The 144,179-nt window shown below is 39.2% G+C and overlaps 2 protein-coding genes across 3 annotated transcripts; one reads left to right on the forward strand and one right to left on the reverse strand.

Annotated features, from left to right (window-relative positions):
• Positions 1-10,255: 10,255 nt before the first annotated feature.
• On the forward strand, positions 10,256-110,300 carry GFM1 (G elongation factor mitochondrial 1). The gene is made up of 18 exons (XM_053710092.1): positions 10,256-10,392; positions 11,260-11,412; positions 15,695-15,827; positions 20,803-21,007; positions 21,559-21,675; positions 21,778-21,928; positions 24,948-25,102; positions 25,784-25,868; positions 29,009-29,146; positions 29,293-29,394; positions 41,854-41,910; positions 95,558-95,695; positions 96,033-96,115; positions 105,834-105,996; positions 106,891-107,035; positions 107,731-107,891; positions 108,700-108,753; positions 109,628-110,300. The coding sequence occupies exons 1-18, from the start codon at positions 10,318-10,320 to the stop codon at positions 109,757-109,759; spliced, it is 2,247 nt and encodes a 748-aa protein (XP_053566067.1). The 5' UTR covers positions 10,256-10,317; the 3' UTR covers positions 109,760-110,300.
• Positions 95,984-102,660, reverse strand: LXN (latexin). 2 transcript variants are annotated; one of them, XM_053710093.1, is made up of 6 exons: positions 102,319-102,659; positions 99,700-99,762; positions 97,769-97,946; positions 97,539-97,675; positions 97,203-97,265; positions 95,984-96,295 (listed from the first exon to the last, which is right to left on the reverse strand). In XM_053710093.1, exons 1-6 carry the CDS (start codon positions 102,448-102,450, stop codon positions 96,203-96,205), a joined length of 666 nt encoding a protein of 221 aa, XP_053566068.1. In that variant the 5' UTR covers positions 102,451-102,659; the 3' UTR covers positions 95,984-96,202. The 2 variants fall into 2 exon arrangements, with proteins under 2 accessions (XP_053566068.1, XP_053566069.1); XM_053710094.1 differs by lacking the exon at positions 99,700-99,762 and having other exon boundaries at positions 102,319-102,660.
• Positions 110,301-144,179: the final 33,879 nt, after the last annotated feature.

Consider the following 144,179-nt stretch of genomic DNA (forward strand, 5'->3'; position numbering starts at 1 on the left):
CATAACTATGCAGGCCCGATCGCCAGGGTAAGAGCCGGTGGGAGCCCCCAGATCTCCCTCAAAGTGGGAGAGTGCTAGTGATGGCTCTGAGCCGTCATTAGCACCTAACTGAGACAATTTGTGACGGCTCAGAGCCGTCATTAGCACTCAATGGGTTAATCAAATTCCTACTCTAACACATATACAAATATATTAGAGCGTGAAAAATAGATGAACAGATCCAGCTATGAATTTTGCACTTTGCTGCATATTTTCTGTCTTTGAATTGTAATATAGTTCTAAACAAGGAATATCATTGACTCCCTGTGACACACACAAGGAATAAAACACAATTAGTGAGGCTGTGTTTGAGGGGTGAGTTGTGTTTGCATACACTGTGGCTGGAAAATCTCATAGGAGTGAGTAACAGTAAACTTAACTGTAAGTAAGTCAGTGTGTTTTATTTGCAAATTGATCTATCTGATGCATAATTATTTGTCCAAGGTGCCATAAAGGGGGGTGACTGAGGGGTACAAAATTTAACCCCAAGAGGCTGAAGAAGTCCTGTGTAGCCTCTGTCAATAAATACACAAAATAAATTACCGGAGATATCTGCAATACATTTCATAGGTGTATGTTCCATCCATTTTTGATAACGGTCGGTTTTAATTGTATGGCCATTTGAGTTAAGTGAATATTGATTTTTGGTGTAGCTTCCATTACAACAAATATTGCAATTGGTCTATGTATTTGTGTATCTCCATAAAAGGGAAAATGTAATTACCTTAAGCTTTAATGTTTTACATCTAATATTTATTTTTAGTTGTCCTAAATAATAATAAAAAAAAAAATCCACTTTTTTGGGGGGCGCTTCAGGTTTTTGTGCCTATAGGCACCTGAGATGTAAATCCGGCCCTGACGACATCTCTCTCCCAGTCTCCCAGTGTAACTCGGAGTAAGGAAGGCACTGCTCTCCACCATCTGCTATGCCTCTCACGTAGGTAGCTGAATGCAAAAATGGTTTAAGTGAGGGTAAGGCGAGTCATGCCCTAAGTTAGCATTGTAGGTGCTTATGATATTGTCAGGTTGGTACTCCTGCAGTGACTGTGCATGCTGTGGCACTGGCATGTCTAGAGTGCCAGTCACTGAAACGGAGCTCAGCGTACATTGTAGAAAGAAGGTCTCAGATAGTTTAATTAAATTTTCTTTCAAAAGCTCTGATACACTTTTTGTGAAAGTGAGCCACTTGTATTCCTTATCTTTGCAGTGAGACAAAGTAGGCTTAGAGTCTACAAATATAGTGGTAACACTCTAGCAATAAGCTGGGTAGGGGAAAATGCAGTGATAAGGGAGATAGCACTGCTTGCTCTGCGGGTCCAGGAGCGTTACTGCCGAGGGAGTTTCTATGAGGTCATCTCCCTTCCACCAAGACCTTTAATTGTCCCGGAACACTGGGGCTGGAGTGAAAAGAAATAGTTGTATCAAATCCTCAACTTCTAGAAAACTAGAATCCACTAATAAAAACAGTTGATGTCTCAAATATCCACAGATATTGAGTAGATGAAGTTTAGCAAACACTCCAGTTCCCAGAGTTGCGACCTAACACCGCCGCCGCCCGGAAGTTCCCCCTATAAGTGTATTTAAATGTACATTTCTTTCCTAAGATATGGTGAGTCCACGGCTTGAGTAATTACTGTTGGGAATATATCTCCTGGCCAGCAGGAGGAAGCAAAGAGAACCACAGTTAAACTGTTAAATATCACTCCCTTACCCACAAACCCCAGTCATTCTCTTTGCCTTTGGTGCATGGAGGAAGTGAAGTTTAGGTGTCTGAAGAAAAATTTTGATTTCATCTACAAGCAAGTTTTGGTATATAGCCGTATTCCACGTCATTCCTTGCAGTCGGGTAGTGGTGGCTTTAAAGCAGTTAGGAACTTGTAAAGAGGTACTTACTGTGTTTTCCTAACAATTGCTACCCTAGTTTAGAAAGCCAGACTTGGTTACTCTGTTCTTTTTTTCCCCAAAGGTCTCTGTGAAGAACTGTGTCTTCTCATACCTTGTAACTGTCACGTAAGTGCTTTTTCTTCCAGTTGGGGAGACCATGTCCTTAACAAATTAAAAGACACTGCTTTTTTATTGGGACATAGATAATCCTGTTGTATGGGTTACACTGGGGCATGAAGCAGGCACTGTAGCATGTGTAAGACTAACATTTAAACTCTTTTAAAAAGAAAGGGTAAAATGTTTTTATTAGCCTTTATTTTCAGGTACATATTTACTTGATAAAGCAATACAAGTTTAAACTGAAAGTAAGACTGACTTTTCTATTTCAGCAGCTTATTCATTTCCCCTTTGCTTTAAATAAAATGATGCAACATTTAAAACTGTCCGGTTTGAAAAAAAAAATGATATTTTTGTTACTCAGTGTACCAGGAAGCTATTTTTAGTGCCTCTCTGTTTCGCAGCAGTAATTTGAAAGTTAGACAACATAACGGCAGTTGCGGTTACATGACCGGCTTTACTTCATAACGTTTCTGAAGAAAAAGTTGTTTTTTCTCCATTTCTGGGTATACAGGTCTTAATTGGTAGTGGTAAGGCACCTCAATAATTGAGGTGTGGGGTTGCCTGAGGGGTATTTTAGAAGTTTATTTGATGTTTATTAAATGTTTTTTCTTAACTTTTCTCACATAATTTTAGCTGGGGATTGATCCTGATTTGGGATAACATTTAAAGTGTTTCCCCTTGGTTTATTTTAATTGAATATTAAAATCTTTGAAACTTATCTGTACAAGTTTATTTACTGTTTCACAACATGTCTGATATGGAGCAAGAGCCTGCTCTCATGAATTTATGCTTATTATGTTTAGATGCACAAATTGCAGCTCCTATGCAATTTTGTTCTTCATGTGTCAAGAAAACCTTGCAAAATAAAGGTAATTTTTTTAGCCTAATGTCTCTCAGGATAATGCTGTTAAAATAATACCTCAGCTTTCTACTGCTATGTCCAAAGCCTCAATGGTGTCACATGCAGTGTCCTGCGGTTCCTCTATAACTCCTAGTGGAGTTTATTTAAAAGCAGAAATTGATGCCCAGGTATCTTAAGTGGTATCTGCGGCATCAGCTGCCATTCCCAGATTACAGGGAAAACACAAGAGGAAAACTAGAAATTCGGAAAGTAAGGTGCCTGCCCTCAGTTCTGCTTCCCAAGTTGCCCTTTCTCATAAGTCTGATGAGGAAGATGCATCTGGACTTTCTGAGGGTGAAATCTCAGATTTGGACAGTATAATTCCTTCTTCTGAGACTGAGGTGGTATCCTTCAGATTTAAGCTTGAACACCTTTGTGTATTGTTAAAGGAGGTTTTAGATACTTTAAATAACTCCGATACCCCTGTCGTTGTCACTCCTAAGAAATCTTGTAAACTTAATAGTTTAATTGATGAACCTTCCACTTCAGAGGTTTTTCCTGTTGCGGACTGTGCTAGGGAGATTATCTCACAGGAATGGGAGAAACCAGGGGTGTCTTTTTCCTCGTCTCCCATTTTTAAGAAAACATTTCCTGTCAAGGACTCCATTAAAGACCCTTGGTATACTGTACCCAAAATTGAAGGGGCCATTTCCACTCTGGCTAAGAGAACCACTATTCCTATTGAGGATAGCTGCTCTTTAAAGGATCCGATGGACAAGAAGCTGGAGGCTTATTTGAAAAAGATATATGTTCATCAAGGTCTCCAATGGCAACCTGCAGTGTGTATTGCCACCGTGACTAGTGTGGCATCTTATTGGTTGCACGCCTTGTCTGATTCTCTTCAAGTAGAGACTTCCTTGGATAAAATTCAAGATAGGATTAAAGCTCTTAAGTTGGCAAATTCCTTTATTGCAGATGCCATTTTACAGGTTGTTAGACTAGGAGCTAAAACTTCTAGTTTCGCTGTCCTAGCCTGCAGGATGTTATGGTTGAAGTCCTGGTCTGCGGACGTTCCCTCTAGAGTCAAGCTTCTGGAAAAGGGTCTTTTCTACCTTAAGATAAGAATAAAAGTCCTAAATGACATCAGTAATTTTCGTTCCTTTCCTAACTTCAGAGGAAAGCCTTCCCCTTCTTCCAAGCAGGAACAATCTAAGTCTTCTTGGAAACCCAATCAGTCTTGGAACAAGGGGAAACAATCAAAGAAACCTGCAGCTGATTCCAAATCAGCATGAAGGGTTTGCCCCCGATCCAGGATCGGATCAGGTAGGGGCCGACTTTCTCAGTTCTCTCAAGCCTAGATACGAGATGTCCCAGAACCCCTGGACTGTGGACATAGTATCCCAGGGTTAAAAATTGGAATTCAAGACTTTTCCTCCCAGAGGCAGATTCCTTCTCTCAAGATTATCTGCAGACCAGATAAAGAGAGAGCATTTTTGAAATGTATGCAACATATTTGCTCCCTGGGAGTGATAGTTCCAGTTCCAGTGCAGGAACAGGGTCTCGGGTTCTACTCCAACCTATTTTTGGTTCCCAAAAAAGAGGGAACTTTCCGTCCCATTCTAAACTTGAAGTGTCTAAACAAGTTTCTCAAAGTTCCATCCTTCAAGATGGAGATTATACACTCCATTCTTCCTTTAGTACAAGAGGGTCAGTTCATGACAACCATAGACCTAAAGGATGTGTATCTTCATGTTCCTATTCACAGGGACCATCACCGATTCCTGAGATTTGCCTTTCTGGACAAACATTTCCAGTTTGTGGCCCTTCCATTTGGTCTAGCCATGGCTCCTAGAATTTTTTCAAAGGTTCTGGGGGCTCTTTTGGCACTGATCCGTTCTTGTTGAATTGCTGTGGCACCCTACCTGGACAACATATTGGTTCAGGCGCCATCTTTTCAACAAGCAAAATCTCACACAGAGATATTGTTGATTTTCTTCGTTCCCACAGATGGAATGTGAATCTGGAGAAAATCTCCCTTTCCCCTGCTACAAAAGTAGTGTTCTTAGGGACCATAATAGGTTCTCTATTGATGAAGATTTTTCTGCCTCTCTCTTCAGGCTACTGCTCATCCTTCAGTGGCTCAATGTATTCAAGGTAATCAGTCTGATGGCTTCCATGAACATCATTCCTTTTGCTCGATTCCATTTAAGAGCTCTCCAGTTGTGCATGCTCAGACAATGGAATGGTGACCATGTGGAACATCTGTCTCAGGGCACATGCTTTCGGATACCTTCCTGGGTGATCGTTACAACGGGCGCAAGCCTGCTGGGCTGGGGAGCAGTCTGGAACTCATTAAAAGCACAGGGCCTTTGGACTCGGGAGGAGTCTGCTCTTACTATCAACATCTTGGAGTTGAGAGCGATTTACAATGCTCTATTGGCTTGGCCTCAGCCCAATTTATAAGGTTCCAGTCAGACAACATAACCTCTGTGGCTTACATCAATCACCAGGGAGGAACTCGGAGTTCTTTAGCCATGAAGGAGGTTACTCAGATTCTTCAGTGGGCAGAGACCCACAATTGCTGTCTATCTGCCATCCACATTCCAGGAGTAGACAACTGGGAAGCGGATTTTCTGAGCAGACCAACATTTCATCCCAGGGAGTGGGAACTCCATCCGGAGGTGTTTTCCAGCTTAGTTCTCAAATGGGGGGTACCAGAGTTTGATCTGATGGTGTTCCATCAGAACGCCAAGCTTCCAAGGTACGGTTCAAGGTCAAGAGATCCACAGAGATCTGATAGATTCTCTGGCTGTTCCTTTGGGTTTTTAGGTTGGCATACCTGTTTCCTCTATTTGCTCTCCTTCCACGAGTCATTGCTCATATCAAACAGGAGAGGGCGTCAGTGATTCTAATAGCCCCTGCGTGGCCTTGCAGGATCTGGTTTGCAGACCTAGTAGAGATGTCATCTCTCCCACCTTGGAGGCTACCTCTGAGGAAGGACCTCCTGATTCAGGATCCCTTCCTTCATCCAAATCTCGTTTCTCTGAAGCTGACTGCTTAGAGATTGAACGCTTAATTCTGTCTAAGCGTGGTTTTTCCTGAGTTTTTTCTGAGTTGCTATCTCTTCTCGGTTTGAAGAGATTCGGAACTCTCAGCTGGGCAGTGTGATACCCCTTATCTTATTTTTCATGCCGATAAGGCGGTTCTTCGTACTAAGTTAGGTTTCCTTCCTAAGGTTGTTTCTAATAAAAATATCAACCAGGAAATTGTTGTTCCCTCTTTGTGTCCTAATCCTTCTTCTTCCAAAGACAATTTGGATGTTGTATGTGCTCTTAAATTCTACTTACAGGCGACTAAGGATTTTCGCCAATGCTCTGCCTTCTTTGTCTGTTTCTCTGGGAAACGTAATAGGTCAGAAAGCTACTGCTACTACTCTTTCGTTTTGGTTACGAAGTATAATTTGTTTGGCTTATGAGACTGCTGGATAGCAGCCTCCTGAGAGAATTACGGCTCATTCCACAAGAGCTATTTCCTCTTCTTTGGCTTTAAAAATGAAGCCTCTGTGGAACAATTTTGCAAGGCTACAACTTGGTCTTCTTTACATACTTTTTCCAAATTTGATACTTTTGTCTTGGCTGAGGATTCTTTTGGGAGAAAGGTTCTTCAAAAAGCGGTGGTGCCTTCTGTTTAGGACTGCCTGTCTTGTCCCTCCCTATTTATCCGTGTCCTCTAGCTTGGGTATTGGTTCCCAACAGTAATTACTCAAGCCTGGACTCACCATATCTTAGGAAAGAAAACCAAAATTTATGCTTACCTGATAAATTTATTTATTTCCGGATATGGTGAGTCCAAGGCCCCACCCTTTATTTTAAGACAGTTGTTCTTTTGACTATAACCTCAGGCACCTCTACACCTTGTGTTTCTCCTTTTTCTCCATTTCCCTTTGGTCGAATCACTGGGGGTTATGGATAAGGGAGTGATACTTAGCAGTTTAACTGTGGTGCTCTTTGCCTCCTCCTTCTGGCCAGGAGTGATATTTCCAACAGTAATTACTCAAGCCGTGGACTCTACATATCCGGAAATAAACAAATTTATCAGGTAAGCATAAATGTTTTTTTTTTTTTCTTCATTATTTATTTCCAAAATTATGTATTTTATTGACATGCCGTTTAAAAGAACAGGCAATTTCTATGTTTATCTAATTTTACTATTAATGTGGTTATTTATTAATTTAACATATTTTTACTTTACACTAAATATAATTCTAATTTAGTAATCTCTATGGTAATACCACTAAACCAATACAAGTAAGTTGTGAAATAAACTCTATGAGAGGGTCTCCATTGCTTCCAAACAGTTTATTTGGAATCAATATATGTTAATAATAAGATAAATATTTACAGGTATATATATACATCTATTTTACAGCAAAACAGTCCAAAATTTAAGACAGGGCAACTCTACTACAACCACAATTTGTGCAATACTGCTACACAGAATATTTTCCCAGAAATACTTAGCCAGATTCTCTGTGTCCAACATCATTCATCTTTTCAGCAGGAGCAGGATAAGACAAGAGAGTGTTCCAGTTTTTATACCCCAATTCAATAGGGAGTGGTTTATCAAATGCCACTCAAAGGCGATTGGGAGTGTCCTACTTATACAGACACTAAGCCAAAGAACTACTTGTATACTCAATTTTAAAACCAGCTATGTGAATTGCCAGGTATAAAATCTGTGAGCTATATTTTAATATTCCAGTGATAAAATGTCACCACATTACACACTTGGGTATAAAACAATTTACCTAGAACATTTCAATGTGACACTTTATACAATGACACAGTTTAGATGTCACTTTCCCTGGGGCACACATCAGTGAAGCTCAATTCCAGCCCTCAAATATCACTAATGCCTAAAATCTAAGGATGAAGTGAATTACTCATTTAGCAGTGAACTAACTTAGGCCTAGTTTCCATTGAGTTGGTAAAGTTTGGAAACGGGTGGTAACATAAAAAAAATCTCCATAAAGTTAAATGAAGATAGATATTTTTTTCATTGGTTTCCACAATTTACCACATCAATGGAAACTAGGTGTTAGGTAGGGAAATAATCAAAATCTAGCACTTTAGAAGGGCTTAATGGTAGAGATGAGAAACACTACTTTCTGTTATATGTTTACCATAGCTACATCAGGGAAAAATGAGGGGCAAACCCTTGAAGTACCCCTTGCCCATGTCCCAGAAACCCCCAGTGACTGAAGTCAAGGTATCAGACAGTTCAAAGAGAAAATAAAAAGGAGCGCCTCATAGTGTAACCAAGCTGACACAATTGTATGTGTAAACTAAATGGAAATAAACTCACAAGTGAGATGGCACTTGCTTGAACAGACTGACACTCTCAGGGGTGTGTATATATATATATATATAAAATATAATATATTGTCAGGGCATAGGCTCTCTCCACGGAACGCTGAATATCCAGCAAGAGCTGCCTGAGGAAACGTCTGTGTTTGGCTGAGAAACGCGTTACTATTAAAGAGTTACGAAAACCCAATTTTTGGCTTTCATGATTCAGATAGAGCATGTAATTTTAAGCAACTTTCTTATTTACTCCTATTATTATTATTTTTCATTCTCTTGGTATCTTTATTTGAAAAAGCAGGAATGTAAGCTTAGGAGCTGACCCATTTTTGGTTCAGAACCCTGGGTAGCGCTTGCTGAATCAAAATTTAATAAATCCCACAGTAAAAAGTTTCAATGCTGAGTGAAAATGTAGTGTAAAATATATATGTACAAAGGGAGAATTTGTTTTTATCTTTAAAGGGATATAAAACCCAATTTTTTTCTTTCGGGATTCAGATAGAGTGTGCAATTTTAAACAACTTTCTAACTAACTTCTATTATAAAATGTTATTTGTTCTCTTTGTATCTTTTGTTGAAAAGCAGGGACATATGATCAGGAGCCAGTGTTCTGTTAATGTTTCCTACCCATCGAATTTTCCTACCTCTCCTACTGAGCATGCGTGCGTGCACGTACGTCACCACATCCCATAAGATCCTAAAATATGTGTGGAATGTGCTGATGTCTGACACATTGTCAGGTAGAAAATTAGCTGTTTTCAATGTGGTGACTGTGAAGTCTGTTGTGCATGCGTGCGAAGGCGCAGTTAACATTGCCAAAAATAATGTGAGGGATGCTATTAGTAATTTTCTCTCTGTCAAATTGCTACCTAAAACATGGGGTATTGGCGCACATTCACTTGCAAATAAACAACACACTGATGCTTTTATATTAAAATTGGGATCTTAGTCACACAATATGGCCATATTCTGCTTAGCCAGTCCCAAAGTTGACTGGTCCTAACACTACAGTACTTTGCCTTTATGGGCTCAATCATTCCTTCTTTTTTTCTATTTATAACAGAATGAGACTCCTTGGCTTGCACTCCCAGAGATATATTTAAACATTTTGTAAGGTGTGCTAAACCAAACTTTGTGGATTTTAATTTTACTACCTGACAATGTGCCCTTGACAGACGTCAGCGCACTCCACACAAGGTTTAGGAACGTATGTGGAATGCAGTGACGCATGTGCAGTAGGAAAGGCAGGAAAATTTGATGGGTAGGAAAAATTGACAGAACACAGGCCCATTTCTGAAGCACAATATGGCAGCAGTTTTTCAAGTTTGCAAGAGTATTAGATTGCAGAACTATTTCCTGACATGCAGTGCTCCAGATGCCTAGGTATCTCTTCAACACAGAATATAATTTGATAATAGCAGTAAATTGGAAACTTTTTTTAAATTGTATGCTCCGTCTGAATAACAAATATTTGCAATTCTGATGTAATTTGGAAATAAATATTTTTAAAGAGACAGTAAAGTCAATGATTTGGATAGTGTATATAGTACTCTATAGCAGCAGTGTTTTGCAACATTATTTGTAGCTTTGTTATACGTTATACAAAACTGCTGCCATACCCTAAAGACACGTGCACACTCTTGAGCATGACACACCTAGTTTTACTCTTCAATTAAAGATACCAAGAGAACAAAACAAATGAGAATTTGTTTAACCCCATATGGAATAGTGTTAAAATTTAAATTTATGGCAAAAATGCTTGTTTTGATTAGCATTTTATAGTAAAAAATAAATGTAAAACATCTATAACAGTCCAAGCATTTATTAATACCATATATGTATAGGACAGCTATTGATTAAAAAAAAGTCTGGAAAACGAATGGCAAAACGTTAAATTCCCTTAACCAAGTTTGCAGCAGCAGCAGCAACAACAACATCATGACAAATAACCATGCGTTCCAAATGGCGGAAGTGACGTCTTTCGTTTGACCTTAGTTGGCTGCTCTGATTCCCGGAAGTGTCTCCTCAGTGCAGGGACCGGTGTTCTCAGCGTGACTTTCACAAGTAACTATGGGGATCCTGAAAGCAGCTACTGTACTGGGGTCTCGGCTCCACCAGCACACCGGACCCGCTGCTAAACGGCAGGTGAGTAAAATACTTATCTGTGAAAATATAGAACTGTCTATAAAAGCAAATGGGAGATGCTTCTTGTGTGCAGCACTGACTGCTTATGTCACTCTGCCTCCTGTGCATCATGACTCCTGAAATAAGGCTACTGTGTTCTACCGCTGTTTTAGCTATAATTGCAAATACGTGTTTTTTATTCTTACTATATATTTATTTTAATTATCTGCAAAAATATTGAGATAAAACATAGAATTTTGGTTTTGCTGTGTCCCAGCTCCAGTCCTCAGATATGTCTGCCAGGCCAAGTTTAAAGGATTTTCCTACCAGAACACATGCTGGTCACTCAGTGACTGACCCACTGGTCAGCACAACCAGAGAAATACACTCTGACCATTTATAGTTACTTTATGACTGGAGATGAAACATGCTCCTTCTGTCTGTGATGAAACAAGGTATTGCTGTCTACAATGGTGTAGTTTGATACATTTTTAACAATATATCCAGATATGATCAGTTCATGAGTTACATGTTGAGTAAGCTTTCATTAAAGAGACATGGTACTTAAATATTGTTCAACCTAAAAGAAAATATTTCCAAATATATTAGAGATTTTCCTGTGCTGAATAAACCAACTTTTATTTCTGTGGGAGTTTCCCATGTCAGCCAGTTAGCAGTAGAGTACAAGTACTCAGTTGTACATAATCATGAACTTCCTGTTAGTTTCATCTTGAATGTAAACAGCTTTTACTTAAACCTTTTTTATGGAAGGAAATATTTGTAATAAGTTTGCCTGCATCTCTTTCATATAGATGATAGAAACAACAATTGATTTATATGACATTTTAACATCAGAATGACTAACCATACCGTCTGTTGTTTTTTCAGCTTGTTCTAAACATATGTAGATATTGTTCTTCTGGTATTATTCCATATGAAAAGATTCGTAACATTGGAATTTCTGCTCACATTGATTCTGGTAAAACCACCTTGACAGAACGTGTTCTATACTATACTGGAAGAATATCACAAATGCATGAGGTAAGACTTACCAAATGGCTTGCTTGAAATTGGAATTTATTTTTAGTTTTATAACATATGCTCTTCATAGAAAGATTTGTTTACGGTGTAAACACTTTGGTAAGAAACACTGGTTTAAACATATTTTGAATGGTGATTGAAAAACAGCCCACAGCTGAATACTAGATTCATTTTTGTGCCTTCCAAATAATGGGAATATGTTTAAACACTTGAAAGTGATGCAGCATAGCTGTAAAAAGCTGACTAGAAAATATCTCCTGAACATCTCTATGTAAAAAAGAAAGATATTTTACCTCAAAAGTTCCTCAGTAGCCACATCCCATTGTAAAGGATTTCTAAGCAGCATTTTAGTATGTCTGTCCTGGGACAACTTAGGGGATGAGCCTTGTGAACTCTCATATTATTTCACCAATCAGGTAAAGGAAGCTTACTATGAAATCTCATGAGAGTTAAGTCAAATCTCATGAGATCACAGTAAGAGTTCATGACCTCAGCACTGCTGATGCTGATTGGCTGCTGTTCATTTCATCATTTTTTTTATTTTTTACCTGCAGCTGGGAGCAGGTTAAGTATAACTTTTTACACAGAACTTACTCTGCTGAGCTGAGGAGATTGTGAGGTAGAATATCTTCCTTTTTTACATAGAAATGATCAGGTGATATTTTCCTGTCAGCTTTTTACAGTTATACTGCATCAGTTTCAAGTGATTTAGCATATGAGTATTATGTCCCTTTAAAGATGGTGATGCTTTTTGTAATGTTTGCTTTATTCTAGTAAAGGGAAAGTTTATTGGGGAAACCATATGCACATGGTGCAAGATTGTAAACATTCTGATATCTGTTCTCGGTAGTGCCAGTTTATTTGCTGGTGTCACAAAGTGACTGTATGTTGTTGTGGCATATTTATTTGCCAAGTAACATAATAGTGCACTGTAATTTTGATCTTATATTTAAAAGGAAAATTAATAATAAATATTAGCCAACTATCTGAATACAAAGTGAATTCAAAGTGGCAGCCTACAATACAAGTTAATTGTTAAACATTGATTCTAATCCACAGGTTAGAAATATTGTAACATTATTTCTCACTTACACAACTGTTTAATGGGACAATATGTTTGTTGTATTTTATCTAGGAGCAGCAGGTTCTAGACTTTGGCTCTGTTTTTAACTGATTTCTTTGAAATTTGTTTTTAAGGCAATTGAAGCCTTTATAACATCACTATTTTTATATATATAATTTTACAATTTTTTTTATTTTTTATTATATTTTATTTTTGCCTTTGGGTTATCCCAACACGGAAGTTTTGTATTACATCTGTTTCACTTACTGCATTTCTCTGTCACAATATGCTAAAACTATGCATACAATAGTTATGTTAAAGTGATGGTAAATTTTTAACTAATCCTACATCCAAATTCCAAATCTGTGATTTATTTTATGAATAATGCTCAACATAAATGTACGTATGATAATGGCAAAGAAATAGCTATTATTACTTCCGATATTTTTATGTTTTGCCTCTGCCTGCCCAGTTTATTCATATATTTTTTATTTATTTTTTCCCCTGAGGTGACGGTTTTACTTCCCATCCAATCAGCTCACTAGACGCACGGCAGCTCTGCAAATTTTTTTTTTCCTTAATGTAGTGTGGCTAGGAAGCAAATTGAATGGAAAGGTGAAGTAGCCACCTCCAGGAAAAAAAAAAAACATGAATCAAGCTGGCAGACTGAGGGGGGGGGGGTAAAAAAAAACAAAAAAACATTGGAAGTAATACAAGGTATTTACCATTATTGTACATCAGGGGCGTATTAATGCATAAGCCAACAAGGCCAGTGCCTAGCCGGCAAACTTTGGGGGGCGGCACTTAGCTGCATCATACAGCACTAAAGATTTTTTTATTTTTTTTTATTATTTTACATTAACATTTTTTGGGGGCTGCAAATTTTTTGGGGGGACCTAAGAAAAGCTGTGAGAAGATATCGATTTTTATAGTTTTTTACATATAAATTTCCCGCGCGCTGGCAGTAACCAAGTGCTGTGCGTGAGGTTTTAAAAGACAGGGAATGATCTGCAAGTCTCCTGTGAGCTGCACTTTTAGGAGCTGTTATGGTGCTGGAGCTGTGTTTACTTGAAATGTGGTAAGAAGCAGATATTTTTTTTTTCTTCTTTTGCTGGTTGTGATTGCTTCACCACTGCTCACCTCCCTTTATGTACAGGAGAACCTTATGATCACAGCAGCTGTACAACACACTCGGTCATGCTGTCAGTGCATTGAGGGACAAATCCTTTCTGATTTCATTGTAATCTGCTCAGTATAAATATGTTACTAGTTCCTTCATATTCACTATATGTTAATAAGTTAAAATCATTTATTTTTTAGTTAAAAAACAGTCCGTTTCTACGAACGCTCTAAATGTATGTGTTTAATTACACTGGCTCTAAACCTGCAGAGCTTTGGGAGCACGCACAAACGGCAAAATAACACTGTAATGCTGCTTTACAAAACCAAAATGTAGCAGCTTCAGTTTAATACAGATATATCCCTATATGTCAGTGTGCTTCACGTTTCTGTTGTGAGTTGCAGATGGGGGAGGAGGCTTGGTTGTTGCTTGTCAACCAGAAAGCGTCCTCCCTGTTCAAAACGCAGTCAGTGTCTGCAGGTTATCTAAACAGATCTGCTTTAGTGTAAGAGCCGTAGCTTTGTTTATAATAAAAAAAATCTAATGTAAAGGGCTGTTTATCTCAGTTGAAAAATGAAGCTCACTTCATGCAGCTCTGCTAATTGCAATAACTTTTTAGGGACCAACTTGAACACTGCTTTTAAAGTTGCTCCTATAAACAAATGCAGGCTAGTTTCAGATTTCTATCATGCATTGGTAAAAATTTGGATTTTTTTCTGCTTTGCAGGGGTTAAAGTTAAGTAATTATTTTGTGTGAGGAGCCAATAAATAGGGCAGCACCAGCAGTTTCACAGTTCACTTAGCAGCGTAAAGTTTCACATGGACCATCACTGCAGAGTACTCAGCCTATGATGCTATCTCACATAGAAGAGAAGGCAGATTCATCTAAATAGACAGAGGGCTGACTATAGCTGGCTAGTAACACAACTCACTCTGCTACCCACATACAGTTATAAAGGCAATAACCATGCCAAGAAGTACAACACAGCATAAAAGAACTGATTATCTCATTTAAGGGATGCTCTAAATGATCATGTGCGATGCATAGTAAACATGTACAAAAAATTACATCTGGATAAAAATGTAATCAGGAGACTTAAAGGATTACTTTCTGTTATAATTTTTAAGCTAAACAACTAACATATTAAAGTTAATAAACATTAATTAAAACCTACTGACCTATATTTTCTCCAAAACGAAGTTTCATAACGTTCTAAAAGTTATATCTTTTATTCGCCGATGATGTCACGTTATCCTGCCCACTATTTTCAGCACTGCATGTTCAAAATACTTAAACCAATAACTTTGTGTTTAAAGCGCCATTTTGAAACCTAGGTATTTTAAACGGATTGGTACAGAGCAAAGGATACCCACGGAGTGGGTTTGGAAAACAATTAAATTTGCAGACAAGATTTATGATATACAGTAGAGATATGTTAATGAAATGCTATTGATAAAAAGCGTATTTGGGGTAGTTAGTTAGTAACAGGCATAGAAAATATTTACTTACAGTGGCCCTTTAAATCTTACTGTGGTCACGTGATCACTTTTCTCTTAGTCATATAGTGAAGAAGAGCTTGCAAAGCAAGGGTTAAATCTCCTCTGCAATCTGAAAACAGAATAGATAGTGAGAACTTGCAAGTTATTTCCTAAACAGTTAAATTAGGCAGTGAGCAGATCTGCATGTAGTGTTTTATTTTTCTTTTGTCAAAGTAGCAGCAATGTATTAGATTTTGTTTTAAAACATATCTAATACAGTCCTAACATCCCTGCACTCAAATCTGAACACATTTTGAGCTGTAGAAGCTAATGGAAGCTTGTGTATGTATATATGTATATATGTATGTGGATATACAAGTCCTGGTGCACAGCCTAAAACCTAGGGGGGTGGGAGGCAGCATAATTTTGAGTGCCTAGGGCAGCACAAAACCTAAATACACCACTGTTGTACATACAGTAACATTGAGCACTATACATAAAATAATATGCAGATTTGGATTTATAATTGGTTAAATTTAACATAATTTTAAGAATAAAGTATAAGAAACAAATGAATAATTTTTTTATTGATAGCTCACCAGTTTGTTAAATAATTTCAGGTAAAAGGGAAGGATGGTGTAGGAGCTGTTATGGACTCAATGGAACTGGAGCGACAGAGAGGCATCACAATCCAGTCGGCAGCCACTTACACCATGTGGAAAGACACTAACATCAATATAATTGATACACCAGGTATTTTTTGTTGCTACTATAAGACATTCCTACAGTAATGGTCACTTTGGGTCTATGTGTGTATCACTATATGACTTGGATGAACAGTTATGCGTAACATTAATTAAACATCGTCCTGTAGTGACCTGCACACAACTATCCATATGTTTAGTCCGGTTAATTCTGTTTTCTCATGTATATTAACTACATCTATTATAAAGTAGACGAAGGAGAAATGCAAAATACCTTTTATAAATGGACATTTCAGCCAAAACTGAAATGTTATTACTGTTTAATTAATGTCTTTTGCCATACACCAGTGTAACTTGTACCGCATCTGTAATACCTCACTTTACATTATACAAACCAATGCTTGTACGTGGAGCATACCAAGCTCTATATCCCTGGGCACAGTATAAGATTTTACTCACGGGGACGATAAAGCCAAAATTAAACTTTAAATTGATTGTATAGAGCACGATATTTTAAAGGGACAGTAAACTTAAAAAGTACTGTTATATAATTCTGCACATAGATCGCACTTTTGAACGGAGTGTACCACTCTGGTCTGGTAGTGGAGCGCGCTACATTCAGTTCAATAGCGCTATTGAGTGTACTGTGATAAGACAGCGCGCCCACAAAGCGCTTTTGAAAAAGACCTAATCAGAAGATCATGGAGAGGAGAACAGGTAAGTGCAACTTTGACAGCTAAAATCCTTTGCTTTTGACAGCCGTCGCTAAGATAATGTTATATAATTCTGCACTATGTGCAGAATTTTATATAACATTATTTTGTAAGTTTACTGTCCCTTTAAACAAGTTTCCAATTTACTTCTGTTATCAAATTTTGTTTTGTGCTTTTAGTTTCCTTTGTTAAAGAGTAGTCCTAGGTGAGTTCAGGAGCGTGCACGTGTCACAAGCCCATCTGGCAGCTGTTTGCAATGTTTATAGCAATGTTATACATAGTTGCAAACACTGCTGCTATAGAATGCTAAAGACGCGTGCACGCTCTACTGGGCAACAGTGGTGTGTGGTAGTCTCTCTGGGGCCCTGATATTCAAAACCTCTTTGCTCAGGTGAGATATTCTAAAATTATCCTCCAGCACTGCGAGATCCATAGTGACATTTTTAAAATTCCGATTTTGCTTTACTTTTCCAAGGGGAGTTCTTGCATTTCTGTATGAAGTAGAGACAAGCCCCAGTGCAATATAACACTGCATGACATGACAGTTCTGCTTCATTTACACTTTGTGCTTTCTAATTTATTTCACTTTACACTAAATTTTATTGCATTTAAACTTTGCACTTTTTATTTTGTATTTTATTTTGTATACAGCAGTGTATTTAGGATTGTGATTTTTACAAATTCTGATTATGCCTTCACAGTGAAACTTTAAAAATTAGGCTCCTATTTTGTATATTTATGTGTATCTTTTGCAAATTAGATTGCACTTTGCGTGTTTTTTATTTAAATTAAAACTTAAAAACTGCTTCAGTTTGGAGAGAGATTATGGTGCGGACTTCACATGGCAGAACTCACTAAATTTCCTAAGAAAAGGGGAGGAACATGGAAATCCCAGAGAGATGAGAGATGCCTTTCATAGAAAGTAATGTAGCTCTCTTGGATACAAAATTTCACATGGGAGAGAGAGTGTAGCTGGAGAACACCTGGGGCCTATAAAGGCTCCATTTGCATCAATTCCAAATTAAACTAAAATGTTTTCACTACAGTTTAACTTGATTTTGTCTATTTCTGCTAGTTAAAATAAGTGTGTTGGGAATTTTGATCAAACTTCACCTGCATACAGCTGGCAAGACCAATCAGTGAAACCAGCTTGTTTAAAATACTTAGAAAATTCACAAGACTTGTGTGAGAGAGCTTCAGACATATCCTGGGAACTGCCATCCCAGGGAACTGCCCTGCCCCTCCCACTTTCTGAAAGTGTCAGTTTTAGTTTGCAATGCAGAAAATACAAGGTGCAATTTAATTTGTAAAAGTTACACAACAATATACAACGTAACAGAAATGTTCAAAGCATACTCAAAATGTGTAAAATCACTGCTAGATAAAAATTTAAATGTATTAAAATATAAATGAGTGCAAACCTTAAATGTAATAATACTGAAAGGACCCAATCTGAAATGTATAGTGATGTAAAATAATTTGCACAAAGTGTAATAACTCTCATATTATGCAGTGTTATATTGCACTGTGCTTTTCTCTGCTTAACATACTGTACATAAATGAGAGAGATCTAGCCGTGCTGGAGAGTCCTGCCCTTTTTCTTTTGAAAATTCAGTGAGTGAGTGAGCCTTTGAAGTCTGAACTACAATTTCTCTCTTTTTGGATATCAGGGCCTGGCTGAGACCCCTTATTTGAATGATGCACTCCTCTTTCAAATGACTGGATCTCTGTCTTTGAATCTACCAGATGAATGTTATTACAGTGACTAATACCTCACAGCATTAATTCTATTTTGGGGGTTCAGGTATCTCTTAAGGGACCAGTAAATTAAAAATTAAACTTTTATTTTTCAGATAAAGTGTGCCATTTTAAACAGGTTTCTAGTTCTAGTATCTAATTTGCTTCATTTTCTTGGTAGCCATTGTTGCATACTTAGGTAGGCTCAGGAGCAACAATGCACTACTGGGAGCTAGCTGCTGATTTTTGGGTGCACATACCTGCCTCATCATTGGCTCATCTTGTTCAGTTAGATCCCAGCTGTGCAATGCTGCTGCTTCACCAAAGAAAACCAAGAAAACAAAGCACATTTGATAATATAAGTAAGTTGGAAAGATTTAAAATTTGTATGCTCTATCTGAATCATGGGGACAAAAATTGGGGCTTTGTGTCCCTTTTTAAAGAGGCCCTTGGCACCTCCTTCCCATAGATCTCATCATTCAAAAGAGGATTTTACCAGATAAATAAGGAGTTTCTTGTCCTTATAGCGCAGGTGACCATCATAGTAATAATGTTCAACTGGAAGCAATGTATCATAATCAGTTGGATAAATAGTTGAGTTTATAATAGAATACATGTAGCCAATTCTGTATAGAATGATATTTGGTGCTAGTGTTTTAGTTTCAAGAAAACTTGAAATATTTATTAGAGTTTTACATGGATTTATTTCTGGAGCAGTAGCCTCTCTGAAATCATATTTGCCTTCTCCTGTAAGCAGATTCTTATTGACAGTGGAATCATTTTTTTTAACTGTCAGCAACATTTTTTTTAATACTTAATTTCAGTTTTCGTTTTCATGAAGAGATGTTCTTGATCTGTAATTTTTCCTATTGTATGTTGTAATTTATGACATTTTCCTCTAGATGGTGCAATTGTATAACTGTTTTTATTTTCACATTGTGTGCTGTTTAAACACGAGTAAAAAAAGAAAACAAAAAGTGATTTATTAGAAAGGGTCAGTAAATGATGTAATAAAATAATGTTATTTATTTAAATCACGACTCACCTCATGACTCACCTCTTTCATGGTCCTAAATCCATAAATGAGTTTCCAGTGAGATGCTTGATAGTGTCTGTGTATATTAATTCACAAAGCAGTGGATTTTCATACTCATCAGGGTCATTGCCCTGCAACTGTCTTGTATTAAGAAGCCCTGTCTGTGTGAGCTTCTTGCTTTTTTAGACTTCTATTTTGTCATCAAGAAGCTCAACAAATCATGTGCAACCCGTATTAATAACCTATAAATGACTAGAAAGAAGCAGCAGTGCTACAGGTAGTGCAGGTTTTGATTGACTATACTACTTGATAAAAAGAAAAATGTATATATATTTTTTAAAAAAAGCCTTAGTTGGGGGTGCTCAGGACAAACGGGTGGGGTCAGCATTATCAGGCCGGACCGGGTACACATCCTATGACCCTGTAACATGCACAGCCCTGGGTGTAAAACAGCACTCCCAGGAAGCTGCATTGTCACCAGAGTCAGTCTCTCTCACTCACTCACTCACTCACTCACTCACACTCTCTCTTACAACCTTTTGATGTAATGGATGTCACTGTCTGGCATATCGCTAGTTTCTCACATTTTTCCAGCATAATAATTAATTTATAATTGTAAATTTTACTTGTTTTGTTACCTCCTTGCCATGACTAGTGGTGATTTTGTTGCTGACATCCTTACTAAAAGCAAACCACTGCGGATACAGCTGTAGGCCCTGTGTACTTGCATCTGCCTACCAGGCATGTTATGAATAATGCCATATTACAGTATGAGTCTGATATTTAAAGTGCACCACTATGCATTTCAAATACAACTTGAGTGTCCCTTTTAACTATCAGCAGCTGTTTGCTGACACAGCAAAATTAGTAAGATTAACTTTTATAAAAATGTAAACATATATTTAAACGTCTTGTTTTTGAGACACTTTAATTCTGTCATATAGTAGTAAGAATCTTTTAAGATAATTTAGTGCCAATAAAATAATGTAGCTTACCTAGTGTTTACAATTGTGACTAAGTTTCTTGTGGTGTAATCAGTGACATCTTTACTTTTACCCACAATGCATTTGTTATAAAAGTGTACACCTTTTGCCACTTAAGCTAGGTTGGTTTAGACCATAGACAGACATGTTGTTGTTTTTAAAAATATAAATTTTAAAGGGTCTTGAGACCCAATATTTTTTCTGCCATAATTCAGATAGGGGATACCATACCTAGTTATGCATTTCCACAAAGGATACCAATACAACAAAGCAAATTAGATCATAGAAGTAATTTGGAAAGTTGTTTAAAAGTATATGTTTTATATGAATCCTGAATGTTTTTTTTCTTTTTTTTTTCTTTACGGTCCTATTAAGGGTGGAAGTCTAATTCAGTGTTGTGGCATATGGAGGAGTTTTGATTTTGTGGCTTGGTCTTCTGTTAAACCAATGTAAAATGCTTTGAACTGTAAGAAATCCTGTTAAACCTAAGTTATTTGCAATTTGTTGAATGTTTGGCTTAAATAAAGGCATATTATGTCTATACTAAATCTTCAGGGCATGTGGATTTCACCATAGAGGTGGAGAGGGCCCTAAGAGTCCTGGATGGAGCAATCCTTGTTCTTTGTGCAGTCGGGGGTGTTCAGTGTCAGACCATGACTGTGAACAGGCAGATGAAGCGTTATGGTGTTCCTTTCCTATCCTTCATAAACAAGCTGGACCGGCAAGGCTCTAACCCCAGCAAAACTGTTCAGCAGCTCAGGTGAGTGTACACAAGATTTGAGGATAGGAGAGATTTTACTGTAGTGCCCTTCCTGTTGCCTATGGCACATCTTGCATTCATATTATTTGAGATGTCCATGGAGCAAAACATTGTGTTTTTTTGTGTGTGTGTGTTTTTTTGTTTTTATTAATCCAATTTATATGTATGTTGAAAAACTTAAATCTAACAGTGCAGCAATGAAACATGATTAACAATGATGCTTTATGGAAATAATTAAAACTGTTCTATTGAAACTAAGCAGGAAATGCTTGTTCTGTAATATTTAAACCTACTGTAGGTATCCATCGCTCACAGGCTGGTAAAAGCAGCTCCTATAGCTTCACTGGTGAAGGATACGCTTCAATAAGGTTGATTAGAAGTATTGCTAATTCAAAACAAAAACATTTTAAAAAAAAAACAAACTGTGATACCTTAACATGAGCCTACTTTTAGGAAAAGTACAATGCACCTTAAACCAAAAAAAAAAGCAGCATTAACTTTAATGCTCAGTTGCACATTATCTTAATTATATTTTTGTTTTTCTATTCCAGAGCTAAGTTGAACCACAATGCCGCCTTTATCCAGATTCCCATTGGACTTGAGAATAAGTTGAAAGGAATTATAGACTTGGTAGAGGAACGTGCCATGTATTTTGATGGAGAATATGGGTTTGTGTGTTCTTTGTGATTTTATGCTATACCTTCTCATACTTTGTGGCAGGCATAATTATTTAGGATAATTTTGTATTTGATTTATTTTGTTTTTTTTAGGCAGTCTGTGCGTTATGAAGAAATCCCTGCTGATTTCAGGGCAGAGGCAGCTGACAGACGACAGGAACTTATAGAAAGTGTTGCTAATTCGGACGAGCTCCTAGGTGAAATGTTTTTAGAAGAAAAGGTCCCTACAGTATCTGATCTAAAGGTAAAAAGATTAATATACACTTGTGAATCCAAATGACTGATCACCATTTACAAGTAGGTCTCATGATGCAGACTGGTGCATCTCATATTTATTGCCGCCACCTCTTCAGTTTCTACTGGTCTTCGTGTTTTAGTTCCATACTCTCCTGCTCCTCTCACTTTTCCTTATCACTGTCTACTATATATCTGTGCAATGTTCATATGATCAGAGGTAAAGTAATGTTATTTTCTATGTATCCTTAGCAACTAATCTAATAGTACAATTAAAATGACTATTGCAATTGGACTTTTGAAATAAAATGTATAGTTGTTTATTCACGATATGACATGCTAATATAAGGAAAAAATGTTTTTTTAAGAGAGACAGTATAGGGAAAACATTTCTATATATTTGTTAGAGCATGTAAGAGTGAGAGGGTAAAGTGGGATCCTACACTGTAGGAAAAAAAAAAAGCCCTAAAACTTCATACTGGCAAGACTGTCTGCCAATACCTAAGATGGTGAGAGGGTAATACCTACATTACAGTACTATTACCAGCTAACTAATTAACCCCTTCACTGATGGAAATTTCATACGTGTGTTGTGCGCAGCTGCAATTAGCTGCCTTCTAGTTACCAAAAAGCAAAGCCATGCATGTCTATTTCTGAACAAAGTATCCCAGAGAAGCATTTGTGTTATGATTGCACAAGCAGTGTGTAAATCATTTTTGTGAGTAACCAGAAGTTTGTGAAAAGTTAACAATTGTTTTTATATGATCGCACTTGGCCGCAAAATAGTGGCATGAAATATAGCAAAATGGGCCTAGATCAATACTTTGCATTGTCTACTTTAAAAAAAAAAAAAAAAAAAAAAGTATGTAGTTTTGGTAGGTAAATAAAAAAAAAATAGAAGAAAATGTTTTTTTTTTCTGTTTGTGGAGTGATAGCAAAAATGCAAAAAAAAATCGTCCTGGTAGCAGTTTAAGAGACTTTCCAATTTACTTCCATTATCAAATTTTTTTATATGAATAAATTCTGAGGCACCATCTCCTACTGAGCATGGGCACAAGCTGACAGTGTATATGTATACTTATCTGTGATTGGCTGATGGCTGTCACATGATACAGTGTGTGGCAAATGGAGAGAATAAATATTTGTAAGAAAAAAATCTGCTTAGTTGAAATTCGGAGTTTGTTATTGCGTTATCTTTTTATTATGCACTTATTATACAATTCTACTGTATTTAATGGTCCTTTTAAACACATAGTTAAACACAGATTTGCAAGGTTAGTAGTGATAAAATTACATTTTGTAACAAAATGTATCCCTGGCTAGTGGAAACCTGATACTTTAGGGAGAGAGCACTGTGGAACCCTAGTGACATCAATCTGGTTGGGGTGCAATTTGAAATTCTCTTAGGGCTTAGGAGAGAGTATTATTGAGTCATCTCTTTATTGTCTGGAACTTAGTCATTTTTATGGCTCAGAAGTAGGGGTGCCACCTTGGCCATGTTTTCCTGGACACTTATGAGTTACACATGTTACACTGTGGATATGTTTATTTGTACAACACTTCAATTATTGTTATGCTTTGTTTTACATTTAACTATATATGTGATCATATGTATTTGTATATAAATTCCAAACTATTTCTGTTGGTAAACACACAAGAAAAAAGGGCGCCTCCTAGTGTAATATTGATACACCACAAAAATAATGTGTACTATTAGACTTGTACTAACAAGAATGGCATGCCTAAGGAACAGCGAGGAAGCTGAGAAACGCATTGCAACTGTTTTAAACACATAGAGGTGGTTGTCACACCCTGTGTTTTTATTCTTTATCTTGCATTTTAATAAATTTTACATTTTTTTTTTTTTTTTTTTTTTTTTTTTAAACTTCACTGAGAGCCTGAGTTTGCCTTATCCTTGAAGTTACTATGAGAGGAGCACAAGTACCAAGGATCAGTGAGCTGGGACTCTGAGAGATCCCAGTCCACCTTACTAAGCACACTTGGGTGCTACCATTCTTGTGAGTACAAGTCTAATAGTACACATTATTTGTGTGGTATATCAATATTACACTAGGAGGCGACATTTTTTTCTTGTGTTTACCCACAGAAATGGTTTGGAATTTGGAGATCAATTGGAAAGGAGCAGCCAGTTTGGGAAGGATACCCTCTATAGAACCATATTGGGACGTATTGAATCACCTGAACCATCTTTATGGACTGATGGACTGATATTGCTTACAGATAAGGCTCAAAATTTGATATACCCCACTTGGGGCTTGATTTATTATTTTTGTAGCCTGTTATTATATGTAATTTTATAATATGTAGGTTAGATCCCTTTTTTAGTTTCTTATTTCTTCTGTCAAAACCCTGTTTGCATAAATAGTGCCCCCTTAGGTGGTGACAGGTCATTGTCACTAACCGATTTAGAGTAATATTTGTATATAAATGATCATGTCACATATTATTTATATTATCCCACCAAACATGTGGGATTGTTGTAATTTGCTGCACTTCAGAGGGGAGGGGTCATGTGTAGTCTGATTCGCATGGGTTATGGCTTTTTTTTTTTATGGGCTAACCATTGTGAAGCTATTTATTTCAAACTAGTACCTGACTAATTCCACTGAAGTTTCAGAGAAAAGATTTGTACTTCTAGATTTATTTTTTTTAACATTTGAAAAGGAATTATATGAAGGTACAACGCACTAGTATCTCAATATAGGTATAACAAAATGTATTTATCTGTAAGTACAATTCTTGTTGAAATTCATGAAATGTCTGTTCTCCATGTACTGAAGGGGTAAAAACTGGCTGACCTTCTGTTGGTATTCTAGTGTAAACTTGCTTCTGTCCCCAAGTGTAATGTGCAATTTTCATGAACTTCTGTTTGAAATGTTTGCAGTGTAAATTTATGTTTATCTCATCTCAGTGGCACATACTGATTTTCATTGCATTCTATGATGTTTTCCTTTTTCTTTTCAGCTTTATGTATAGTATGAAACAAATACATTTTATCTTATCTTTAGCATGCTATCCGAAGAGCCACTCTGAAGAGATTGTTCACACCTGTTCTGGTGGGAAGTGCTTTAAAGAACAAGGGTGTCCAGCCTCTCTTAGATGCTGTCCTTGAGTATCTTCCAAACCCGTCTGAAGTCCAAAATTTTGCAATTCTCAATCAAGAGTAAGTAAGGGTCATCTTGCTACAATGATAAAACATTAATTTATATCAAGAAGTTTCTGAGCACCATGTCTAATTTAGAAGTAAATCGTTAGTAGATGAGGCTTTATCTCTGTCCTTATTTCATATAGCTCCACATTTGAGCATGTACAGGAAAGAGTGTTTTACTACCACTCGCTAGGATTTTTTTATATGGTGGTTTGTTGTATACACATACATTATGTGGAGAGCAATAAAAAAAAAATAAAGCAGTCATTTGAAAAAGTAAAGCAGTAATTTGAAATCTGGATTTCATAAATGTACCATAAAGTAAAAAAAAGTTTGTATATTTATTTTGTTACTATTGGTAATATATGTACAGTACTGCTAAAACAAATTTACATTTCTAAACATTAATGCAGTTATGAATAATTTCTGCTCAACTATTCTAAATATTATTCTAGAACCTGGAGATTATCCTTGTTAAAAGTTTCCCAACTCCAGACTCTTTAAAAGGTAATACTTTTATAAGAAGGCAGATAATACTGGTTTTAATGACCCTTAGTGTCCACGATATTTGCTGCATTTATAATTTATTTCATTTCTTATTATAATAATATATTTTGCCTCATTGATTTAGGTAATATATGTAGAGCAGTTTCTTAAGGATCTAATTACTATTTTTTTATTATTATTTTAATAAAGGAACTCTGAAGAACCATTTAAGATTCTAATGAATCCAACCAGGGATGGCTCCCAGCCATTTGTGGGCTTGGCTTTTAAACTGGAAGTAGGTGTTAATGCTCAGAATTTGTATGTGTTTTAATAAACAGGACGGAACAGTAATATTAACAGATCAAAATGACTGAGTTTTTTTTTTTTTGTTTGTTTTTTAAAGAAACCTATAATAATATAAAGAATTCTGGTTTTAAATGCTATTAACAAATACAGAAAAGCTATGTGTATCCGCACTGTCACACAATGCTGCCCTTATTTGAAGTAGCTGATCTGGACCTGTTATTGTCACTTTGTTAGAAACTGTGCTTAGCACTATCTTATCTTTAGCTGACGCCAGCCTGGGACAGATACAAATGAGCTTTACAGAAACAATCATTATGTGTAGAATGTAGCAGGTTGAGGCTTGAAGAGTCTGTAATTTGGAAATGTGTGGGGGGGAGTTAGATCTCTACAATTCAGAAACTTAAAAAAAGGGTTAATGGCGACGCATTGCAGTATAAATTTTCAGGTAAAGTAATTAAACTACATATTATATTTGGTTTCTATCCCAACTTGTTTTATGTCCCTTTAAATGCTCATTTTCATGCCACTTTGGTGGTCATTATGTTTTCATTCTGTTACTGCCACCTATTAACATAAAACATCTATTACAATTTACTTTTTTCATTAGATTGTGTTTCATTTTGAAACAATGTAAACAACTGTATCATCAATACATACAATTAATAATGTACAAATATCCTTTTCCCCTAGGGCCTAAACCATTCTAATACTAGACTTCAGCTACTTTATAGGAAACACAACATTTTCTAATAAGGCTAATTTACAAGAGTTTTGACCATTCATAGTCCCTTTTTAGACCGATGCATTGTGTCCAATTCATAGATCCAGAACATCTCCCTTAATAGCTTCTCTATCTACCCCATTCCTCTGTGACTTCACTACATCTATAATTTGCCATCTCATCTGGTTTATTTGATGGCCCATTTCTAAGAAATGGTTTGCTACGGATGCTTGAGAGTCCTTGGTTCTGATATTGGAACAATTTTTGCTCATACATTCTTGTGCTTTATGGCTGATTCCATTATGTAAATCATAGAACAGGGACACTTGATCATATATATAATATGTGCTGTTTCACAGGTAACTAGATGTATAATCTTATACTTCTTTCCACTTGCAGGGTGTGTAAATCCCTTACCCCCTATAATGAAACTACAACTCATACATCCAAGGTAGGGGCAACAGCCCACACTCCTTTTACTATCAATGGATGTTTGTATCATGTGTTTCTTGGGGCCTACTAATATGCTTCAGGAAAGTTCTTCTCTGTGAAAGGCACATGTTGAGCAAAAAGAGGCTGCTTCTTGGGTGGTGACTACCCATAGAACAAGCTACTATGCTATTGTTTGTTCCCAGGTTGAGCGCTTCTCTCTTTTTTTATTTATTCTTGGGGCCTATGTCTGACTTGACTAGGTGGCCTCTTAAGCTTTTAACTATCCTATATGCCATTCGGGGGATGGATTTAAAGGACTCCACATTGCTATTACAATCCTTTAAGACATGCCAATGTCTGTGTAAAATCTTGGCTATAGCTTCACTGTGTACCAAATTGTGAGACAAAAAACATACGCTCATTCTTACGCTTATCCTTTTCTGTTGTTTTTTTTTAATCCAATGTCTCTAAATGGTGTATAATCAACTGTTTTGGGTATCCCCTTTTCACAAATTTTTCTTCCATTTCTCTTTAGCCTTAAATCCAATTTTTTTTTTCACTCTTAGTAACTGACTCTTTTAGAGGGAGTCTTCTAATTTTCTTGAATGGAAACTGTCATAGGTTAATAAAGTATTTTTCTATGTACTTTTTGTGTACAGGTCAAATTGGATAGTGTTACCTTTTTTATAAACTGATGTGTCTATAAAGAAGACTGATGTTTTACTATAGTTTAATGAGAACTCTAATCCCCTGACCTCTGAATTTATAGATGTAGTGAAGCCACAGGGGAATGGGGTAGAGAGCGAAAAGCTATTAAAACTAAGGGAGATGTTCTGGATCTATGAATTGGACACAATGCATTTAAAAGGTCTAAATAGGGACTATGAATGGTCAATATTTTTTGTAAATTAGCCTTATTAGAAAATGTAGTGATTCCTATAATATAGCTGCAGTCTAGTAGAATGGTTTAGGGAAAAATTATTTGTATATTATTCATTTTATGTATTGATACAGTTTACATTGTTTCAAAATGAAACAATCTAATGAAAAAAGTAAAAGGTAATTTATAATAGATGTTTCATGTCAATAGGTGGCAGTAACAAAACTAAAATAAGAAGGCAGACTGCAGAGGCTTAAATACAAGGTAATCAGAGGTATATTAATATAACCGTGTTGGTTATGCAAAACTGGGGAATGGGTAATAAAGAGATTATCTATCTTTCTAAAGGGATACTAAATCCACATTTCCCTTGTTCTTTTTGTATCTTTATTTGAAAAGCAGAGCTGTAAAATTTGGAGCCGGCCCATTTTTATTTCGGAACCCTGGGTAGTGCATGCTGATGATTACTGGCTACATTTAGCTACCAATCAACAAGCACTACCCATGGTGCTGAACCACCAAAACATCAGCAATGTTTTGGGGCTCCTGCCCCTTTATCAAGCAAATATTCTTAAAACAATACTGTCCCTTTAATATAAGTTGTCTTCAGTGAAAGTTTTTAGGGAGAGGGGTACAATCTCTCTAGGTTTAAGACAATGTGGTGTAAGAGAAATATACCCCTACAAGACAGCTGATGATTAGCCACTCCTTTATGGGGTTGGGTTTAAATGTGTGTATTGTTGGCTTGATAAAGGGACAGGAGCCCTGAAATGTTACTGATGTCTTGAGCTAAATAAAGCATGGCATTCTGCTAGCTTTTGGTGGTGGTGCGGTTCAGCTCTGGATTGGCAGTGCATTTCTGCTCTAGAGCTTACTAGTAGCAGTGCAATAATAAAATGCTCTAGCATGTTATAAACACTTAAAGGCACATGAAGGAGCCATTATACACTTTTCTGTTCAATAAAACTCTTAAACTGGTGGCAATGATTTTAGCAAATGTGTGCTTTGTTTGCTGATTACTTGTGTCACATAATTATACAGCTGCTTGTGTCACAATATTGGTGTTGGCTAGACTGAGATATAACTGTCATTGCAGGCAGGGCGCTTTGGTCAGCTTACATATGTCCGTGTCTACCAGGGAATGCTGAAAAAAAGTGAATACATTTATAACACAAGAACAGGCAAGAAAGTGAGAGTGCAGAGGCTTGTGCGTCTGCATGCAGAACTGATGGAGGTACGTTATACGCTTCTAATTGTGTAACCTTAGTTTTGTAATCCTATGTTTGCTTCTCTTTTGCTTACTGATTGAGTTCTTAAACTTTAAGTTCATCTCTAATTTTGTTTCTCATCATATATATATTTTTTCTGTAATGTTTGAAGGATGTTGAGGAGGTTTATGCAGGGGACATCTGTGCTTTATTTGGAATTGACTGTGCAAGTGGAGACACGTTTACCAGCAAATCTAGTGACAACATTTCCATGGTAAATACAACTATTTAATAATGAAAATATATATAGTAATCAGTTGCTGCATAAAATCACCAGATTATATACATTAATAGTACATGTATTTTTAAACACGTTCCAGTCTGTTGTAATTTCATTCATATATTTTTCCTGCTTCTTTTATATATGTTTGCTGTATGCGCTTTGATAAATGCTGTATTTTGCTTTTTTTACTTTATTCATGATATCAGGCAACCTGATATCCCTTTTAGATGACCTCCTGGCAGGAAAATCAAAGAGATGAAGGGATATTTTATTATCGTAGTCAATATAAATATTAGTAAAAATGTGTGTATTTAGTTCTTCTCTCCTATAAGAAGCAGATATACATATTTCAGTTAGATGCATAAATGAAAATGAAATGTAGTATTTGTAAAATTGAACCTGTGTAGTTGGGTGAAGTGAATTTCACAAAAGAATGAATTTATCACAGAAAGAAATATGACAAAATATGACTTCTGTAAAACCTCAAATGTAGGTTGATTCTTTGCTATCTGTAATGACCATCCCAATGTTTTTGAATATTGTGCAGTGTTTGTATAAGCGCTTCTACTACTGAGCTTGGTCAGCACTGCGCCGTTACTTCTCTTCTGAACCATTTCACACTTTTATGGTCATTGCATTTAAAAATAACTTTTCATATTTATTTTCTTTAAGTTACTCCATCAGAAATAAAAAAAAAAAATTTCCAGCACATTTACTTTTGAAAATCTTTTAGCTCACAGAAAAAAAAAACATATTTGTAATTTTTAATAGTCAACCTAGTATAACTGCAAGTCATTACTCGCCAAATTTTGCAATCAGTTAAAGGCATAGGTCAAATTTTAAATGTGAATCAGTGCATTTCAATTTTAAATAGAAGCATTTTTGCTAAATACTTAGCAAACATGCTTCTAGTAAAAGTTATTAGTGGTTTCCAGCAGCATACGCAGATACCCTGTCCGTTCTCGTGCACACCTTCAGAGTCAGCAATAGCTTATATGACCGTCTTCACAGACACAAAACACACCACTGCCAGCTCTCTAAACTTGAATACTGGTGCATGGGCCTGCACAGCATATGTGCGTATGCCACTGAAAAACTAACTCCTAGTAGAAGTATTTTTGCTAATGGAATTATATTGCAAGAATGCTTCTATGTAAAACTGAAATGAACCTATGCACTTTTCAATTTGGACCTTTCTGTCCCTTTAATCCTACATTTAGCAGTATTTTGCTTTCACAAAACATCAAGGAGTAGCAAAGTACTACTGGAAGCTTGCTGCTAATTGGTGGCTGCTACTCTGAAACTTAACTTAATTGCAGGAGTTAAATACATAATTTTATGTAAGAAATAGTGCAATGATAAAAATTAGCTACACATTAGAGCATTTTCTTTTTGCTGATATTACTGACGACCTGGCTAATATAACTTATATAAAATGTTTTCATTTGTTGCATAAATTATCATTGAATCAATTTGTTACATTTATGCTATTAATTTTTTTGTGTGGATATTTTAAGTAACATTTATAAATAATTGAAAATTTTATTACATTGCCCCCACCCAGCTACTTCATAATGCCACTACATAACGCCACTTCATAATGCCACCCAGCTACTTCATAATGCCACTTCATAATGCCACCCAGCTACTTCATAATGCCACTTCATAATGCCACTACATAACGCTACTTCATAATGCCACCCAGCTACTTCATAACGCCACTTCATAATGCCACCCAGCTACTTCATAATGCCACTTCATAATGCCACTTCATAATGCCACCCAGCTACTTCATAATGCCACTTCATAATGCCACCCAGCTACTTCATAACGCCACTTCATAATGCCACCCAGCTACTTCATAATGCCACTTCATAATGCCACTTCATAATGCCACCCAGCTACTTCATAATGCCACTTCATAATGCCACCCAGCTACTTCATAACGCCACTTCATAATGCCACCCAGCTACTTCATAATGCCACTTCATAATGCCACCCAGCTACTTCATAATGCTACTTCATAATGCCACCCAGCTACTTCATAATGCCACTTCATAATGCCACCCAGCTACTTTATAATGCCACTTCATAATGCCACCCAGCTACTTTATAATGCCACTTCATAATGCCACCCAGCTACTTCATAATGCTACTTCATAATGCCACCCAGCTACTTCATAATGCCACTTCATAATGCCACCCAGCTACTTTATAATGCCACTTCATAATGCCACCCAGCTACTTCATAACGCCACTTCATAATGCCACCCAGCTACTTCATAATGCCACTTCATAATGCTACTTCATAATGCCACTTCATAATGCTACTTCATAATGCCACTTCATAATGCCACTTCATAATGCCACCCAGCTACTTCATAATGCCACTTCATAATGCCACCCAGCTACTTCATAACGCCACTTCATAATGCCACCCAGCTACTTCATAATGCCACCCAGCTACTTCATAATGCTACATCATAATGCTACCCAGCTACTTCATAATGCCACTTCATAATGCCACCCAGCTACTTCATAATGCCACTTCATAATGCCACCCAGCTACTTCATAATGCCACTTCATAACGCCACTTCATAATGCCACCCAGCTACTTCATAATGCCACTTCATAATGCCACTTAATAATGCCACCCAGCTACTTCATAATGCCACTTCATAATGCCACCCAGCTACTTCATAACGCCACTTCATAATACCACCCAGCTACTTCATAATGCCACTTCATAATGCCACCCAGCTACTTCATAATGCTACTTCATAATGCCACCCAGCTACTTCATAATGCCACTTCATAATGCCACCCAGCTACTTTATAATGCCACTTCATAATGCCACCCAGCTACTTTATAATGCCACTTCATAATGCCACCCACCTACTTTATAATGCCACTTCATAATGCCACCCAGCTACTTCATAATGCTACTTCATAATGCCACCCAGCTACTTCATAATGCCACTTCATAATGCCACCCAGCTACTTTATAATGCCACTTCATAATGCCACCCAGCTACTTTATAATGCCACTTCATAATGCCACCCAGCTACTTCATAACGCCACTTCATAATGCCACCCAGCTATTTCATAATGCCACTTCATAATGCCACTTCATAATGCCACCCAGCTACTTCATAATGCCACTTCATAATGCCACTTCATAATGCCACCCAGCTACTTCATAATGCCACTTCATAATGCCACCCAGCTACTTCATAACGCCACTTCATAATGCCACCCAGCTACTTCATAATGCCACCCAGCTACTTCATAATGCTACTTCATAATGCCACCCAGCTACTTCATAATGCCACTTCATAATGCCACCCAGCTACTTCATAACGCCACTTCATAATGCCACCCAGCTACTTCATAATGCCACTTCATAACGCCACTTCATAATGCCACCCAGCTACTTCATAATGCCACTTCATAATGCCACCCAGCTACTTCATAATGCCACTTCATAATGCCACCCAGCTACTTCATAACGCCACTTCATAATGCCACTTCATAATGCCACCCAGCTACTTCATAATGCTACTTCATAATGCCACCCAGCTACTTCATAATGCCACTTCATGCCACCCAGCTACTTTATAATGCCACTTCATAATGCCACCCAGCTACTTTATAATGCCACTTCATAATGCCACCCACCTACTTTATAATGCCACTTCATAATGCCACCCAGCTACTTCATAATGCTACTTCATAATGCCACCCAGCTACTTCATAATGCCACTTCATAATGCCACCCAGCTACTTTATAATGCCACTTCATAATGCCACCCAGCTACTTTATAATGCCACTTCATAATGCCACCCAGCTACTTCATAACGCCACTTCATAATGCCACCCAGCTACTTCATAATGCCACTTCATAATGCCACTTCATAATGCCACTTCATAATGCCACTTCATAATGCCACTTCATAATGCCACTTCATAATGCCACTTCATAATGCCACCCAGCTACTTCATAACGCCACTTCATAATGCCACCCAGCTACTTCATAATGCCACTTCATAATGCCACCCAGCTACTTCATAATGCCATCCAGCTACTTCATAATGCCACTTCATAATGCCACCCAGCTACTTCATAATGCCACTTCATAATGCTACTTCATAATGCCACCCAGCTACTTCATAATGCCACTTCATAATGCCACCCAGCCACTTCATAATGCTACTTCATAACGCCACTTCATAATGCTACTTCATAACGCCACTTCATAATGCCACTTCATAATGCCACCCAGCTACTTCATAACGCCACTTCATAATGCCACCCAGCTACTTCATAACGCCACTTCATAATGCCACCCAGCTACTTCATAACGCCACTTCATAATGCCACCCAGCTACTTCATAACGCCACTTCATAATGCCACCCAGCTACTTCATAACGCCACTTCATAATGCCACCCAGCTACTTCATAATGCCAGCAAAACCTTCTGTGGAGAACCCTTTTCGCATGACTTTTTTAACGGATTGTTGGTCTCCTCTTTATTGCTGACATTTATTGTTGATAATAAGCCAATAGAAGCTGCTGATTTCAGACTTATTCCACAGGAAGCCGACAGAGATAAAAAGGGGCTTAAACAGTTTCAGGAGTTTTCTATGTTTTACAGAAACTGTTTTCCTATAAAAAGTAGTAATTGAAAATGTAGAAGATAAAGTTTTATTTTTTTATCAATTTGCATCAACTTGCACTTTATGCAGCAAATCATCTTGCACTCAATGCAGAAAATTAGTAAGAATAAAATGTTTAACCATAAAATATTAGATACATATTTAGATACATTTTAAAAATACACGCAATTCTTATTTCAGACTCGACTCCTCTTGAGAATCTATACGTTACCTTACCCCTGCACAAACATAGTGTAGCAAATAAATAAACATTTCCATCAATAAATCATTCTATATAGATCTTTGCTAAAATCGCCTTAAGAAACAAGGATCTATGTGCCCTCATGCCAATAAGAAACAAAGTGAGGCCAGCGGTTGCCATTACTATTCACAGTCTCTCTTTGGTATGTGAATTGATCCCTGCATTCAAATCCTGCCAATTTCCCTGTTTTTTGAGTCCTATGTACTGCAAATCTCTCTTTGGTATGTGAATTGCAAGCCTCTTTTTGCATTTGTGTGTATAATTAATTATGTATTTATCCTGCTGATATCTTGCCTTTATTTATGTGATGTTCAAACCTTGCAAATACTTGTTTTAATTCCTAAATTTATCATTTCACTAATTGGTTTAACCACAGCCTCCCCCAAATTCTATTGTCTGTTATTTTTAACTTCTCACCCTGAATTAAATTTAACTAATTGGCTTGTTGACTGTCTTTGTTTAGGTCATTACCTAATTTATTGCATTCAGCTGAATGCTGTGGCCTATAAATTTAACACTGCTAAGGGGAAGCAATGCAGGGGCTAGCAATGTAGGTTAGATAACAATATTGTAAGATCATCTGTTCACATCTCAAGTGAACATTTATAAGTGAGGCACAACGAATTATACAAGAAGTCAACAAGGATTGGACAAGGGATAAGGCAAGTTCTGTTTTTATACTGAGTTTTATACACTGTCTATTTTGTAAAAAAATGCACAATATCTTAAAAACCTCTATTTGCCACCTTTTGTCTGTTCAACAAACTACTTTACTCAATTACTCCTTACCCCTCACCACCTGCATTGCTCATTAGCCCATCTCTTAACCTCACGTTACTTTTGTATTCATGAACTTCACACATTCCTAAAGACTCTCTCTGTCCCTTGCAACTCATCACCAAAACAGTCTCACTACTGCAAATCCGCATCTCATCTCATGTCACTCTCCCTCTTGCTCATACTAGCTGCTGGCGACATCTCCCCTAACCCTGCTCCCCCACAACTTCCCTGCCCTGCACACCCATGTGTGCCCTTCAGTAGACTTCAATAACAAAACTCTGGTAACCTTAATCTTATTCCTCTTGCATCTAAAGCCACCACCTCCTTCACTTGTGCACTATGGAACTTTCTCTCGGTTTGCAGCAAACTCTCTTCTATCCATGACCTCTTTATCTCCCACTCTCTCAATCTTCTGGCTCTCACAGAAACCTGGCTCTCTCCTTCAGACACTGCTTCCTCTGCTGCACTGTCACACGGGGGTCTCCACTTCAGCCACACTCCTAGGTCTGACAATAGACAAGGAGGTGGTGTTGGTATTTTACTTTCCTCTTGTTGCACCTTTAAACAAATATAGCCCTTCTCTTCCCTAACATTTTCTTCATTCGAAACACACACGATTCGCTTATTCTCTCCCCTCTCTATACGCGTTGCAGTCATATACCGCCCCCCTGGCTCCGCAACTCTATTTCTAGATCACTTTGCCACCTGGCTACCTTACTTCCTTTCCTCGGATACCCCTGCCCTCATTCTCGGTGACTTCAACCTCCCTGTTGATAATCCCTCTGCCTCCTCTGCAAAACAACTTCTGCAACTCACTTCCTCTCTTGGTCTGCCACAATAGACTGACTCTTCCACTCACAAAGATGGTCACTCCCTTGATCTGATTTTCAGTTATCGATCTCAAACTTCACAAACTCACCTTTTCCTCTTTCTGACCACCACCTCCTCACTTGTACCATCACCTCCCTCCCTACAACTCTCCCTCCTTCTACCCCTCACACTAAACTTCACAGAAGAATCAAGTCATTAGATCAGCAACAGCTCGCTAGCTCTCCCAAATCTCTTCTCTCTTCCATTCCCTCCTTTTCCTGTCCTGATGAATCAATCTGCCTCTATAACTCCACCCTTACATCAGTCTTTGATAACCTGGCCCCACCTACCATAGCTCGGAAAACATACACTCATCCTCAGCCCTGGCATACTTCCCTGACACGGTATCTACGCAGATGTTCCCTTACTGCTGAGTGACACTGGAGGAAATCTCGGAGTACTTCTGACTTTCTTCACTATAAGTTCATCTTGAACTCCTACTATTCTGCCCTTAATCTATATAAGCAACATTACTTCTCTACTCTTATCTCTACTCTTTCTTCAAACCCAAAATGTCTGTTCTCCACATTCAGTACTCTTCTCCGCCCCCACCTCCCACCACATCTTTTCTCTCAGCCCAAGATTTTGCCAGCTACTTCAACAACAAAATCGGCTCCATCAGAAATGAAATCGGCTCTCAACATACTACCGGTCCATCTCAAAAGCTCACAATCATCCAACATAGCCATAAATTTAGCTCTTTTGCCCCTGTTACAGAGGATGAAGTTTCTGCCCTTATACTATACTCTCACCTCACTACCTGTCCCCTCGACCCTATACCCTCACAACTACTCCCCTCCCTCTCTTCTACCCTTACCCCTATACTCACACACATCTTCAACCTCTCCCTCAGCACTGGTATAGTTCCCACATCTCTTAAATATGGATTAGTCACACCTATCCTCAAAAAACCTCTCGGTCCAACCTCCCCATCCAACTACCACCCTATTTCCCTACTACCTCTTGCCTCAAAACTTCTTGAAAAGCTAGTATATGCTCGTCTATTCCATTTCCTTACATTAAACTCCCTCCTTTACCCATTGCAATCTGAATTTCGCCCCCTTCACTTAACAGACAGCCATTGTTAATGTTACCAACAACCTACTTACAGCAAAATTAAAAGGCCACTTCTCTCTACTTATCCTCCTTGATCTGTCTGCAGCCTTTGATACTGTCGACCACCCTCTTTTGCTCCATACCCTCCAATCCTTTGTGATCTGTGACACAGCTCTCTCTTGGTTCTCTTCCTATCTGTCTAACCATACCTTTAGTGTAGCCTTCTCTGGGGTATCCTCTGCCCCTTTACCTCTTTCTGTTGGGGTATCGCAAGGCTCTGTCCTCGGTCCCCTTCTCTTCTCAATCTACACGTCCTCATTAGGTTCCTTAATAAAGTCCCACGGGTTTCATTATCATTTGTATGCCGACTATACCCAAATCTACCACTATGCACCAAAACTATCTCCTTACTTGCTAACCCATGTCACTAACTGTCTCTCTCATATCTCATCTTGGATGTCCTCTCACTACCTCAAGCTAAATCTCTACAAAACTGAGCTCCTTATTTTTCCCCCTTCTTCCAAAATCTACAACCCCCATGTCTCTAACTGTTGACAACTCTATCATTACCCCAACCTCACATGCCCGATGTCTTGGGGTCACACTTGACTCAGATCTTTCTTTCACTCCTCACATTCAGTCCTTGGCTTAAAGCCTGCCACTTCCACCTTAAAAACATTGCTAAAATTAGACATTTCCTTACACAAGACACAAAGATTTTCATTCACTCTCTCATCCTTTCCCGCCTCAACTACTGCAACTCTATCCTCTCTGGTCTACCTAGCTGCCGCCTAGCTCCTTTACAATCGATAATGAATGCCTCTGCCAGGCTCATCTTCATCTGCCGCACCTCTCTGCCAATCCCTTCACTGGCTTCCTCTTGCCTCCAGGATTAAACCCAAAATTCTCACTCTGACACACAAAGCCCTCAATTGCACTGCTCCCCCCTACATCTCAGACCTTGTCTCCAGATGCTCTCCCTCCCATCCCCTTCGCTCCGCTCATGATCTCCTACTCTCCTCCTCTCGTTACCTCCTCACATTCCGTCTACAAGATTTCTCAAGACTGGCTCCCATCTTATGGAACTCTCTGCCTCGCTTCACAAGAATCTCCCCTAGTTTTAAAAGCTTCAAGTGCTCCCTGAATACTCTACTATTCAGGGACGCTTACAACCTACACTAATCTTCCTATCTCCACTGCTATCCCCTAAAACCCCAAAGCATGTAAGCCTATGAGCCCAGCTGTTTGTAGTTCACCTTCATAAGAGCCGACTACAACAGTGCAACTGTCGGCAGGACCCTCTCTCCCCATTTGATCCCTGTAATCGTTTTTTATATACCACCCATGTTCATAGCGCTGCAGAACCTGTTGGCGGTCTACAAATACCTGATAATGATAATAATAATGACGGCTATAACAATGAGTCTCCTAAAGTACAACTTTTTAAATTAAATTCACAAGACGATATAAAAAAAAATAAAAAATGAAACGATGAAAAAATTATGGACATTATGGTATAAGGTGTTAAAGGTTTCTTTAGAGTTGCAAAATCCACAAAGTTGGATCAGTACAGTGAGGTTTTTGTCATTGTTATGACAATCACCTGGCAGCTTGACAGACACAAGATCACAATTTGATTATGGAATATAGAGTGATGTGAGGCCATTTATTTGGGTAAAATGAAGTAATGTAGGTGTGAATTTACTATATTATTTACTTATGGCCACATGGGTGTGTGACTTGCCCCATTTTGGTTATTATATGGGATTTGTAGAGCAAATTACATGTCACATACAGGGAGTGCAGAATTATTAGTCAAATGAGTATTTTGACCACATCATCCTCTTTATGCATGTTGTCTTACTCCAAGCTGTATAGGCTCGAAAGCCTACTACCAATTAAGCATATTAGGTGATGTGCATCTCTGTAATGAGAAGGGGTGTGGTCTAATGACATCAACACCCTATATCAGGTGTGCATAATTATTAGGCAACTTCCTTTCCTTTGGCAAAATGGGTCAAAAGAAGGACTTGACAGGCTCAGAAAAGTAAAAAATAGTGAGATATCTTGCAGAGGGATGCAGCACTCTTAAAATTGCAAAGCTTCTGAAGCGTGATCATCGAACAATCAAGCGTTTCATTCAAAATAGTCAACAGGGTCGCAAGAAGCGTGTGGAAAAACCAAGGCGCAAAATAACTGCCCATGAACTGAGAAAAGTCGAGCGTGCAGCTGCCAAGATGCCACTTGCCACCAGTTTGGCCATATTTCAGAGCTGCAACATCACGAGTGCCCAAAAGCACAAGGTGTGCAATACTCAGAGACATGGCCAAGGTAAGAAAGGCTGAAAGACGACCACCACTGAACAAGACACACAAGCTGAAACGTCAAGACTGGGCCAAGAAATATCTCAAGACTGATTTTTCTAAGGTTTTATGGACTGATGAAATGAGAGTGAGTCTTGATGGGCCAGATGGATGGGCCCGTGGCTGGATTGGTAAAGGGCAGAGAGCTTCAGTCCGACTCAGACGCCAGCAAGGTGGAGGTGGAGTACTGGTTTGGGCTGGTATCATCAAAGATGAGCTTGTGGGGCCTTTTCAGGTTGAGGATGGAGTCAAGCTCAACTCCCAGTCCTACTGCCAGTTTCTGGAAGACACCTTCTTCAAGCAGTGGTACAGGAAGAAGTCTGCATCCTTCAAGAAAAACATGATTTTCATGCAGGACAATGCTCCATCACACGCGTCCAAGTACTCCACAGCGTGGCTGGCAAGAAAGGGTATAAAAGAAGAAAATCTAATGACATGGCCTCCTTGTTCACCTGATCTGAACCCCATTGAGAACCTGTGGTCCATCATCAAATGTGAGATTTACAAGGAGGGAAAACAGTACACCTCTCTGAACATTGTCTGGGAGGCTGTGGTTGCTGCTGCACGCAATGTTGATGGTGAACAGATCAAAACACTGACAGAATCCATGGATGGCAGGCTTTTGAGTGTCCTTGCAAAGAAAGGTGGCTATATTGGTCACTGATTTGTTTTTGTTTTGTTTTTGAATGTCAGAAATGTATATTTGTGAATGTTGAGATGTTATATTGGTTTCACTGGTAAAAATAAATAATTGAAATGGATATATATTTGTTTTTTGTTAAGTTGCCTAATAATTATGCACAGTAATAGTCACCTGCACACACAGATATCCCCCCTAAAATAGCTATAACTAAAAACAAACTAAAAACTACTTCCAAAACTATTCAGCTTTGATATTGAGTTTTTTGGGTTCATTGAGAACATGGTTGTTGTTCAATAATAAAATTAATCCTCAAAAATACAACTTGCCTAATAATTCTGCACTCCATGTAGTTTCAATTTAGTTAATTAAACTCCTATATCACTATGCTTCCTCCCACCACTTGTGGTCTGTTCAAGAAAGTCCCTTCTTCAACCTTCCCACTTGTGCTGCTTCCCCAAGGCTTAGAGTAATATAAGTAGTGCTTGTGTTCTTTATTTGTGGCAATTAGATCAAATAAATGCATTCGCTTTACAAATGTCCAACAGTATCCAGGAAAGAGTTAAGATTAGAAGCGCTTGCCTTGTCTGTTCCTACTGGACAGGAAATCCTCACCCGCCTGTGCTTCCTTTTAGATTGGGATCTGACCGATTTTATACACTTTTATAATCATCTTTCTAGATTTTGCACTATATCCTTCCATTGGGTTGCAAACCATTTAAAATTTCAATTCTTGTAATTTTTGTGACAAACCATCAGACACCGTCTCCCCTTCTCCAACTTTTTTTTAAATAGCAAAAACCTGAGATACAAAAAAATATCAAGTTGCTTTTGATTTGTTCGTATGTTAAAGTGATGGTAAACTTGTGTGTATGTGAACTTTCTCCCAAATGAAGTATAATAGTTGTATGTATTTTTTTTTATTATTATTTTTTTTATATACCTCCCTGTTCATTACTAAGTTTGTTAGCTTCAGTAATCCTGCTCACCCGCCTGCCCCCCTTTATGTATATATATGTGTGTATGTATATGTATGTGTGTATGTATATGTATGTGTGTATGTATATATATATGTATATGTGTATATATATATATATATATATATATGTGTATATATATGTATGTGTGTATGTATGTATATATATATATATATATATATATATATATATATATATATATATATATATATATATATATATATATATATATATATATATATATATATATATATATATTGTGTGTATTATTTTTAACATTATTCTTTTCTGGCCGGTCCTTAGCGTTGCCATTTGACTCAGTTTATTCAATGGAACGCCACACACGCATGCGTATTAGCTAGGTCTTTCCTTTTTTCTTTTTTGAGAGAGGATGAAAGTGGGTGAGGACATAGATATTGAATCACTGCAATGCAGAAAGAAGCCATTGAGGGGGCGGGTAAACAAGAGTGATTGACAGGGAATAGAAATACAATAAAGTAAGTAAAATTTATAACTATTATTAATGTGGTTTGCTATTTCTTTGTATGATGCAAGATTAAGAACCTTTAAATACTTGCATAGTTTACAATCACTTTAAGCTGTGATTTAGCTTGCCTAGGGATGGAGAGGAGATACTACTTGGTTCCATGAGCATATCCTTTTGTAAAGTGTAAAGGAAGAACATGCTTATATTATATGGAGCGTTTTTTACTCACAGCTAAGGATTCCAACCGTGTAACGAATACTGAACTAAATTTGACTCTTGTTAAATATGAGATGTGCCTAGCTTTGTGTGATGGTAGAGATCATGTTTTTTTTTTTTGTTTTTTTTACACTACAGGAATCCATCCATGTACCTGATCCAGTCATTTCTGTATCAATGAAACCAGTAATTAAGGTAAGACCACCTTAAATGTTATATCTTTGTTTAGTTTTTTACATGTGCATTCTGCATGATACACAAGATGATAAACTTGTATTTATAGAGCTTTTATTTTGTACATATGTTTCCATGATGACCAAAATACTCACTTAGCTGTGCCAAAACAGAATTTAAACAGAAACTTAACTTGGATAGAGTAGTCTGTGGCCTCAGCATGTGGAAAACGTAGATTTTATTTATCCAAGAAGTATAAAAATGACAGATGCTAAAATACCAAGATCAAAACGGCATATCTAGGGTAGGATTACCTCCTTTAGCTCAGGCCAAACCTAAACACTCTTGCACGGTACACAGTGCAGCAAAACATTGTTTGCTGAGTATGGCTAATACACACATAAAAAAAATCACACAGACAGTTACACTCACTTTTTCTCACTCTCTCTCTGCTCTCTCTCATTTCACTTAAATTGACATGAAACCCTCATTATTATTTTTTTTTCCTGATTAAGATAGAACATTTGATTTTAAACAACTCCCATGTTACTTCTATTTTATCACTTTGCTTCATTATCTTAGTATCCTTTCTTGAAGGAGCAGTTATACACTACTGGAAGTTTAATGAACAAATGAAGAGGCATTTATGTGCAGCCACCAATCAGCAGCTAGTTCCCAGTAATCCATTGTGACTCTTTAGCCTACCTATGTTTGCTTTTCAACTAAGGATACAAAGAGAATGATGCAAATTTAGATAAAAGAAGTAAATGGGAAAGTTGTTAAAAAAAAAAAAAAAAAACACGTTCTGTCTGAATCATGAAACAAGAATGTTGGGTTTCATGCCCCTTTAATTTGTTCAAGCCTTTAATAAGCACCGTTTTTCATAAACATTTCATTGTCTTAAGATTTTTAGAAAGTGATCAGCTGACATGGCTGAATGTATTTGCATGAAACTTTACATGCTGATAGCTTTTGACCTTTGGTAGTTTTAATTATTTTTACTTTATTTCATTCAAATTAGCTTTTGTTTTGCTGCAACCTAATGCAGGTTATGTTGCCACCTGACGTAATAAAGTGCTTGTTCTCCAACACATTATCAATATGGCAGTACAGGAATCTGTCAGCAGGGGGAGCCTATTTTTATGTTCGCTTCTCCAGACCATCTAAGACAGAGCTTTCCAAATTGTTCATGTTGGTGACACACTTTTTAGACCTACATTATTTTGCGGCACAGTAATTCAGTTGTACCAGCAAACAGGAGGTTAAACTAACTTGTTTTAAGAGATACGGACACGTAAATACATTATATAATAACAAAATGTATTTACAAGTAACAGTATGTAAGTATGTGCGAGAGTAAAAAAAAAAAAAGTTTAATAACACCAATAGCTACCTACTATTTTAATGGGTTGAATGAAGTTGATGGGATAAACACAGTTTCTGAATAGTTGGTGGAATATTAGATAAAGACACTCGCATTTCATCAAGCAGCTGTCCCACTCACTGACTACACATGCAGTCACAAGCCGATTGAGGTGACTACACGTGCAGTCAGGAGCAAATGTGCCATCAAAGCCGACAATGGGAATTGTTTTAGTTCCCGCTGAGCTGCGCCAATAGGTTAAGATAATCCGTGACCCACTAGGTATCAATCATGTGTCAACCATGTGATATGCGTAGCAGGCAGGTGAAAAGTCGAAAACCAAAAAAAAAAAATCAAAAAAATTTGTGCTGAAGCAGGGACACACCTACACACTGCCGCCGACACACTGTGTCATGACACACAGTTTGGAAAGCACTGATCTAAGAGCTCAATTCTGAAAAAGCTATACAGACTGAATAGGAATTATAGTGTCAATGTCACTGGGGCAGAACTCACTTGAAGTGACACAATACCCATATGCTAAATCACTTGAAAGTAGGGTTGCCAAGTGTCCAGTATTCAACCGGACAGTCCAGTATTTTAACAGGCTGTCAAGTAAAATCTGTACAAAAATACTGGACACTTAAATGTCCAGTATTTTTAAAGACCCCTGTCCGCTAAATGTAAAGTACCTTCTAGGCCTTTATGCATTAGAAATATATGGCTAAAAAAAAAGTTACACGTGTGCATTTTCTATTATATGTGTTACAGGCCACCATGAGGGTGGTCAATCATTGCTGGGTTGGTTACCTCTAGGAGCCAAGGGGGTTACATCACTGCTCTGTACATGTGTTACTGGCAACCAAGGGGATAAAATGACTGCTTAATTATTTTTTGCTTTCAGAGTTTCAGGCTCATATTAAGAGTTGAAAGTAAAATGTTTGCTCTCTCATGTTCATAACGTCACAGTAAAAAATAGACTTTGAGAAGTTATGAATACAAAATCGCATTTCCCCATAGACTTCAATGTAGCTAAAAAAATACCTAGCACCCACAAGTCACACAAACACGATGGCGGTTATTTAAAAGCATAACATAAGAAGATATATTATTCTATAATAGTTCTGCTTACATACAAACCCAGTAAAAAAGAGTGGTGTCTTGCAGGGGAATAATATATTGTAATACCACAAATGTAAAGTGTTTTTTCACTATAGGCAGGTTGTTTCGCCCTTGTTGGGGCTCTTCAGTATGATGTAGGTGCTATGTTATTGGACTCGAGCATTGATTTTAGGTTTACGGCTATATGCCAGTTTTGCTGATGATTACATTAATTTTCGTAACCACACTTACAAAGCGTGAAATTAATGCTTGAGCAGAACAGCAGTACCAACCATAGACAGCCTGTTTGGCCCATTTGGGGCTCATTCCTCCATTATATTAATCCTAGCAAAAACACTTACAATTGCAACACTTACAATTCAAAATCCATTTCAATATAACGGGCAGCCCTGTAGCAAAGGGTGGAATGCTCGAGGACATCAGCATTAACCATAATGACTTGAGTGAGAAAGAGTCCCAAAATAGCGAAACAGGCTGCCTATGGTTGATGCTGTGTTATTTAAGCCTCATGTATTTCATAGTTTGCTATACTACTGGTTTAAACTGACAGGAGCATAAGGGGTGCCATATTAAAATGCATTTTGAATTAGTAGTACTCTGTGGGATAATTTGTATATTCTATGCATTGTATATTTATTCCTTACTGAACTAATTAAATGGAGGGTTTTTCTCACTCTATTAACAACAATACATTTATTTGGTAAAATGGGAGTCCCTGCTCTAAAAGATTTTCATGGGTATAAATGCAGACCCTGTTCCAAGGAGCTTACAATCTAGTGTTTCAGTGCTTTGCTCAAAGAGCTTACAATCTTGTATTTAAGGAGAACTTACTTCTGGGTACTTACAGTGTAGAGAAATAAAAGAAATCCCTGATGTAAGACTGCACTCAGCATGTGACATAACACTAGTCCCTCTGAAATCTTCAATCTTCCTGCCACTGCCATAGAGTTTTTCAGTCTTCGTTATACTGCTTGCCATATATGAATCAGTCTATGCACATCTTGTACGGATTTTTAATCCAATGCAAGAACATAGGTGCATGACACACTGTACCTTATAATACAGCTTTTTTTCCAATTTCTAATCTGAGGTATAAAATACAGGACCATCCCATGACCTATCAAATCTTGTGCTTCACTAGGACACTCTGCTTCAAAAATCCAACAGTAGTACTTGTCCCACGGTGACTGTAGACATTCAAGTTTAATTTCACAGATATAGTAGTCCTTGTTCCAGGTTGCTGCAGTTCTCAGATAAAATTGTTAACCAGCTGCAGGGTGCTTATTGGTGTCCCTACATCAAGGCATTGCATTGCGGATATAAGTGCAAACATGTTAATCATATCATTGTATTCTCTTCACCAAGATCCTTAACATTATTACATTAGACTGATATGTGCAGTAAGAATGGATTTAAGCCATTCAATTTGATTTAATATCAGTTTATTAAAGTTATAGCAGTGTAAGTGTAATTATGCTTTATTGTTGGTGTTATGACTCAAGTTCTAGTGTCACAGAGATGATTTGTATATTTTATATCAATAATCCTTGAAAAGTACAGAAAGCTTTAAACATACAGAACCAAATTAAAGCTAAAGATTTCTATGAAATGGGAAAGTAAAGAAAAAGCGTGTTAGAAATGTGAGAAATGATCTGACCTCACTGCACATGTGTGTAGGCTCTTGGAGCAGGATCTGTATTTACAATCTAGTGTGGTAATGAGATGTCTTGCTCAAAGAATTTACAAACTTTTTAATCTCAGAAAATCTTACCTTAGATACTTACAGTTTAGTAATATAAAAATCATTGAAGGAAATCTGCCATCAGCGCGTATACTGCTGGCCAGATGCGCATCAGTCTGATCTGAATTTATTTCAGATCCCCCGTTGCCTTTTCTTCATCCGGGTCAAGCAGAACAAACAGCTGCATCAGATGCTGCACCTTACAGTACAGTGTTTAATGAGGTTCCCAGCACCAGTGAGTTTGCAGCGTGAGGACATCTGCCATCAGTGCGTATACTGCTGGCCAGATGCGCATGAGTCTGATCTGAATTTATTTCAGATCCCCAGTTGCCTTTGTTTCATCCGGGTCAAGCAGAAATAAACAGCTGCATCAGATGCAGCACCTTACAGTACAGTGTTTAATGAGGGTCCCAGTACGAGTAAGTGTGCAGCATATAAATTGCAGACCCATACCGTGGGGTTTATATTCTAGGCCTTTACTAGAAGTCCTTGCTTTAGAGTATTTGCAGACTAATGATGCAGTAATTCTTACCATCCTTAAAGCTGGTTTAAAGCCTTTACTGCCAGCTGCAAGTCTTATAAAGATATGTAGAGAAAGCACAGAAAGGCATTGGTGTGTCCTACAGTTTTGGCTATAATACTTATAATGCTATAATATGTTTAAAAAATATATTTAGAAACATATTTATTATATTATATTTAATAAATTATATTTATTTTTAAATAAAGGTGTAAAGATAAAATTGATTATTATGCAAGGATTGTATGCTATGTTTTGTCTGAGTACTGGTGCCCATAGGAAGCTACAAAGTTTAAGCTATTACTTCTGTAATTTATCTGTATTATTTTACAGTGTATAAAAAGATGACTGAGCATTATTCAGTTACTGAGTTGGGGTGATCATGGTAACACTACCTGTAGTAATTGGTGTTCATACCTGCAGCTCCCACCAGATGTCATTTGCATTGTGTTGGAGGTAGTCACTGTTCTTTTCACCAGCACATATACAGAGCTGTAGTTGTAAAGCCAAGCTGTAATGTAATGTGCTAGCTGTGAAATAAAGATATTAGATGGGACTTCCGGTGGGCGGCACTAATGGCTGGCAGCAAGGAAGAAGAGCTCCACAACCCAAATGCAGTAAAACCTATATTATTTGCTGCCAGCCGTTTTCCCACGATTAAGTCTTGCTGGACATCTAACCCCCCAGCTGACCGAGCAACGTGAAGGGTCAGAGATCGCCCTTGCCCAGGGAAGGACCGGATTAAGAAGCAACGCTGCGCAGAGCCAGTCCATCTGCGAGCGCCATCTTGAAGGAGCCCCCCTCGCACCGCCGCTGATACCGGGCTCTGAAGGAGCCACAAGGAAGACCGCTTCTGTAGCTGGAGCCAGCAGAGGGATAGATTGTGCCCTCGAAACCCACAAACCGAGCCAGACACAGCACACAGCAAAAGGCCGGTAAGCAACGCCACGCAGAGCCTTTCCATCTGCGGGCGCCATCTTGAAAGAGCCCCCCTCGCACCATCGCTGATACCGGGCTCCGGAGGAGCCACAAGGAAGACCCCTTCTGTAGCTGGAGCCAGCAGAGGAATAACTTGTGCCCTCGAAATCCACAAACCGAGCCAGACACAGCACACAGCAAAGGGCCGGTAAGATTATTGAGGGTGATTCCTGGGAGATCCTAGGGGGAAGAAATTACGCCTACACTGCCCATTACTATCTGGGACATTACTGCCTTTACAATATAGCAGACAGGCACTGGGACTTTTTCTGGGACAGTTGTTGTTTAATTTCTAAGCCCCGGTTCATGGTTTTTGACCTATAAGACCTACACATCTACAGGGAGATCTCCTATTATATGTTAGACTGCTAATACCACAACCTAACTACTATATACTAATACCTGGGGGACCTACTACATTTGGAAAACTTCTGTGGTTCCCACATCGCGTAATACAATGAAGAAGGGCCTTGGAATTTTGATAAGAACCATTACTTGGCTGCAAAATAGCTGACTGCTGTGCAAACATAGTCCTACAGCACCATCTAGAGGTCATTGAGCAGCATTACATCTGACTTTCCTTGTTATTAAACAGCATTATCACAGTGCTTTTGCATGAAGTTGGATCAGTATTTTCCCTCCGTCCCCAATTCATTGGTTGGGAAAATGTCCTCCAGAAACAAGCAGCTGGACAAAAGAAAGGCCACAGCTGAAATACATGCAGACCCCTCGACCCCACCCAGGGCCTCAGATACCCCTATCATAGATCCCACGGGTTTGCTACAAGAGCTCAAATCCTTTTTCTTACCAAAAATGGAGTCTCTCCAGGCGGGTGTAGATACCCTTACCAGCGAGGTCCGCCAATTCTCTACGAGACTTACGCAGGCAGAGCAGCGTATTTCTGATGTGGAGGATAGACAAGAATCTACCACCACGTCTGTGCGACAACTCTTACGCCAAAATCAAGCTCTACAAGAAAAAGTGGAGGACTTAGAAAACCGCAGTCGGAGAAACAACCTCAGAATAGTAGGACTCCCCGAATCTGTGAAAGGCAAAGATCTCCTAGAATTTACAGCAATGACTCTCCCTAAAATGCTCAGGATAAATCCAGACCACCTTCCTTTTGATATAGAAAGAGCGCACCGAGTAGGCCCAGATAACGGCCTAGAAACCTCCAACTCCAGACCCCGCCAAACAATCTTTAAGTGCCTCAATTATCAGGAGAAACTTGCACTCTTAAGAGCTTACCGTGCCCACAAAGGAGACCTAACGTTTGAAGGTAAAAAACTCTTGATCTTTCAGGACTTTTCCACAGAAGTAACCAAATTACGCAAGGACTTCGCTCCTCTTTGCTCTCGCCTCTATAAGGAGGGGAGACAGGCCTCCTTGCTGTACCCTGCCAAATTGAGGCTGCAGACGCCGACCGGCCCCAGGTTCTTCCGCACCCCTAAAGAACTGCAAGCGTACCTGGATGCAGAGGAACAGGGAGATGTTCGCTGACCAGGCACAACCATTTCCCAGCCCTCTTTTGTCTTACCATAGACAACCTAATATTACAAATGCTCTCCCATGGAAGGAGAGATTCCTGGATAATCTCCAGAACAGAAGGAGCACCATGGAGGTGCACATGTATCTGGAGCCATATCTTGGCAACTGTTATGACCCCACCGCTTCCCCCATACGGGTGGAGAGTGGAATGGACTGGAAAATTTATATTTCTAAAGTTATTACGGTTTTTACTGTTACTGCACTACTTGCCACATCTGTTTACACTATACTGTTATGTCATGTTGTTATGTTCACCTTATGTTATATTTTGCCCACAATACAGTCACCTCTTATGCCCTCAGTTTTTAATATCCTTACAGGTACATGGTCCCTTATGGATTACATGCCTATAACAGAATACAACACATATATGGCCCTGCATAGCCTTACCATTATTGGGCGGCATCCGGCATGCATAGTGTTAGATCCGTTTACAAGTCTCCCTGACTTACTGCTAGTTAAAGGAAATGAGGATTCTGTGTCTATTTGCTCCCTTAAGTCCATTAAATTATACCTGGCCCCTCAGAATAATGATGGTTTTTTCACTGCTACTGCATTACTTGCCACATCTGTTTACACTATACTGTTATGTCATGTTACTATGTTCACCTTATGTTATGTTTTGCCTACAATACAGTCACCCCCTATGCCCACAGCCTTTAATATCCTCACAGGTGCATGGTCCCTTATGGGCTACATGCCTATAACAGAATACAATGCATATATAGCCCTGCATAGCCTTATCATTATTGGGCGACACCCGGCATGCATAGTGTTAGATCTGTTTACAAGTCTACCTGACTTACTTCTAGTTAAAGGAAATGAGGATTCTGTGTCTAATTGCTCCCTTAAGTCCATTAAATTATATCTGGCCCCTCAGAATAATGCTCAGATATCTAAGAGAGATACTCCCCCTATAAGTGCCCCCTCTTCTCCTTGTACTGTTTATAGCGGCTGGACCTCATATGCCCTATGCAGAGGGGGAAAAGCTGACCACCGAGAAGAAGTGTCCTTGCTTCCCAGTTCTAATATCTCCTGTACCGCTGCTCAACTTTTGGGACACAGGGGACATGGCCTGTATTGCTCTGATAAATTACCATTATGTATGCTCTATAAAACACTGCTAATGCCTGCTGCTCCTCTTTCTTTTAGATTGAACCCGGGGTACCTATGGATCCGTCAGCCGTTGGCACTTGCAAGGTCTAACATCCACAGTGAGTCTTACCCACAACCACTTCATACACACACAATCACTTACTATAAACAATACTATGGAGCCCCCACTTGGTGGCTCGCACACCCCTCATTATAAGCATACCCCTATGGCAATAAATTATAAGGTTACCTCTTGGAATGTGGGGGGGATAACTTCCCCAGCGAAGAGGAGCATGATACTTCACCACCTCAACACACTTAGAGCCGATATAGCACTGATTCAGGAAACCAGATTGTCCGCTAACGAACATGACAAACTTAAATCTAGATGGGTGGGTCAAATTCTCTACACGCCAACAGAAGGTAGGAAGAGAGGAGTGGCAATCCTGGTTAGGAAAGGGTTGCCAATCTCCTTTACAGACACGGAGGCAGACAGCGGAGGCAGATACTTAATTACAACAATGCATATCCAAACTAACACCTATATCCTATGCAATGTCTATGGCCCTAATGCATATTGTCCTACATTCTGGACCACCTTGCTTGCGAAATTAGCTATTCATAACACTTCACTTCTAATAATTGGAGGAGATTTCAATTTAGCACAAACACTGCCATTGGATAGGTTTAGAGACCCCTCCCTAGGGATTACAACCAATAAAGACATATCCAGATATAAAAGGGAGACTCGACTAATACACACATTCAAAGAAACACTAGGCCTGACTGACGTATGGAGAACACAAAATCCAGACCAGAGGGACTATACCTGCATTTCCAAGTCACATAGTACTTTATCACGCATTGACTTCTTCCTGACCTCGGCTGCTCTGTCACCCCAGATCCACTCACCTACAATAAGTCAGGTCACGATATCGGATCATGCCCCGATACATATAAAATTGCAACCTGTAACGCAAAAACAACCAAGTAAATCCTGGAGATTCCCCTCCCACCTGTATAATAATATAGGCTTTCGTCAGTGTCTCACGCAGGCATGGACGCATTATCTATCAGATAATAACGAACACTTAGATAACCTAGATCTCTTATGGCATGCCTCTAAGGCAGTCCTGAGGGGTCATATTACTGCCTTCGTAGCGCATACTAATAAACTTTCCAGACAGACAGCGATCTCTTGACGCGATTAACAGAGGCATACAATAACTACCTTTCTAAACCTTCCTATATAACGAGACAAACATACTATGACCTGAAAAGAACTAGAGATACCTTTTTAGAGCAACAAGACAGTAGACACACTATCTTCAGACAAGGACACTTCTATAGACATGGTAACAAGGCGGGTAAACTGTTAGCCAACCTGGTCAAAGCCCACAACCCTAAGTCATTTATTACTGCTATTCGGACGAAATCGGGACTGACAACACAGACTGAGGAGATCTTGACTGAATTTGTTAAATATTACCAAACTCTATACTCCCAACAACACATAGATGCAGGAAGAAAAAGTGCGTTCTGGGGAGACCTTGCAGTCCCTACCCTCACAGATGAACAAAGAGAAAATTTGAATGCCCCAATATCCCAACAGGAAATTTCCAGGGGGATTAAGCGACTCAAACTACACAAAGCGGCAGGCCCTGATGGGCTGCCAGCAGAGTACTATAAGATTTTGGAGAAAGAGGTTAGCCCCATATTAGCATCCCTATACACGGAATATCTACTGCATAATACCCGCCCTAATTGTCGTTTTACTGAAGCTAACATCTGTATCATTCCCAAACCGGACAGAGACCCCACACTCACTCCTTCTTACAGACCCATTTCGTTGCTTAACAGCGACTATAAATTACTGACGACCATACTAGCAAACAGACTGGCAAATGTTCTACCCCTGTTGGTGCACTCAGACCAAACGGGATTCATTACCGGACGCTCCTCAGTGGTAAATCTAAGAAAGACCCTAGCGGTGTCTGCCCATTATTGGTATGGTACCCACTCAGACACAGACTCTAACTTACCAGATGCCTGCCTTTTGGCGTTAGACGCCGAAAAGGCTTTTGATAGAATTGAGTGGGACCACCTGTACTCCTCCATGACACAGTTTGGCGTCACGGGCGCCTTCTTTAACCTCATCCAAAAGTTATATGCAGCTCCTAAAGCCTCACTGATTATCAATGGAAGGCTATCTCCTTCCTTTGCTCTACAAAGGGGAACTCGACAGGGATGCCCCCTGTCGCCCCTCCTCTTCGACTTGGCCATAGAGCCCTTAGCTTGCTACATCCGACAGCACAGTGAGGGATTAGAGATAAACGGAACCAGACAACACCTCTCGCTTTATGCTGACGATCTCCTCTTGTTTGTAGGCAACCCAGAGGCCAATATACCTAAACTTATTGAAATCATTGACAGTTTCGGATCATTTTCCGGTTATAAAATTAATAGGGACAAATCAGAGTTAACTTGGCTGAAAAACACTACACATAACACACTATTAAACAGCGGATTCAAAGTGACAGAGGGCACGTTTAAATACCTGGGTATACAAATACACGTTGACCCCTCCAAACTATACCCCCTAAACATAGGCAGGATGGTCCAGACTGTTAGAGACACATTACAAGGATGGAGCGGACTTCCACTATCATTGACTGGTAGAATACATCTTTTTAAAATGATAGCCCTACCTAAGATACTCTACCCCTTACAAATGCTCCCCCTGTTGCTAACTCACAAAGACATTAAAACACTCCAATCTGCTTTAGGTCAATTCGTCTGGCAAGGTAAGAAACAAAGAATAAATAGAATGACTTTGGCCATGCCATATGAGAAGGGAGGATTACGCCTTCCAAATATTGCCTGGTATAACTGGGCGACTCTCACGAAAATAGTACTGGACTGGCTGACTGGAAATGGACAATTTACAACCCCTACTTTAGAGTCTAGCTTAGTATATCCAATGCATCTAGCCTTCTTGCCACACGCCAGGCTTAACTCTTTACCCTCAAAAATCCAACACCACATATTATTTAGAGACCCACTGAGAGCATGGGCCAAGCTGGGCAAGTTATGGGGCATACAATTTAATGCTAGCAAATTCCTCCCAATCCAGGGTAATCTTTCTTTCTTGCCTGGATATACTACTGAAGTGTTTCGGACATGGCAAGAAAAGGGTCTCACCAAAATCGGGCAACTATTTAACCCCCTAACCCTTACGGTTCATTCCTTTCAAGATTTACAAAACACATATTCGCTCCCAAACACACATAGATTTGCATATCTACAGTGTAGGCACTATGTCACACAATTAAAAACTGATGGTCTTCTACACACAGAAAACAATAACTTGACTGCACTATGCTCACTGGCTAAACAGGGCTCCTATAAGCTGGCAAATACATATAACCTTGTACTCAAGCATTTTGACACCCTTACCACTCAAAAACTGACATCAAGGTGGTCCAGATGTAGAATCATACAGATTGACGGCGAACGGCTTCTACACAGTTTAACAGAAGTTAGATCTATCACATTATCAGCAAACCTGAGAGAGACGCACACCAAAATTCTGCAACAAGCTTACATTACCCCAGCTCTCAGGGCCAAATGGATCCCAGGAGCACAAGATGTATGTGTTAAATGTAACTATAAGAGTCCTGACTGGATTCACCTATTCTGGGACTGCCCTAAGCTACAATGGTTCTGGGGCAAACTAACCTACTGGCTATCTAAAGTCACAAAAACTCGAGTCTCCCTTTCGGCACAAAGAGTCCTGTTTTTACTTCCGGAACATAATGTCCACCCCTATGATACTTTTGTTTCTGTGTCTATTTTGACTGCAAAACAAATGATCCTACAACACTGGGCAGACAGTTCATCCCCACCTTTTCAACAACTACTCACCAAGCTACACACACAGATGCTCATAGAACAAGCGGATGTTAAAGGGAATATTGAACAAAGGATAGCTAAGTACATAAAGAAATGGGAACCTTATCTACTACATCTGCCTGACATTATCAGGGAACGTGTCTTATATCCGTTTAGAGGCAGTGAATTCATTCTGAAGGAAAACCTCAGGGGAAAGTGGTGTTTTTCCAACATAGTCACACAATAGATAGGTACATTCCACCATAATTTGCCTTTTACACCTCTTACCCCAGTATATCAAGATACGGCTGGCGGACCAGGGGGAGCTCCGGGTAAGTAGGGGATACCACAGGTTCTGGTGGCATATACCCCCTTCTCTCTTTATTTTCTTATTTATTTTCTTTGCTTGTTATAGTTTTTCTTTTTCTTTTTGATTTCTTTTTCCTTGTTTATTGTTGTTGTTTATTGTAAATATTTAATGGAAAAGAGAAAAAGGAGAGGAGAAGAGGCATGATCTTTGATCTCCACGATACCCGGATACAGGACTATTAAGTCACAATCATTGGACTTTCTTTATATGATGCTAAGGTCAGAGTCCTGTATAGGCTGAGATATACTTACTTTCTTTTGTATGTATTGCATTTCAATGCTGTTATTGTTTTTTCCACTTCTTTGTGCCTATTTCTCCCTCCTGTGGTATAAATAAAAGTTTTAAAAAAAAAAAAAAAAAGATATTAGATAACTAATATTTACATGTCAGTGATTACTGAAGCTCAGCAGGATCAGTCTGGCAACTGTAGTAAAGTTAGCATCAGTTATGAGGGTGGTGGCTATGTGATGTCAGTTGGTTTTGTGACATAACTGCTGCATCACATAAGCTACTCCCCTAAGACTGTCACCATGACAACCAGGCATCACATTATACCACGACTGTCAGTTTAGCCTGGTATTAGTGTAGTTTTAACATAAAATTTTTAATTATGCATAATGAAACAACTTTGGAATATACTCATTCTGTATGTTGTCCCTTTACATGTAATTAGCTCTGAAAATTGTACATTGATTTGGAACTGTATATGGTATTCTGTAGGATGGTAACAAATGTCTTGTAATTACAAGGTGTTTACTGTCCCTTTAAGTTCTAACAAAACTCCCATTAGAAATCCTGAGTTTCCAGTGCTTATATGTTGGGAATAGATTATTAAAATGTCATGAACTGCTTTGGTCTGGTAATATCTACAGAGCTATGGCTGAGCCTCAGGATCATGTCATGTGATTAAATCTGGGGTTACCAGCCATACTAATTAACATATGTAATTGTGCAGTGTAACTAAGAAACTACAGGTGCTAGGTCTGCCATTACTTAATAGTAGATTCCCCACATTTAGAAGTCTTTATGTCTGTATCAATTTTATATTAATTATAGTTGACCTGAACCATACAAATAGGGTGTCCAGTGTTTTAGCAGTCTGTTCAGTATAATCTGTACAAAAATACTGGACACTTAAAGACCCCTGTCAGCTAAATGTAAAGGGCCTTCTAGGCCTTTATGCATTCGGAATATGGCTCAAAAAGAAGTTGCACTGTGCATTTTCTATTATATGTGTTTTAGGCAAACATGGGATTTGTTCAATCATTGCTAGGTGTTTACTTCTGGTAGCCAAAATGGTCACATCACTACTATGTACATGTGTTACTGGCAACTAAGGGGATAAAATGACTGCTTAGTTGTGAAAAATATTTGTGGTGGGGCCTAAGGTTGAGCTTTTGTGGGGACATTGTGAGAGCCCAGCTACAACCCGTGTCCAGTCACCTATAGGTTGTCCGGAATTTTTATAGCTCACAGCTGGCAACCCTACTTGAAAGTGATGCAGCATTACTGTAAAAAGTTGACCAGAAAGTATAATATGATTATTTCTATGTAAAAAAAGGAAGCAATTTTGCCTCAAAAATCTTTTAGCTCACCAAAGTAAGTGCTTTGAGATACAGAGCTACTCATTTTACTGCCATCTGCATGGTGAGAAAAAAAACGGGCACCATCAGTACTGTGTTCACAATTTGCTTTACTGTCATTAAACGGAGGAGGGAAATAAAGTGCCTGCACATACCAGATGCACAATGCCTTGTGTCTCAGGCATGCATCCTGATTGGATTATTAAAGTCGCTTTACCATGGAATGTGGCATCTGAGGAATTTTTGTAGGTAAAATATTTTTCATGTTTTGCATAGAGATGTTCGTGTTTATTTTTACAGATATGTTGCATCACATTCAAGTGATTAATCCAAGTATAAAAAGTAATGAAGCTCTCTGATAGAGAATCTCTCAGAGGAGAGTGAGGTTAATTGGGAAGAACATGACACTGATATAAATTCTTTGCAGCAAATACAAATTAAACTGAAATGTTTTTACTACCGTTTAACTTGCATTTACCTTAAAGGGCATGAAACCCATAAAAATTCTTTCACGATTTAGATAGAGAATACAATTTTAAACAACTTTCTAATTTACTTCTATTATCTAATTTGTTTAATTTTCTTCGTATCATTTGTTGAAGGAGCAGCAATGCGCTACCGATTTCTAACTGAACACATGGGTGAGCCAATGACAATTAGTATATATTTACAGCCACCAATCAACAGCTAGAACCTAGGTTCTTTGCTGCTCCTGAGCTTACCTATATAAACCTTTCATCAAAGGATAACAAAAGAAGTAAGCAAATTAAATAATAGAAGTAAATTGGAAAGTTGTTTAAAATGGTATGCTCTGTCAAAATCATGAATTTATAATTATGACTTTACTGTCCCTTTAGGTTTAGTATATATTATTTTTCTGCCAGTTAAACTAGTGTATTGTAAACTGAAAAAACTTCACCCCTGTCCGTCGCACTTTCTTAAACTGACAGGCTTATTTCAAATAGAAAAAAATACTAAGTTTAATACTATTTGTAAAAAGATATGCAGAGTATAACCATTATTTGTTACATTTACACAGAAACATTCCAAGCGCAATCATAATTTGCAAAATCATAATCTTAAAGGGATATGAAACCCAAAAATGTTCTTTAGAAATTACATGTTCTGTCTGAATCATTAATTTACTTCTATTATCAAATTTGCTACGTTTCCATGATATTCATTGCTGAAGAGATACCTATGTAGGCATCTGGAAAACTACATGGCAGGAAGTAGTGCTGCCATCTAGTGCTCTTGCAAATTGATAACATTCTTGCTAAACTGCTGCCATATAGTGCTCCAGAAATGGGCAGGCTCCTAAACATACGTCCCTGCTTTTTATCAAAAGATACAAAGAAAAATTGATAATAGAAGTAAATTAGAAAGTTGTTTAAAATCGCTTGCTCTATCTAAATAATGAGAGAAATTTGAGTTTCCTATTTCTTTAAATACGCTGCTGTATACAAAATCTAAACATTAAACACAAAATTAGAAAGTGCAAAGCTTAAATGTAATAAAATGTTATTGATGGTAAAACACAATTTTTTTTCAATGAGGTGATGTTTTCACCTCTTAGCCAATATCTGTACGGGCCAATCGGCATTATGCTATATGGCTAGCACGCTATCGGCTAAGAGGACGATATTGACAAGAGTTTCTCTTGCAAGGTGTATCCAGTCCACGGATTCATCCTTTACTTGTGGGATATTCTCATTCCCTACAGGAAGTGGCAAAGAGAGCACACAGCAGAGCTGTCCATATAGCTCCCCCTCTAGCTCCACCCCCCAGTCATTCTCTTTGCCGGCAGTGCAATATTAAATTAAGATACATTGTTGATTGAGTTTGTCTCATAAGTATTCTTGCCATAAGAAACTAGCGTCTAGAATGGCTTGCGTTTTGTTACGGCACATGTAGCCGTATTTTTCTAGGGAGACCTGTTCCTCTACCTCCTCTACCCACATGGATTTGCTTAATACATTAGGTTTTTTCCAGTGTTTAGCTATCAGTTTTCTAGCACTGTTAAGGCCTATTTGTAGGACCAGAGTCTTCAGGCAACATGGTATCTTTGGTAAATCATTCAACAGGGCTAAACTCGGTGTTAATTTGAAGTTGGCTATAATACATTGTTTATAATACGTTTCAACTGCATCCCACAGTGGGCGTATTTTAGGGCAATGCCACCACATATGTAATACATTGCCATGAGCTCCACAACCTCTCCAACATAAACCTGAGGTACCGGGGTATATGTTAGCTATCCTCGATGGGGTAAGGTACCATCGAAGCAGTATTTTAAAGTTTAATTCTAGTATCGATGTGGAGGTTGAGGATTTTTTAACTGACAGGAATATTTTGTTCCAATTTTCTATGTCTAGATTTAGTGCGAGATATACGTTCCATTTAGCGGTGAATGGTGGTAATGTGTCTGAAGTGGTACTTATGAGGATCTTACGTGATAAGGAGAGTGTTCCTCTTGGGATTATCCCATTGAGGCAGAGGTGTTCAAAGGCTGTGGGTTTTCTCAGTAGGTCTGTTTTGTAGGGAGATGTGTGTATATAGTGGTGTAATTGGGCGTATTTTAGCCACTTGGAAAATCTTCCTTCAGCTATTCCCATTAGTTTGTCTCTTTCTAATAATGTTCCTGCTTCTGTGAATTTGAATAGAGGGATGGTATAGTCCCATTCAATTAGCCTTTGGAATCCTTTGTCCAGACCTCCTACCATTTCTGCATTTAGGACAACTGGGAAGAGGGGTGATCTGTATGTAGATATGTGGTGTTTAGTGGCTATTATATGATCCCAACTTCCGAATAGCTGTTTGTGGATTTCAAGGTAATTACATTGGGGGGGTCTGAGGTCTTTAGATACCCAACAGAGAGCGTGAACCTGGGGAGCTTTTAGGATGTGCGAGTCTATTGTAACCCATGCTTTGTGTTCTTGTGTTTTGTGCCAGTCTAGGATCCTTTGTAGCGTAACTGCTTGGTAATATTCCTCAATCTTAGGTAGGCCTAGCCCACCATTTAGATTGGATCTGTACATCGTGTTTTTATTGATTCTTGGTCTACACGTATTCCACACGAATGTATTAAGGGTTTTCAGGACCCTATTTAGGTATGAGAGCGGGAGGTGTAGTGAAGGGAGAGTTTGTAACATATAAAGGATCCTAGGCAGTGTCGCCATTTTTATAGCTTGAATCCTACCCCACCAGGATATTGGTTTGTTCGTCCATGTTTTAAGATTCCGTTGTGTATTAAGTAAGAGTGTGTTGTAGTTTTTTGTCGAATAGTGTTGTCTGATTCGGTGAAAGATAGATCCCTAAGTATTTGATCATGTCTGTTTTAAGTCGTAGTGGGCAGATGGGGATGAGACTGTGAATAACACGTCGTCCGTATACAGTGCTATTTTGTAATTTTGTTGGTCAATCTCTATTCCTTTAATATGTTGGTTCATGCAAACACTTCCATCATTAAGATGAAGAGAATCGGGGATAGAGGGCATCCTTGACGTGTGCCGTTCTGAATTGGGAAGGCATCTGATAAAATTTTGTTAACTTTCACTTTGGCATTTGGGTGGGAATATAAGCTGAATATTCTATTTATGATTTTGGGGCCGAATCCTATATTTTTTAGGAGTAATGTTAGAAATTGCCAATTAGTGGGGACGGAGTTACGCCGTGCGGGAACATGGCAGCTTTGTAAGCAAGCTCCGTAGCTGTTTTCCCAACATCGCCTGATAATAGGCTACAACAAAGAAAATAAGTGATGTTGGTCTGTTATAAAGTTACCGCATTGTAATAGGAGTGGATCGGTGACAGAGGAACAGACAGACTACCTCAAAAAGAGCTGTTACAGAACGGAGGCCTACTCAGGAGGGATCCGATCCCCTTACCCACATGTTTCATCTAGTGAGCTCCGTGTACTGACTACTAAGATGAACTAACAAGAAGCCCTTACGCAATCCTCCGGTGGCTAATAAGAAGAGCCAGGGGCTGGTCACTTAGGAAGCAAGGCATACCCCACCTTCAGAAAGTACCGCGAGTACACCATACACGCGCAACCCGACAACGGACAAGGTCCGACTACCTGCAGAACCGTTCACTTATCAGCAGCCCAGGTCAGAACGCACTCAAGCGATCACTCAATATCAGAAAGGGGGAGCGTGGTGCCTACCTCAGAGGAGGTCACTATAATTTAGAAGGGAAACAATCCAAGATACAAAGGAGTTTTTACTTTATTGTTATGCTTCCTAGGCATTAAACAGCAACGCCATTTTCCCTTCCTTTTCCCCTTCACTCCACGTGACAGGATTATTAACGTCTTTTGACTTGATCTGACAGGGGCATAGTATACATCAGGGGAACCCAATATACAGCAGTAAAGAAGGCCTGCATGCCTAGAACCTCACCCCTTAACCAGATTTACGCTGCACAGACATAACTAACCCAGAAAATGACCTCCAGACAGAAATCAAAAGGGGAGAAAAATAGCAAACTGCCAACTCAGTCCTCCACTCTCTCTAAGTTCTTCACTACCAGAGAACATCCAGATAGTGAACTGTCCCAATCACAGTCCGCTCAAGAAGCCTTGACATCTCAAACTCAGCTGACATATATACAAGCTATTAAAGAAAAACTTCCTTCTAAATCTGACATAGCGGATCTCAAGGTGTTTATAAAATCTGAACTGTCCGCGGTGAGGAAAGATATTAATGACTTAGGGTCTAGAATTGAAGACCTGGAAGAAACCCAAGACACTATTAACACAATGCTTTCCTCAACCGAAAACTGCCTAGCACAACACACCTCTTCTATCTCAACACTGCAAGATAAGGTCGAGGACCTTGAGAACAGAAGTAGGCGCAATAACTTAAGGATCCGAGGACTAACTGAAGAAATAACACCAGACAAACTCCAGCCTTTTTTGGTGGATTTATTTAACTCTCTAACTCATTCTACACATTTCACTGAAGCCTTGATTGAAAGAGCACACAGGGCATTGAGGCCCAAGCCTTCCCCACATGCCCCACCAAGAGATGTGATAGTACGTCTATTGCATTATAAAGATAAAGACTCTATATGGTCTGCAGCGCGCACCTCCAGATCCTTCAAGCACCTGGACATGGAGCTCCAATTCTATCAGGACCTTTGCCCGACAACAATAGAAAGAAGGAAAGCAGCCAAATTTATTAGAATGGTTTTGCAAGAAAAGAAGATCAAATACAGGTGGGGGTTCCCCTTCTGTATCATTATCACCAAGGATGGAAGTCGATTCACTTACAGAGACACAACAGACTTAGACTCCCTATCTAAATTTCTCAACACCACTCTTGTACCTCCACAAGAATTGATGGACACTGGCCCTGATAACCCCTCTATCTCCACAACGTCACATCCTAAACCCCAACGGTCTCAGTGGATTACAGTACAAAGAAAGAGGAAGCACCTTCTCCCAGCCCACACAGAGCCTGAATAAGGACGGTTAAAGAAGACACTTCCCAGCAGCTAAGTATCACTGATACCTTACTAGTTATTTCTTTCATGTAATTAGCAAGAGTCCATGAGCTAGTGACGTATGGGATATACATTCCTACCAGGAGGGGCAAAGTTTCCCAAACCTCAAAATGCCTATAAATACACCCCTCACCACACCCACAATTCAGTTTTACAAACTTTGCCTCCGATGGAGGTGGTGAAGTAAGTTTGTGCTAGATTCTACGTTGATATGCGCTCCGCAGCAAGTTGGAGCCCGGTTTTCCTCTCAGCGTGCAGTGAATGTCAGAGGGATGTGAGGAGAGTATTGCCTATTTGAATGCAGTGATCTCCTTCTACGGGGTCTATTTCATAGGTTCTCTGTTATCGGTCGTAGAGATTCATCTCTTACCTCCCTTTTCAGATCGACGATATACTCTTATATATACCATTACCTCTGCTGATTCTCGTTTCAGTACTGGTTTGGCTATCTGCTATATGTAGATGAGTGTCCGGGGGTAAGTAAGTCTTATTTTCTGTGACACTCCAAGCTATGGTTGGGCACTTTGTTTATAAAGTTCTAAATATATGTATTCAAACATTTATTTGCCTTGACTCAGAATGTTCAACTTTCCTTATTTTCAGACAGTCAGTTTCATATTTGGGATAATGCATTTTAATTTAACATTTTTCTTACCTTAAAATTTGACTTTTTCCCTGTGGGCTGTTAGGCTCGCGGGGGCTGAAAATGCTTCAGTTTATTGCGTCATTCTTGGCGCGGACTTTTTTGGCGCAAAAATTCTATTTCGTTTCCGGCGTCATACGTGTCGCCGGAAGTTGCGTCATTTTTTGACGTTATTTTGCCCAAAAATGTCGGCGTTCCGGATGTGGCGTCATTTTTGGCGCCAAAAAGCATTTAGGCGCCAAATAATGTGGGCGTCTTATTTGGCGCGAAAAAATATGGGCGTCGCTTTTGTCTCCACATTATTTAAGTCTCATTTTTTATTGCTTCTGGTTGCTAGAAGCTTGTTCTTTGGCATTTTTTCCCATTCCTGAAACTGTCATTTAAGGAATTTGATCAATTTTGCTTTATATATATGTTGTTTTTTCTCTTACATATTGCAAGATGTCTCACGTTGCATCTGAGTCAGAAGATACTACAGGAAAATCGCTGTCAAGTGCTGAATCTACCAAAGCTAAGTGTATCTGCTGTAAACTTTTGGTAGCTATTCCTCCAGCTGTTGTTTGTATTGATTGTCATGACAAACTTGTTAAAGCAGATAATATTTCCTTTAGTAAAGTACCATTGCCTGTTGCAGTTCCTTCAACATCTAAGGTGCAGAATGTTCCTGATAATATAAGAGATTTTGTTTCTGAATCCATAAAGAAGGCTATGTCTGTTATTTCTCCTTCTAGTAAACGTAAAAAATCTTTTAAAACTTCTCTCCCTACAGATGAATTTTTAAATGAACATCATCATTCTGATTCTGATGATTCCTCTGGTTCAGAGGATTCTGTCTCAGAGGTTGATGCTGATAAATCTTCATATTTATTTAAAATGGAATTTATTCGTTCTTTACTTAAAGAAGTACTAATTGCTTTAGAAATAGAGGATTCTGGTCCTCTTGATACTAATTCTAAACGTTTAGATAAGGTATTTAAAGCTCCTGTGGTTATTCCAGAAGTTTTTCCTGTTCCTAATGCTATTTCTGCAGTAATTTCCAAAGAATGGGATAATTTGGGTAATTCATTTACTCCTTCTAAACGTTTTAAGCAATTATATCCTGTGCCGTCTGACAGATTAGAATTTTGGGACAAGATCCCTAAAGTTGATGGGGCTATTTCTACCCTTGCTAAACGTACTACTATTCCTACGTCAGATGGTACTTCGTTTAAGGATCCTCTAGATAGGAAAATTGAATCCTTTCTAAGAAAAGCTTATCTGTGTTCAGGTAATCTTCTTAGACCTGCTATATCTTTGGCTGATGTTGCTGCAGCTTCAACTTTTTGGTTGGAAACTTTAGCGCAACAAGTAACACATCGTGATTCTCATGATATTATTATTCTTCTTCAGCATGCTAATAATTTTATCTGTGATGCCATTTTTGATATTATCAGAGTTGATGTCAGGTTTATGTCTTTAGCTATTTTAGCTAGAAGAGCTTTATGGCTTAAAACTTGGAATGCTGATATGGCTTCTAAATCAACTCTACTTTCCATTTCTTTCCAGGGTAACAAATTATTTGGTTCTCAGTTGGATTCCATTATTTCAACTGTTACTGGTGGGAAAGGAACTTTTTTACCACAGGATAAAAAATCTAAAGGTAAAAACAGGGCTAATAATCGTTTTCGTTCCTTTCGTTTCAACAAAGAACAAAAGCCTGATCCTTCATCCTCAGGAGCAGTTTCAGTTTGGAGACCATTTCCAGTCTGGAATAAATCCAAGCCAGCTAGAAAGGCAAAGCCTGCTTCTAAGTCCACATGAAGGTGCGGCCCTCATTCCAGCTCAGCTGGTAGGGGGCAGGTTACGTTTTTTCAAGGAAATTTGGATCAATTCTGTTCGCAATCTTTGGATTCAGAGCATTGTTTCAGAAGGGTACAGAATTGGTTTCAAGTTGAGACCTCCTGCAAAGAGATTTTTTCTTTCCCGTGTCCCAGTAAATCCAGTAAAAGCTCAAGCATTTCTGAAATGTGTTTCAGATCTAGAGTTGACTGGAGTAATTATGCCAGTTCCAGTTCCGGAACAGGGGATGGGGTTTTATTCAAATCTCTTCATTGTACCAAAGAAGGAGAATTCTTTCAGACCAGTTCTGGATCTAAAAATATTGAATCATTATGTAAGGATACCAACATTCAAGATGGTAACTGTAAGGACTATCTTACCTTTTGTTCAGCAAGGGAATTATATGTCCACAATAGATTTACAGGATGCATATCTGCATATTCCGATTCATCCAGATCATTATCAGTTCCTGAGATTCTCGTTTCTGGACAAGCATTACCAGTTTGTGGCTCTGCCGTTTGGCCTAGCTACAGCTCCAAGAATTTTTACAAAGGTTCTCGGTGCCCTGCTGTCTGTAATCAGAGAACAGGGTATTGTGGTATTTCCTTATTTGGACGATATCTTGGTACTTGCTCAGTCTTTACATTTAGCAGAATCTCATACGAATCGACTTGTGTTGTTTCTTCAAGATCATGGTTGGAGGATCAATTTACCAAAAAGTTCTTTGATTCCTCAGACAAGGGTAACCTTTCTGGGTTTCCAGATGGATTCAGTGTCCATGACTCTGTCTTTAACAGACAAGAGAAGTCTAAAGTTGATTGCAGCTTGTCGAAACCTTCAGTCACAATCATTCCCTTCGGTAGCCTTATGCATGGAAATTCTAGGTCTTATGACTGCTGCATCGGACGCGATCCCCTTTGCTCGTTTTCACATGCGACCTCTTCAGCTCTGTATGCTGAAGCAATGGTGCAAGGATTACACGAAGATATCTCAATTAATATCTTTAAAACCGATTGTTCGACACTCTCTAACATGGTGGACAGATCACCATCGTTTAATTCAGGGGGCTTCTTTTGTGCTTCCGACCTGGACTGTAATTTCAACAGATGCAAGTCTCACAGGTTGGGGAGCTGTGTGGGGATCTCTGACGGCACAAGGAGTTTGGGAATCTCAGGAGGTGAGATTACCGATCAATATTTTGGAACTCCGTGCAATTTTCAGAGCTCTTCAGTTTTGGCCTCTTCTGAAGAGAGAATCGTTCATTTGTTTTCAGACAGACAATGTCACAACTGTGGCATACATCAATCATCAAGGAGGGACTCACAGTCCTCTGGCTATGAAAGAAGTATCTCGAATTTTGGTTTGGGCGGAATCCAGCTCCTGTCTAATCTCTGCGGTTCATATCCCAGGTGTAGACAATTGGGAAGCGGATTATCTCAGTCGCCAAACATTGCATCCGGGCGAATGGTCTCTTCACCCAGAGGTATTTCTTCAGATTGTTCAAATGTGGGAACTTCCAGAAATAGATCTGATGGCGTCCCATCTAAACAAGAAACTTCCCAGGTATCTGTCCAGATCCCGGGATCCTCAGGCGGAGGCAGTGGATGCATTATCACTTCCTTGGAAGTATCATCCTGCCTATATCTTTCCGCCTCTAGTTCTTCTTCCAAGAGTAATCTCCAAGATTCTGAAGGAATGCTCGTTTGTTCTGCTGGTTGCTCCGGCATGGCCTCACAGGTTTTGGTATGCGGATCTTGTCCGGATGGCCTCTTGCCAACCGTGGACTCTTCCGTTAAGACCAGACCTTCTGTCACAAGGTCCCTTTTTCCATCAGGATCTGAAATCCTTAAATTTAAAGGTATGGAGATTGAACGCTTAATTCTTGGTCAAAGAGGTTTCTCTGACTCTGTGATTAATACTATGTTACAGGCTCGTAAATCTGTATCTCGAGAGATATATTATAGAGTCTGGAAGACTTATATTTCTTGGTGTCTTTCTCATCATTTTTCCTGGCATTCTTTTAGAATACCGAGAATTTTACAGTTTCTTCAGGATGGTTTAGATAAGGGTTTGTCCGCAAGTTCTTTGAAAGGACAAATCTCTGCTCTTTCTGTTCTTTTTCACAGAAAGATTGCTATTCTTCCTGATATTCATTGTTTTGTACAAGCTTTGGTTCGTATAAAACCTGTCATTAAGTCAATTTCTCCTCCTTGGAGTTTGAATTTGGTTCTGGGAGCTCTTCAAGCTCCTCCGTTTGAACCTATGCATTCATTGGACATTAAATTACTTTCTTGGAAAGTTTTGTTCCTTTTGGCCATCTCTTCTGCCAGAAGAGTTTCTGAATTATCTGCTCTTTCTTGTGAGTCTCCTTTTCTGATTTTTCATCAGGATAAGGCGGTGTTGCGAACTTCTTTTGAATTTTTACCTAAAGTTGTGAATTCCAACCACATTAGTAGAGAAATTGTGGTTCCTTCATTATGTCCTAATCCTAAGAATTCTAAGGAGAAATCGTTGCATTCTTTGGATGTTGTTAGAGCTTTGAAATATTATGTTGAAGCTACGAAATCTTTTCGTAAGACTTCTAGTCTATTTGTTATCTTTTCCGGTTCTAGAAAAGGCCAGAAAGCTTCTGCCATTTCTTTGGCATCTTGGTTGAAATCTTTAATTCATCTTGCCTATGTTGAGTCGGGTAAAACTCCGCCTCAGAGAATTACAGCTCATTCTACTAGGTCAGTTTCTACTTCCTGGGCGTTTAGGAATGAAGCTTCGGTTGACCAGATCTGCAAAGCAGCAACTTGGTCCTCTTTGCATACTTTTACTAAATTCTACCATTTTGATGTATTTTCTTCTTCTGAAGCAGTTTTTGGTAGAAAAGTACTTCAGGCAGCGGTTTCAGTTTGAATCTTCTGCTTATGTTTTTCGTTAAACTTTATTTTGGGTGTGGATTATTTTCAGCAGGAATTGGCTGTCTTTATTTTATCCCTCCCTCTCTAGTGACTCTTGTGTGGAAAGATCCACATCTTGGGTAGTCATTATCCCATACGTCACTAGCTCATGGACTCTTGCTAATTACATGAAAGAAAACATAATTTATGTAAGAACTTACCTGATAAATTCATTTCTTTCATATTAGCAAGAGTCCATGAGGCCCGCCCTTTTTTGTGGTGGTTATGATTTTGTATAAAGCACAATTTCTTTCCCACTTCTTGGCTATTCGTTAAACTGAATTGTGGGTGTGGTGAGGGGTGTATTTATAGGCATTTTGAGGTTTGGGAAACTTTGCCCCTCCTGGTAGGAATGTATATCCCATACGTCACTTGCTCATGGACTCTTGCTAATATGAAAGAAATGAATTTATCAGGTAAGTTCTTACATAAATTATGTTTTTTACATATTACTTGATCTGAACTACTCATACTAAACTGACTCTAATAAATAAATGAGAGGACTATCTGGAAACACTGGAGATTGGAGGAAACCCAGTTTTACCTGGGAAACCCTTTAAACGATGGTGTTATGTCGTTATAATTTCTGCTGCCTTGAAGCCTAGCTTCAGTCTAACTATTCTAAATGTTTTTTTTGCATAGTTATTAACTAGTCATTGTTGTGTTATTGTGATGCAAATATAACATCTGTTCCTCACATTTTCTCTTAAATTACAAGAAGAATATAAAAATGTATATACATTGTTGCTCTCGTTTAAATACCTACAAGGGCTGACAACCTACTGGCTTAAAGGAGTATCCTCTGTTGCCAGAAAACCCAATGTTAGATTTAATAATTGACCTGTCTTAGGCCGCCAATGGTGTTATTTATATGTTTGCTTGTTTTCTTTTTCTCCCCTTGAAGTTCTAATGTTTTATTAAGCAACTAGATGCGCCATATATTTTCACACAAGCTACAAGAAGGACATAGACTTTTAGATATAATGTAGCCATTACAACAAACTTTAGATAGGATGAAGACCTCATATGATACGACCTACACAAGTCTAATAAGTACTGCCTATCATTCATTGTTCAGAGATGTTGGGAAGCAACTTCCCCCTAGTTAGAGACATAGTAGGTGTATGATGGTTAATATACCACTGTGTAACAGATTATGTGTATGTTTAATTTTGTTTATATGTTTTGTATTATTTGAATTTTTGTTGTCCAACCGGGGGGGGGGTCCACATATAACTCACCTCTCTGTCCATACATCTACCTTGTCGATCAACCTTTACAAAATGTCCTACCAAGATTATACATTAGATTTTTCCTCCCACACCGACAATAATGTCATTAGGCCATAGACTAGCAAAACCAGACCACTCTTTACGAGTAATCACTATCAACACAAAGGGACTCAACTCACCTAAGAAGCGGAATATGGTTTTACATGATATTCAGAGACATAAAGGGGATATCATTCTGATTCAGGAAACACACTTTATAAAAGAGAGGGAACCTAAAACCTTCCATTTCAAATATGGCACTTCTTACTACGCATCACACCCCAATCGCAAAATACAGGGAGTGGGAATTTTAATTAAAGCAGGCATACCCTTCCAGGAACTTAAAACGATTCGGGACAGGGAAGGAAGATATATTCTGATAATGGGCCTGCTATATGGCAGACCCATCACCCTTACAGCTTTCTATGCCCCACAAACCAAACACCTATTTGTTAGGAAACTCTCAGAAGAAATCTCGGAACACGGTAAGGGCACTCTGATAATGGGTGGAGACCTGAATATCCCACTAAATCCTGACTTAGACTGCTCACTGCGACACACTTCTACTCCAACTAAAGTCATTACAAGAACTAACAAAATACTTAAGCAATTAGCTTTTAAAGACATTTGGAGAACACTTAATCCGAACTCAAGGGACTACACTTTTTATTCCTTTCCCCACAAACTATACACGAGAATTGATTATATCTTCACTGATGTCACGGGGATGGGAATGTTTAGGGCGACTGATATATAATCTGTGGTCTGGTCAGATCACGCGTTAGTACACGCTACACTTATCTGGCCATCCAAGCCGATAACAAATTTATATGGAAATTAGATGACAGACTACTCACAGACCCCGAGATACACACAACATTAGAGACACGTATTACAGAATTCTTTCAGTTTAACAAACTCGGATACCTCCCCTCAAAATAACTGGGAGGCACACAAGTGTGTAATAAGAGGAGACCTGATAGCACTGAAAGCCAAACAGAATAAAATAAAAAGGGAGAAAACTGCAGCCCTTATTCACGAAATAGACCAATTAGAAATAGTGCATAAATCTAATCCCACTAATTCCGACATCTTAGACTCCCTCTCTAGGAAACGTATAGAACTAGCATCCATACTAAATAAAGACTTTAAACGTTGATGCCTTTTTCTGAAGAAACAAGCATTTGACACTCATAACAAACCAGGCCGCTCTCTAGCAAGATACTTGGGGAAGAGGAATAAAACCAATTACATTCTCCAGATCTCAGATAATCGCCAACACAAACACCATTCATCACACGCCATAGCGAAAGTTTTCCAATCTTTTTATGGAGACCTCTATAATCTATCGGGAACATCCCCCCAAAACCGTCCTTCCCAGTCGCAAAGAATGGCACAAGTGGAGCAATTCCTTTCCAAACTAAATCTAAACACACTAACACAAGAACAAAAAGAAAAATTAGAGGAACCCATCACTTCCATAGAGATCCAAAACACAATAAAAAATCTCCCCACAGGTAAATCACCTGGCCCTGACGGCTTCACATATACTTATTATTCTAAATTCCAAGACTTACTACTCTCACCCTTAGTCGCTTACTTTAATGCTATAGATGAGGAGCATCCCTTTCTCAAACAAGCCTTGGAAGCACACATCATAGTGATCCCCAAGCCTGGAAAATCAGTAGACCAGCCGGCCAATTATCGTCCCATTTCACTATTGAAAGCAGACGTAAAGATATACGCAAAAATCTTAGCGAACAGGATAAATAACATCCTCCCAGACATTATTCATTCGGGTCAGGTTGGATTTGTCCCGGGCCGTGAAGCAAAAGATAATACCGTAAGGATCTTGGACTTAATTCATCAGGCTCGGGAACAAGACATCCCCCTAGTTCTTCTATCCACCGATGCTGAAAAAGCTTTCAATCGGGTGGCATGGGATTACTTACACAGTACGCTCACACATTTGGGTTTCGGGGAATTAATTATTCAACGTATACTCGCTCTATATACTCGCCCCTCCGCTAGAATCCTTCTTAATGGCATCCTTTCAGACCCATTTAATATTACCAATGGAACCAGACAAGGGTGTCCTCTTTCCCCTATACTTTTTGCTTGTGTTATAGAGACTCTGGCAGCCAAAATTCGGCAAAACCCCCAAATAGAAGGAATTGTTTTAGGCCAGAGACAATACACGATCTCCCTCTACGCAGACAACGTTATGTTTACTTTAACAAATCCTGAATTATCTATCCCACTATTGGTGACTGAATTTCAAACCTTTAAATATCTTTCTAATTTCCTAATAAACTCAACTAAATCTGAAATGCTAAACATTACACTAGACCAATCAACGCTACTCAGAGTCAAAAGGGTTTCCCCATTTTCATGGCGTTCGACGTATATAAAGTATTTAGGAACCAACATCACACCTTCTTTAGATCAACTATTTAGATACAATTTCGCACCCCTAAAGGAGAACATAATAAACGACCTATCAAGATGGAAAAACAAAAACATCTCATGGTTAGGAAGAATAAATACAATAAAAATGAAAATATTCCCCTGTATATTATATCTACTACAAACTCTCCCGATCCCAATCATAGACCACTACTTAGACTCATTACAGAAAGCATTCAGTGACTTTACATGGAGCAAGAGGCACCCTAGGATCCAAAAACACATAATGACATCCCCCAAGACTCAAGGAGGCCTGGGACTACCCAACCTCAAAATATATAGAAGCGCAATCTTTTTACAACGCATTCTAGACTTATATATGAATAATATACACAAAGCATGGGTCACTATAGAACTTAGAATCTTACAAACCAAACTCATTAGCTCATTTTGCTGGACTCTCACGAAGAAGGAAGTCTCTTTTCGAAATAACATTTCCATTAGACCCCTTAATTTGGTTACTTAACAAACCTCCCAGGATTAAACATAAACCATATAAAAAACTGTTTTACATTATGACCAATAGTGTTAAATTCTTAATAGTTAAAAACTGGAAGAGCAAGGATGCCCCACTTTTATCTATGTGGAAATAGAGGGTAACAGAAAACCTAGATTTAGAAGAATTTCATTACATGCAAACAGAGAGGATGGATGTCTACGCCGAAATGAAGGCGACTTGGGAAGCATATATAACTCCAAAAATTACCTCCCAACAACTGGACCCCGTAGTAACACACACTGCAGACATCTAACTCCCTACTAGGGTGGACATTAATTGACATTCCTCCCTACTACTCAAAGGTCTGGTGCTGAGAGAGAATAGCAGACAAGGACTTTCAGTAAGGAGAGCCCTCCGGTTGGATTATGTAGTATTTGTGTTAATAGAAGTTAAAAGGAACCAGCTTTGTTTGTTTTACTTTTTCCTTATCTTTTTCCTGTGATATGACAAGTTGGAGCTGCTTCTCCATAATGCTGTAATTTCAATACTCTTTCACATGAATAAAGCTGTTTTCAAAAAAAAAAAAAGAAATTGCCAGTTCTATCGAATGTCTTTTCGGCGTCTATGGCTATGAGTACTGATTCGATGTTTTGATATTTTGAATATTCCATTAGTGTTAAGGCTCTAAGGGTATTATCTCTCGGCCAGGTACAAAGCCTACTTTATCAGTGTGGATAATGTCGGTGAGAACTGAGTTTAGGCGATTTGCTATAATTTTCCCCAGAATCTTTATGTCGACGTTTAATAGTGAGATTGGTCTGTAGCTAGCTGGTTCGTCGCTTGGTTTGTCGGGTTTTAAAATTACTGTGATGTATGCTGCTAAAGAGTCTTTTGTAAGGCTACTGTTTTCGTCAAGGGCCTTAAAGTGTTTTAGCAAATGTGGAGCCAGGATCTCTCTGTAGGTCTTATAGTATAGGTTAGTTAAGCCGTCCGGTCCTGGGCTTTTTCCTGTGGGGAGGTCCTTGATGACTTTCAGAATTTCTGTCAAAGTTATGGGTTTTTCTAGGTCTGATGTTTGTGCTTGTGTTAGTTTAGTAAGGTTGGCCGATTGGATATAATTTATCATCTTTTGTGTATGCGTTGGGGTGGTGTTGGTCTCTAGATTATATAGCTGTTTGTAAAAATCCCTAAAATGTGCAGCTATTGCTTTACTGTCCTGAATAGTTTCTCCTTGGGGGGTCTTAAGGCTATGAATGTGCGTCATATAAGATCTGTCCTTGAGTGTGTTGGCTAGTAACCTGCCTGGCCGGTTCCCTTCGTAAAGGTTTTTCTAAGTTGCAAGGTTTTTCTTTGGACTTCAGAATAAAGTAATGTATTAAGCTCTTTCCTGATATTCATCAGTTTGCTGAGAGTGTCTCTATCATGTGGCCTCTGTTTATGTCTGAGTTCTAGCGTGTGTAGTTCTGCTGTCAAGGAATTTAATTGAGTATCATACTGTGTTTTAAGGTATACTCTATGTTTAATACATTCGCCCCTGAATACTGTCTTATGGGCCTCTCACACATAAAGAGGGTGGGTTTCTGGTATTGCGTTGATATTGAAGTAGTCTGTTAAGGTTGTCGTTAATTTTTGTGTGGTGGGGGGGTGCAGGAGGTATGTGTCTAGTCTCCAGATGAATGGGTGTATAAGTGAATCTGGCCAATTTAGTTCCATTCTTATCATTGAGTGATCAGACCAGGCTGTCGGGGTGATGTCTGAGTCGTGTAGTAGGGAGAGGTGTGTCTGGTCCATGTAGAGATGGTCTATTCTAGAGTACATTGCCCATGGGTGAGAGTAGAAAGAAAAGTTCCGCTGTGACGGATGTTGCAATCTCCAAGTGTCGACTAGGCATAGATGCTTAATGCATTTAAAGATAGTGTGGGGGTCTTGGTGAGATTTTGGTGTTATTTGATGTTGTGTCCATAGCAGGATTTAAAGTAGCATTCAGGTCTCCTCCTAAGATAAGGCAACCTCTGCGTGTCTCTTGTACCATAGTTTTTAATTTGTTATAGAATCTAGTCCTATTTGTACTGGGGGGCGTATATATTGACCAGGGTAACAGGTCTATTGTACATAAGGCCCACTAAAATGAGAATCCTGCCCTCTGTGTCTTGTTTAGTATGTAGCAGTTTGAAAAGGAGAGAGCGGTGTATAAGGATCCCCACTCCGTTCTTTTTCTTATCGTTGGAATTAAGAAATCAAAGGGGAAAGTTTCTATTCTGAAATTTGGGTTCCTTAAGTCTGGGGAAGTGTGTTTCTTGTATGAATGCTATAGAGCTTCTTTGCTTGGTTAACCATTGTAAAGCGACTGATCTCTTCATGGGAGAGTTTAGACCTTTAGCATTTTGAGAGGTTATTAATATTGGTCTATGTGCCATGTGTGTCTCTGGTGTACGAATGCTGTGCTGAAGTGTGGTGTGCTATATTTTACCGTAGGATGTTGGTAAAGTATGTCTGGGGTGTCCGCCATTCTGATATGTAACGTATACCTTTGAGTACGTGGGGGAGTGCCGGAGTCGCCAACACCGCCATGCGATGACCTGTAAAGCTGTACACAGTTCTGAGGGTACTGAAATAAAAAAACCATCAATAATATGAGCATCTCAAGAGACTGTGAGTACATATATCTCTCTTGCAGTGAGAGAAGAGCAGTAAGGAGGGACAGGTAGGAAGAAAAGGAAGAAATAAGGAAGCGGTAAAGAGAAAAAACCAAGAACAAAACAAACAAGAACTGGTTTAAGATCAGGAGGAACATCCCTGAACTTAGTAATGAGAATATGGAGGAAAGGTAGTAACACAGAATTACCACTAACGTTTCCCCTTGCTTATGCTTAGTCAGTATATGAAGGGGGGTGTTTACTAACTTTGGTGCGATGACACATCATTTTATGGGTGTCTGAATTTTAAAACAATTCAGATATTAAACAGGGTAGTCCAGTTACATCTGAGACTGGGCAAATAAGCTTAGAGTTCTGTGGTTATTCTCAGTCTCTCAAGTTGGGTCTGAGGTCGATTTCTGAGGGTCGCAGGTTGTTGAGTGCGTTGTTTTACGTTTCCTACTAACTGTGGTCCATCTCTGGCGTTGAATTTTTGGTAGGGGGTGTGTTGTTGTTTGAGTTTCTTCTGCTTGATCCGAAGTTTGTGGAATTTGTCTTGGTAGGGGGATATTTAATTGAGTGCAGAAAGAGTCCAAGTCTTCTAGGTCTTTATAGGTAGCTTCTTTGTTTTCCTTGATTACTCTTATTGAGAAGGGGAATCCCCACCGATAGGGGATGTTGTGATCTTGTAGATGTGTTGTAAGGAATTTGACTTCTCTCCGCTTGGAGAGGGTTAACAGGCTTAGGTCCGCAAATATATGTATCTTGTCGCCATCTTTACATATCGGTGCCTTCTTTCTGGCTGCGGCTAGTATTAATTCTTTGTCTTTAAAATTGTGACAGCGCAAAATAATGTCTCTTGGTGGAGTTTTGGGTGGAGGTTTAGGTTTTAAAGTTCTGTGCATTCTATCTATGGAAATGCTGGAGTCTTCTTTATTGTCCAATAAGTAGCTAAAGAGATCTTGAACGTATTGTGGGAGTGTAGCCGTTGTGATGCTTTCTGGTATTCCCCTTATTCTTAAGTTTTGGCGTCTGCCACGATTGTCCAAATCTTCTATTTGCATCTGCATTTGTCTTATTTCGTTATTTTGGTGCTGAATCTGTAAGCTTTGTAAGTTGATTGGTTCAGAGATCTCTTCAGCATGTCCTTCTAATTGTAGCACTCTGTTGCCTAAATCTCTGATGTCCCTTTTAACCTCAGTTAAGCTGTCTCTTATGAGCTGGCTAACCTGGTTCATGAATGTTGTAAAGTCCTCTTTTGTGGGGAGAGAACTTCGGTCTGCCTTTGTTAAAGGGAGGTTGGAATCAGTTGGAATGGTGTCAGTGTCCTCTTCTTGCATGTCACTATCTGACTGTGTAGTGTTGGATGACGCTGAAGTGGTCGTGTCTACCGTTTTGAAGTATGAATTAAAGGGCCACAGTAAGTAAATATTTTCTATGCCTGTTACTAACTAACTACCCCAAATACGCTTTTTATCAATAGCATTTCATTAACATATCTCTACCGTATATATGAAATCTTGTCTGCAAATTTAATTGTTTTCCAAACCCACTCCGTGGGTATCCTTTGTTCTGTACCAATCCGTTTACAGTACCAAGGTTTCAAAATGGCGCTTTAAACACAAAGTTATTGGTTTAAGTATTTTGAACATGCAGTGCTGAAAATAGTGGGCAGGATAACGTGACATCATCGGCGAATAAAAGATATAACTTTTAGAATGTTATGAAACTTTGTTTTGGAGAAAATATAGGTCAGTAGGTTTTAATTAATGTTTATTAACTTTAATATGTTAGTTGTTTAGCTTAAAAATTGTAACAGAAAGTAATCCTTTAAGCTTGGATGCTGAAGTAGTGGTTGTCTTTGTCGCCTTATCACTTTTGGTGGGGCGCTTGGACGCCATTGCTGTAATATGCAAAATGTGGTATGTCTACTGACACTAATCAAGGGTTGGTTGCGCTTTGTCAGCACCTCTTAATGTGTTAACGCTGCTAAGGTACGGGGTTTTATCTTAGTATAGGTCTGTATAGTGCTAATTTGTCACACTATTCTTAAAGGCCTTGTTATGTCCGTGTTTTAAGTGGTATAATTTTATTTGTTGTCCTGCAACTTATGATGTGGGTCTTAGCTGTCAGTAGTGGTGAAGTGCTTACCCCGGGCTGTTTGGTAATGTCACTCCTGTTCCCTTGGGGCTGTTAGCCTGGTAAGTGCTACTTGTCGTTCCGGTACACTTACCGGGAGTCCCTGTTGGTATCTAGCACAGACTGGATTCTTTAGTTGTGCAGTGACAAGGTTCCGGTAGGGTGGCTATTCTGTAAACTTGCTGCGTTGTGGTGATCGTGCTGCCGTTCGGTGGTATTCAGTGGCGCAGTTAATTTAAGATGGCGCCGGATCTTTTCTATGAGCGCAGGTATTGAGACTGTTTTCAGCTGACTGCTGCATTCCTCGACCCTTCACTGTTGCTGAAGTTGCACTTGTAGGTCTTAGCCCCTATTGTGTGTCTTTTGGATTCTCTAGTTGGTTATTTAGCCCTTCATATATGTTTTAAGGGGAAAGACTGCACGGAACTTCGTTATTCTGCAGCCATACTGGTTCACGGCTGGCTCCGCCTCCAAAAGTTTGTTATTTTTAAATGATACCGGTTTGTACTATTTACTCTCTGGCAGAAAAAAGATGAAGAATTCTGCTGAGAGGAAGATGATTTTAGCATGTTGTAACTAAAATCCATTGCTGTTCCCACACAGGACTGAGGAGTGCCAGAAAACTTCAGTTAGGGGAAACAGTTTGCAGGCTTAACTGCAATGAGGTATGTTCAGTCATTTATTTCTAGACAAGACTGAGATAATGCTAGAAGACTGACAATATCCCCATGTGGGGAGGGTAAGCTATGTTCTGAGACTTAGTAAAGAATTGAATGCTTACATAACAGGGCTAATTATGCTGGTTGACACTAACTTAGGGCATCGATTATTTTACTTAAGAAATACTCGTTGGGAGACACTTTTAAAGCACTTTGGTGTTTTTTCTGGGGTTATTACCCACATGGCTTAAATTTCTTCACTTAGAAGTGATTTTGGTAGGCCTCATAGCTGTGGAGTGGGAGGGGCCTAATTTCGCTCCTCAGTTGCGCAGTTAGAATTGAAAGACAAGTTCATGCTGCTTCACATGGAGGGTCCTGCTGCTGTTTGAGGGCCTAAGAGAAGCTTCATTCCCCCAAAACTGATCCCTAAGGGCAGGTAGGGCCACAGCAGTAAGCTGTGGCAAGGTGCTGTAGTAATTTAACCGGTGTTTGGCTTTAGGCTGCTCCGGTTTGGGCATTAAGGGGTTAATCGTTTTAAAACTTATTAAGGCTTTAGGTACATACTGTGAAAATTTCAAAAGGATTGCTGCACTTTTCACTGTTTTGTAAAATTGTGTGCTTTTTATCTCTTAAAGGCACAGTAACGTTTTTTCCAATTGTGTATTTTATTTGTTTAAAGTGATTTCTAAGCCTGTCTGTGCATATTGCTAGTCTGTTAAACATGTCTGAGACCAAGGAAAGTCCTTCTTAAATGTGTTTAGAAGCCATGGTGGAACCCCCTCTCAGTATGTGTCCCATTTTCATGATTTTCAGACTGAAGGTAATGAGGATAGTCCGTCTACCTCTCCCCATGTGTCACAACCAGTTACGCCCGCTCAAGCGATGCCTAGTACCTCTATTGCGTCTGCCCCTATTACATTGCAACAACTAGCGGCAGTCATGGATAACTCCCTTGCGGCCTTCCTATCTAAACTGCCAGTTTTTCCTGCAAAGCGTGATAGCTCTGTTTTAAGAGCAGATTATGAGCAATCTGAAGCTTTGGTAGCCTTATCTGATGTACCCTCACAACTCTCTGACGTGGGAGTGAGGGACTTGATATCTGAGGGAGAAATTTCCGATTCAGGAAAGGTTTCTCATCAGGCAGAGTCAGATTCATTAGCGTTTAAATTTAAATTGGAACACCTCCGCGTATTGCTCAGGGAGGTATTAGCTACTCTGGATGATTGTGACCCTATAGTGGTCCCAGAGAAATTGTGTAAAATGGACAAGTACCTAGAGGTCCCTGTATACACTGATGCGTTTCTGATCCCTAAGAGGGTTGCGGATATTGTTACTAGGGAGTGGGATAGACCAGGTGTCCCTTTTGTCCCCCCCTATTTTTAAGAAAATGTTCCCCATAACTGATCCCAGGCGGGACTCGTGGCAGACGGTCCCTAAGGTAGAGGGGGCTGTTTCTTCGCTTGCTAAGCGCACAACCATACCAATTGAAGACAGTTGTGCTTTTAAAGATCCTATGGATAAAAAGTTAGAAGGCTTACTTAAGAAATTTTTTGTTCAACAAGGTTTTCTTCTCCAACTTATTGCCTGCATTATTCCTGTAACTACTGCAGCTGCTTTTCTGGTTTGAGGCGCTGGAGGATTCGCTCCAGACGGAGACCTCATACGACGAAATTATGGATAGAATTAAGGCTCTAAAGCTGGCTAATTCTTTTATCACAGATGCCGCTTTGCAATTAGCTAAGTTAGCCGCAAAACATTCAGGTTTTGCCATTATGGCGTGCAGAACGCTTTGGCTCAAGTCATGGTCGGCCAATGTGTCGTCAAAATCCAAATTATTAAATATCCCTTTCAAAGCAAAGACCCTTTTTGGGCCAGAATTGAAAGAGATTATTTCAGCAATCACCGGGGGAAAGGGCCATGCTCTCCCTCAGGACAAGCCCTTTAAGGCTAAAAACAAAGCTAATTTTCGTTCCTTTCGTAATTTTCAGGAGCGGTTCCGCTTCAGCCTCTACAGCTACAAAGCAAGAGGGTAACGCTTCACAGCCCAAGGCAACCTGGAAGCCTTACCAGGGCTGGAACAAGGGTAAACAGGCCAAAAAGCCTGCAGCTGCTACCAAGACAGCATGAAGGGGTAGCCCCCGATCCGGGACCGGATCTAGTAGGGGGCAGACTTTCTCTCTTCGCTCAGGCCTGGGCAAGAGATGTTCACGATCCCTGGGCATTAGAGATTGTTTCCCAGGGATATCTTCTAGAATTCAAGGACTCCCCTCCAAGGGGAAGATTCCACATTTCTTGTCTGTCTACAGACCAGATAAAGAAAGAGGCGTTCTTACGCTATGTAGAAGATCTACTTACGATGGGAGTGATATACCCAGTTCCAATTGCAGAACAAGGACTGGGTTTTTACTCAAACCTGTTTGTGGTTCCCAAAAAAGAAGGAACTTTCAGACCAATCCTGGATCTAAAAATTCTAAACAGATTCCTGAGTCCCATCATTCAAGATGGAGACCAATCGGACAATCTTACCTATGATCCAGGAAGGTCAATATATGACTACCATGGATCTAAAGGATGCGTACCTGCATATTCCTATCCACAAAGATCATCATCAGTTCCTCAGGTTCGCTTTTCTAGACAAGCATTACCAGTTTGTGGCTCTTCCATTCGGTTTAGCCACTGCTCCCAGAATTTTCACAAAGGTGCTAGGGTCCCTTCTGGCGGTTCTAAGACCGCGGGGCATAGCAGTGGCGCCTTTTTTTGGACGACATCTTAATTCAGGCACCGTCTTTTCACAGAGCCAAGGCTCACACGGAGATTGTATTGGCCTTTCTGAGGTCTCACGGGTGGAAGGTGAACATCAAAAAGAGTTCTCTGTTCCCACTCACAAGGGTTCCCTTCCTAGGGACACTAATAGATTCGGTAGAAATGAAAATATTTCTGACGGAGGTCAGAAAATTGAAACTTAACTATTTGCCGAGTTCTTCATTCCATTCCTTGACCATCTGTAGCTCAGTGCATGGAGGCAATCGGATTAATGGTAGCGGCAATGGACATAGTCCCTTTCGCTCGGATACATCTCAGACCACTGCAACTATGCATTCTCAATCAGTGGAATGGGGATTAATCAGATTTGTCTCCTCAAATACAGGTGGACCAGGAAACAAGAGTTTCTCTTCTCTGGTGGTTGTCTCAGGATCACCTGTCTCAGGGAATATGTTTCCGCAGACCAGAGTGGATCATTGTAACTACCGACGCCAGATTTCAGTTGGACAACATCACGACTGTAGCTTACATCAATCATCAAGGGGGAACAAAGAGTTCCCTAGCGATGAAGGAAGTAACCAAAATAATCAAGTGGGCGGAGGATCACTCCTGCCATCTCTCAGCAATTCACATCCCAGGTGTAGACAACTGGGAGGCGGATTTCCTGAGTCGTCAGACTTTTCATCCGGGGGAGTGGGAACTCCACCCGGAGGTATTTGCCCAGCTGACTCAGCTTTGGGGCACTCCAGAGTTGGATCTGATGGCGTCCCGTCGGAACACCAAACTTCCTCTCTACGGGGGCCAGGTCCCGGGACCCCAAGGCGGTATTGATAGATGCTCTAGAAGCGCCTTGGTCCTTCAGTCTGGCTTATGTTTTCCCACCGTTTCCCCTTCTCCCTCGTCTGGTCGCCAGAATCAAGCAGGAGAAGGCCTCTGTGATTCTGATAGTGCCTGCGTGGCCACACAGGACTTGGTATGCAGACCTAGTGGACATGTCATCTGTCCCACCATGGACACTGCCAATGAGGAAGGATCTTCTAATTCAGGGTCCATTCAAGCATCCAAATCTAATTTCTCTACGTCTGACTGCTTGGAGATTGAACGCTTAATTCTATCAAAGCGTGGGTTCTCTGAGTCAGTTATAGATACTCTGATTCAGGCTAGAAAGCCTGTCACCAGGAAAATCTACCATAAGATATGGCGGAAATATCTTTATTGGTGTGAATCCAAGGGTTACTAATGGAGTAAGATTAGGATTCCCAAGATATTGTCCTTTCTCCAAGGATTGGAGAAAGGATTGTCAGCTAGTTCCTTAAAAGGACAAATATCTGCTTTGTCTATCCTTTTACACAAGCGTCTGGCAGAGGTACCAGACGTTCAAGCGTTTGCTCAGGCTTTAGTCAGAATCAAGCCTGTCTACAAACCTGTGGCTCCGCTATGGAGTTTGAATCTAGTTCTTTCAGTTCTTCAAGGGGTTCCGTTTGAACCTTTACATTCCATAGACATTAAGTTGTTATCTTGGAAAGTTTTGTTTTTGATAGCTATCTCTTCTGCTCGAAGAGTTTCAGAATTATCTGCCTTACAGTGTGATTCACCTTACCTAGTGTTCCACGCAGATAAGGTAGTTTTGCGTACCAAGCCTGGTTTTCTTCCCAAAGTTGTTTCTAAAAAGAATATTAACCAGGAAATAGTTGTTCTTCTCTGTGTCCTAATCCATCTTCGAAGAAGGAACGTCTATTACACAATCTTGATGTAGTTCGTGCTTTATAGTTCTATTTACAAGCAACTAAGGATTTCAGACAAACCTCTTCCTTGTTTGTTATCTATTCTGGTAAGAGGAGAGGTCAGAAAGCGACTGCTACCTCTCTTTCCTTTTGGCTGAAAAGCATCATCCGTTTGGCCTATGAGACTGCTGGCCAACAGCCTCCTGAAAGAATTACTGCTCATTCTACCAGAGCAGTGGCTTCCACATGGGCTTTCAAAAATGAGGCTTCTGTTGAACAGATTTGTAAGGCAGCGACTTGGTCTTCACTGCATACTTTTGCCAAATTTTACAAATTCGATACTTTTGCTTCTTCGGAGGCTATTTTTGGGAGAAAGGTTTTGCAAGCAGTGGTGCCTTCCGTTTAAGGTACCTGTCTTGTTCCCTCCCTTCATCCGTGTCCTAAAGCTTTGGTATTGGTATCCCACAAGTAAAGGATGAATCCGTGGACTGGATACACCTTGCAAGAGAAAACAGAATTTATGCTTGCCTGATAAATTACTTTCTTTCATGTAATTAGCAAGAGTCCATGAGCTAGTGACGTATGGGATATACATTCCTACCAGGAGGGGCAAAGTTTCCCAAACCTCAAAATGCCTATAAATACACCCCTCACCACACCCACAATTCAGTTTTACAAACTTTGCCTCCTATGGAGGTGGTGAAGTAAGTTTGTGCTAGATTCTACGTTGATATGCGCTCCGCAGCAGGTTGGAGCCCGGTTTTCCTCTCGGCGTGCAGTGAATGTCAGAGGGATGTGAGGAGAGTATTGCCTATTTGAATGCAGTGATCTCCTTCTACGGGGTCTATTTCATAGGTTCTCTGTTATCGGTCGTAGAGATTCTTCTCTTACCTCCTTTTTCAGATCGACGATATACTCTTATTTATATACCATTACCTCTGCTGATTTTCGTTTCAGTACTGGTTTGGCTTTCTACAAACATGTAGATGAGTGTCCTGGGGTAAGTAAGTCTTATTTTCTGTGACACTCTAAGCTATGGTTGGGCACTTTGTTTATAAAGTTCTAAATATATGTATTCAAACATTTATTTGCCTTGACTCAGGATGTTCAACATTCCTTATTTTCAGACAGTCAGTTTCATATTTGGGATAATGCACTTGAATCAATTATTTTTTCTTACCTTAAAAATTTGACTTTTTTTTTTTTTTTCCCTGTGGGCTGTTAGGCTCGCGGGGGCTGAAAATGCTTCATTTTATTGCGTCATTCTTGGCGCGGACTTTTTTGGCGCAAAAAATCTTTTCTGTTTCCGGCGTCATACGTGTCGCCGGAAGTTGCGTCATTTTTGACGTTCTTTTGCGCCAAAGATGTCGGCGTTCCGGATGTGGCGTCATTTTTTGCGCCAAAAAGCATTTAGGCGCCAAATAATGTGGGCGTCTTATTTGGCGCTAAAAAATATGGGCGTCGCTTTTGTCTCCACATTATTTAAGTCTCATTTTTTCTTTGCTTCTGGTTGCTAGAAGCTTGTTCATTGGCATTTTTTCCCATTCCTGAAACTGTCATTTAAGGAATTTGATCAATTTTGCTTTATATGTTGTTTTTTCTCTTACATATTGCAAGATGTCTCACGTTGCATCTGAGTCAGAAGATACTTCAGGAAAATCGCTGTCTGGTGCTGGAACTACCAAAGCTAAGTGTATCTGCTGTAAACTTTTGGTAGCTATTCCTCCAGCTGTTTGTATTAATTGTCATGACAAACTTGTTAATGCAGATATTTCCTTTAGTAATATACCATTACCTGTTGCAGTTCCATCAACATCTAAGGTTCAGAATGTTCCTGATAACATAAGAGATTTTGTTTCTGAATCCATCAAGAAGGCTATGTCTGTTATTCCTCCTTCTAGTAAACATAAAAAATCTTTTAAAACTTCTCTTTATACAGATGAATTTTTAAATGAACATCATCATTCTGATTCTGATGACTCTTCTGGTTCAGAGGATTCTGTCTCAGAGATTGATGCTGATAAATCTTCATATTTATTTAAAATGGAATTTATTCGTTCTTTACTTAAAGAAGTACTAATTGCTTTAGAAATTGAGGATTCTGGTCCTCTTGATACTAATTCTAAATGTTTAGATAAGGCCTTTAAATCCCCTGTGGTTATTCCAGACATTTTTCCTGTTCCTAGTGCTATTTCTGAAGTAATTTCCAGAGAATGGGATAAATTGGGTAATTCATTTACTCCTTCTAAACGTTTTAAGCAATTATATCCTGTACCGTCTGACAGATTAGAATTTTGGGACAAAATCCCTAGAGTTGATGGGGCTATTTCTACCCTTGCTAAACGTACTACTATTCCTACGTCAGATGGTACTTCGTTTAAGGATCCTTTAGATAGGAAAATTGAATCCTTTCTAAGAAAAGCTTATCTGTGTTCAGGTAATCTTCTTAGACCTGCTATATCATTGGCTGATGTTGCTGCAGCTTCAACTTTTTGGTTGGAAACTTTAGCGCAACAAGTAACAGATCATGATTCTCATAATATTATTATTCTTCTTCAACATGCTTATAATTTTATCTGTGATGCCATTTTTGATATTATCAGAGTTGATGTCAGGTTTATGTCTCTAGCTATTTTAGCTAGAAGAGCTTTATGGCTTAAAACTTGGAATGCTGATATGGCTTCTAAATCAACTCTACTTTCCATTTCTTTCCAGGGTAACAAATTATTTGGTTCTCAGTTGGATTCTATTATCTCAACTGTTACTGGTGGGAAAGGAACTTTTTTACCACAGGATAAAAAATCTAAGGGTAAAAACAGGGCTAATAATCGTTTTTGTTCCTTTCGTTTCAACAAAGAACAAAAGCCTGATCCTTCATCCTCAGGAGCAGTTTCTAAGAAAAGCTTATCTGTGTTCAGGTAATCTTCTTAGACCTGCTATATCATTGGCTGATGTTGCTGCAGCTTCAACTTTTTGGTTGGAAACTTTAGCGCAACAAGTAACAGATCATGATTCTCATAATATTATTATTCTTCTTCAACATGCTAATAATTTTATCTGTGATGCCATTTTTGATATTATCAGAGTTGATGTCAGGTTTATGTCTCTAGCTATTTTAGCTAGAAGAGCTTTATGGCTTAAAACTTGGAATGCTGATATGGCTTCTAAATCAACTCTACTTTCCATTTCTTTCCAGGGTAACAAATTATTTGGTTCTCAGTTGGATTCTATTATCTCAACTGTTACTGGTGGGAAAGGAACTTTTTTACCACAGGATAAAAAATCTAAGGGTAAAAACAGGGCTAATAATCGTTTTCGTTCCTTTCGTTTCAACAAAGAACAAAAGCCTGATCCTTCATCCTCAGGAGCAGTTTCAGTTTGGAAACCATCTCCAGTCTGGAATAAATCCAAGCCTTCTAGAAAAGCAAAGCCAGCTTCTAAGTCCACATGAAGGTGCGGCCCTCATTCCAGCTCAGCTGGTAGGGGGCAGGTTACGTTTTTTCAAAGAAATTTGGATCAATTCTGTTCACAATCTTTGGATTCAGAACATTGTTTCAGAAGGGTACAGAATTGGTTTCAAGATGAGACCTCCTGCAAAGAGATTTTTTCTTTCCCGTGTCCCAGTAAATTCAGTGAAAGCTCAAGCATTTCTGAATTGTGTTTCAGATCTAGAGTTGGCTGGAGTAATTATGCCAGTTCCAGTTCTGGAACAGGGGATGGGGTTTTATTCAAATCTCTTCATTGTACCAAAGAAGGAGAATTCCTTCAGACCAGTTCTGGATCTAAAAATATTGAATCGTTATGTAAGGATACCAACGTTCAAAATGGTAACTGTAAGGACTATCTTGCCTTTTGTTCAGCAAGGGCATTATATGTCCACAATAGATTTACAGGATGCATATCTGCATATTCCGATTCATCCAGATCATTATCAGTTCCTGAGATTCTCTTTTCTGGACAAGCATTACCAGTTTGTGGCTCTGCCGTTTGGCCTTGCTACAGCTCCAAGAATTTTTACAAAGGTTCTCGGTGCCCTTCTGTCTGTAATCAGAGAACAGGGTATTGTGGTATTTCCTTATTTGGACGATATCTTGGTACTTGCTCAGTCTTTACATTTAGCAGAATCTCATACAAATCGACTTGTGTTGTTTCTTCAAGATCATGGTTGGAGGATCAATTCACCAAAAAGTTCATTGATTCCTCAGACAAGGGTAACCTTTCTGGGTTTCCAGATAGATTCAGTGTCCATGACTCTGTCTTTGACAGACAAGAGACATCAAAAATTGATTTCAGCTTGTCGAAACCTTCAGTCACAATCATTCCCTTCGGTAGCCTTATGCATGGAAATTCTAGGTCTTATGACTGCTGCATCGGACGCGATCCCCTTTGCTCGTTTTCACATGCGACCTCTTCAGCTCTGTATGCTGAATCAATGGTGCAGGGATTACACAAAGATATCTCAATTAATATCTTTAAAACCGATTGTACGACACTCTCTAACGTGGTGGACAGATCACCATCGTTTAATTCAGGGGGCTTCTTTTGTGCTTCCGACCTGGACTGTAATTTCAACAGATGCAAGTCTCACAGGTTGGGGAGCTGTGTGGGGATCTCTGACGGCACAAGGAGTTTGGGAATCTCAGGAGGTGAGATTACCGATCAATATTTTGGAACTCCGTGCAATTTTCAGAGCTCTTCAGTCTTGGCCTCTTCTGAAGAGAGAATCGTTCATTTGTTTTCAGACAGACAATGTCACAACTGTGGCATACATCAATCATCAAGGAGGGACTCACAGTCCTCTGGCTATGAAAGAAGTATCTCAAATTTTGGTTTGGACGGAATCCAGCTCCTGTCTAATCTCTGCGGTTCATATCCCAGGTATAGACAATTGGGAAGCGGATTATCTCAGTCGCCAAACGTTGCATCCGGGCGAATGGTCTCTTCACCCAGAGGTATTTCTTCAGATTGTTCAAATGTGGGAGCTTCCAGAAATAGATCTGATGGCGTCTCATCTAAACAAGAAACTTCCCAGGTATCTGTCCAGATCCCGGGATCCTCAGGCGGAAGCAGTGGATGCATTATCACTTCCTTGGAAGTATCATCCTGCCTATATCTTTCCGCCTCTAGTTCTTCTTCCAAGAGTAATCTCCAAGATTCTGAAGGAATGCTCGTTTGTTCTGCTGGTAGCTCCGGCATGGCCTCACAGGTTTTGGTATGCGGATCTTGTCCGGATGGCCTCTTGCCATCCGTGGACTCTTCCGCTAAGACCAGACCTTCTGTCGCAAGGTCCTTTTTTCCATCAGGATCTCAAATCCTTAAATTTAAAGGTATGGAGATTGAACGCTTGATTCTTGGTCAAAGAGGTTTCTCTGACTCTGTGATTAATACTATGTTACAGGCTCGTAAATCTGTATCCAGAGAGATATATTATAGAGTCTGGAAGACTTATATTTCTTGGTGTCTTTCTCATCATTTTTCTTGGCATTCTTTTAGAATTCCGAGAATTTTACAGTTTCTTCAGGATGGTTTAGATAAAGGTTTATCCGCAAGTTCTTTGAAAGGACAAATCTCTGCTCTTTCTGTTCTTTTTCACAGAAAGATTGCTAATCTTCCTGATATTCATTGTTTTGTACAAGCTTTGGTTCGTATAAAACCTGTCATTAAGTCAATTTCTCCTCCTTGGAGTTTGAATTTGGTTCTGGGGGCTCTTCAAGCTCCTCCGTTTGAACCTATGCATTCATTGGACATTAAATTACTTTCTTGGAAAGTTTTGTTCCTTTTGGCAATCTCTTCTGCCAGAAGAGTCTCTGAATTATCTGCTCTTTCTTGTGAGTCTCCTTTTCTGATTTTTCATATGGATAAGGCGGTGTTGCGAACTTCTTTTGAATTTTTTTTTTTTTATTTTTTTTAATTTTTTTTATTTTAAACAGTTTTTATTGAGGAATCATATGATACATTTGACATGTTTTTGTAGAAATAAAAGATACAATGACAGGTTGAGATTTTAAAACCATGCTTATAAATCCTAAGTGGTAGTCCTCATTTTTCATCCCTTTAAATAACAGTGCAGACCACTCATGGGTCTTCCCTATTGTGAGATAAACATAAAGATAGGGATTGTGTAATAATAATGCAGGAAAATAATAAAGAAAGTAATAACAAGGAGGGGGGAAACTTCTGGTATTAAACATACACATTAAACAGCAAAATGCATCAGATCTATGTCATGATTATCTCAGCTTAGGTTAACAGCATGTTTGTCCATAATTGAGATGTATTTGTCAACCCAAATGAACAGAACAACCACAGAGAGAGTCAGACAAAAGCAAGCCGTAAGTTGTCATACAATAAATTCAACAGATATGTATCATGGTTGTCTTAGTGTAAAGTATCAGTATATGTGAAAGACCATATAAAAACGAGCCATAAATTATAACCAAGAGATGGTAAGAGCTTGGTGTGATGGGAGGATCAGAGGGGGAGAAAAGCATGGGATCCTGTAATTCACCTGAAACACATAACCAATAGAGAACACTTTATGCTTGATGAATCCTAGCTTAAATGTACATGCGAGTCAAAGAGCCCCAGTCTTGATATCAGGTAGGCATTCATTCTCCCGGAGGAGCATTTAGATTTGGGTTAGTGATATCGTTATCTATCCCTGTTCTATGCGTAGTAAAACAAGGTAATATACCGGACTGGGCAGATTCTCAAGTCGCTAATACCGTGTGTCATAGGTGGCTAACATACACATTTTTCATAACAGTACCAACCAGCTAATAATCATAAACTGAAAACAGTGTAACTCACCACTAAAATCAAAGTATAAATTCTGCACCCAGCAACTTAATTATGTACACTTTGCCATAAAATTATTCTGCCTGACAATTGCAATAAACAGTAACTGTGCTGGATAATAAAATCATAGTTGTATGCTATTAACCCCCTGAGTCCAGCTGTCCATAGTAGGTGATATTAGCGTGAGTGTTTATGCGGCAGCCTCCAAGCCAGTTCGTATGGGTCTGCGGGACACAAAGCCCAATAGTGTTTCGTGCGGCTAAAGGAGCAGGTACCTCAGTCGTGATGTTGAGTGTCCCAGGGGAAAGAGCCGGCTTATAGCCGCGGTCTGTTGGGCGCGGTGATGTGTCTCTGGCTATGTGACGGGTTCCATGTAATAGTCCCATCCTGGGGGCTCTCAGTGGAATCTCCACCTTGGTGCGATCTGGCTCAAGATCCTTATATTGATGCCGCGATGCCGTACCCTCCACTAACATTTCTTGTGATATAGCACTAACGGGTAGGTTCAGAGGTTTCCAGGGATCTGCAGTCACCGGAGTTGGTTCCAGAGGTGTGTCCGCTTGGTGATGATCCTCAATCAGCGGCGTTTTAGCATTCTTGCTTGTAGTAGAGGTCGGCCGTAGTATTGGCTGTGTGGTAATCCTGCAGGCTTCAGAGAATAAATCTGTTTCTGATGCGTTCGCCACGCCGGGCGGCTTCTGTATAGCTGGGGTTAGGTCAGTGGTGATAGAGCCTATCTGGACATTTTCCTGTGAGGGATCGTTAGTATGTTTTATGCTCTCTTGCTCTGCTTCTAGGCGCTGCAATAAGTATTCAAATGGGGCTCTCTCTATCAGTTGTAGCATACGTTCAGTGAATCTTGCCATGTGGGCTTCGTGGCGTAGCTGGCTAGCTTCATCCGCCATATTGGATATTCTTTGTTTGCTGTACTTAGTTTTTAAGCAAGGTTATACTTTAGTTAGTGAAACAAAGCTTCAGCCCTCTGATCCTTTAGGGCTAGGTGAGAATGAAGAAGTGGTAAGTCGGGATGTTCCGACGGCACCAGTAACCAGTTTCTTCCCGGGGGGGGAGTGGATACCTATCAATGGGCCACTGCCCTAGGCCATAAAGTTCCGAGCTGAGTCTCCAAATTCATGTAAACGGCAAGAAGGATATTTATGAATCCACAACTACCAGTAGTAGTGTCTGTATGATATTTGGTAGGTTTCTTGTCGTTTAGACACAATAATCAGCGGATTAGTGTCAATTCTGCTGGAGCCTTCAGTAGTTGCGTCTTATCCAAGACACTGCACGGACACGCCCCTCTTTTGAATTTTTACCTAAAGTTGTGAATTCCAACAACATTGGTAGAGAAATTGTGGTTCCTTCATTATGTCCTAATCCTAAGAATTCTAAGGAGAAATCGTTGCATTCTTTGGATGTTGTTAGAGCTTTGAAATATTATGTTGAAGCTACTAAGTCTTTCCGAAAGACTTCTAGTCTATTTGTTATCTTTTCCGGTTCTAGAAAAGGCCAGAAAGCTTCTGCCATTTCTTTGGCATCTTGGTTGAAATCTTTAATTCATCATGCCTATGTCGAGTCGGGTAAAACTCCGCCTCAAAGGATTACAGCTCATTCTACTAGGTCAGTTTCTACTTCCTGGGCGTTTAGGAATGAAGCTTCGATTGATCAGATTTGCAAAGCAGCAACTTGGTCCTCTCTGCATACTTTTACTAAATTCTACCATTTTGATGTATTTTCTTCTTCTGAAACAGTTTTTGGTAGAAAAGTACTTCAGGCAGCAGTTTCAGTTTGAATCTTCTGTTTATGTTTTTCATTAAACTTTATTTTGGGTGTGGATTATTTTCAGCAGGAATTGGCTGTCTTTATTTTATCCCTCCCTCTCTAGTGACTCTTGCGTGGAAAGATCCACATCTTGGGTAATCATTATCCCATACGTCACTAGCTCATGGACTCTTGCTAATTACATGAAAGAAAACATAATTTATGTAAGAACTTACCTGATAAATTCATTTCTTTCATATTAGCAAGAGTCCATGAGGCCCGCCCTTTTTTGTGGTGGTTATGATTTTTTTGTATAAAGCACAATTATTCCAATTCCTTATTTTATATGCTTTTGCACTTTTTTCTTATCACCCCACTTCTTGGCTATTCGTTAAACTGAATTGTGGGTGTGGTGAGGGGTGTATTTATAGGCATTTTGAGGTTTGGGAAACTTTGCCCCTCCTGGTAGGAATGTATATCCCATACGTCACTAGCTCATGGACTCTTGCTAATATGAAAGAAATGAATTTATCAGGTAAGTTCTTACATAAATTATGTTTTCTCTTGCGGTGTATCCAGTCCACGGCCCGCCCTGGCATTTAAGTCAGGTAAAAATTTTTTTGTTTAAACTACAGTCACCACTGCACCCTATGGTTTCTCCTTTTTCTTCTTAACCTTTGGTCGAATGACTGGGGGGTGGAGCTAGAGGGGGAGATATATGGACAGCTCTGCTGTGTGCTCTCTTTGCCACTTCCTGTAGGGAATGAGAATATCCCACAAGTAAAGGATGAATCTGTGGACTGGATACACCACAAGAGAAAGTAATTTATCAGGTAAGCATAAATTCTGTTTTTGTTGTGGGCGTCTGGAGGTGCTCAACTCAGAATAAACTTGCTGCAAATAAAGGAACTTTCAGCATGAAGTTTTTTTATATTTCATGACTGAACACCCCCTTTATTTGTAGCATACATTGAGATACAGTGATATTTGCGTTTCTGCAATTGTGTCAGGGATCTCACAGTGCTTAAGAATCATTTTAGACAACACCACCTAACTCTCTGCATTCTTTGTCTGCTGGAGGTTGCTTCTGGCCTGTGCCATTTGTGAAACCCTAAGGCAGCTTAGGTTTGCCTTTCGCTTGTGTTCCCTCTTTCCTGGCACACACTTAAAGGGCCAGTGTAGTTATCTAACAGGTTTCTATATACAGCTAGTGAATGCTGTAAATAAGAAAATTACACATATCTAATACATTTGCAAACGGTAAGTTAAAAAAAAATCCATCCTTTATATTAACTGCCCCTGTCTTGATTCACCAGAATGCTGGCACTCCCCATGGAAAGGTCTGCAAAGCGCGTGAAGCTTGCACGCTCTCCAATCGTATGTCTTATGCAAATCCACTGTGCACTGTAGTAATAATTTGGACGCATGCTCTATCGCATATAATTGGTCCCAGGAATGCACACACAAATGCACTTTGAAAGCTGAAATCCTAGCAGCCTGCTACAGAGCCTAAAGAGACTAAGACATGCATTTCTGCCATTGTCTCTGTAGCAGGCTGTTAGGATTTCAGATTGCTTTATTATAAAAACACACACTTAAAAAAAGATTTCAAATAAAAATATATATCTTTCTTCAGTGTATTAGCCACATACAATCCTGTAGTGTAAAAATTAATTTTAACCGGACTACAGCACTGAATAATCACGAAAGGAGAATAGTCCATTGTTTCTGTATAATGCAACAGTGTCACGGAAGCTTGTCTTTATTCAGTGGGCTTGTTGGCTGATCTGTTTGAAGCCAATCACTTGCATATTGTTGTAAAAGATAGACGCTGCATGGATTGAACAATGGATAATGCAAGGAGTGAAAGGGAAAGATGATCAGATAGTGCTTGTTGCCTGTCTTGCACGGAGTACTATTCATACTGTGAACAAATCCTCACAGCCTGCTACGAGTCCGAGGGAGAATAAGGCATGAATTGCCACCTTAGTCTCCCTAGCAGGTTGTCAGGATCTCAGCTGTTAGGATTTAATTTGTTTTTGCAGGATTGTTTCTGCTAGCATGGTCTCAAAAGAGAAGCTACACTCATCCTATTAATCTATTTACTTTCAGAGAGAAGCTACACTAATCTATGGCTGCCAGTAAGGATAGCTAAACACTGTTGAGCATCACACAGGTCTTTTACAGCTGCCTTTACATGTTCCCTGCAGCCAAAGACACTTAGATTTGATCTGTTACTTTATCTGTTACCATCTGTTCTAGGGTACGGTGCTCTCAACCAATCCTGAGCGCAGACCAATCGGGGCTCACACAAAAAAACAGAACTTGGATGTGACCCCATAACCTCATGTGATAAAGCTGCTGGGTGCTCATGGGATCAGGCTATGATGAACATAAAACACGAGTTAGGAAACCTACCTGCACAGGGTACCATAGTAACTTCAGTGGTACCCGCTTTATTGGAAGGTGCCATCCTGGCACTGTTATGCTGCTGGGAAGAGGCTGGCATATGCCTTTTACAAAGTATTATTGCACAGTGCTGTTGCATGTGCCTGCTACAGTGTTGTTACAATTCTGGAAAATTCAGCTGTGCATTGGCTTATATTAAGCCCGGCACAGCTCTTCACAGTTGATGCCACCACCCTCCCCTGGTGCACAATAAAGAGACACACAGCTGAAAAGGGAGTTAGCATGGAGCGTATTAAACTTACGTTCTATTTTGTGACGTACGTTCCACTTCAGTGGGGCTTTGCTGAGGATAATATAAACAGATACAAAATTGTACAATATTCACCAGGTTTTTTTATATTTTATTTTTTTTAACTGGTTTGAAGATACACGTTAGCAGGGTTTAATCATATACTGGGGGGGGGGGGGAAATCGCTGTTTACAGTACCTTTTAAATAAGGGGATAAAATTTAAATTTCCATCCTCTGCCACAGCCTAATGCCATCACACTATGTATTATTTACAATCCTCCTACAAACCTACGTCCACATATATAATATATCTGGGCTTGACAAACCAGGATTCCTCTGGCACCTTGAAATTAGGCACTGGCGCCCAGGATTGGAGCCCCGAAGTCACCCACGAATGTGCCCCACTAACCGTTGCTGGCCGCTATATGTCACTGTCAGCAGCACCTTAAATTTGGTCTGGATCCTTTGAAGGCAGCGTGCTGTCTAAACTCACATGACTTCCAGTTGGTGTGACGTCCACACTCCAAGGAGAAGCAGCCAAGTCTGTTTCATGGTCTCCAACCTTACACCATACCTTCCACATGCTTACAGCATTCAATGACTACCTTCGACTTGTTTACCTACCTCAAGCTGTTGGGAGTCTCACATATCCCCATATAGTTAACCCTGCAATTGAAAACCCCCGACTTGCTCCTCTGATTGTTCCGCTCACTCTTCCGCCCCATATATTTACCCTTCTCACCACAACAAATTTACACATCGGCCTTACCCACTAAGTGACCACTTCTTTAGTTAGGAAGTTAACTAATTTTTCTATCTGCCGCAGTCTTTGATCCCCATATATTATCCCCTCCACTGTCTTTTCTTTAAGTACCCAATGCAATTCTCTTTTTTATTCCTACACACTATCCCTATTACCTTCCCCTTTCCACATACTGACCTACCACTTACTGCCTCCCGCACACACCTCTGCCTATCTAAACTTACTCTATACCCCCCTCTCATTTCCACACATCACTCACTGACCCCTGTACCTAACACACAATTGTCTGAGCTTCTATTCTACCCTTTCCCCACTCACTGACCCTCCTTTGCCACCTTCCCACTTGCTGACCCCCTCTTGTTACCCCCCACACAGATTCACCAACTGCTCTGCTGAGATTAAAAAAATATATACTGTTCATGAGATGCAACATTTTCAATGCATCATTTTGTTATTTGTAACTATTAACCTAATATAAAAACTATGTGCTGCTTTTTGTAACAATATCTTAGTGTTTTGGGGTAATTCGTCATGGCCTGTCTTACCTGCTACTTTTTAATAAACTTCCTATAGCATTTTTTTCCTGCTTACTATCATTCTGTCGTGTTAAAGCTGTGTAAGAACATAAATATTATTTAACAGATATTTACAAAAAATTTGTCAAGTTCTGTAATATATAATTTAATCAGTACCTCTTTCTGCTCAATATGTGTTTTATTTATTTAAATTTTAGAAGGAAATTTAAAAAAATAGAAAATACTTACATACGTCTAACACCACATATCCCTTTAAACTGCTTTGTGCAGTTATAAAATATATGTGCATTTTTTTTTAAATAAAATTAAAAAAGAACAATACTCTTTATTTTGAGGACATCTTTTAAATTACCAAAGCTCTGACCACCTGGTTAATTTTCCGAGCGCAAAGTGCATTAACCATCCACTTGTAATGGCTGGCTATTTAACGCGCATACGTTAAATTAGCGCTCTACTTATAATCTAGCCCTTAATTGGCAAAAAAAGTCAAATGTGTAAAAGCCAGTTTTAGTTTTCTGTCAAATGTTTAAAAACAAGACTTTGCATGACATCATCAATTATATCACACATGATATTGTTGATGACATCATACTCTTTGACATCACTAGTGAACATTATATATATATATATATATATATATATATATATATATATATATATATATATATATATATATATATATATATACTGTATGTGTGTGTGTGTGTGTGTGTGTGTAACTTTTTTAACAGTATAGGTGATGCCACTAGAGAAATATATTTAGTGTGGTGTTGAAGGAAGAGCAGGAGTTACATGCATGCGAGAGAAGATACGCAAAGCAGGAGGCTGTGTGTAAAGAAGGGGGGAGAGGATAAGGAGGCCTAACAGACAAGGAGTGAGCAGGGCATTGTGTGTGTGTGGGGGGGGGGGGGGGGGAGAGGAATAAGAGTGTGAAGTAAATTGGGACTAGGATAGTGGATAATAGCGAGGTTGGAAGAGAGTTTGAGGATGGAGGGTTGATGATCCGTAAAAGCTGGTATGTGTTAGTGGGATTAAAAGAGTGAACAGGTTATAAGGGAGAGTTTGTCGGGAAGACAAATTTAAGGCAGTGAGAGTTAAAGAAATTAGTGTTGGGGAAATGGAATTGAGATTGTGTGGGAGAATGAGGAGGTGGTTGCATGTGAGGGAGATGGGGAATGAAAAGGTGACCAGAGGCTTATCTGTGTATCTATTTTCCCTCTGACCATAGAGTGATGTCACTAGTGATTCTATTGATAATGTCTTAGGTGAGTTCACTGATGATATGGGTGATGCCATCAGTGATGATATCGATGTCATGCAAAGTTCCCAAAGTGATGTGGGGACAGTTTTAGGAATTTCAATAAAAAACGTCAGTTCTTTAACTCTTAAACTTAAACTCTATTTTGTTGCCATACACACACACACACACGCACACACACACACACACACTATATGGTTTGGGTATGGTAAGGAACAAGGTGTTTATTTATTTTTTTGCAGGTTTTGTCATTGTCATAATTATAAAACTTTTTATATTCCATGTTATTACATAACGTGACTGCTGTATTACATACATGTCTGTTTTATTAATTATTTATGGTAGTACTTTCATTTTTGAGAGAGATTACATCTTTATGTACTAATTGTGAGTGGCTTTTCTTCACCCCAAATGCTTACTTCTATATCTGGGTGTGTGTTTAAAGTGAGGGACAATAAGAATTCAATTAGACGTTTTCTTTGTAGAATTATCGGGGTTCAAACCAAGCAAATAGCAGACATGTATAGATACATGTGGTGTTCCTTGTTTAGGAGTTAACTTTTTGTATTTCATTACATTTTTTTTATCAATATGTTGAGTTCAACTCTGTTTCTTTCACTTCCACCAGAACGACCTAGACAAGTTTTCTAAAGGTATTAATCGGTTTACTAGAGAAGACCCAACTTTTCGAGTTCACTATGAAGTTGAAAGCAAAGAAACCATTGTGTCTGGTATGGGAGAGTTGCACCTGGAAATCTATGCTCAGGTACCTGTAGCCCCTAAATATATACTCACACTATCTGTGTAGGTCTGTTCTATTTTCTTACTTTTGTGGAGCACAACATTTATTTATTTGCCCACACAATTAAATATTTAATTTTTGATTTAGTAAGATGCATGCATTGGTGTATGCGCTTTTTTTTTTAAAAAGAATATAATGCACTTGTCTCTTTCTCTTCCCAAACCCTTGTGCTCTGTTGGTAAGATGGCTATTTTTTTATAAGATGTTTTTTCATAGGGACGCTGAATTTCAAGTAAAATAAAACACTGCAAATTTAAGACTACTTTAGATTTTTATTTTATTTGTGTTTCATTTCTTGCAGAGGATGGAGAGAGAATATGGCTGTCCTTGTGTCATGGGTAAACCTAAAGTTGCCTTCAGAGAAACTCTCACTTCAACAGTGCAGTGAGTATTACTGTCTGCAAGTATTACCATTGAATGTTTATTTCCGTTTTAAATATATTTTTGAAGTGATTTTTCTGAAAATGTTGCCTATCCGTGACATTTTGGCAGTTGAACATCTTTTACTATTTTCAATCCTTCCGTTGGATTCCATAAGATGTTAATTTCCCAGGGGATCATTTCCTGTAAAGAAACATTTTTAATAATGTGTGTATGTATGTATATATGTGTGTGTTTATATATATATATATATATATATATATATATATATATATATATATATATATATATATATATATATATATATATATATATATATATATATATATATATATATATATATATATATATATTTTGTATGTATGTATGTGTATATGTGTGTATATATATATATATATATATATATATATATATATATATATATATATATATATATACACAAAACTCGCTTCCACAGAGTCCGCAACCAGGGTGCCAGATCCAAAACGGCACTCACTTGATTTTCAAAGAATAAGTAAAACAACTTTTAATTCATAATCATATATATATTTATCAGACAAAGGGGCATTAAAGGGCCATAAAAGTAAAACAATTACATGTTCTAATAATTTATTGGCACGTGTTATTTTAAGACTATCACTCCTGCACCACTGTGTGTTTAAACCCGGCAAAAGTGCTGATTATGACCTGCAGAGCACTGCTGGTCCTGAATTCAAATTTTCACTGGACAGCAATGCTAGTCGCACGACTCGGAGCCCCTCTGATTGGATCAGCAGAAATTTCAGCTTGGCATCTGCAGTGCTCTGCGGGTCCTGAATGGTACTTCTATTGTGTGTTTATGAATTAGCGCATGTAATTTTTTGACTATTTATGGGCGCATTAAGCTCTGAAAGTCATATAATGCACCAAAGAGAGCAGAAAACCTAAAACATGAAAACAGTTTGTTAAAGCCATTTCAGTTTAGTTTCAGATTTGTTTTATTAAACTCAGGTTATTAAAATCAGATTGCTCAATGTTTGATATGGACGACCTCCAGAATCTCTACAAAAATGTAATCTTGTATGGTCTTGCTTTCTCGCTTAATATTTACCTGTGTGACCATTTCATGGATCAGCATAACAAGGTGAAACTCCAGGAATGCGTCTTCTCTTTTCTGCACAACAAACATTGTTATGTACGTGTATTTAAAACAAATATTGCAGCATTATATATATGTATTCAACCAAAGCTGCCCAGGTGCTATATCTTATCACGTTAAAGCTTTGCTTTAATAATAATTGTCTCTACCAGATTAATGATAAATAGTTATGCTCACACATACATGCACACTTGTCAGCATTTAATATGTAGTTCCTGTTTCTATAAACATATACAAAGTCTGTTCTAGTTCTATACAAACTAGGGTACAAATGTACTTTGCACTTACCACTTGCTTGACACTTTTTATCACGGCCATTCTGAAGAAAGTATTCTCTGTTGAGTTTTGCCATTTTACATAAGCAGCGGCAACCAAAGCTAGGTGATGAACCGGCTCCATCTCCGGTGCTACATTGCCAAATTTATCTAAATAAACATTTGACACTTTTTAATGTGTTTTCTCATTGGCTTTAGTTTTATTTGGTCTACAAATGGTGTTGAGGCGGAGACTAAATGTACCTGGAATTTCTTGTGCAACAAGTGGCTCTTCCAGTTTCCTTAACCTCTCATAAAATGTTTTATCTCTGCCCTCCGTGTCATTTTTAAGCTCTTTCTGGAGGGTGAAACTCACATTAGGAGCAGTATTCTGGCCTTGTAGATGGTAGAGAATTTCCGCAGTGCAGTTTACAGTCTCTCCCTGAAAATACAGGTTTAAGGTGAAGACAAAAATATTAGACAAGCCGTACCTGCAAGTTATTTGTCAATTTGTTTATTAAAGCTGTATTTTCTTTCACTAACATGTTATATTTTTAAAGCATGCCAGTTTTGCATTGGTGATCTTAAATAACTATGTTTAACCCACACAAATGGGCTAATCACATGATGTGCTGCTTGTTAGCTGCAGGCATGCTTAGCCAATCAGAAATGGCAGTCAATTGGAAATTGAAAAACAAATGAATACTTTATTTAAAAACAAAAAAAAAAACTATCATTGTCTTGTTTGCATAATTATACACACCCCTTAGAAAGCCTGTTCGGATACAGTCTTATGTATTATGGAATTTTGTCCTGTTTAGTTAACATTTGTGTGCATAGTTCCCTCTAGTCAGTTTACTGTGCTTTTCTAATAACTATTCTTCCTAAAAAACATTCTTAGCTTGATTTGGCTGTGTAATTTGTATAGTTGTAGGCGGCTTAAATACTTCAGAACATTTTTTTATATTTTTTGCTGCTCATTTGCATCTATCTTGACCAGAGTCGCTGTCCCTGCAAAATAGTTGTGCCCCACGGTAATTAAAGGGACAGTAAACACTATTAAATTTGTATACAAAATGCTTCGTTATGCATAATGACTTTGCACTATAATTTCATTATTTATTTTACCCCCTTTCCATGTAATTTAGCTCTGAAAATTGAGCCATTTCTAATCCTCAGAACTTTAAATACTTATCATGGCTAACCCTGATTTCCCTAATTGGCTTTATCAGATAACAACTACATACAAAGGGGTAAATTTAACAAACCCCTGCCTACGACAGGTTCTCACAAGAGAAGTGCAGTCCGTATTTAGGGTTGGATTTATTAAAGCTGAGGCAGACAGCGCCCCTGTCCGCCTCAGCTCGCCTGTGGTGGGCGAAATTACCCGCAGGTATTCGCCATTGCACACAAGTGCAATTTTGCGCTCGCGTGCAATCCCGCCCTCTGCCCGCGCACAGCCAATCAAGCGCAGGCAGGAGCTGTCAATCTCCTCGGTCTGACTAGACCGAGGAGATTGAATTTCGCCACCTTAGAGGTGGCGAAGAGGATAGGGAAGCGGCGGTCTCTTGAGAGAACTTGCAGCCGTGGGGCTTTCATAAATCTAGCCCTTAACAAGCAGCAGTCATCAGGTGGCGAATTTCAATTCCCCCGGTTTCATCCGACCAGGTAGATTGAAAGCTCCTGGCCGCGCGTGATTGGCTGTGCGCGGGCGGGGGGGGCAGGATTTTGCACGTGAGCGCAAAATAGGGCTAGTGTGCAATGCTGAATTCCGGCAGCGGAATTCCGCCTGCCAGAAGCAAGCTGCGGCAGACAGGGGTGTGTATGTGTGCCCTGTCTGCCACAGCTTGATAAATCTACCCCAAAGCACTGTATACTAATTTTATGACTTGGACTAGCCTTGTTGTCTGTGGACTAAAGCCCAGGCGCCTAAAAAAAAATAAGGCAAATAGTGGGTGGAGTTTGGCTATTGAAAAATAATTGCAGTAAAAAGTAAGTTAATTTGTTTGATACTTTATTCTATAGCAACACAGCAGAAGTGTCTTGTAATTACAAGTGTCTACTGTCCCTTTAAGTATTGATATGCATGTATAAAAAGACGAGTATCATTTTGAAAGCTGCATGGTAAAAACTTTTAACATATTCATTACAGCAACTATTTAACCACGGATCGTAAATACAGAATTTATACTTACATTGTTCAAAATATCTTTAATTGATAGCTTGATGTGGTATTTGTTACCAACTCCTTCAATGCTCTGCATAACAGAATTACAATTTTTAGACATTGTAAAATAGTTTTTTATATATATATATATATATATATATATATATATATATATATATATATATATATGTGTGTGTATGTATATATATGTGTGTGTGTGTGTGTGTATATATATATATATATATATATAAATATATATATATATATATATATATATATATATATATATATATATATATATATATATATATATATATATAGTATGTTGCTGCTGCTGTTTTATTTTTCTGTTTTTCTTTTACAGTTTCTCTCAAACCACATTATTTTTTTGTTTTCCAATTGTGAAAGTTGCTGTTATTAAAGGGACAGTCTACTTTCATGATTCAGTTAGGGCATGCAATTCTAAACAACTTTCTAATTTACTTTTATCAAATTTGCTTTGTTCCCTTTGTGGTATTTTTTAAAAGCTAAACCTAGGTAGGCTCAAACTGATTTCTAAACCATTGAAAACCGCCTTTTAGCTCAGAGCATTTTGAAAGTTTTTCACAGTTAGACAGTACTAATTCATGTGTGTCATATAGATAACATTGTGCTTACTCCCGTGGAGTTATTTAGGAGTCTGCACTGGTTGGCTAAATTGCATGTCTGTCAAAAGTACTGAGATGGGGGGCAGTCTGTAGAGGCTTAGATACAAGGTAATCACAGAGGTAAAACCTATATTAATATAACTGTGTTGGATATGCAAAACTGGAGAATGGGTAATAAAGGGATTATCTATCTTTTTAAATTCATAAAATTTCTGGTGTAGACTGTCCCTTTAATGTGCACACCACTTGACTGATTTTACTGACCACCCAGTTAAAATTTAAGCCAATATTAAGCTAAATTTAGTTTAAAGGGACAGTCTACACCTTAGTCATCTATCTTAAAGTCTTACCTTAGAGTAAGCTGCAAATAGCCTCCTGCACCCTTTTTATATCATACAGTAATAACCGTAAAAAAAGTTATTTTAAAATGGTGTTTCTTGCCAGTTTAAATGACTGCCAAGCTCAGCCCACTGATGACATCACGATCTGGGCTGCATCTAGGCACTCTGCTGAATAGCATTGACAGTCTGTTAAATCTAATTAGTGAGCCTTTTATGATTGGACACCATGGGCAGCCCAGATTATGATGTCATCAGTGGGCTGAACTTGGCATTTCAAACTGGCCAGAAACAATAGTTATTTTAAAATAACTTTTTTACTGTTCCTGCTGCATGATATAGAAAGGGTGCAGGAGGCTGTTTGCAGCTTAATCTAAGGTAAGACTTTAAGATGACTAAGGTGTAGACTGGCCCTTTAATATTAAATGTACTCAATGTTTGTTGCTCAAATTATTGTGTAATTAATTTGTGTTGAGTAGCCCTTATAAATGACATATCCCAAAGTATTACACTGCCCCCACCCAGCTACTTCACAATGCCACTCCTCTAGAAAACCTCTCTGGAGAACACTGTCATCCTTCCCATGCTTTATTTATAAAAAGGTATAAAGAAATAAGAGCTAGTGAGGACATAGTAGTTTATGGCCAGGGTGTTTCATTTTATTTAGCTGCATATGGTGAAGGGGCTGTTATTTGTTAACTTGTTAAAGGGTCATTAAAAACTAAAACATTTGATGCACCGCCCTCTAATCATGGGTGCTACCATAATAAAATCTAGGTTATACTGCAGGTATCTGAATGAGAGTTGTTGCACGTGTGCAAACAGGTCAGCACTGGAACGTAGTGAAAGATTTCAACATGACGGCACCAATAACTAAAGGGAGACAGGGAATAACCTTAAAGGGCCACTAAACCCAAAATCTTTCTTTCATGATTCAGATAGAGATTAGAAATTTAAACAACATTACAATTTACTTCCATAATTTATTTTGCTTCATTTTTTAAATATCCTTATTTGAAGAAAAAGCAATCACATGGTGAGCCAATCACATGATGCTTCTATGTGCAGCAACCAATCAGCAGCTAGTGAGCATATCTAGATATGCTTTTCATCAAAGAATATCAAGAGAATAAAACAAATTGGATAATATAAGTAAATTAGAAAGATGTTTAACATTGCATTCTCTTTCTAAATCATAAAAGAAAAAATGTGGGTGGCCTGTCCCTTTAATGCTGTGTCCCTTTAGCTTTTTTTTTTTTTTTAACACTTGCTCCATTCACTCTGTATAGACAAAAGATACTTTTGCCAAATAAATGATAGCATTTGCACAATCATGACATAAATAATTGTTACAACAAATGTATTCAAGAGTAACTTTAAAACACATTATCCATGAATGTCTCTCCTCAGTAAACCTAGCGCAAATAATGATTATAGAGTTGGATCTGTTCTTTAAGTATAAGATAAATTTGTAGTGAAGCTTGTGCATGTTGAATATTTTGCATGCACAGTTTGTAGTACTGAAAAGAACTAGCCAGTTCAGCTCACATGAGATTTCTGTGTAAGGAGAGTGATCACATTACAATGCTGGTTAGATTAGGAAGTTTACGTCAGTACAATCTCACGGAATCATTTACCCAACCTCCTCCTCTCCAACCTTACCTCTCTGCTAGCACTTGTCACATCCTGCATGCCAAACAAGCGGTGAGGTCTTCCCATCTTGTAGTTAATGTATTCCTCTGCCACAGCAGCAGCCCTTCTTGCAGGATAGTAAGATGGGTTGAGTACTTCCATAATGTTTTGTGGTCTGGGCCTTTGCAGTGACGGAATCTGTAGCTGTTACAGACTCTGCTTACATCTGCCGTGTAATAGTTTAGCTATTGTAAATAAAAGGAAGCCTGATAGATGGGAGGGGTTATTGCAGCAATCGGCTGTACCTTACAGGGGAGCCTTCCATATGCTGATTTTGTTTAGTGCTGAAGAATCTGGGAGGGACAGGAGATGGGTTGGTCTGTGTGTTATAAATGGGCAGACTTTGAACACCAGCAAATCTTTCTTAATATTGTGTTAACAGTTTCCTTCCTAGCAGTTATGCAACTGTGAGCTGTTTCTGATAGTTGAAATTAGTTTGTAACTTGCGTAGCATCACAAGTTAAAACAACGTCCAATGTAGGGTTATTTAATGTGTAAGATCTAATGTTGAGTTATTGTAAAACTTACTAACAGCTATGTGATAGCGCTCACCATTTTGTAGTTTACCCTTGACATCCCAGAAGACGTATCTACAGTAAAATCACATTTGCTGCTGTTTTAATTTTATTTGCTATTTCCTGTCTTCTGAGTCTGTGTTAAAGGGATATGAAACCCAAATGTGTTTTCATGATTCAGACGGAGCAGGCAATTTTAAGCAACTTTTTAATTTGCTCCTATTTATCAATTTTTCTTCATTCTCTTGGTATCTTTACTTGAAAAAGCAGGATTCTAAGCTTAGAAACTGGCCCATTTTTGTTCAGCACCTGAGTAGCATTTGCTAATTGGTGGCTACATTTATCCACGAATCAGCAAGCACTGCCCATGTGCTGAACCTAAGATGGGCTGGCTCCTATGCTTACATTCCTGCTTTTTCAAATAAAGATACCAAGAAAACACAGAAAATATGATAATAGGAGTAAATTAGAAAGTTGCTTAAAGGGACATAAAACAAGTTGGTATAGAGACAAAATATAAGATGTACTTTAATTACTTTACCTGCTAAATTATACTGTAGTGCCTCACCATTAACCCTTTCTTTTTAGTTTCTGATTTGTAAAGCTCTAACTCCCCCCACACATTTCCTTATATGGCTGTATCTATATCTATTGTTGCTTTGCTAGAAGGCAAAAGTGCAAAGGGATTATCTGATGGAGCATGCCTAGATGCTGTGAACTCGGTTGAAATACAATGCCTATGTCTAAACACTGATAAGGGGGGTGGAGCTGACTGCTCCATACTGCATGGCTTTGTAACTAATTTTGCTTATTTTTTAAAATTATTTTAAAATACTTGCCAGCAATTTTTAAACATTTTTTTTTATGCAAACTATTTTTACTTAATTAGCCCTATTAGGATATGCAGAGATCTCAACATGTTTTATGGCACATTCTCTATCTGAATCATGAAAGAAAACATTTGGGTTCAGTATTCTCTTAACCACTTTTACTATGGGTTACTATGCTTATGGTTTAAAAGGACAATACAATAAAAATTAAGGTTTAAGAACAGCAATGCACTACTGGGAGATAGTGGCTGAACATAAATGCATTTTTGTCATTGGCTCACTTGATGTGTTCATTTAACTCTCAGTAGTGCATTGTTGTTCCTTCAACAAAGGATACTAAGAGAATGAAGCAAATTTGATACTAGCAGTAAATTGGAAAGTTTTTCTCTGTATGAATCCTGAATGAAAAATGTTTGGTTTTATGTCCCTTTAACTTTTTTTTTTTTTCTTTGTGATTTAAGCTTAGCCTTATCCATGGGGTGTAGCCTCTCCCATGACGTACCAATTATTTCACTCCGAAGCACGATTTCCTTTCCAAAGTTAGGTTTTTCACTTTATTATTCAAAATTATTATATTAATAATGCACTTCTGAGCAAACTGAAAACTTTCAAGGTAGTAAAAAATACATTCCCTAAAGGGATATGAAACCCAAAAATGTTCTTTTGTGGTTCAGACAGAGCTTAGTTTTAAAAAGTTTCCAATTTACTTCTAGTATCAAATTTGCTTTGTTCCCATGATATTCTGTGCTGAAGAGATACCTAGGTAGGCATCTGGAGCACTAAATGGCAGGAAATAGTGCTGCCATCTAGTGCTCTTGCAAATGGATAAAATTCTTACAAAAATGCTGCCGTATAGTGCTCCAGAAACTGGCTGTGCTCCTTAACATTAATCCCATCTTTAAAAAAAAAAAAAAAAAAAAAAAAGAGAACTAAGAAAAATTGAAAATAGAAGTAAATTTAAAAGTTGTTTAAAATCGCTTGCTCTATCTGAATCATAAGTTTTTTGTTTCCTATCCCTTTAATGTTTCTAAAGCCATTCTAGTATGGAGGTTACATGCTACTCACAGTCAATGTAGTATGGGATGTGTCTTGCTACTCACATTGTATAATTCATATCAATTATAAGCAAACTATACGTTTTTGTTATGAGCTAGAACTGACACATACAGGGCCAATTGCCCAGCCACATAATGTTATTCCTTGACACTTTGCAAGTCTCCTTTAACATTAGATATTTGGGAGGGTCTTTGTATTTGGGTTAAATGTAGTTTGGGAAATAATGTCAGAAGTTTTTAATTTACCACTCTGGTGGGGGGAGTTTAAGTCAAAGGAAAAATGACGCCATTCTGATCATTATATACCCTGGATGTGAGAGCCATATAAATAAGAATATTTCTTAAGCTTTTAAAAAGATGATGCATTTTTTTTTCTTTTTAAAGGTGTGTGTGTTTGTGTGTGTGTGTATATATATATATATATGTGTGTGTGTATGTATGTGTATGTATGTGTGTATATGTGTATATATGTATATATATATATATATATATATATATATATATATATATATATATATATAATTAGGGCTGGGCGATATGGGGGGGGAATCGTGTCAGCACCCCCTTTAAACCCCCATAAGCCCCCTCTGCAACCTACATAAGACCCATCAGCTCCCACTGTAACCCTCCAATAAGCACCCCCTTTAACATCATAAGCACTGCCTGTAACCACCATCAGCCCCGAACCCACAAGTCCCAGCGCACCCTTCCCCTGTCGGCCCCCCTCCCTGTAACCTGCATCAGCCACAGCACTCCCCGGTAGGTCGGCTCAATGTTGCAAGGCGGGCACGGCAAGTCGGCGGCCCTCCTGTATGTCATAGGTGATGTCAAATGGGGGTGGGGCTAAAAATTGCATACTTTCACGGTTTTAAAACCGCTGCAATTAATCGCGGTTTAAAATCGTATCCGCGATTAAACATGCAGCCCTAATACATACATACTTACATATATACACACACATTTTTTTTTGTAACATGTTTGCAATGACAGTTATTAATTTCCTGCCATAATGCAGCAATTGTTTGTTTGTTTTTTCTGTCAAAGAAAGGTTCATTTTTGAAATGTGTTAATATTGTTTGTTCCAGGTTTGATTTCACCCACAAGAAGCAATCAGGAGGTGCAGGACAATATGGCAAAGTAATTGGTGTTGTTGAGCCTCTGAATCCAGAAGACTCCACCAAAGTGGAATTTGAAGACAGGACAGTGGGGACAAATGTTCCTAAACAATTTGTTCCTGCTGTTGAAAGGGTAATACAAAACTATAGGTCCCATCAACAGTAAAGCCAGTAATCATTGCATTAGTATTGTATAATCAAAATAGTGAGACTCATTAGAAAAGAATGTGCGTGATGTTTAGTGCAAAGCTAATATAACATTGTAAGAAATGGAGGTGGGGAATGTTCTTTTAGAGAAAGCAAACAAAAAAATAATTTAATTCCTAAATAAATCAAATTGGTTGCTCTATGTTTAGGGTTTTTATGTTGTCAGTTGCCTTTTTTAAAGGGATAGTAAACAATAGTTTATGCTACGTATGAATATATGCAGTGCACCGATATTGTATGTAAAATACGTTTTTTAAAAGCAATCTGTGTTTTTTTATTTTAGCTTAGTCTTTTTCTTTCTTTTGTTTGTGTTTTTTTAAACTGACATTGCAGATATAGTCAATAGTGAGAGTGGTACATCCACAACAGTGAAAGAAAAAATGTGTTTGAATAGGGACAACCGGTGACTCTAAAGGCAAGTATGTATTAACTGCTAAAATGAATAATTATTTTACATGTACTATCTGTGCACTACATAGGAATATGTAGTGTTTGCTGTCCCTTTTTGTTTGTGTACATGCTGCAATTCATTTTGTTACAAGCAACCCTGCAAAAGGGTTAAACAAATAGAGGACAGCTCATGTGCTACAGAACACTGCAGTTCCTAAGAGGACATGGTCGTGAGGCAGTCACACAGCTTGGTAGCGGAATGTTTAACCCCTTTGTAGAGGTCAAACACATAGCATTGCATGGTCGCTAGTGTTACATTTACATGTGCTAACAAATTAGACCTTGTCATTTCTCCACTATAATGGCTCTTTAAACTTTCAGCACAGAGACTTTACTGTATTTAGGCATTTACATGTTTTCTTTTGTACAGGGATTCCGTGAGGCCTGTGAGAAAGGCCCTTTGACAGGACACAAGATTTCAGGGCTGCGTTTTGTGTTGGAGGATGGTGCACATCACATGGTGGACTCTAATGAAATCTCCTTTATCAGGGCAGGAGAGGGAGCCTTAAAGCAAGGTATTTTTATAATGCCTTATCTAGGAGTGCTGCTAAGGGGTCAATTTATCAAAGGCTTTTGCCAGCCTTCGACCCCCTACGATTACAGGTTCTCACAAGAGAACCTACAGATCATATTTAACAAGTAGCGGTCATCATACCTGGGAGATTGACCGCTCCTGCCCGCGCGTGATTGGCTGTGCGCGGGCAGGATTGCACGCAAGCGCAAAATAGCGCTTGTGCGCAATGCTGAATTCTGGAAGTGGAATTCAGCCCACCAGAGGCGAGCTGCGGCAGACATATGTGCGCCCCTGTCCACCGCAGCTTGATAAATCGATGTCCACATTAATCTATTTTTATTTTCTCTCTCAATGACCCATTTCAGCCTATAACTTTTCCAAATTAATTGTTTTAAAATCTTAATTCATACTCTCAAAATGATTAGTTTTATTTATCTTTAATTAAAAAAAAAAACACGTTAATAGTTGCTGGAATCTGTTTCCTATTTCACAAATGTTTTCTGATCGGTAAGGCTCAGAGTTAAGCATATCCCTCCCAAACAAAACAAAAAACATTGTTCTTTTAATGGAAAACAAAATGTCAAAACTGAGATATTTTAGGTTTGTGTAAACTCAGTGTTACCTTTAATAGACTGCCCTGAAACGTACAAATAGCTTCTGATCTAAAATGTGAATTCTTTCATTTTCTTGCCACAGCTATGGAGAAAGCCACAGTGAGTATTCTGGAGCCAATAATGTCTGTCGAAGTTGTAGCACCTGTTGAGTTCCAGGGACCTGTAATCGCTGGCATTAACCGTAGGCATGGAGTGATAGTAGGTCAAGATGCAGCAGAAGGACATTTCACTGTTTATGCAGATGTAAGTATGCAAGTTTTGTACAACTCTTAACTAGCTTAAAAGACCAAAAACACCTTGTAATTACAAGATTTTATGGGCTCATGCAATAGAATAACAATTTTTATTGCATTACCACCTTGTTTGCTGCAGTTGTTCTGTAGCAAATCACACCACGCAAGCCTTATTTGGAGTAAGCCAATCAGGACTGTAGACGTAGAATGGTTGGGCTTGTGAAGTCGTCAGTGTGCATTTCCACAATTGTAAGAGTTAAATTGCAGGAAAATGGAGCAAAATGGAAAGTATGTTACAAGGTTGTTTTACTGTGCATAATTAATAGTCTATCAATGTGTTATGGTCTTTTAAAGTGACTCATCATAAAATATTATTTTGTAATTTATATACATTGATTAAAATGAATTTCCATGCAGGTATTTTGAGTAATTACATGTCAAAGTGCTGTCTTGGGCGCATCTACTGCATAAGGTCTACGTGTCTCAATACTAAAAATTAAGGTAGTGCTCCTGTAATTTTGTGCCTGCTTCGGCACACTATGCAGTGAAAATGGTAGCATCAATGTCATTACCTCGTGTTTTTAAATAAAAAATACAAAAAGGGGAATTTGAAAATAAACAGTGACTCCCCTAAAAAAAAGTCTCACGTAAGTCATTTATCTATAGGAAAAATATATATTTGTAATAAGAGGGAAGTTTTAATAATAAAAAAAAAAAAATTGTGTGTTTTGTAAGTGCACTTTTGCAACTGAATTTATCCATATATTTATCCTTATTCTGGTTATCTATGTAACATTTTTGTCTCTTTCTTTCCCTAGGTTCCACTAAATAATATGTTTGGGTATGCATCTGAGCTTCGATCTTGCACAGAGGTTTGTTTTATTTTTGAGATTATTCATTGTTGGGATTAGGTGGAAGAGAAGCCATCCTTTTTGTTCTGTAGTCATAAAGATTGACTGAATAAGCAATCAGTGATGCCTTTTTAGATTAGCTGAATTTATAATTTATATTATCAACCTTAAAAAAATCTAATAAAATCTACAATTCATGCATCTTTGCTTATAAGTCATATTGTAGCATGTCTATTGTCATTTTGTAGTAATGTTGGTTGTTTATAAAGTATTGGCTGTACTTTTTATACTGAATTCTCAAGACAAGGTGGAATATTTTAAGGGAAGTTGGTTGTTAAGAATACTGTATCGTCTCTATGAAGCTACAAACTCTTACAACAAATAGCAGTCCCTTCTGTGTGGGAAGCAAACATTCTACTCTATATATGTGAGCAAAAAATGCACCTTATATGCCAAGTCACTGCTGCACTTTACAGAGAGTTGATTATAAAATAGACAATTTTGCAAAACAAATAAACAAATAATCTATCTATTAGAGAAGCTAAATGAGCAATAAACACATTTTGTATTTGTTAATTTAGTTAACAAACAAGTTTTGTACAAGATATTTCAGAATGTGCAGGTTTATTAAAAACAAGTAATTTATAAATTAAACCCTCATTTTAATTCTAAAGTTAAGGTAATTCTTAGAGTTTCCCTATAAAGGGCTAGATTACAAGTGGAGCGCTAATTTAACGTGCGCCCGTAGAGGGCCAAATTTGCCTTATTACGGACGCACGTTAAATAACCAGCCATTATAAGTGTCTGGCTAATGCTACCATATGCAGAATTATGTATCCTTATTTTGTAGATTTACTGGCCATTTCAGTTAATCATTTTTGTTCTGTGTTTTTAGGGGAAGGGTGAATACACCATGGAGTACACCAGATACCAGCCTTGCTTGCCAAGTACCCAAGAAGAATTAATTAACAAGTATCTTGAATCAACAGGTCAGCTTCCAGCAAAAAAAGGAAAAGCCAAAAGCTGACCTGCTTTTTATGGTCTATTTAGGGACTTGGTGGACTCTGAAATTGGCTCAGTTTTGTGGTTTTATTCTGTACATAGCACCATCAACCATACCTTACAATCCTCTTTCTGGAATCCTGTATAGAGTGTGAAGCTACAGAGGGTGTAGTTCCTATAATACGTCTATAGGCTGTGTTGCTTGTGAAACACTTTGCACATACATGTTGCAGTTTGACCGGCTCTGATGACATTTCTACAACGTAACCGAACAGCTCTGACTGTAGCAAGTGATGAAGGAACTTCAGATGGAGCTTTGTATGCCACTTAAACTGCTGATAATTACCTCATGGCTGTCGTTTTTCAATATGAAAGGTCGGCATACAGTGGAATGGGTTTTTTTTTCTCAAAGTTATCAGCAGTCTGCCTTTGACTTTAGCTTTGGAACATAATGCTGGTTGATCTCTTATGGATAAGAAGCAAGCAAGAAAAACACCTGGAAAAAAGTGCATTTGTATTCAGTGGTGACTACAATAGCATCACAATAAATTCATCTAAAAAATGTTTTACAATGGTGATTTTATTCTTAGTTTTTGAGCATTGTAAATTGTAGTATAATATGCATAGATAAAGGTCGAGAGCTGTGATTGACCTCAGTCCCCTTCAGATACACTCCCAAAAATGCACAAATTGATTATGTATAGACTTTTAAATAATGACCTCATGTTTCTATAGCTATCATCTAATTATCTTAAAACTGGTCATTTACTTGATAAACAGAAAATCAAGTATGAAAAAAGTGTCAGTAGGTGTAAAGCATAAAAAAATGCAAGTATACTGTTTACAATACTGACAAAATTAAAATGATTGAATATCCACTTAACAAATGTGGTGAATGTAAATATAATATTGCAGTACCCATGCAGGAAGTTATGGGCCTTCAAACATATCCATAAAGAATTATCTTCAAGAATTAATAGGATAAGACAATATCATAAGTTGCTATTAGAAAGTAATTAGAAACTAGGTCATAGCTATTTGGTTTAGGGGGTTTTATCATGCAGAGGCTTTTTGAAACTGTCACGTGAGATTATTTAAAAAAAACATTGAATAACACAACTGTATTTCTGTAGCATGTAATAGAATGGTGTACAAAAGGAAACGAGGGGGGTTCATCTGGAGAGTGCCCTAAGTCAAGTACCACAGCTAAGGTAGTCACTGTTGGCTTCAAGCTCCTGAAAAACACCCCCTGTTAAAGCATCACCCCATCATTCAAGAGACATTACATATCTAGACTCAAAATCCTGAGGAAAAAATACTTTCATTATTATGAGCCCCCTTTATAGTAATATTCCTCTTCCTTCCTCTTTAAGTTGTCCCCCAGATTGAACTGTAAACCTTTCTGTGTCCTGGCCAAGAGCACATGACATTGATTGATGATTCAGCAACTAGGAAAAAGCTGAAATTCCCTCAATTAAATCATAGAACAGTATCACTATCTTCACTTAGACATTTGAGATTATATTGTCTTTGTGGCAATGAATAAGAACTGATCCTTAAAGCATACTAGACACTAAACTCCTGCAGACTTTACGTACCATATCATTTATCAGTTTTGATTTTATTTTTCTCTCTCCAGCTAAGCTTACTCAGTTTATCAATTAATGGCATTGATTCCTTCTCCTATACAGGGCATAATAAGTTACTCTTTTCTATCTACAATGTTTTATGCACATGGTTTATTAATACAATCCCTTATTTGTAAGATTTAAGCTCTCGGTAAACCTTTAAAAACAAAATAACTTCCAATTCACTCCATAAACTGAATGAGAAAAAAAAAATAGACTGAGCATTGCTGAAAATATATGGATATTGAATTTGATCGTGTACTGCAAACATTTAAATGGAATGTACTCCCTATAGACTAAAATGTGTTTGCTGTTTCTTCCAATAATTGTATCATTTACTCAGATAGTGGTTTACAGAGCAGTGTTTCAGTGTTTGCTGTTCATACAAAATAGCATAAGGTAGTACTTGCTTTGCAAGGGATTTGTACAGACTTGCAATGGGCTGATAAGAGATTTGAGACATCTAAATCTAAAAGTTTGTTTTGGGAACAAAAATAAGCAAGTTTACTACTACTTAAATATGACTAAACCTAGTGAATCAGGGATGCAGAATGATTAAGGGCCAGTGTACAGTGCCAGGCAAGAGCTACAAATGCAAATACGTATATGGATGAAACGGGGCAAACACCCAAGTGTAATTCTATCAGAATACAGATTTCTTTTATAATCTTGCCTTGATTATGAGAACTACTTCTTAATCCATTAAAGCTGGGGTTGGCAACCTACAGCATTCAAATAAGTTGGATAACCCAGACCTGCTTGCTAAAACCTGCACTGTTGTAAGAATTACAACACATGTGCAGGAAGAAAATTGCAGCTTAACACAGGAGGCACCAGCAACAAGGAGACCCAATGCTGCTAACTCCTGTCTGTATGAATTCAGGCTAGCCACAGGGGGGAACTGTCAGTGAAGCAGACCATCACAACTGACAAATAGGCAGTGCTGTGTTCTTCCCATGTCTGACACACAGGACAAGGAAGGAGCTGTAGAGCCAGCGGTCTGATGTGGGCATGGTTTTGACAGGATACAGGGTCAGACTTGTGCTCTGCAGTCTGAGACTTTATTCTAGTCGGTTAAAAAACTAATTACAAAGAGTGTAGAGGTAAGTCCTTAGAAAGGTGCAATAAAGTGGCTGACGTGTTTCGGCATTAAGCCTTACTCCGAGCCATTATAAAATGTTAAAACCCGCGACCATTTAAAACCCTATCTCCCTTCTGATAGGGCAAACATCCACCAATCCTATTTCTAATAACAAAGTTAACTCTTTCTGTCTAATGACACGGTTAGTCCATGGATCATCAATTACTGTTGGGAATATCACTTCTGGCCAGCAGGAGGAGGCAAAGAGCACCACAGCAAAGCTGTTAAGTATCGCTTCCCTTCCCACAACCCCCCAGTCATTCTCTTTGCCTCTAGTACAAGGAAAAGTAATGAGGTGTCCTGATTAAGATTCTTCTATCAATATTTTTTTTATTTTGAAGTCTGGGCAATATTGCTCTGGCCTTCCATCACAATTGTGTCTAGCTGTACTCCACGTTAGTCTCTTCAGTAGGGCAATGGTGGCTTTAAAGCAGTTTGGAACTTGTAAAGTGGGGTTTGCTGCATTTTCCTAACATGTTGCTGCCCTGTCTTTCTTTGTTTCACAGGTCTCTGTAAGGAGCGGCTTCCTCTCAAGCCGGGTGAGCTGTCCTCCTGCCAGATGCAGGTAAGTGCTTGGTCTTCTATGTTTGGGGAACATGCACTTTTAAAAGGTTTCTTCTGCATTATTCTGGGACATATATATATCCTGAGGCAGGATATCATAGGCAGGAAGCAGGCACTTATTGTGACTTGGGAGACGAGGGGTTAATACTTTTTGGAAGTATCCCTGACATTATTGTTTTTATATTTGAGCTCATCATTACTTTTATGTGACTATGCTTAGATAGAACTAATTCAGCACGGAGCGCTTTTCAATGTCTGAACGGATTTCTAGTTTATACAGCAGAGTCCTAGAGGTTCTGACAGTTTGTTATGCATTTTTATTAAAGGGACACTCAAGTCAAAATTAAACTTCATGATTCAGATAGAACATGCAATTTTAAACAACTTTCCAATTTACTTCCATTAACAAAATGTGCTCAGTCTTTTTATACAGGGAGTGCAGAATTATTAGGCAAGTTGTATTTTTGAGGATTAATTTTATTATTGAACAACAACCATGTTCTCAATGAACCCAAAAAACTCATTAATATCAAAGCTGAATAGTTTTGGAAGTAGTTTTTAGTTTGTTTTTAGTTATAGCTATTTTAGGGGGATATCTGTGTGTGCAGGTGACTATTACTGTGCATAATTATTAGGCAACTTAACAAAAAACAAATATATACCCATTTCAATTATTTATTTTTACCAGTGAAACCAATATAACATCTCAACATTCACAAATATACATTTCTGACATTCAAAAACAAAAACAAATCAGTGACCAATATAGCCACCTTTCTTTGCAAGGACACTCCATGGATTCTGTCAGTGTTTTGATCTGTTCACCATCAACATTGCGTGCAGCAGCAACCACAGCCTCCCAGACACTGTTCAGAGAGGTGTACTGTTTTCCCTCCTTGTAAATCTCACATTTGATGATGGACCACAGGTTCTCAATGGGGTTCAGATCAGGTGAACAAGGAGGCCATGTCATTAGATTTTCTTCTTTTATACCCTTTCTTGCCAGCCACGCTGTGGAGTACTTGTGATGGAGCATTGTCCTGCATGAAAATCATGTTTTTCTTGAAGGATGCAGACTTCTTCCTGTACCACTGCTTGAAGAAGGTGTCTTCCAGAAACTGGCAGTAGGACTGGGAGTTGAGCTTGACTCCATCCTCAACCCGAAAAGGCCCCACAAGCTCATCTTTGATGATACCAGCCCAAACCAGTACTCCACCTCCACCTTGCTGGCGTCTGAGTCGGACTGGAGCTCTCTGCCCTTTACCAATCCAGCCACGGGCCCATCCATCTGGCCCATCAAGACTCACTCTCATTTCATCAGTCCATAAAACCTTAGAAAAATCAGTCTTGAGATATTTCTTGGCCCAGTCTTGACGTTTCAGCTTGTGTGTCTTGTTCAGTGGTGGTCGTCTTTCAGCCTTTCTTACCTTGGCCATGTCTCTGAGTATTGCACACCTTGTGCTTTTGGGCACTCCAGTGATGTTGCAGCTCTGAAATATGGCCAAACTGGTGGCAAGTGGCATCTTGGCAGCTGCACGCTTGACTTTTCTCAGTTCATGGGCAGTTATTTTGCGCCTTGGTTTTTCCACACGCTTCTTGCGACCCTGTTGACTATTTTGAATGAAACGCTTGATTGTTCGAGGATCACGCTTCAGAAGCTTTGCAATTTTAAGAGTGCTGCATCCCTCTGCAAGATATCTCACTATTTTTGACTTTTCTGAGCCTGTCAAGTCCTTTTGACCCATTTTGCCAAAGGAAAGGAAGTTGCCTAATAATTATGCACACCTGATATAGGGTGTTGATGTCATTAGACCATACCCCTTCTCATTACAGAGATGCATATCACCTAATATGCTTAATTGGTAGTAGGCTTTCGAGCCTATACAGCTTGGAGTAAGACAACATGCATAAAGAGGATGATGTGGTCAAAATACTCATTTGCCTAATAATTCTGCACTCCCTGTATTTACAGTTTTTGAGTCACCAACTCCTACTGAGCATGTGCAAGAATTCACAGCATATACGTATATGCATCTGTGATTGGCTGATGGCTGTCACATGGTACAGGGGGAGTGGAAATAGACATAACTTTGCAATTTATTTAACAAAAATCTACTACTCATTTGAAGTTCAGACTAAGTGCTATTGCATTGTCTTCTTATCATGCATTTGTTAATTATGCAAATCTACAATGTTGACTGGTCCTTTAAGATGGGCACATCTATGTTTTTACTATCTAAAGGTACTGACATAGAGTATAGGGAAGATGTGCTTAGGTTCCCTTTTTAGCAAGTGTTGCGCAGTTAATATTGGTTGCGTGCTCTTTCTGTGTGCTATGATTGCTCTGCCCTCTTCTTCCCTCAATATGGCGGATAAGCGCCATTTGCTTCAGTATGTAGCAATATTCTGAACAGGGACACGACCTCTTTTTGTTTTCTCCGTTGCAACGGAACTATGTGCCTGTAGTAGTGTGTATGTGTCATACTACGGAGCTGAAAGTAGCTATACTATACTAATATAATTAGGACAGTCAGAAGGCATTATAGATTTTGCAGATGTCGTTCAATCTCTAATATTTTAAGCCTTGCTTAGTGCTCTCTCATGTAGTTTTTGCTCCTTATGTTAGGGGTAATATTCTTTTAATATAGGTTTGTTTTCATTCACACTTATCTTGGGGGCATTTTTTCCATGCATTAATATAGTTTTCTCCTGATGTGTCTCATACTCTCTCCTCGGTTATATAAATATAATAAATACCAGGATGTGGGTGCCTCAGGATTATTATAGACTGTTATGCCCTGCAGCATTTTTTTGCTTGTCATAATTGTGCTGAATGTCTATTAGGTGAGCTCATGTCTCTTAGGAGGATACTGTTTTTGACACTGCAACAGTTTTCTTTTGCAAGATGTACCGAGTCCACGGATTCATCCTTGTGGGATATTATCCTTCCTAACAGGAAGTGGCAAAGAGAGCACCACAGCAGAACTGTGTATATAGCTCCCCCCTTAACTCCACCCCCCAGTCATTCTCTTTGCCGGCTCTAAGCAGGAAGGGTAAAGTGAAAGAGGTGATAAACTGTTAGTTATTATTTTATCTTCAAGCAAGAGTTTATTTCTCTTGCAAGATGTATAGAGTCCACGGATTCATCCATACTTGTGGGATATTCTCCTTCCTAACAGGAAGTGGCAAAGAGAGCACCCACAGCAGAGCTGTCTATATAGCTCCTCCATTAGCTCCACCCCCCAGTCATTCTCTTTGCCTGCTAACTGCTAGGAAGGGTAAAGTGAGTGTGGTGACAAAAATGTTAGTTTTTATTTTCTCAAGCAAAAGTTTGTTATTTTAAATGGTACCGGTGTGTACTATTCACTCTCTGGCAGAAAAGCGATGAAGATTTCTGCAAGGAGGATGATGATCTTAGCACTTTGTAATTAAGATCCACTGCTGTTCCCACAGAGGCTGAGGAGTACAGGAAAACTTCAGTTGGGGGAACGGTTTGCATGCTAAGCTGCATTGAGGTATGTTCAGTCCATTTTTTTTCTAGACAGACTGTGATAATTCTAGAAAAGGCTGACCATATCCCCATGAGGGAAGGGTAAGCTGTATTCAGACACTTAATAGAGAATCCCAGCTTGCATAAAGGGCTCATTTGTTACTGGTGGCACTTATGGGAAAAACATTTTTTTATTGAAAACGTAACATTTTTTGAGGGACTTTAGGCGGTCTTTGTGGCTTATTTAAGGGTTATTAACCCACATGTTTTGTTCTCTTGGTATACTTTGTTTAAAGGCATACCTAGGTAGGCTCAGGAGCTGCTGATTGGTGGTGTACATGTATGCCTTATGTTATTGGCTCACTCAATGCATTCAGCTAGCTCAAAGTAGTGCATTGCTGTTTCTTCAACAAAGGATACCAAGAGAATTAAGCAATTAATATAATAGGAGTACATTGGAAAATTGCTTAAAATTTTTTCCTCTATCTGAATCATGAAAGAACATTTTTGGGTTTCATGTCTTTTTGAGAAAAGAATCCAACCACTGGGACAGGTGTTCAAATAATGAACCTATACCACTTAAAACTGGACAACATGTAAAATTATCCAGAGATTTGTGCACATTAGGAAGATTATGAAATATTGGTTTATTCACATAAAGAAACTTGAGAAAGTCCTTGTCAATATACCCATGCTCTAAGCTATTGTCCAAAATATGTCTAAATTAGACATTAACAAGGATACAGCTGTTTTTATTTAAAACAATAACATTTAAGAAAAAAAGTAGGTTCTGGCAGCTAGCATTGGATCCAGCAATGTATCCATGTGTTTGGAAAGCACTTGAATTTGTATCTGTCTAAATTAGATATGGAACTGTCAGGATACCGCTCTTTTTTGTTAAAAAAAAAAAAAAAAAAAATACTTTTTGTGTAAGGTTCTGTCTCTTCATAGATAAGATGCAGGAATCTGATGCAGATATAGCTTGTAAATAGATTACATGAATGGGCTAGAGAAAATCATTAGAATTGCTCCCCTTTTGTAAACATTCATTTGGAAAAAGCCCTTGGGATCTGTAGTGTGGATGAACAGGATGTGGTAATTATGTAATATGGAACAGGACACATCAGCAATGTAGAAGCAGAAGTGGATTTGCAACCCTTTTAGCCGAGAACACACCAATCCAGCAATGTGAAAGCAGAACTGGACAAATTCTTATGACAGGTCCATCAACAAATTGTAGACAGAAGTGGATAGCCTCTTAGAATGTGACAGGTTAGCAACTTGTAGACAAATACACTCAAGGATGGATGGCCTGGATGAACAACTTTTTGTCAGGATTAGTTAGGCTCTAAAGGAAGGATCGGGAACTCATAGACAAAACAGGCTATTTGGATAGAGCAGACAGGCACTTAAAGGAATAGTAAACCCAAATATTTTCTTTTATGATTCGGATAGAGCATGCAATTTTAAGCAACTTTCTAATGTACTCCTATTATCATTTTTTCTTTGTTCTCTTTGTATCTTTATTTGAAAAAGCAGGAATGAAAGCTTTGGAGGCGGCCTATTTTTGGTTCAGTACCCTGGATAGTGCTTGCTGATTGGTGTCTACATTTAGCCATCCAATCATTAAGCGCAACCCAGGTTCTGAACCTAAAATGGGCTGGCTCCAAAGCTTTTATGGAAGAAAAAAAATTGGGTTTATTATCCCTTAAAGAAGAGTCACTAGATGGGTGGAGTCTAGAGGAGTTGAGCAATGGACGCCTAAGAGCAGAGCTCCGTGCAGACAGAAGGCTCTCTTGGCGATAATGGCATGAGTGATGCAGAGATTAAAGGCTAAAACGGATTATCTAAATATTTAAGAACTTGGGCAATATACTGTGTTCCGTGAGCAGCAGCAGGGGCCGATGTGGAGATATTAACAGAGGCCTGCAGAGAAGAAAATTTACCGCCATACCCTCAGCCCACGTGGAGCTACGGAGTGAAAATTCAGCATACAGCAAAAGGGGAAGGTGAGCGATAATACCTATGCATGAAGCGGAGGCAATATAAAGCAGGCTGGTCATCAGAAATAGGAGGCTAACAGACACTTAAATGAAAATTGGCGTTCCGGTGCAGCTCCTAAGCTACGGCCCAGAAAACGCAACATAACAAAATTTAGTACTTAGCAAAGTGAAACAATGCGCAGTCAAAAGGCAACTGAATGGGGGGTGGAGAGGACCTGGTCCTGAATGCCCTGAAAAACAAAAAAAACAGTTAACTGAACTAAAGAAGGGCTGTTGCCAGGGATTAAAGAGAAGACAATGTGGGGGGAAAAAGTAAACTGATGAACTGTTGTGAATTAAAGATTTGACCTGAACTTTTATAAGCAGCCTGCAATAAAAACGATATAACCTGTCAATGAAATACTCTCAAGGAGGCACTTTAAAGGTTGTTATAGCTATGGGGTCATAAGATTTGTAAAGGAAGAAACTTATATTCTGCCGTATGTGCTGAAGGCTAAAGAGTGAAAGAGGAGAGAAAGTGATCATATTCTGAAGAGGCCTTGCATTCAGATATAACTTCACATCTCCAGGAGATAGACACAAACTGTTTATTGTTAATAGAACAACCCCATTCAGGCGGGTTGAAGTGGGATATAGAAATTGCGGCAAGAAAAAATACAAAAGGAGTACCAGTACAGAAACATTCTGCGGCCAATCTTTTTTTTAAACCAGAAAGGGGGAGAAGCTTCTAGATCAGCAAACACATAATTCAGATGAAGAAGACCCCATTGCTGGCTCTCAATCTCTGACAGGAGATTTAACACCAATCACCAAGGCAGATCTAGAACAGCTGGTGTCAAAAAAAGGACATTAATGCAAACTTTGAGAAGCTTCTAGAAAAAATGTAGACCTTACAGAATACTGTGACAAACAGTTTAGCGGAATTGAAACAGGAAGTAGGAGAGTTGGGTTCCAGAGTAAACTCATTAGAAGAAGGGGGAGATGCTATTGCTGAAGGGTTAAATAAAATAACAACTCAAGTTTCTTCACAGCAACAGGCTATTGCTGATGTTTATGACAAGCTGGAAGATCTAGAGAACCGCAGCCGTTGCAGCAACCTGCGTTTGAAAGGAATCCCTGAAGCAGTAAACCCCAAAGATCTGAATGCATATTTGCAACATCTCTTCCGTAGTTTAACGGGAGCAGGGGGAGAAGTTTCAGATGGAAAGAGCGCATAGGGCCCTCAGGCCTAAACCTAAAGGAGAAGAACCCCCAAGGGACATTATCATCAAGATGCTCAGATTTCAGGAGAAAGAAGAAATCCTGGCGGCTGCCCGCAAAAATCCCACATTTAAACATCAAGGCAACGTTATCCAATTTTTTCAAGACTTGTGCTTGAGGACATTGCAGAGGAGAAGTGCCCTCCGACCATTTACAATGCTCCTGAGGAAAAAAGAAGTGCCATATAGATGGGGGTTTCCTTTTGCTTTGCATATAATGTGGGGAAACAGGTCCTTCTCCATTAAAGAACCCCATGAAATTTCAGAAGCGTGGCGAAGAATAAAGTTAGAACCCCCAATACTTACGCAAGATGGATCACCTGCAGAAAATAACTCACAAGTAGGAAAACCTTTCCAGAAGAGGTGGTCCAGAATTCCAGGGAAAAAGAGAAGGACCTGAACTACCAGGTAAAGTGATCAAGCCGATTCACGGAGGTGAACACTCAAACTGGTCTGAGAAGGACCGACTGGAGACAGGGTACTCGGGCTGAGTACTCATGGACTTCTTCATCTTTGGTTCAGAGAGCAGATGAGTATATTATTGCAATGTCTATGTTTGATCTTTTTTTACAGGTTGAATTGAAAAGTTGGACTTTTCTGGTTATTCCCTAGGCTCATGAACATTGATGGCAAGTTGAGACATTTGGGACACTTGCTGTTAAGCTGTTTCTTATTTGTTATCTTAAAAAAAAAAGGGAAGTTAGAGTCCCGAGGTATATAGGATATGCTGGTAGAAATCATGCTATTAGTATAAGATATTAAGGAACTGATTCAGTAGGGGTGGTAAGTGGGGCCCGGTAAAGAGAAGTTAGCAATATATAAAAATCTCTATAGAAAGTACAATTTCTAAATGATGTTAATTTTACTGCACTTTTGTAAAACATGTTATGTGGTTATTATAGGACAACTGAAGTTCTGTTTTTTGTTTATGGTTGCATTGTAATGTTTTTTTTTTCTCAAACCAGGTATTAGTATCCAGAAAGGAGAGGGGGATACAAGAAAGAGGGGGGGCAGGGGGTGAATAAGGAGCTATGGTACATTGAGGGACAGTATTTTCTTTCCAATAGGGGTTTTGGCACTGATCAAATTATAGGGGGGGAGAGAGGGGCAAGTACGAGACAATGGAGAATAACTTGAAATTGATTTCTCACAATGTCAGGGGTCTTAATACGGATAATAAGAGAAGAACACAATACCTGAAATTAAAAGCTAAGGTTATATTCCTACAGGAGACACACTTTGTGACTCAGACAATCCCAAAGTATTGGTCACAATATTTTACCCAGCATTATCATTCCACAACAGACTCTAAAAAAAGAGGGGTGACAATTTTATTACACAAATCATTAGATTTCATTACTGACAAAGTGATTAAAGATAAGGAGGGGAGATATGTGATAGTCCAGGGCATGATTCAGGACACGAAAATAACATTGTGTAATATATACGCCCCTAACGAGACACAAAATGTCTTCTTCCAGAAGATCTCGCAGCTTCTTACTGAGTGGTCCCAAAGTAGGGTAATTCTTGCAGGCGACTTTAATGTCACTATGTCCTCATTCCTAACTGAGGGAACCACAAAAATGTCCACCAAACAACATAGATACAATGTTATAATTAAATCAATTAGAGAATCTCTGGGGGCACACAACCTCACAGTCTCGTGAGAGGTGGTGGGTAACTCTCGGCACGACTACACATATTATTCGCTAAAACATAGAACAACTCCACCCTAGATTATATTTATGTGAGTCAAATCTTGGCTCCCAATTTAGTTGCAGCTAGCATGCAGACTTGTGTTTGTTGGGACCATTCATTGAGGATTTTAGAACTATCAGGGTTAATACATTTCTCCAGACATAGATCATGGACATATAATCCCACATTACTTAGAGACCCCGAGATTCATGGTAGAATAACGAAGGCCATTCAGGAATATTGGAAGATAAATGTAAGGTCAACTACAAATCCCTTAGTAACTTGGGCTACACATAAACCTTACTTGAGAGGTCTTCTAATTAAAGAGACAGCTTTACTCAATAAAAAATCGACACAATTAGTAATTAATCTACAGAGGGAGGTGGAGCATCTTGAGAGGGAACATCAGCACACTTTATCAACGGGGGTTTATAGAACTCTGACAGACAAAAGACAGGAACTTGCTAGAATTCTAAATGAGTCATCTATTAGAGCGCCTAAGAGATTGAAGGCACACTACTATATATATATATATACGCGAATAAGCCAGATAAATACATCACTTTTAAACTGAGGGAGAGAAATACATTTTTCTCAATACCTGTACTATACAAACAAAACGGTGTGCTTATCTCTAATCCACAGGAAATTACCGAAAGCTTTGCTCAATATTACGAGCGTTTGTACAATGGGAATAAGGTGATAGGGGGATCTTGCTCCGCAGATGAATACATTCCTAGAGAAGGCAAACCTAAATAAAATAAAAGACATGGATCACCACACTTAATGCTAAGATTACGGCTATGGAAATTAGGTCAGTGATTAAAGATCTTTAAAGGCGGTAAGTCAGCAGGACCGGACGGCCTGTCTGGGGAATATTACAAATTGTATAAGAAAGAGCTATTACCTCATTTGGTAACCTTTTGCAATGGTATTCTTGAAGGGTGGTGTTACAGAAGCATTGGTTATTTTGTTGTGAAGAGCTTATTTCCCAGCAGCAATGCCTGAACCAGCCAAGCCAGCGCCTAAGAAGGGCTCCAAGAAAACCGTAACAAGTATCATTTCATAAAGAGTTAACTTTGATCAGCTTTTAGAAACTATTTTCTAAATACAAGTTTGCTGGCCTCAGCTCTAATTAAGTTTAGTGATAAACATTCCCATTGTCTAATCACCTCCGGAGTCAGACTGCTAATTGATAGATGGACTGCATTGTTTTCTTATGTGTAACTTGTTATCTGAAGTACTGTAATCCTATTGTGGCCTGTCAAAGGACATTGTCTCTCTATCTAAATGTGTGATGGGGGATTTTATGCTTCCCCCCCTGGGAGTGCCCTGTGTGCATGTAACCTCAATAAAAAGCAGGCTGGGCATCCCAGTCCTGAGTTCTTGGTTGACCCTCAATCGCAGCGTTGACTCGTTTTTGTGGGCAGAAGGGTATCCTAGCTGTACTACAGCTAAGGGGGATTATTCTACATTTGCGAGACTCATATAGAATACTATGGAAAGCAGCTTCTCCCCTCTTCAGCAATAGGGATCCAGGCTACTAAGCGGTCCATCTGTCAGCGAGACTAAGGGTAACCGTAACATTTGGCGGCAGCGGTGGGATTTTGCTGGATTTCCTAGGAGAGGTACAGAATGGATGGAGAGCGCTTACGAAAAATTGAAGCGTACAACCCTAAAGGATTTACTTGAAACCAGCAACCGGCCGAGGAGTAAGCTGATCGCAGAATTGACCGAACTGGATCAGAGCTTCGCAATGGCGGAAACACCGACCACGATTAGTGATGAAAAAAACAGGATTGTTCGGGAGAGGCTCTCACTGTACGGGCCGAACCCCTCCATGGAATTGGTACAGCAGTTGATGGAGGAAGCGGACGAGGATATACGAAAGACTCGAGCCCACAAACTCAACCTAGCGAACGCACACCGCAATGCTGAAGCCCCGCAGGTAATCATCCCTGTTGAAAATGCTGGGAGGCCCAAGATACCCTATGCGGCATTTCGACCCTTCCTAGAGAGCGAGACAGGGATTGATGAATATTTGGCGGACTTCGAAAGGCAATGTGCCCTGCACCAGATTCCCAACAGAGAGTGGCCCACGATATTGTCTGGGAAACTATCCGGGCGAGCCCTGGAAGCCTTTCGTACTCTGGGTGCTGAGGAAGTGACACAGTATGAGCTAGTTAAGGAGACACTGTTGCGACGGTACGCGGTAACTCCGGACACGTATCGCAGACAGTTTTGGGGCACGAAAAAGAAGCCTAACGATACCCATATGGAATTTGCGCACCGAATGTGGAGAGCGGCAAATCACTGGATGAGCGGAAGTAAAGCGGTGACTGGTGAGGAAATTTTACAATTGTTTCTCTTAGAACATTTTTATAATGGCATGGAACAGCAAGGGAAGGAATGGCTGCGAGACAGGCGGCCTTCTACCTTAGAAGAAGCAGCCAAATTGGCCGATGAACATTATGACTCCCGTCTTCACGAACCCACGAACTACCGAGCTCCAGCACGGGTCGAACCCAGAGACGTTTACCGTGCACCCCCTCGTGCTGAATTCCGAGCCCCGGTGCCCGCAGGGCCCGCCCGACACTCAGGACCACCCAATAACCGCTCTGAGCGTCCCAGACCGACTTGCCACCGATGCAAGCAACCAGGGCATTTCATGGCTAGCTGCCCCCTTAATACGCACCAGACACCCAGGAATTACAATTACCCCTCTGGGTCATATCGTCCGGCCCGGGCCCTCTGTGTTAACCAAGAGGCCCCTATGGAGGAATATTTGGGGCCGCTTCACGAGGCGGACCCTGTATATGCTGCCTCAGATAACCGCCAGCACCATCGGCAGAAGGTATGGCTCGAGGGGCGATCTACCGAGGGATTGAGAGACACAGGGGCTACTATCACGCTGGTACAGAGTCATTTGGTGCCGGAGCACAAGCGATCCGGACAGACTGTGGCCGTTAGAGTGGCGGGGGGGGATGTGTACAAAATTCCAACAGCTAAAGTGCATCTTGATTGGGGAGCGGGAAAGGGGACTGTGAACGTGGGCATAATGGATAATTTACCTGCCGAAGTACTACTGGGCAACGATTTGGGCCCCATGACTTCTGCCTATGCTCCAGTATGCAACAACGAGGCGGACCCAGTGACTACACGGGCCCAAGCCCGGACGGAGCGAGAGCTCTCACCAGTGCGGGAGACACAGGTAAGACCTACCCCGACCTTGCCTGACATGTTGGGCCCCATACCCTGGGACACCCCAGATGCTTTCGAGACAGAGTCTAAGACTGACCCGACCTTACAAAAGTACCGGGAACGAGCAGAGACCGGAGGGGGCGGGGCAGATAACGAAACATTCTTATGGGAAAAAGGGAAACTATACCACTGGACAGAGAAAAGGGGACAGCGTAGGCGACAGCTGGTAGTGCCCCACAAATACCGTCAAGAAATCCTCAAGATAGGCCACGACATCCCCTTAGCAGGCCACCTAGCCGTAACCTGTACCCTACACCGCATTACTCACACGTTCTTTTGGCCAGGGGTACACGCTGACGTTAGAACTTACTGTAACACCTGCGATGTGTGTCAACGAGTAGGAAGGCGAGGCGATCACCCTAAAGCCCATCTAGTAAATATGCCCATTGTAGAGGAACCCTTCAGCCGGGTTGCTATTGACCTAGTGGGACCACTGGCTACCCCTAGTCCCTCCAGTAAGCGCTACATTCTTACCGTAGTGGACTACGCTACCAGGTACCCAGAGGCTGTCGCCCTATCCAACATACAAGCGGATACGGTAGCGAATGCACTAGTACAGGTGTTCTCCCGGGTAGGATTTCCAAAAGAAATCCTATCCGACCGAGGCACCCAATTTACGGCTGAATTGACCCAACAACTCTGGCAGGTTTGCAAAATTAAGTCCCTCCTGAGCTCCCCATACCACCCCCAGACGAGCGGGCTGTGTGAGAGGTTCAATGGGACCCTCAAGCAAATGCTCAAGACGTTCACTCAGGAATACCGAGACTGGGAACGCTTCCTGCCGCACCTCCTATTTGCTTATCGGGAGGTGCCCCAGGAAACAGGGTTCTCTCCCTTCGAGTTGCTCTACGGAAGAAAGGTACGGGGACCCCTAAACCTGATCCGGGAGCACTGGGAGGGAGAGATGGAGACTGACGGTGTCCCCATTGTGCCATACGTGCTGGAACTCAGGGACCGAATGGAGCAATTAGCCAAATCCGTGCGGGCTAATCTCCAGTCGGCCCAGAGAAGACAGAAAGTATGGTACGATCGGGGGGCCCGAAAGAGAATCTTCACCATAGGACAAAAGGTGTTAGTACTTAAGCTGGTGAAGACAGACAAATTGCAGGCGTCCTGGCAGGGCCCCTACCAGATCGTAGAGAAAAGGGGAGACACCACTTATGTGATAGCTAGCTGCCACAACAACAATCTTTGAAAGACATTCCATGTAAGCATGCTCAAGGAATATTTTGAGCGACCAGAGAACGTGACGGCCGTATGTTGTTCCCCTCAGGAAGACCCCGACAGTCTGCCCATTCCAGACCTATTAGAAAAGAGTCTCCCCACAGGTATAGTGGCTCAGGTTCAGATAGGAGACCGACTTAGCCCCACTGAAAGGGAGCAGCTCAACCAACTCCTACAGTCCAAACACCTCACCTTCTCCCCGAAGCCAGGGTACACTACTTTAACCACCCACCAGGTAGATACTCCGGGACAAGCTCCCTTGCGCCAGGCTCCGTACCGAATCCCCGAAGCAGTTAGGACAGGAATGAAGAAGGAGATCGATGAGATGCTCCAACTCAGGGTAATTGAGCCCTCCGATAGTCCCTGGGCCTCCCCAGTTGTCTTGGTGCCCAAGAAAGATGGGACCACCCGGTTCTGCGTAGACTATTGGAGGCTCAATGAAAAAACCGTGACGGACGCTTACCCTATGCCCAGGGTAGACGAGCTACTCGATCGTATAGCCAGGGGAAATTACCTGACCACTATTGACCTCTGTAAAGGTTACTGGCAGATTCCCCTGGCCCCGGAGGCTATCCCCAAGTCGGCATTCGTCACCCCATTCGGCTTATATCAGTTTAGGGTAATGCCGTTTGGGATGAAGAATGCCCCAGCTACATTCCAGCACTTGGTGGATAGGCTCCTGGATGGCTTCCAGAGTTTTGCTTGCGACTACCTGGACGACATAGCGATCCACAGTGAGTCCTGGGAGGACCACTTAGCTCATGTAGGAATGGTTCTGGATCAGATCCGGGCTGCTGGCCTGACTCTGAAGCCAGAAAAATGCCACTTTGGAATGGCCGAGGTACAGTACCTGAGTCACCGGGTGGGGTGTGGAAAGCAGCGACCAGAGCCGGCCAAGATAGAAGCTGTTGCCAATTGGCCCACCCCCATCACTAAGACTCAGGTCCTAGCCTTCCTGGGCACGGCAGGGTACTATAGACGGTTCGTACCAGACTACAGCACACTTGCCAAACCCCTGACTGACTTGACCAAAAAGAACTTACCTCGACAGGTCCTGTGGTCTCCCCACTGTGAAACGGCTTTCCAGGCTCTCAAAAATGCTCTAATTAACGCTCCTGTCTTGGCGGCCCCAGCCCTTAACAAACGTTTTATCGTCCATACAGATGCTTCCATGTTCGGGCTGGGAGCCGTCCTCAGCCAAGTAGGCGAAGATGGAGGGGAGCATCCAGTTGCCTACATCAGCCGGAAGCTCCTGCCCCACGAAGTCAGCTGTGCAGCGGTCGAAAAGGAGTGTTTGGCTTTGGTGTGGGCATTAAAGAAATTGACTCCCTATTTATATGGGCAGGAGTTCACTCTGGTCACCGACCATAACCCGTTGGTGTGGCTGAACTGGGTCTCTGGAGATAACGGCAGGCTATTACGTTGGAGTTTATCGTTGCAACCCTTCAATTTCACCATTACTTACAGACCTGGGAAACAGAATGGCAACGCCGACGGGTTGTCCAGACAAACCGACCTCAGCCCCGCATAACCAGCGGTCTGGACAGCCTTAGTCTGCCCAGAAAAGGGGTCAGACCGTGTCTGCCAGAGTGTTCCACAGAAAGGGAGCACTGTTACAGAAGCATTAGTTATTTTGTTGTGAAGAGCTTATTTCCCAGCAGCAATGCCTGAACCAGCCAAGCCAGCGCCTAAGAAGGGCTCCAAGAAAACCGTAACAAGTATCATTTCATAAAGAGTTAACTTTGATCAGCTTTTAGAAACTATTTTCTAAATACAAGTTTGCTGGCCTCAGCTCTAATTAAGTTTAGTGATAAACATTCCCATTGTCTAATCACCTCCGGAGTCAGACTGCTAATTGATAGATGGACTGCATTGTTTTCTTATGTGTAACTTGTTATCTGAAGTACTGTAATCCTATTGTGGCCTGTCAAAGGACATTGTCTCTCTATCTAAATGTGTGATGGGGGATTTTATGCTTCCCCCCCTGGGAGTGCCCTGTGTGCATGTAACCTCAATAAAAAGCAGGCTGGGCATCCCAGTCCTGAGTTCTTGGTTGACCCTCAATCGCAGCGTTGACTCGTTTTTGTGGGCAGAAGGGTATCCTAGCTGTACTACAGCTAAGGGGGATTATTCTACATTTGCGAGACTCATATAGAATACTATGGAAAGCAGCTTCTCCCCTCTTCAGCAATAGGGATCCAGGCTACTAAGCGGTCCATCTCTCAGCGAGACTAAGGGTAACCGTAACAGGTGGGAATTACCTGGAGAGATGTTACAGGTAAAAATCGTAGTTATACCAAAAGGTGGAAGAACACTAAATTATGTCAAAATTACAGGCCAATTTCCTTAATAAATTTGGATATTAAAATTTTTACAAAAATGATGGCGAATCGGTTAAAAATAATTCTACCTACTCTGATCCACCAGGATCAGGTGGGTTTTGTTAGAGATCGGGAAGCCCCTGATAATATTAGGAGAATTTTGACTTTGGTCGATTATTTAGAGGCAAATGGAAGACCAGCTCTACTCCTGTCACTCGATGCAGGAAAAGCGTTTGACAGGGTATACTGTAATTTCATGTTTCGGGTGTTGGATACCATGGGATTTAAGGGCGGGTTTATTCAAGCACTAAGAACGATATACTCCCGGCTGACGGCGGTGGTGGGAGCGGCAGGATATCTGTCGAGACACATTGATGTTTTAAACAGGACTCGTCAAGGATGTCCGCTCTCGCCGCTGCTGTTTGCAATTTGTATAGAGCCACTGGCATCTTTTATTAGACAGTCGAAGAAAGTATCAGGTATTCATTTAACAAAGTCTGAATACAAATTATCGCTATTTGCAGACAACGTTTTGCTAACGTTGACAAAGCCCCTGATTTCTCTACCCAATTTATATAACATTCTTGGAGAGTTTCCAGAGATATCGGGGTACAAGATTGATTTAGATAAGTGTGAAGCCCTTCCGATATGCCTTCTGCCTCATACCATGAAGATTATAGAAACAAATTTTGAACTTTCGTGGGTGAAAAGCCATATAACATATCTAGGGATCAAATTAAATAACACATTTTCAGATTTATATAAGTTGAATTACATCCCTATTTATAAAAATATTAGAAAAGACTTAGCGAAATGGAGAAAGAGCAACTTCTCGTGGTATGGTAGACTAACAACTATTAAAATGAATGTTCTACCAAGATTGATGTACCTTTTTAGGGCGCTGCCGATAGGGATTCCTAAGTCGGATCTAAATGCTTTGCAAGTAGATCTGCTACACTTTTTGAGAGGAGATAGAAGGGCAAGAATAGCCTCAAAGATATTAAAACAGCATAGGCAGATAGGGGGAGTGGGGGTCCCAAACTTGCTGGAGTATTATCAGGCTTCCAGGCTAGCTCAAGCTATCATTTTGGGGAAAAATCTGGAAGATATGATTTGGCCAAAGATAGAGGCAGGTTTAGCGGGCTGTGACAGTCCAGCTGATATATTATGGGACCAGAAAATACTGACAAAGTCATCGCAATATAGATCTCCAGTCACTTTGGAGGCGGTTCGCCTGTGGAGTGGGATAACCCGAAAGCTGAAGTTGTGCTCACCTAGGTCTTTGCTCTTGCCAGTTAAGATTCTGTTGCCCCGGGACTTTAGAAAGACTGTTGGGAAATGGGAGAACAAGGGATTGTATAGGATAGCAGACTTTTTGAACTCAACACGGATGCTTACTTACATTCAGGTTCAGGATAAAATTCAACCAGACAAACTGCACTGATGAGTGTCATAGTGAGTATAGGGCAGGCTTTGACAATAAACAGAAATCCCACGGAGTACAATAGCTTTATCAAGCTAAAAAACAATCCTCCCAATGATAATGTTGCGTCTGAACCAGGCAGACGATATACTTAGCGTAATCAAGCAAGCATGTTTCAATGTCCCCAGATAAGGCCAATAAAGCAATCCATATGAAAAAATGAAATCTCATGCAGACCATCCGAATCCAAACAAACAGTTTATATAAGTGGAATTAATGCATAAAGATACAGAAAAGGAAAAACTCTCACCCTTCCTTGGCAGCTCCACTCGTGTATTGGCGCGGTAATTTCAAGGGGGACCAGCCGGTATAGGGAATCCTTACTGCTGCATATGCGCTGCCTTCCAGCTGGTACACTCACCTTCTTCCGCCGTACGCCAACTCACTAAACCACGAGGAGCAAGGGGGTGGTGATGTCATCCAATGCAGACGAGCCGTTCCGGGATCCAACTTGCAGTATAGGCCAATAGGATGGGAGGTGTGTCCATAGCCAACAGTTCCGTGTATAGCACTTGCCCTGTACCTCACAGTTCACTATAAGGTGCAATAAATGTACTGTCCTTTCCGGCGAAATAAGAGTAGAGATTCAAGGGATTGTGGACAGTTCATTAAAACAAAATATATTTATTAGAGTTAATTAAAAACATGGAAAAAGAAACGTATCATTGGCAGAGTAGGCTTGACACCTAAACTGGCTTACGCGTTTCGGCTGTTGCCGTAGTCATAGCCATAGGTGCTGGGACTACTCCCCCTTCTATTTAAAACACTTAGTCAAATTAAATTGGTTAACAATTTTCATCAACTTAAAAACATATAAGCACGCCTACTCGCCTCATTAACCCTTTAGATACTCGCTATACCGCAATAATCAAACATTTAGCTAATATAAGTGAACATATATTAGATTGAACATTAGTTATTTCTGTTCACATAATTATGTAGATGATTCTAAATAATGATAATACATATATATATCTCCAAAACTAGCCAAACTAATTTTTTAGAAACAATACGTGACCATTTCTTATACAAATAAAAAAGCATACAGTGAAATTGGGTTTGCTTTGAAGTTCCTACATCCATTATTTTATACATATTTAAAGAGACTTTGGAAGTTAATGTATGTGATCATTTAGAATTGAAGATTCTTGAAAGGGTGTAGAATTCCATAGATGTTTACATATTAAACCCAAGATATTCATTAATATAGTCAAAAGCAAATGTAAATAGATACATACATAGATTAATACTCAGGTACCTGTTTCTGACCGTGAATCTATATACATATATATAAGGTATGTCACAGCAAATCTGTCTTCTGCATGAATCCTTCAAGAAATCTCACATAGAGTCTATATACCCTGGAAATAAATAAATAAATAGTACATATGTTTATGGTAAAGCAAAACTAATCTGTCATGAACATAATCTTTTTCTCCAATAGTTAACCTTATACAGTCGCTAATATGAAGATATATGCTAAACCCTTTTAAGGAAAAAAAACAACCCATTGGTTAATACATGACATCCAAACCTGCTCAAATGTATACTACTACATTGCAATCAAAGCACAGGGCACTTAGGAAAAAATGAATGAATTGAAGGATAGAGAAATACACTGCTACCACGAAGAGAGAGATGTACTGTTATTCCCAATAATTTATAAGGTCATATTTTGAATTTAGACCTTTGGGAATTTGTGTTCCTAATCTGAAGATCCAGTACATCTCTCGCTTAGCCAACAGTTTTTCAATATCTCCCCCTCTTTTAGGTGGTTTGATTTGCTCAATGACGCACCATTTCAGTGTGTCAATCTTCCTGTCATGTTTCCTGGCAAAATGTTGAACCAGTGGTGTGGCAGCCTTACCCAATGTGAGTGTGAATAGATGCTCCCTAATCACAGGGAATCTATTTTGTGACAGGATGCTCCCTAAGCACAGGGAATCTATTTTGTGACAGGATACAGCTCACAATATAAAGAGGTCTGTGCAATAGTCAGAAAACATTTTTCCATTCTGTCAGCAGACGATTGCCTACAGGAGGTGGTCAAAAATGGCTTGAAATGCTCATATCGTAAGAGTAGTACCCTAGGGTCCAGGCTAGCACCCACGCAGCTTAGGTCATTGAATAACCCCACAAGTTCCTGGTTAAAACATCTAGGTATGTTTAGGTGCGGACACAGGAAATGTAGGCCATGTGAATTTGTCCATATAACTTCTAACTTCACATCCTGTGTAACTGGGGAAATGTTTGACATACAATCTTGTGTTAACTGCACATCTGAGCGTGTAATATACTTGCTGGAATGTACCCAATGCCACATTCAATATGTGGGACTTACGGGGAGAGACATAAACACTAGGATTAGGGAGCATCTATCCACACTCACATTGGGTAAGGCTGCCACACCACTGGTTCAACATTTTGCCAGGAAACATGACAGGAAGATTGACACACTGAAATGGTGCGTCATTGAGCAAATCAAACCACCTAAAAGAGGGGGAGATATTGAAAAACTGTTGGCTAAGCGAGAGATGTACTGGATCTTCAGATTAGGAACACGAATTCCCAAAGGTCTAAATTCAAAATATGACCTTATAAATTATTGGGAATAACAGTACATCTCTCTCTTCGTGGTAGCAGTGTATTTCTCTATCCTTCAATTCATTCATTTTTTCCTAAGTGCCCTGTGCTTTGATTGCAATGTAGTAGTATACATATGAGCAGGTTTGGATGTCATGTATTAACCAATGTTTTTTTTTTTTCCTTAAAAGGGTTAAGCATATATCTTCATATTAGCGACTGTATAAGGTTAACTATTGGAGAAAAAGATTATGTTCATGACAGATTAGTTTTGCTTTACTATAAACATATGTACTATTTATTTATTTATTTCCAGGGTATATAGACTCTATGTGAGATTTCTTGAAGGATTCATGCAGAAGACAGATTTGCTGTGACATACCTTATATATATGTATATAGATTCACGGTCAGAAACAGGTACCTGAGTATTAATCTATGTATGTATCTATTTACATTTGCTTTTGACTATATTAATGAAGATCTTGGGTTTAATATGTAAACATCTATGGAATGCTACACCCTTTCAAGAATCTTCAATTCTAAATTATCACATACATTAACTTCCAAAGTCTCTTTAAATATGTAAAAAATAATGGATGTAGGAACTTCAAAGCAAACCCGATTTCACTGTATGCTTTTTTATTTGTATAAGAAATGGTCACGTATTGTTTCTAAAAAATTAGTTTGGCTAGTTTTGGAGATATATATATGTATTATTATTATTTAGAATCATCTACATAATTATGTGAACAGAAATAACTAATGTTCAGTCTAATATATGTTCACTTAAATTAGCTAAATGTTTGATTATTGCGGTATAGCAAGTATCTAAAGGGTTAATGAGGCGAGTAGGCGTGCTTATATGTTTTTAAGTTGATGAAAATTGTTAACCAATTAAATTTGACTAAGTGTTTTAAATAGAAGGGGGAGTAGTCCCAGCACCTATGGCTATGACTACGGCAACAGCCGAAACGCGTAAGCCAGTTTAGGTGTCAAGCCTACTCTGCCAATGATACGTTTCTTTTTCCATGTTTTTAATTAACTCTAATAAATATATTTTGTTTTAATGAACTGTCCACAATCCCTTGAATCTCTACTCAACTAGGGGAAAACATGTAATCTCCCAAATATATTTAATGATACAATAAGCAAAAGATGAATCCAAATCTCTCCTTATGGAGAGATGGGAAAGAGACTTGGGAGAGGTGCTAGAGAGAAGGGTGTGGAACGAAATTCTTCTAAATTCTAGTAAGGGAATGTTAAGTGCAGACATGAGAGAAAATTGTATTAAAGTGTCTTTTAGATGGTATCTTACGCCACAGAGGATAGCACATTATGACCCGCTACATCAAGGGAATTGTTAGAGGGGTTGTAAGGAGAGGGGGACATATAGACACATGTGGTGGGACTGTTCAAAAGTACAAGCACTTTGGAAGAAACTTTCAGAGTTGCTGGGCAGTCTATTGAATGAGAATGTCACACTAACAATTTCTCAGGCGCTGTTGAATGATAGGATGAGACCATTCAACTCGGCTATCAATACATTTATTAAAATACTTTGCACATGTCTGAGAATTTGTATTGCTAGATATTGGAAGATGGGGGCGCCTAGTTGGACAGAAGTGCTAGACAAAATCAAAAATACTTGATGTCTGAATTAGCAGCGTGGACACAGGGGTCATATGATCAATTTCATAAAGTGTGGTTATACTGGATAATGGGTAAGGACACTTGAAAACGTTTGGATAGGACTTTTGGGAGTTTGGACAGCTTTTGGGGAGGACGGGAGTAAGTAGGAGGAGACGATTACAGTTTTATTTTACTCGATGTTGTAACGACTAAATAAAGAAGCTATCAGTAGCAACTTTAGAAACACAATAGTAGATAATATTCACCTCTTGGGGGAGTTATGGGAAATACTTGGTTGGGGGGAGGGGGGTTAGCTGGGGTATCTAGTTTTGTTTTTGGCAGAGGGAAGGGTGGAAGGTTTGGAAGATAGGATGCTGATATAAATATATCTTTGGAAATAAGAGAGGATGCAACTTTTCAGGCCAGTCAAAGATATACCATTCGAAAGTAGTAAATCTCGATTTTCAAGTGCCTGAGGTTCCAATACTAGGTAGTGTTGAATAGTTTTGTATAAATGTGATATATAGGCACTATTGTATATGATTGTTCTTGTTCTGAGATGTATGTTCAATTCTCCCTGTTGTCATGTTGGTTAATTACTGTAAAATCAATAAAAATTATTTCAATTAAAGAAGAGTCACTAGAAAACATATATTCATTAGAAACAAGAACAAAAACAATGCCAATGTCCACTTTCTAAGAACAGTGCTATTCAGTAGTGTTTTAATTTAGCTATTCATGTGCACATTAGGAATAAATACAGAAAAAGGAAAAAAATATCAGTTTAGGTTGTTTTAGTGTCTTCTACTAATCATAAATAGCTGGCTTTGCTCTTTGAAACAATATACAAAGAAAGTCCAACACACACTGTAATAATTTTGGGTGCAAGCTGAACCAGGGCACTGCACAAATCCTGTGTCAATATCCAAAAATTCAAAGCAAAATATCAGCACTCCACAGGAATAATATTTACCAGTTCTCTATTGCAGCAAAAAAGCACAACAGAAGCAGCAATGTTTCGGACTATCATAGCATGATTAAGGACATGTAGTCCGAAACGTCCCTGCTTCTGTTGTGCTTTTTGCTGCAATAAAGAACTGGTAAATATTATTCATGTGGAGTGCTGCTGTTTTGCTTTGAATTTTTGTCTTTGAAACCACAGCCCATCAAAATAGGCTTGGCTTGCTGACAGATCAGAGCTCGTTATCAAATGTTTCCCTTTCTTATCTCTGTCTCTGTACAGTATTTAGGAAATACAATTAAAAATGACAATTTTAAAGATTAATCTCTTCCACCTTCCACTGTGAGTGTAATTTCTTCTGCTGGTTGTGTTAACGTACTTTCTCAATACCATATACCTCAGGTATAGAAACTTCGGTATAGTAGGGATACTACAGGCTAAATCAACTTTTTCAAATCACAATATAAAGGCTAAAGAGCTATTTGTAAACAATTTAATACACTCCAGCAGGTAAAATGGATCATTGGGAACAAATTAAAGAAGAGAAAGTTTGTGGGTAAACTGTCCCTTTGACGTGGATATTTTGTTGATAATTTAAATTATTGTTTCATGTGTCCATTAGATGGCAGTGTTTGACTAATACACAATATTGCCTTTAAATGTGTTTTAGTTTTTCAAAAGAATCATATTTAAATAAATTTGATTTGCCTATCAGAGAGACTAATACTACATATTTGCTGCCTTCTTATTTAAATACAATCACTGATTTATTTTTGGCTTTTACAATTGTTCTTATCTGATAAATTGCAAGTACACAGATCTCTAAAAAAAAAGCTGATATTATTTCTCATGTTTTAAATATATTTTTAGGGAATGTGTGCTTTTCTAACACTTGTTATTTCTTGAAGTTAATTCAGCATGCAGATTTGTGAGAGATGTTTACTTTTATCTAGGCTCTATCATGAAGCACTCACTTAACCAGACTGTCTCTAAAGGAGAACCTAGGACAAAAAATGGGGGGGGGGGGGGGATAGTATTCAGTGTTAAATAAGTGTTATTAGATCATGTATTTATGATTCAACTTTTTCAGAATAGAACTGTTCTAGACTATAATCATGATGGGTTTTTTTCCTCATGGTTACACAGACCTTCAAGACATCTGGGATCATATCTTTAAGACATTGCTTCAAATTTGTTGGCTAGTGAATTTTGTAAAAATAGGCTTCACTCGAGTAAGACATAAATTATTCTCTGAGGAAAGAATTGTTTAAACATCAACATGTTGTCTATGAACAAAGACAAAATAGAATTGTTTTGTAATCATATTAAGATTTCAAAGAACCAATTTTCTTTCATGTAATTGACAAGAGTCCATGAGCTAGTGACGTATGGGATATACATTCCTACCAGGAGGGGCAAAGTTTCCCAAACCTCAAAATGCCTATAAATACACCCCCACCACACCCACAATTCAGTTTTACAAACTTTGCCTCCTATGGAGGTGGTGAAGTAAGTTTGTGCTAGATTTCTACGTTGATATGCGCTTCGCAGCATGCTGAAGACCGGTTTTCCTCTCAGAGTGCAGTGAATTACAGAGGGATGTGAAGGGAGTATTGCCTATTGAATGCTATGGTCATCCTATCGGGTATCTATTTCACAGGTTCTCTGTTATCGGTCGTAGAGATCTCTTTTCCTACCTCCCTTTTCAGATCGACGATATACTCTTATATACCATTACCTCTACTGATTCTCGTTTCAGTACTGGTTTGGCTATCTACTATATGTAGATGAGTGTCTTTTGGTAAGTATGTCTTATTTTATTTATGACACTCTCAGCTATGGTTTGGCACTTTATATGTAAAGTTCTATATATATGTTTTATACTTATATTTGCCATGATTCAGGTTAATCAGTATATTTCCTTCATTCAGACTGTCAGTTTCATTTTTTGGGAAATGCATATGAATAATTTTTTTTTTTTTTTTTTCTTACCTGAAAATTTTTCAAATTGACTTTTCTTTCTAAATTGCGGGCTGTTAGGCTCGCGGGTGCAAAAAATGCTAGAATTTATTGCGTCATTTTTGGCGCAAGACTTTTTTGTTTTTTTGGTACGAAAATTACGTTTGTTGACGTTTATGACGTCATTTCCGGCGTCGTAGTTGACGCTGAGAGTTTTCACGTAGTTGCGTCATCTATGACGCTCATGTTTGTTGCAGACGTTTTTGGCGCCAAAAATTTTGTCAATTGTGGGCGTCATACTTGGCGCCAGTTTTTTTTACATTATTTAAGTCTCAGTTTCTTTTTGCTTCTGGTTCATAGAGGCTTGTTCTGTTTGCATTTTTTCCCATTCCTGAAACTGTCATTTAAGGAATTTGATAATTTTGCTTTATATGTTGTTTTTTCTATTACATATTGCAAGATGTCGCAATCTGACCCTGTATCAGAATCTACTTCTGGAAAGCTGCTGCCTGATGTCGGTTCTACCAAAGCTAAGTGCATTTGTTGTAAACTTGTGGTAACTGTTCCTCCGGCTGTAGTTTGTGTTAGTTGTCATGATAAACTTTCAAAAGCAGATAATATTTCCAGTAGTAGTAGTCCATTACCTGTTGTTGTTCCTTCAACATCTAATGTTCAGGATATTCCTGTTAATGTAAGAGAATTTGTTTCTAATTCTATTCAGAAGGCCCTGTCTGTTATACCACCTTCTAATAAATGTAAAAGGTCTTTTAAAACTTCTCATAAATTAGATGAATTTTTATATGACCGCCAACATTCTGATTTATCTATCTCTGATGAGGATCTATCTGGTTCAGAAGATTCTGCCTCAGATATTGACACTGACAAATCTTCATATTTATTTAAGATGGAGTTTATTTGTTCCTTAATTAAAGAGGTGTTGATTGCATTAGATATGGAGGAGTTTAGTCCTTTTGATATTAAAACCAGTAAACGTTTAAATTCGGTTTTTAAACCTCATGTAGTTATTCCAGAGGTTTTTCCAGTTCCTGATGCTATTTCAGATGTAATTCCGAGAGAATGGAATAGTTTGGGTACTTCATTTACTCCTTCTTAAAGGTTTAAGAGACTGTACCCTTTGCCGGCTGATAGATTGGAGTTTTGGGAGAAAATCCCCAAAGTTGATGGGGCTATCTCTACTCTTGCTAAACGTACTACTATTCCTACGGCAGATAGTATTTCTTTTAAAGATCCTTTAGATAGGAAACTTGAATCTTTTCTAAGGAAGGCTTATTTGTGTTCAGGTAATCTTCTTAGGCCTGCTATTTCTTTGGCTGATGTTGCTGCAGCTTCAACTTTTTGGTTGGAGGCTTTAGCGCAACAAGTACCAGATCATAATGTGTATAGCATTGTTAAGCTTCTTCAACATGCTAATAATTTTATTTGTGATGCCATTTTTGATATCATTAGAATTGATGTCAGGTATATGTCTTTAGCTATTTTAGCTAGAAGAGCTTTGTGGCTTAAATCTTGGAATGCAGATATGACTTCTAAGTCAACGTTGCTTTCTCTTTCTTTCCAGGGTAATACATTATTTGGTTCTCAGTTGGATTCTATAATTTCAACTGTCACTGGGGGGAAGGGAGCTTTTTCACCTCAGGATAAAAAATCTAAGGGTAAATTTAGGGCTGCTAACCGTTTTCGTTCCTTTCGTAAGAATAAGGAACAGAAGCCTGACCCTTCCCCTAAAGGAACGGCTTCCAATTGGAAGCCTTCTCCAGTTTGGAATAAATCCAAGCCCTTTAGAAAATCAAAACCAGCCCCCAAGTCTGCATGAAGGTGTGGCCCTCAGTCCAGCACAGCTGGTAGGGGGCAGGCTATGATGTTTCAAAGATGTTTGGATCAATTCAGTCCAAAATCATTGGATTCAGAACATTGTTTCTCAAGGGTACAGAATAGGTTTCAAGGTAAGACCGCCTGTGAGAAGGTTTTTTCTCTCACGCATTCCAGTGAATCCAGTAAAGGCTCAGGCTTTCCTGAAGTGTGTTTCAGACCTGGAGTCTTCTGGGATAGTTGTGCCAGTTCCATATCTGGAACGGGGTCTGGGGTTTTATTCAAATCTGTTCATTGTACCAAAGAAAGAGAATTCTTTCAGACCAGTTCTGGATCTAAAAATTGTGAATCGTTATGTAAGAATACCAACATTCAAGATGGTGACTATAAGGACTATTCCGCCTTTTGTTCTGCAAGGGCATTATATGTCCACAATAGATTTACAGGATGCTTATCTTCATATTCCAATTCATCCAGATCACTATCAGTTCCTGAGATTCTCTTTTCTAGACAAGCATTACCAATTTGTTGCTCTTCCTTTTGGCCTAGCAACAGCTCCAAGGATCTTTTCAAAGGTTCTCGGTGCCCTTCTCTCTGTAATCAGAGAGCGGGGTATTGCTGTGTTTCCTTATTTGGACGATATCTTGGTACTTGCTCAGTCTTTACATTCTGCAGAATCTCACATGAATCAACTTGTGTTGTTTCTTCAAGAACATGGTTGGAGGATCAATTTACCAAAAAGTTCCTTGATTCCTCAGACAAGGGTAACCTTTTTAGGCTTCCAGATAGATTCAGTATCCATGACTTTGTCTTTAACCCCTTAAGGACCAGCGACGTACCCTGTATGTCGCTGGCCTTTTTTTGGGACTTGATTGTTTTATAGCGCGGTCTTGCCACCAGCGTTGAGACTGCTCTATTCCACAAAGCCTGCTGGAGGGAGTGCATTAATAGCGTGTTCTTTCTAGACTTGTGCTATTATGTCCTGAAAAAACCCTTAACAACCAGTGACATACAGGGTACATTGTGGTCATTAAGGGGTTAACAGACAAAAGACATCTGAAATTGGTTTCAGCTTGTCGGAACCTTCAGTCTCAATCATTCCCTTCAGTAGCTATGTGCATGGAAGTTTTAGGTCTCATGACTGCAGCATCGGATGCGATCCCCTTTGCTCGTTTTCACATGAGACCTCTTCAGCTTTTCATGCTGAATCAATTGTGCCGGGATTATACAAAGATATCACAATTAATATCCTTAAATCCCAATGTTCAACACTCTCTGATGTGGTGGTTAAATCACCAGCGTTTAGTTCAAGGGGCCTCTTTTCTTCGTCCAACCTGGACTGTGATTTCAACAGATGCGAGTCTTTCAGGTTGGGGAGCTGTCTGGGGATCTCTGACAGCGCAAGGGGTTTGGAAATCTCAAGAGACGAGATTACCAATCAATATTTTGGAACTCCGTGCGATTTTCAGAGCTCTTCAGTTCTGGCCTCTTCTGAAGAGAGAATCGTTTATTTGTTTTCAGACAGACAATGTCATGACCGTGGCATATGTCAATCATCAAGGTGGGACTCACAGTCCTCAGGCTATGAAAGAAGTATCTCGGATACTTGCATGGGCGGAATCCAGCTCTTGTCTAATCTCTGCGGTTCATATCCCAGGTATAGACAATTGGGAAGCGGATTATCTCAGTCGCCAGACTTTACATCCAGGAGAATGGTCTCTTCACCCAGATGTGTTTCTTCAGATTGTTCAGATATGGGGGCTTCCAGAAATAGATCTGATGGCTTCTCATCTAAACAGGAAACTTCCCAGGTATCTGTCCAGATCCAGGGATCCTCAGGCGGAAGCAGTGGATGCGTTGTCACTTCCTTGGAATTATCAACCTGCTTATATCTTTCCGCCTCTAGTTCTTCTTCCAAGAGTGATTTCCAAAATCATAATGGAACGTTCGTTTGTACTGCTGGTGGCTCCAGCATGGCCACACAGGTTTTGGTATGCGGATCTCGTTCGGATCTCCAGTCGCCAACCTTGGCCATTTCCGTTAAGGTCAGACCTTCTATCTCAAGGTCCGTTTTTCCATCAGGATCTCAAATCATTAAATTTGAAGGTATGGAGATTGAACGCTTAGTGCTTAGTCATAGAGGTTTCTCTGACTCAATGATCAATACTATGTTGCAGGCTCGTAAATCTGTGTCTAGAAGGATTTATTACCGAGTTTGGAAGACTTACATTTCATGGTGTTCCTCTCATAAGTTCTCTTGGCATTCTTTTAGAATTCCTAGAATTTTACAGTTTCTTCAGGATGGTTTGGATAAGGGTTTGTCTGCAAGTTCCTTGAAAGGACAAATCTCTGCGCTTTCTGTTCTGTTTCACAGAAAAATTGCTAATCTTCCTGACATTCTTTGTTTTGTACAGGCTTTGGTTCGTATCAAGCCTGTCATAAAGTCAATCTCTCCTCCTTGGAGTCTTAATTTGGTTTTGAGAGCTTTACAGGCTCCTCCGTTTGAGCCTATGCATTCTCTAGATATTAAAGGGACACTCAATAAAATTAAACTTTCATAATTCAGATAGAGCAGCAATTTTAAACAACTTTCCAATTTACTTCCATTAACTAAATGTGCACAGTATTTTTATATTAAAATTTTTTGAGTCACCAGCTCCTACTGAGCATGTGCAAGAATAAGTGTGTATGCATTTGTGAAAGGCTGATTGCTGTCACATGGTACGTGTATGCATTTGTGATTGGCTGATGGCTGTCACATGGTACAGGGGGAGTGGAAAAAAGACATAACTTTTAAAATTGTCAGGAAAAAAATCTACTACTCATTTGACGTTCAGACTAAGTGCTATTGCATTGTCTTGTTATCTTGCATTTGTTCATTATGCAAATCTATTGTGTTGACTGGTCCTTTAAGTTACTTTCTTGGAAAGTGTTGTTTTTTTGGGCTATTTCTTCTGCTAGAAGAGTTTCTGAGTTATCTGCTCTTTCTTGTGAGTCTCCTTTTCTGATTTTTCATCAGGATAAGGCAGTTTTGCGGACTTCATTTACATTTTTACCTAAGGTTGTGAATTCCAATAACATTAGTAGAGAAATTGTTGTCCCTTCCTTGTGTCCTAATCCTAAGAATACTTTGGAAAAATCTTTGCATTCTTTGGATGTGGTAAGAGCTTTGAAATATTATGTTGAAGCTACTAAAGATTTCAGAAAGACTTCTAGTCTATTTGTTATCTTTTCTGGTCCTAAGAAAGGTCAGAAAGCTTCTGCTATTTCTTTGGCTTCTTGGTTAAAACTTTTGATTCATCATGCTTATGTGGAGTCGGGTAAATCCCCGCCTCAGAGGATTACGGCTCATTTTACTAGGTCAGTTTCTACCTCCTGGGCTTTTAAGAATGAAGCTTCTGTTGATCAGATTTGCAAAGGAGCAACTTGGTCTTCTTTGCATACTTTTACTAAATTCTACCATTTTGATGTTTTTTCTTCTTCAGAAGCAGTTTTTGGTAGAAAAGTTCTTCAGGCAGCTGTTTCAGTTTGATTCTTCTGCTTATAATTTCAGTTTTTTTCATTATCAGATTAAAACTTTTTGATTTAGGTTGTGGATTCTTTTTTCAGCAGAATTGGCTGTCTTTATTTTTATCCTTCCCTCTCTAGTGACTCTTGCGTGGAGTTCCACATCTTGGGTATTTGCTATCCCATACATCACTAGCTCATGGACTCTTGCCAATTACATGAAAGAAAACATAATTTATGTAAGAACTTACCTGATAAATTCATTTCTTTCATATTGGCAAGAGTCCATGAGGCCCACCCTTTTTGTGGTGGTTATGATTTTTTTGTATAAAACACAATTATTCCAATTCCTTGTTGATGCTTTCGCTCCTTTCTTATCACCCCACTTCTTGGCTATTTGTTAAACTGAATTGTGGGTGTAGTGGGGGGTGTATTTATAGGCATTTTGAGGTTTGGGAAACTTTACCCCTCCTGGTAGGAATGTATATCCCATACGTCACTAGCTCATGGACTCTTGCCAATATGAAAGAAATGAATTTATCAGGTAAGTTTTTACATAAATTATGTTTTTACACAGTAATTTAGTTTATCTAGTTACTGGGCAGATTGTTTTTGTTCATTCCATGTTGTTCAATGGTTGAGATGGAGAATAACAAAAAAACTATTTTCTTTTTACACACCAGCTTTACAGAATGGCACATTCATCCCAGATTTACATAAAGACGGTTTATCATATGTCAAGTTTTATCATATAAACAACTCTACATTCTAGACAACGTACATGCCTGATGTCTTAAATCTAACTAGGAGATTCTGCCTTGCATTCATCTTTTTGCTTCTTTCTCCAATTCTCCAGGTCCTGTTCAAGACCTTTTAAGATAAAGCAAATCACATTAACTCTGATTTTTATTTAATTTTTCTTTCAAAGGTTCCCTTGTCATTTGAGAAGGGAAGATATTATTGGTAGTCCTAGACTATTCAAGTCCTACTAGAACTATGGGCCCTTTGACAATTTTCTTGATAAGATCATGGCCAGTGTTCTTTTTCAACATCGTTATTGACTGGAACACCTTGGGGCCCCGGAGCTGTCCATTGGTACACGGGAATAGCCGCCGCCCCATTGGGATTCCCACGAAACCACCACCTCTGTATTACGGCTGCTATGGGGGGCACCAGTCTGTCTGGAGTGGCGGGAATGGCGGGAGATCTGGAGGTCAGATAAGACCCTTATCATGATGAGCTGTGGGTATATACAGTGGATATAAAAACATAATTTATGTAAGAACTTACCTGATAAATTCATTTCTTTCATATTAGCAAGAGTCCATGAGCTAGTGACGTATGGGATATACATTCCTACCAGGAGGGGCAAAGTTTCCCAAACCTCAAAATGCCTACAAATACACCCCTCACCACACCCACAATTCAGTTTAACGAATAGCCAAGAAGTGGGGTGATAAGAAAGGAGCGAAAGCATCAAAATAAGGAATTGGAATAATTGTGCTTTATACAAAAAAATAATAACCACCACAAAAAAGGGTGGGCCTCATGGACTCTTGCTAATATGAAAGAAATTAATTTATCAGGTAAGTTCTTACATAAATTATGTTTACTTTCATGTAATTAGCAAGAGTCCATGAGCTAGTGACGTATGGGATAATAAATACCCAAGATGTGGAACTTCCACGCGAGCCACTAAAGAGGGAGGGATAAAATAAAGACAGCCAATTCCGCTGAAAAATAATAATCCACAACCCAAAACAAAAGCTTTAATCTCAATAATGAAAAAAACTGAAATTATAAGCAGAAGAATCAAACTGAATCCTGTTATCCTTTGAGGCGGGGACTTACCCGACTCTACATAAGCATGATGAATCAAAGACTTTAACCAAGACGCCAAAT

Source organism: Bombina bombina, chromosome 4 (assembly GCF_027579735.1).
Source record: "Bombina bombina isolate aBomBom1 chromosome 4, aBomBom1.pri, whole genome shotgun sequence".
Classification (NCBI taxonomy): Eukaryota; Metazoa; Chordata; class Amphibia; order Anura; family Bombinatoridae; genus Bombina; species Bombina bombina.

What these genes read in the sequence shown, in the direction of transcription:
- GFM1 (XM_053710092.1), top strand. Translation starts at nt 10,318, where the DNA reads ATGGGGATCCTGAAAGCAGCTACTGTACTGGGGTCTCGGCTCCACCAG. An exon ending in GAATATCACAAATGCATGAG is followed by an intron (nt 11,413 to 15,694) that starts GTAAGACTTACC and finishes AAATAATTTCAG; the next exon opens with GTAAAAGGGAAGGATGGTGT. An exon ending in AGCTTCGATCTTGCACAGAG is followed by an intron (nt 108,754 to 109,627) that starts GTTTGTTTTATT and finishes CTGTGTTTTTAG; the next exon opens with GGGAAGGGTGAATACACCAT.
- LXN (XM_053710093.1), bottom strand. Translation starts at nt 102,450, where the DNA reads ATGGAAGTACTCAACCCATCTTACTATCCTGCAAGAAGGGCTGCTGCT. An exon ending in TGTTGCACAAGAAATTCCAG is followed by an intron (nt 97,676 to 97,768) that starts GTACATTTAGTC and finishes ATGTTTATTTAG; the next exon opens with ATAAATTTGGCAATGTAGCA. An exon ending in TCCATGAAATGGTCACACAG is followed by an intron (nt 96,296 to 97,202) that starts GTAAATATTAAG and finishes GTTTCTTTACAG; the next exon opens with GAAATGATCCCCTGGGAAAT.